Below are 138,712 nucleotides of genomic sequence, written 5' to 3' on the forward strand. Positions count from 1 at the left end.
CAGTTGGTTAAGGGTCTGACTTCGGCTCAGGTCATGTTTCCCCAGTTTGTGGGTTTGAGCCCCATGGCTCTGTGCTGACAGCTCAGAGCCTGGAGCCTGCTTCAGATTCTGTGTCTCCCTCTCTTTCTGCTCCTCCCCTCCTCACACTCTGACTCTGTCTCTGTCTCTGTCTCTCTCCCTCTCTCTCAAGAATAAACATTAACAATTTTTTAATTATTTTACTAGCATTTACTTGTTAAAGAAATTAATTTGTTTTATTTCATAGATTATTTCACATTTTTAATTTTGCTGATTACTCTCTATGGTGTCACTTAAACATGTTCCTCTGTCCCCTATATTTCCTCTAAACTATTAGAACTAGAGCAAGGACAGCAAACTGGTTCTTTAAGAGGATAGATAGTAAAGATTTTAGGGTTAGTGGGCTGAAGGGTCTCTGTTGCAAACAAAGACCCTGGCCATCGTGGTTCAAAAGCAGTCACAGGTATTTAGTCACAAATACAATAACTATATGAATTGGTGGATCTCAAGGGTATTATGCTAAATGAAACAAGTCAGAAAACAAAAGACAAATACTGTAATATCTCTCTTACATGTGTGAATATAAATACATGTTTATAATTTATATATAAATAATGCATTAATAATTGAATAATAATATGTGAAATATATACCTATATATACACACTAAGCCCATAGATGTAAAGAACAGATTGATGGCTGCCAGAAGTAGGGGTTGAGGGATGGAAGAGATGGATAAAGTGTTTTTGTTTTTGTTTAGTTTAAATAACTTAAACCTTTTTAAAAAGAAAGTAAGAAAGGGGTTGAGAAGAGAGATGTGCAAGAATCATGTATAATCAAAATGTTCCCACCTTCTCTGAACTTCAGAAGTTATAAATGCCTAAATAACATAGTCTAAGTCTCTATTCTACTGCCATCAAGGAGTTCAGTATTTTATTTTATTTTTTTTCAATATATGAAATTTATTGTCAAATTGGTTTCCATACAACACCCAGTGCTCATCCCAAAAGGTGCCCTCCTCTATACCCATCGCCCCTCCCTCCCACCCCCCATCAACCCTCAGTTTGTTCTCAGTTTTTAAGAGTCTCTTATGCTTTGGCTCTAGGAGTTCAGTATTTTATTAGGTTTTTCCTCCTCAAGTAATATTTGGGTACCCCTAAAGAAACTGTTCCCCAAATCATCTCCTTCCAGCCGGGCAATTCTATAGTCTCTGGGTCAGGACAATGCTCCTCTTCTGCTGGTCACTCCTTGCCATCCTGTTGCTTATCCAGGCTGTTGTCTCTCTGCTTCTTCCCAAGGGCAAATAAAAACATTTCATTATAAAACAGCTTAAATCTACATTTAAGGGGGAAAAAATAATGCTGTAGATCAATAATTCAGCTAGCTATATTCAATTTTTATTCCAAAACAGAATATTTAACATCTCAGTCTGAAGCATTTGCATATATATATATATATATATATATATATATATATATACACATACACACATACATACATACATACATACATATATGATTTAATGGGAGTCAGAAGTGGTAGATGCATTAGCATTACCTAAAGATTCATCAAAATGTTGCTTCTGGAATTAAAGAACAGTCTGCACCCTAAAATACAACCTTCAAAATGACAGTTCATTGTAACCCTCCAAATGACAGTCCAACTTGAAAAAATTTAAGACCTTGTCTCTACCAGCTATAGAGGTGGAAATGTAGACTTTGTTAATCAAAGAGAAATTTGGTAATAAGTGATGTGATCCCTGGATTTTGTTTACATGTACAGAAACAGTTATCATCAGCTTGGCCAAGCTGGAGCCAAACATATATTGAAAGAGCAGTCTAAAAGGTCCTTGGCAGAGAAACTGTGTGCTAATCTGATGACTGAAACTTCCTACCTTGTGTTAAAATGTCCATAGTACCCAAATTAATCTACTGATTAATACCTGCAGCATTTTTCACAGAACCAGAACAAATAAAACTAAAATTTGTGTGGAATCACAAAAGAACCTGAATAGCCAAGGCAATCTTGAGAAAGAAGAACAAAACTGAAGTTATCACAATTTCAGACTTCAAACTATACTACAAAGCTGTAGTAATCAAAACAATATGATACTGGAACATAGATCAATGGAAGAAAACAGAGAGGCCAGAAATAAACCAACACTTATATGGTCAATTAGACTATGACAAAGGAGGCAAGAATATGCAATGGGGAAAGATAGTCTCTTCAATAAATGGTGTTGGTAAAACTGAATAGCTACATGCAAAAGAATGATACTAGACTATTTTCTTACACCACATACAAAAATACCTAAATGTGACATCCAAATGTGAGACCTGAAACCATAAAACTCCTAGAAGGAAACATAGGCAGTCATCTTTTGGACAGCAGCTGTAGCAACATTTTCTGGATATGTTTACTCAGGTAGAGAAACAAAAGCAATAAACTATTTGGACTACACCAAAATAAAAAGCTTTTGCACACCAAAGGAAACCATCAACAAAATGAAAAGGCAGCCTAATGAATGAGAGAAGATATTTGAAAATGATATATCCAAAAGAGGTTAATATCCAAATAATATAAAGAACTTATATAACTCAACACCAAAAAAACAAATAATCCAATTTAAAAATGGGCAGAGGACCTGAATAAACATTTTTCCAAAGAAGACATACAAATGGCCAACAGACATGTGAAAAGATGCTCAACATCACTAATCATCAGGGAAATGCAAATCAAAACCACAATAAGATATCAGCTCACACCTGTCAGAATGGTTAAAATCAAACAGAGAGGAAATAACATATGTTGGCAAGGATGTGGAGAAAAAGGAATCCTCATGTTCCGTTGGTGGGAATATAAATTGATACAACCACTATGGAATACAGTATGGAAGACCCTCAAAAAATTAAATATAGAATTACCATATGATCCAATAATTTCATTAGGTATTTACCCTCCCCCCCAAAAAAAACACTAATTCAAAAAGATACATGCACCCTTATGTTTATTGCAGCCTTCTTTAAAATAGCCAAGATATGGAAGAAACCTGTGTTCATCAATAAATGAATGTATAAAGAAGATGTGAGACACACACACACACACACACACACACACACACACACACACACGGTGGAATAATACACAGCCATAAAAAAAGAATGAGATCTTGTGCTTCCTGGGTGGCTCAGTCAGTTAAGCGACTGACTTTGGCTCAGGTCATGATCTCGCAGTTCATGAGTTCGAGCCCCACATCAGGCTCTGTGCTGATAACTTGGAGCCTGGAGCCTGCTTCAGAGTCTCCCTCTCTCTCTCTGCCCCTCTCCCACTCACACTCTGTCTCTCTCTCTCTCAAAAATAAAAATTAAATTTTTTTTTTAAAAAAGGATGAGATTTTGCCATTTGGGACAATATGGACTAGAGGGTATGCTAAGTGAAATAAATCAGACAGAGAAAGACAAATACTGTATTATTTCACTTATATGTGGAATCTAAAAAACAAAACAAATGAATAAACCAACAAAAAGCAGAAACAGACCCATAAATACAACAAACTGATGGCTGCCAGAAGGGAGAGGGGTGGGGGGATGGGCAAAATGGGTGAAGGGGAGTGGGAGACACAGGCTTCCAGTCACAGAATGAATAAATCATAAGTATAAAAGGCACAACAGAGGGAACGTAGTCAATGGTACTATAATAGTTTTGTAGGGTGGCAGATGGTAGCTACACTTGTGAACATAGCATGCAGTATAGAGTTATAAAATCACTATGTTTTACACTTGAAACTAATGTAGCATGTGTGTCAACTATACTCAAATTAAAAAAACTTGTGGGAGCTATGAAGAAGCAAAGAGACTAGATAGTTTCATATATATATGAATATGAATATATATAATTTATATATAAATATTGGGAGATAGAATCTAAAAGGAAAGACCAGCATATAAATAGTGAGACCATCTTAGTCTGAGTTTTTCCTGATATAAAGGCCTTATGAAGGTAATTATTTTGGAAAGTGATTCCAATGAGCAAGACTTAGGTTGGGACCAGGAGATTAAAAACAGGGAAAGATGGAAAGATGTGTCCCTTCAGCTGGTCACTGCTAAGTTTCCATCCTGGGAAAGGCTCTGAGAAGCCATAGAATGCACTGCAGCCCCTTCTGCCCTAAGTACAGAAGCAAAGTGTGTTTATGTATTGGCCCTCATGCCCATTGATCAAGGCTGCCCTGTGGACTATTACCTCCCTCAATTCCAGGTTTGCTTGTGTGTCAGGTGACCAAATGAATTTCTGTGGGTAAAGAGAAGCCCCAGGGACAAAAGCGAGACATACCAGCTACTGTCAAGTTCAGCCTGCATTCCTTCCAAACTGTGCCATTTGTTGATCATATCACTTTCAGCTAAGATCTTTATCTGGAGCATCTTCTCAGTGCAAGGGTCAATTGCTCATAAAGCTACGAGATGCCTGAAGAAAGCACAAATAGTGTGAAGAGTGAGCTAAAAGTAGAGCAAAAGAGAAGGACTTTGCCAATGGCAGCTCCCCCCTCCTTCCCATTTTTTTCTGGCCACCCTGTATTTAGTATGCTTTTTGTATCAGACACTGCATTAAGTACTTTACAAGGACTACATATCTTGTTTAATCTTCATGAGGTGAACATTATTACTCCTCCCATTTGAGGGTTGGTTGGCAAAAGCAGGTGTTGTTGATCAGTTATCTCAATACATCCACACCTGGGGATGTCTGGGTGGCTCAGTCAGCTAAGCATCCAACTTCAGCTCAGGTCATGATCTTGCAGTTTGTGAGTTCGAGTCCCCCCATTGGGCTCTGTGCTGACAGCTTGGAGCCTGGAGCCTGCTTCGGATTCTGTCTCCCTCTCTGCCCCTTCCCTGCTCGTGCTCTCTCAAAAATAAATAAACATTTTTTAAAAATTAAAAAAATTCAGTGCATCCACATCTGTTGCCAAAGGAGTAATAGACTTAGACATTTGATAAATATGAAGACAACAAGTAACTATTTTTGCTAAGGTTTGGTAACAGGCCAAGCCAAGCCCACCTCCCATCACTCTTTCCCATGACTCTGCTTCTTTTTTCTTCTGAGTATATTATTTATTGGTTTATTTATTTACTTATTCTTGGCCTCCTGCTGATGCTCCATTGGAATGAGACTTTATCTGTTTTGTCAGAACAGTGCCTGGAACATAGTAGGTAGTCAATAAATATTTACCATTGAATGAGAAAGGAAAAATGAACTTTCACTGGTGTGGGTGCCATGAAGAACTTTTTGACGAAGATGTGATATACACTTGTACAGGTAAAGGGAAAATTGCAAAGTCTCAGAGACCAAGTATAGACCTCAACTGGAAGCCCATGAAATGAGGAAATGAGAAAAACAGGATGAAAAAGGAGAAGATAGAAAGGTATTCATTCATAATCACCCTGCTATTCAAATGTTTATTTGGGTGTTTTATCTATCCCAGTACATAATAGAGGACACAAGAGTTTGCCTACAATGTGATAAGGTATTTAGGAGAGAGCAAAGGGGAACCAGAAGCTGAGGCAATTTAGAGGAGGAAACAGGTGTGAAGAAGTTCCGAAGAAGGCTCTCTGTAGGATGTTTGTAAGGGCCTGGTCTTCTCTCCAAAACATCTGTGTAAGTGATCTGTGGTATGTGTTAGGGAAAAGGATTACAGAAAGTTTCGCACTAGAGAGACCTGAAGGGAATTTGACTTTGCGGCCAAGTTTTCAGAGTCGAAGAGGGCAAAGCTAATGTTTTCTACGGATGCAGATCATCCAGAAATGGAGAACAAATTTTCCTGAAGAAACACAGAGAACAAACAATTATGTAAAAATTAGCTCCCTGAGGGTGAATTTCTTTCTTTTTTTTTTTTTTTAATTTTTTTTTTCAACGTTTATTTATTTTTGGGACAGAGAGAGACAGAGCATGAACGGGGGAGGGGCAGAGAGAGAGGGAGACACAGAATTGGAAACAGGCTCCAGGCTCTGAGCCATCAGCCCAGAGCCTGACACGGGGCTCGAACTCACGGACCACGAGATCGTGACCTGGCTGAAGTCGGACGTTTAACCGACTGCGCCACCCAGGCGCCCCGAATTTCTTAAAAATGATAAGGTTTAGAAAATCCGAGAGGAGAAAGGAACAAAACAAATTATCTTGGGCTTGGGGGTTATGGATGGTGGAATTGGATGCTGTGTATCTAGTCAGTAATTGAACCGGAACTGTTTGACCAGTGAATCATTCTTTCCTTGGTCAAAGGTAAATTTGTCAGATAGACCCTCAAAGGGTTCAAGGATCCCAAGGGTCATCGCATACATGTGTCCACTCCTCCTTCTTTATTTTGTAGAAAGAGACCAAGGGCAGGCTGCTCCAAGATGGTTCACTTTGGCATGTAAATTATGCTGAGCAGAAAATAATAAAGGCCCAAAAGTCTCAGAAAGAAACTTTGACCTCCCCATCACAACTCTGCCTAGAGGAATTTAGAGAGAAGACCTGCTCCAGAAGGAGAGCTGTCACCACAGAGAACTATATCATGATATGAACTAGGTATGGTAGACAAGGAGGAACCTAGCAAGGCCTGTTCTTTAAAAGTTCTCTTTATGTCCCTTTGTTTCTGAGTGGCCCCAGCAAATATTTGGTTTTCCAAACATTTACTCTTCTTGTGAATTGCATTGCTTACCTTTGTAGTCCCAGACCTCTACCCCCTTCTTTTTAGTTCAGGATGGCATATACGGCTAATTTTGCCTGACAGTCTTTGGAATCTCATGTCTATATTTCCCCATACATACAGAGCTAAATTTGATTGTCTTTTGTTAATCTGTCTCTCATGTCAATTTTTTTACATTTATTTATTTTGAGAGACAGCAAGTGTGAGCAGGAGAAGAGCAGAGAATCCCAAGCAGGCTCCACACTATCAGTGCAGAGCCCAATATGGGGCTCAAACACATGAGCCATGAGATCATGACCTGAGCTGAAATCAAAGTTGGATGCTTAACCAAGTCACCCAGGTGCCTCATGTCTTCTTGGTCCAGCTAACAGAACTTTGAAGGGTAGAGGAAAACTTTTTCCTCCCCAACAGTATCAAAACCCCTCTCCCACTGTTGTCTGCAGGGCTACATTTCCTTGTCTGTGGGGCAGGGTATGGTTGGGTCTAGAGGCTGGAATCAGAAGAGACATTCCTGACTCCTACACACCCATGTTTCTTCCCCTTCTTTCAGTGTTGGAAATCTAGGAACCAAATTCAAAATGGCATTTCTGCACTTTCCTGAAACTCTCTGTGCTGTTCTAACAAACAATATCACTGTTATATAGGTGATATAAGGCTGACACATACTGCCCAGGGAAGAAGTACATTTAATGTTTTGATTTCTTCCTTTCTTTTAACAAAAACTTGTTGTTCCCATCCATTTCTGCTAGGGCAGAAATAAAGTCCACTTGGGGAGGAGACCATTTTGTTTGACTGCACTTTAGCCTGGTGCCTGGTCAGGATGTCCCATTGAGTACAGCATAGCCATGGTGGAAATGCACAGTGTGTGTAGGCCTAGGCTTGCACGAACAAGGTGCTCCAGCCTCCACATTGGCTCTCATAAGATTTTCAACCATGGCCAGGTCTTCTTAGTGCAGAATGATTGCAAATTTGATAAAACTTCACTGGATCACATGGTTAGTAGAGCCCTAAGTTAAGAGGTGAGTCTGAATTGAAGAAATACTTTTTGCCTAATAGAGATTACATTTATTATTAAACAGACTGTGAAATCAGTACCCTTTGTGGGATCAGCCTCCTTTCTCCCAGATACCCAGGCTGGAAAAATTAGAGTGCTTGGGAAATTTCTCTCTTTCCTTTATGCCCTAGATAGAAGCAGTCACCAAATCCAATCTTAGAACCAATCTCTCCCAGTGATTCTTTCCTTTCCATGCCCTGCCATCTCCATGGTGCAGCTCATGGTCTACGAGGCAGCTGGGAGGAAGCCATAGGCTCTGAGAAAGACATTCTAGATGTGCATTTTGGCTCTGTCATGTGAGTTGGACAAGCTCAACTTTCTGCCTCTCAAGTCATTCTTATAAAATTGATTGATAATACTTCTTACTTTGGAGAGTTATTGCGAAGTTTAAATGAAATAATAACATTATAGAAGTGCAGGTGACTAAACAGTGTAGTCCCAACTGTTCATTTAGACATGACAATTAGTAGAAAAGAAATTATAAGGTTATATACCAAAATGTTAACAATGTTTTTCTAGTGAATGGTGGATTTAAGGGCTTGTTTTTTCAACTTGCATCTTTGGGCTTTTTTATACTTTTTAAATCTCCACAATTAAATCTCCACAGAGAACATGTACTACTTTTATAAACTAAAAATCATAAATTTGAATTAAAATTCCACCAAACCTTTAAGAACTAGCTGAGTTGATACTTCCTTTATTAAAACTTTCCAGATCTTCCCATTGGGAGAGATCCTTCTCTGAGCAAGTTACTGAATCACTGAGACATAGCTTGCTCAGCCACAAAATAGGGACTAAAACCTTTAAATGAAAAATATATATACACTATTATGTATATAAAATATACATATATATTATACATAAATATATATTTTATATATTATATATAGATTATATATTACATAGATTTTCAATATATATTTTCTCTACATATATTTTTAAATGTCTGGGCTATAAGAAGTACTTAATAAATGCACTTTTCTTTTTCTGAAAACCAGAAACAAACAAGCAAACAAAAACAAAAAAAAACTATATGAATGTGTTCCAGTAAAATGTAATTTACAAAAACAGTCAGTGGGCCAGATTTGGACTACAGGCCATAGTTTGCCAACTCCTGTCCTAAAGATTTGATAAGATTTGGGGTTCAATTTTTCAGTAAGACTTCTTCATACTCAGTGTTGTGTGTTTCTAGAGGAGATATGTGATGTCCAGTTGTCTCTTTTTCTGACACTAGCAGTCACTGATGATCAATGCCTAGATCCAGTCTTTTTCTTTTTTTTAAGTTTATTTATTTTGAGAGAGAGACAGCACAAGTTGGGGAGGGGCAGAGAGAGAGAGGGAGACAGAGAATCCCAAGCAGGTTCCACACTGTCAGCACAGAGACCTGTGTGGGGTTTGAACCCCTGAAACCATGAGATCATTACCTGAGCTGGAACCAAGAGTCAATGCTTAACTGACTGAGTCTCCCAGGCACCCCTAGGACCAATCTTTAATTACGAATTGCAAAATGGTGATATTCTAATTCTATCATTTTTCTTCCATTGTTCTAAAAAAAAAAAGAAACTGAGCTACAGGACTACACTGAACACTGAAGTATAGTTAACACAGAAAAGGTGAAGTAAATGCTTGATTCTTTCTCTTTATTTACTGATTTTAAAGTAATGAATTGGTTCCCTGGTATCCTCCAAGGTGGACCAAAGACCTGGTTGGTTATTTTTTGTGGTTTTTCTGTTTTTTGGGGTTTTTTTAAATTTGTTTCAATTCTTTGTAGTTATTATTCTTATCCCCCAACTTTGGCCAGGGGGGCCTCTTCACATTCACTCTTAGGTTCTTTAGGCAAGATTGACAAGACCCCAGCAGTCTTTGCTAGTGTCCATGTTTTTCTAGAATGACATCTTGTCTAGTTCCTGCTTCAGACAAGCAATGTGTTTTTTCTCAAAGGAGCCTGATCTTTTAGTGGAAAATGAGTATTCATCATTACTAAATTTGTCATTATTTCTAACCCTTTTAGGGCAAAACTGGGAAAATTTTTTAAGCAAATATACTTCATGAGTCATTCAGAGTTAGGATTATATGAGTTTTACTTAATATCTTTGATTTTATATTTGGATTATTTTCATCTGACACTGAAAATCTTGATTCTTTATGTATTGGCTTTCTCCTCTTGGATGTAAATATACTTGTTTCTTTTGTTTTCATTTTTTCAGAGATTGGATCTTTTTTAATTCTTTATGGTTTAACTTTATAAATGTGTAAAACATTTACATGGCTTCAAAGACAAATTTACAAAAGTAATTACATTTGGGAAAGTCTTGAGTCTATCCTTTTTTAAAATTGAAATATAGTTTACATACAATGTCATATTAATTTCAGGTGTACAATATAGTAATTTGACAATTTTATACATTATTCTTGCTCACCATGGTACGTGCAGTTACCATCTGTTGCCATTTAAAGTTACACAATATTTTGGGGTGCCTTGGTGGCTCAGCCAGTTAAGTATCCACCTTTTGGTTTTGGTTCATGTCATGATCTCACGGTCCGTGGGATCAAGCCCCACCTCAGGCTCTGCACTTGCAGTGTGGAGCCTGCTTGCGATTCTCTGTCTCCTTCTCTTTCTGCCCCTCACCCACTCACACAGCCTCTGTCTCTCTCAAAATAAATAGACTTAAAAACATTTTTTAAATTTTTTTTCAAAAAGAAGTTATTACAATATTATTGACTATATACCTTATTCTTCTGGATCACACATATCCTGAGCAAGTAAACGCCTTTTGGGATCCCAGTTTTACGGAGAGATGTTCTTATACCAGACTCTTCTTGAGTCAGTTTTTGTCCCCACACAATCAAAACTGACACTCAAAGTCACTCCATTTAACTAATGTGGTTTCAGTGCTCAATATACTTCTCTAGACTGAAGCTTACTCCCACAGTGGAATATTTTGCTGTCTTGGTAGCTTTTGATGCTTTTAATAAGATTTTTAAGAATATATCTTCCTATACCCACAAAAAACAAGACTGAAAATCAGATATTTTGTTGAACAAAAGAAACCAGACATCAAAAAGTACTGCACTAGTTATCTATTTTGTAGGAAAATTAAGCCAAAACTTAGGGCCTTACAACATTACTTATTATCTCATGATTTTTGTGGGTTAGGAATCCAAGCATGGGTTGGCTGGGTGTCTCTGGCTCAAGGTCTTTCACAGGCTGCAATCAAAGTACAGCCATGACTGCAGTCATATCAAGGCTCAGCTCAGAAAAAATGCATTCCAAGTTCATTCATTTTTGTTGCCTGGATTAAGTACATGCACACACACACACACACACACACACACACACACACACAGCTGTTCCTTGGCAGGTGGGCCTCTCCATAAAGCAGCTCACAAAATGGCAGTTTGCTTCACCAGGTCAGGCAAGTGAGTAGAGTCAGAGAGAGAAAGATAGAAGCCACACTCTTTATGATCTAGTCTTGAAAGGAACATCACATCACTTTTGCTGTATTCTGTGCATGAGAAGCAAGCCCACATTCCAGCCACATTCAAAGGGAAATTATGCAAAGATGTAAATATAATGAGGTAGGGATCATTGAGATCCACTTTGGAAGCTATCTACCACATGTACATACTATAATTATGCCATTTATAAGAAGTTCAAGAACAGACAAATCTAATCTTCAGGAAATTATTTAGAACACTGCTTTCTTAGTAGAAGTGCAGGATTGACTGGTTAGGGTCATAAGGAACTTTTCTAGGTTGATGAAGATGTTCTATATTTTGTTAAGTGTATGTGTTTCATGGAGTATGCTATTATTAAAACTCATTGTACTGTACACTTAAGGACTGTGTAATTACTGCATGTAAATTATACTTCAATTTTAAACAAATGTTATCCTACAATTAATGGGCAGAGGAAAGATGGGGGTGGGTAACTTAGCCTTCCATATTACCAGATATGGAAGCTGCAGCTCACTTCTGTACTTGATTTTGAACCAAAGTTCTCACCTTTACTTCACAATATTAAAAAATATATTCCAAGGTGCCTGGATGGCTCAGTCAGTTAAGTGTCCAACTTCGGCTCAGGTCATGATCTAGTTGTTTGTGAGTTTGAGCCCGTGTTGGGCTCTGTGCATCCCACGATTTATTTATTTTATAGCTGGAACTTTGTACCTTTTGACCTCCTTCACCCACGGCCACCCCACACCTCTAGCAACCACCAATCTGTTCTCTATAAATAAATTATTTTTTAATATTTATTTATTTTTGAGAGAGAGAGAGAGAGTGGTGGAGGGGCAGAGAGAGAGGGAGACAGAGAATCTGAAGGAGGTTCTGCACTGTCAGCACAGAGCCCAATGCTGGGCTTGAACTTACAAACTCCACAAACCTGACAAACAGTGAAATTACGACCTGAGCCAAAGTCAGATGCTTAACTGACTGAGCCACACAGGTGCACCTATAAGTAAATTATTTTTTAATGTTTATTTATTTATTTTTAGAGAGAGAGAGAGCGAGAGAGCACATGCACAAGCTGGGGAAGGGAAGAGAGAGGGAGGGAGAGAATCCCAAGCAGGCTCCACGCACAGCACAGAACCCAGGGTGGGGCCCAGGTCCCACGACTGCAAGATCTTGCATGACCTGAGCCAAAATCATGAGTCTGACACCCAACTGAGCCAATAAATACATTGTTTTTAAAGCACAATAATTAGTAACAGAAAAATTTCCCTGCCATACATATCTAGCAACTCCGCCTGGGTTAGACACAGATAGTTTGAAAATGGGCCTCTGGAACTAGGATCAAAAACTCAAATGCCTAAGGTCTGGCCCAGATAGGAGCCCAAAGGAGGTTCCAGGTTCAGGACATAATGTCGAGGCCAAAAGTCAAAGAACACCTTGAGGTAAAAGACATAAACAGAAAATTAAATACAGAGGAAATACAATGAGTGTGCAATTGTGTGGGGTAATATTTAACCTCCTACATCATTAGAAATGCAAATTAAGTGAATAAAATACTATATTTATGTAAATTATTAAGTAGAACTTGAAGCTGTGGTTCAGAACTCATGAGGATGCAGTAAAACTGAACTTTTCCCTCATGTCCTAGTGGTGGTAGATTAACTGGCAAATGTTTTTGACATGCACTATAAACAAAGCAGGTCTGGGCACCTGGGTGGCTATCGGTTAAGCGTCTGACTTCAGCTCAGGTCATGATCTTGCGGTTCCTGGGTTTGAGCCCTGCGGTGGGCTCTGTGCTTCAGATTCGGCATCTACCTCTCTCTCTGCCCCTCCCCTGCTTGCACTCTGTCTCTCTCTCTCTCAAAAATAAATAAACATTAAAAATATATTTTTTTTTATCAACGTTTATTTATTTTTGGGACAGAGAGAGACAGAGCATGAACGGGGGAGGAGCAGAGAGAGAGGGGGACACAGAATCAGAAACAGGCTCCAGGCTCTGAGCCATCAGCCCAGAGCCGGACGCGGGGCTCGAACTCACGGACCGCGAGATCGTGACCTGGCTGAAGTCGGACGCTTAACCGACTGCGCCACCCAGGCGCCCCAAAAATATATTTTTTTTAAATAAACAAAGCAGCTTAGTGGTTGTCTAGGGCTAGGGCTATGATTAGAAATTGACTGGAAATGGGATGAAGGCTCTTTCTGTGGTGATGATGGATACATTCTCAAATTATTTGGTGATGGGTGCACAGCTCTATATATTGACCAACAAATCAGTAAACACTTGCAATTGGTAAATTTTATGGTATTTAAATAATACCTCAATAAATCTGTGTTTTAACATTGACAGAGCTAGGATGTAAACCCAGGCCATCTGATTCCAGAAGCCACCCTCACACAACTAGTGCCTTCCTATACAACCATAACAAGAGAATAATATCGCAGTTGGAAAATGCAAGTCATCTAGATGTCAGCAATTTCCTCAATTGGTTTCCTAAATAAAATGCACGGTACTGGACCATTCCATTCAAAACTACATACATGGTAACACTATCCGCTCCCTGCTCTTCAAGCCAATACCATGCCAATACCTCAAGTCTGAGACAGGAATGCATGAACAACTCAGTCTAGAAGAGTTGCCCAAAAGGGAAGTCCCCAATCCCCTGGGGAGTTCTGAAAAAAGAAATTACCTCCCTCAAGTAATTTTAGTATCCCTAAAAAGCCAATTGCACAATAACATTCCATCACAAAGCTGTAAGGGCTAAGAGAGAGCATAGAGTAGAGTCTACCAAATGTGGAACTTCCATTTTTCTCTCCATGGAGTCAGGACACATGACTTTCCTAGCATCAGTGTGTGATAATATGCATGGAGTATTGCCAAACCAAACCTCAATGTTCAGACTTTTACTGGGGCTTCATTACATAGACATGATTGATTGCCCATATGGCTGATGTCAGTCTCCAGCCTCCCCAGGCCTCACCCAGGGTCCCCACCCTAAACCACATTATTGGTCTTCCTGGTGTGGCCAGCCCCCATCCTAAATCATACTGTCAGACTATCCAGTATGACCCAGAGACACGAGGCAAACAGTAACATTTCTATCAGGCATAATATTCCAAGGGCATAGAATTACCTAGAATCCAAGGGCAAAGGCCAGACATCTTTTTGTGTAAGGTCAAATTCTTTACTGCACAGACTCCCTCTTCTGGGCACACTGTCTGAGCCACTACTCTGAATGCTGGGCAAGGTGGTAGCCTCTGGTCTTGTCTGCTTGCCTCTCCCTACATCAAACCTCTGCCCTATGATCAAGTTGGGGCAGGGTGATTGGGAACCCAATATTCTTGGCTTCCACACCTGGGTCGATCCTCCATCCTATGGGTGAGGGGTAGTAAAGGGAGGCCCTTTCCATCTGCTGAACTCACCAGGAATTGCACCTCTTCTACTTGGAGAAGAGGAGAAACAATGGCGGCCTCCCCTCCTTGTCAGATATAGTAACCCTTGATTGGGAGCAGAGAAGAGAGGGAGCCCCATCTTCTTAGCCACACCTACCTGGGATGGAGCTTCCATCAAGCTGAGCTGAGGAAAGGGAAAGGGAGAAAGTGTCAAGGCTCAAATGCCACATTCTCAGTGTTCTTGCCAAGTTTATTGGGCTTTCTTGAATCAATGTTTCCTCATTTGCTACATGCCCTTAGGATAGTTTCCAGAGACCTTAAATGGTTGTTTTTTACAGTTTTCTCTAGTTTTGTGTGTTTCACTGAAGAGTGGGTCCACAAAGCTCCTCACACGGCTGCTCCACCTTTGCATAGACCTTTAACCTTATACTCCAGGTAAGCAGTCACAGGATTTGAAGAACAAGGTTCTGTACTGTGACACAATTGAGGATCCACATTTCTGTTCTGATGTTCGAATGAGGAGGATATGGCAGTGAAGCCTAGCTGCCCTATTCCCATTGTCGGTCCCTCCCTGCTTCTCTCTCCTGCTCTCACGCTGGCCCTCCAGTTGCAGACAACTGACCACCACTGGCTGAAGGATGACCCCCTCCCACCAGCTGGCAGATACAAGGTACCTCTCCTAGGTACCTCTACACCCATTTGGACAACAAACCTCCACTGGTAGAAAGACCAACAATGTAACAATTTCTTGAGAAAACATAATCTGGAAATTTCTCTTTCCCTCTTTGGCAGGGAATCCTTCCTTTTTCTCAGTGCCATGGACCACAGCAGTAGCTTAGGGATGGTTACAGCCTCCTCCCCTAAATAATGGCTTTAAATGCCTAGAATAAAATACATAAAATTATAAAGGAAACCAATTTCCAAAAAAAAGTTACATTTTCTAAATATGATGTACTAAAAATATGCTTCTTTATGAACGTATTAAACATCAGGAATGAGTGGAAGGTCTGATAACTTAGAATCCTCAGCAGGGCATAAATGATTTTTCTGCAGAAACTGTAAGGTGATCTGAAAATATCTCCACTTCCACTGGTAACAAAATCAGAAATACAGCTAATACTACATTGTTTTGCCTACATTTTCAAATGAAAAATGCTAAATTTTGGTTAGGGAGCATCAGGATGTATTCTTTCCCTATCCACATTCACCAGCCCCCTAAATCCTATGAATCCCTGTCTGAGACACACCAGTACTAAAAGTATGGTCTGGACCAATAGCCTGGGATGGTGCTTCTCAAATCACCTGGGTCAAAATGCAGATTGTTTGTGTGTACCCCGACATTCCGAATTTCTGGCAAGTCCCCAGGTAACGCTGATGTTCTGGTCCAGGCTGTGGAGAAAAGGCTCGGAGGCTTATCACAGGGGGAGTAGAGGTAAGAGTCAGAAGGCACACAGACAGTATTTCCTGACCCTGACCATCTGCAAGGATGCCTTGGGGTTTCCTGGCTTCATCCCAAGGGGCATGCTTTCTTTTTTCCATGTGTTTCAGTATCTTATGACAGAAAAGAAACAGAGATTCTGAACTGCTGGGCACTCTCAGCTTCATGAAAGGTGCCACGGAGCAGCAAGTACCGGTCACCTAGGCTGTTGACCCTCACCAAGTCCCAGCACCCAAAATTGATGCACGAGCACACACATCCATTCACAGAAAGCAACAATGATTCACAAGGCCAAGTCACCAAGACTTTCAAGTTGAAGTGGTCTTCCACCTTCGTCCTCATCTGATACATTCCTAGCCATCCTCCCAATACACCTTCTCTGTAGAGCAACACTCTCTCCAGAGTTCTTCCCCACCACAAATAGAAATAAGAACGGTAACAATAATAATCACAACAGTAACACATTTTATTGGTCACTAGGGGCCAAGTAATGCCAAAACATTCTACAGGTGTTATCTCATTGAATTCTAGAATAACCCTTAGAGGAAGTGCTGTCTTCATCTGGTGGATCGGAATGGCTGTGGGTTGAGGGGAAACAAAGGCCTGTGGCCTCTAGCTCGGTGCCTTGCACACCTGCTCTGTGCTGGCACTTATTGCACCCAGCTGGTCACCACCCATGCGCTTCTGTCCTGCATACGCTTTTGCACACTGGCAAACTGAGAAGTTATCTTCTGGAACACAGGACAGATTATATTAATGCTTATAGCCACATCACGTCTGGGTGTGAGAGGATGACACATATCAGATAGACCAGGGTGCTCAGACATTCGTGAGGATCTGCTCAGAAGCAACTCAGCAACTTAAGACACAAGCCCACAAGGAGATACGTTTCCAGCAAGCACAGGAGTGCTGTTTCAGTGTGTTGCACCACGGAGCCTGCTTGGGATTCTCTTTCTCTCTCTGCCCCTCCCCAACTGCTCTCACATGCTCTCTCAAAAATAAATAAATAAACTTAAAAAAAAAAGACTATGTAAACTTTACTCAGAACAAAGAGCCACTAGAGTTAAACGAGCAGTGATGAGAAAAGATCATGTAAGTTGGAACCAGAACCAAATACAAAGACAAGAGAATTTATGTCTTCTGAGAAAGTTTCACAGAATCCTTCAAAAGACTATGAAAAAAAAAAAAAAACCTGTCACTGAGGAATACCCAAAATAGACTCCGAACAAAGCACAACCTGAATTGAGCATGTGGGGAGATGGCAAAGGGGAAGATGAATTATCCCCAGAAGAAATACAAATGTTTGAACAAGAAAATCAATGCCTCATTGGTGAAGAGAACAGCCTGTTTGATGACCTGGGGTAAATCAAAGGAATAGTGGTTGAAATTTCGAGTCTCTAAGAGATAGTCACAGACAAGGGTTTACAACAAGAAGCCGAAACTGAAGGCATTCACCAATGGGTTACAGAAGTAACTGAGGATATCAAGGAAAGCGATGAAGACCAGCCCTTAAGAAAAATGCTGGCTTCGAGTGTGGGTGCTCTTCTTCTGGTGATGTGCTCCTTCTCCTTGCTCTAACTTGATATGCACCCACCATAGTCTAGGCAACTGCTATGGTGGGTGCTGCCCCATTACTCCTGGCACACGGTATGCTGTCCTGGGTCTCCAACATCAGAGTGTGGCTTGTGACCAGATGTTATCCCAGAGCCACTGGGGGGAGGGAGGCTGAGATAAACATGTACTCTCACAGAAGGTACACCAAAGCCTGTGGTTTTAAGCTTATTTTGTAGCTGAAAAACAATGAACACAAATTGAAAAGAAAGGAGAAAATTAAGTGCAAATGATTGTGAAAAAAAAAGTAACTAAAGACTATGAAATTATGGACATTTGTACCTTCACTATTTTCCTGAGCGCACATAAAAATATATATAGAACACTTCTCTAAACTAGGTTCTATTCTCTAAGAAAACTCAGCTGTCCAAAATTCTAGTGCCTCTGTATTTGAGATACATTTAATATGCAGGAAAAATATTAAAAGAGCAGGAAAAAGTCTAAGTTAACAAATGGTGTCACTGTTATTTGCAGTACAACAGCTAGGAGTAAGCAAAATATCAAAGATATTAAGTTTATTTTCTTTGTCCCACCCAGAGTGGCTTTTACAACTTCTTTAGTAAGAAAAGAGAAGTCTGAAGATCTGGGGCATTAGGCTGCATTTCCCTTTTAACCTCCTTGAGGCTAATGAATCCCTTTTGCACCACCTCTCTGCCACCCAGCTTCCTCAGCTAATCTTAATTCCAAAGCCAGACCGAGCTCCCACCAACCCCACAGCTGGAGAATCTGGGTCTTAAAAGGTACTGTGGAAATTGCTAATTTCAACCCAGCTACGAGGGCTGCTGAGCTGCTCTTAGGGTGCCCTCTACTGGCCATGCATGGAAGCAGGAGAAGACGCCTCCATAGGAAGGTAAAAAAAGGGTCATATAAAAAAAGGCCAAGAAAAGTACTCAGGGTGATTACAGAAGAAAAAAAAAGAAAAAATTAAATAAGAACACCCAGGAGGCATCCCAACTATGAAAACAAAGGATTAATCATTTTAAGAGTAGAAAAACACAAAATCATCTTCCTTTAAGAATTCTGAGAATGAAAATCAAAAAAAAAAACATTTTGGAAGAAAGCAAAAACTTGCTACTTTTGGTTTTGTCACTGAAAACATGAGTTGATGTTTACAGTTGATGTTTTCAAATCTTAGCATTTTTGGCCTCCGGGTTTCAGAACTGGTGTTCAGGACACAAGAAAGTGTTACAACAGCTTGGGAGCCCCAAAGGTCAGACTCTAGGAGCCTTTTAAAAGGAAAAGGGAAACAATAAAGGACTCTTGCAACTCAACAACAACAACAAAACAAACAACCCAATTCAAAAATGGGCAAAGGGTTTAAATAGATTTTTTTTAGAGAGAGAGAGAGTGCCAGTGGGAAAGGGGAAGTGGGAGAGAGAATTCCAAGGAGAGTCTGATGCAGGGCTCAATCCCAAATCCCTGGGATCATGACCTGAGCCAAAGTCAAGAGTTGGAAACTCATCTGACTGAGCCACCCAGGTGCCTCAAATAGACATTTCTCCAAAGATACAAATGGCCAACAGCAACAGAAAAAAAACGTTCAATATCACTAAAAATTAGAGAAATACAAATCAAAACTCTTAGGTAGGAGATAACTACCTCACACCCATCAGAATGGCTACTACAAAATAAATAAATAATAACAACTGTTCGACAAGACATGGAGAAATTGGAACTTTTGTGTGAATGTAGAATGTTGCAGCAGCTGTAGGAAACAGTAAGGGCACCTAAGCCATGGGGTTTGGAGAGCTCCAGGTTGGTAAACACATCGATGTGTGGGAGGGTGGTGCACCCAGAGAGGGCATGGATGCACCAAGCCCCTTCCCACACACCTTTTCCTACGTATCTCTTCTTTCTGGCTATTCCAGGGCTGTATCCTTTATAATAAACCCTTAAGAGAGAGTAAGGCACTTCCTCTGGGTTCTGTGAGCCATTCTAGCAAACTGTGAAACCCAAGGAAGGGGGTATGGAAACTCCTGATTCATGGCTAGTTGGTCAGAAGCACAACCTGGGACTTGGGATCAGCATCTGAAGTGGGTGGGGGCAACCTTGTGGGACTGAGCCCTTAACCTGCGGGGTCTGCGCTAGCTCCAGGTAGTCAATGTCAGAATTGAATTGTAGGACACCTAGTTGGTGTCCAGAGAATGGGAGAATTCCTTAATATGAGGTCAACACCCCACACATTTGATGTCAGGAGTGTTATGTGTACAAAGGAAAGAAATTTTAATATCCAAAATAATGGAAATCAGGGTCTCAAAGACACATCTGTACTCCCATGTTCATAGCAGAATGATTCATAAATAGCCAAACGTCCATTGACAGACAAATGGATAAGCAAAATGTGGTATACCCATCCATATGAAGGAATATAATTCAGCCTTAGAAAGGAATTCTAACACATGCTACAACATGGATGAACTTTGGGGACATTAGTTAGCCTAACTAAGGTAAGCCAGGCACAAAAAGACAAATACTGTGCAATTCCACTTGTATATTTAGAGTAGTCATATTCAAGAGACAGAAAGAATGGTGGTTGCCAGAGGCTATGGGGACCTATTGTTTCATGGGTACAGAGTTTCAGTTTTGCAAGATGAAAATGTTCTAGAGATTGGTTGCACAACATGATAAATATACTTAACACTACTAAATGTATACATTCAGAAATAGTTAAGATAACAAATTTTATGTTGTGCGTTTTACAATTAAAACTAAATTTTTTTAATTTTTTTAATGTTTATTCATTTTCTTTGAGAGAGAGAGACAGAGAGTGAGTGGAGGAGGGGCAGAGAGGGAGACACAGAATCCGAAGCAGACTCCAGGCTCTGAGCTGTCTCAGCACAGGGCCCGATGCAGGGTTCAAACCCAGGTACTGCGAGATCATGACCTAGGCTGAAGTCAGATGTTTAACCGACTGAGCCACCCAGGTGCCCCATCCCAGCTCATTTTTTGATGGAGATAAAAATAACGCTCATCCATTCAGGGCTCCTTCCCACACACCACACATCTGGGAGGTTAGAGGAGCCTTTGGTTAAAGTCCAAGTGATCTGAATGTCAAAGCCCCCTGAACTTAGAGAGATGGGAGAGAAATAAGAGCTACTTAAATGTTAACAGGACACATGGAGTTTTGTTTTGTTTTTTTCCTGTTGAGTTATTTTACAAGTTTTTTCCAGCATGAGCCTTAAAAGGAAGATCACCCTTGAAGGCACAGTGAATAATTGACTATCTTTCTGCCTATCTCCAATAATGGAACAGTATGAGACATGAGTATAAATTATTTTTTTATTTTACTTTGATGACTGGGAAAAGATACCAACATATAAAATGAAATCAGAGCTAACAAATAACTTGGAGCTAACTGGCTAACTTTATTAAAATAAAGAAAAGTCTGCTTAAACTGAAAAAAAAAAATGCTCTCACTGGCACTTTGCTTTGGCTGGGACCTTTAAAATTAAGGCCAACGTGCTGATAATAATCACACCATCGACCTTTCCCCTCCTCTTAGCACACAAGGTACTGGCAAACAGCAACACAGATATTTGGATGGGTCACCAACCGTTCAGTGCTCTGCCTGTGCAAGACCTTTGGAAATAATACCTTTAACCAATGGTTTACTGTGAAAGATTCACTTTCAGATGGTAAAGCTCTGCCCAAATACATTTCTCAGGGCTGATGAGGGCTCGCCGTGCAGCAGCACATGAGGTAGATTCTCTCTGTATTTTGCAGACGTTCCTGTGGTGCTTTAAGCAGGGGGGTAAGTGTTGCCCATGACCAGAACATCGGGATCCACATTCCTACATGTGGGAATGCCGCTGCATGTTCCCAGTTTGCAAGCCAGGCTGCGATTCTGCCCCAGATCCTAACTCTTTAAATCCAGAGGGATGCTTTCTTCGTCCACAGATTGTTTAGGGTTTAACTGGCTGCTCAGAGTTAAAAACGAGTATCTCAAGCCCCCTGCCATGCTGAAAGGAGAAAAAAAAAAGTGAGAATAAATAAATCTCATAGGTGGTACCACCAGCAATTCCTGACATCTTTATAAGTATAGCCCGCTTAATTTGAAGGGAATTTTTCTCCTCAAGTTTATGGATTACTTGATGAGAATCACTCCTCTAGAAATCTTTTGGGGAAGAAAAAAAGTAGATCAAATCTAATACAAAACTTTGGAGAGAAACAAATACTTTATTATTGAATAAACTATGCTATTATCTTAAAACAGCACTCCATGTGTAGGACCCCAAAATGCCTTTCAAAAGTATCTCAGCCACTCCTCCCAATATCCTTAGCGGATGGTGCTCTGACAGAGCAGGACATCAGTGAGGCCCACTTCACAAGAGGAAGAAACATAATTTAGGAGACTTTTTTTGTGAGAAAGACACATGAATTAAGTTTGGATCTCAGCCCCTTGAATTTTCATTACACACGTCCCCATGATCCACGTGAAGGAGTATGTCATTAAAACAGATGAACTGAGTGATTTAAGTAAAATTATCTTAGAAACTGAAATGTCAAAACATCTTGCATTCTTTCACTTATAAATCAGACTTTTTAAAACTCATATTTTACTAAAATGAGTTCATTTAGAAATCCCACTTACCAAATATTTAACCCTACAAAGTTTAACACAGAGAAAATATAGTCTCCACCAACTAACATCCCAATGTAGGCAATGGATACATTCTGCAGAAAGAGAGAGAGGATTAGTCATTTTATTTTACTTTATTAAAGTTTATTTATTTATTTACTTACTTACTTTCTTATTTAGAGGGAGAGAGAGAGAGAGAGAGAATGTGAGCAGGGGAGGGGCAGAGAGAGGGAGGGAGAGAATCCCAAGCAGGCTCCATGCTGTCAGCACAGAGCCCAACTTGGGGCTTGATCTCATGAACCACAAGATCATGACCTAAGCCAAAAATCAAGAGTTGGACACTTAACTAACCGAGCCACTCAGGTGCCCCGGATCAGTCATTTTAAAAGTGAAGAATTTAAGGGGGAAATACATGTATATGGTAAAATCTGAAACTAAATATTTTAGCTTTGCTCAGAGACTTTAACTTTGCTCAGAGACTTGTAAGTACATAGGTGTTCATAGAGTATTGAATGAATAAGTAAAAAACCATTACACATGGCTTTATAAAGAAATAAGGTAAAAACCATGGCATAATTACAGAACACTGCATCACACACAAAAAAAGATGTGTAAGAGTTGAGTTGTCATCAGCTTTTCAGATCCCATCTCTTTACCATCATTGGGTAGTGAATTTTAATCATACTGACCCTAAACTCACACAGATCAGACATCCAGCAAATTCCAAGTAGTGCCCTGCCCTGGGTATTCTAGGAGGGTCTAGGCAGCCAACAGACAAGTCAACTGTTAAAGCAGGCAGTCTTTCTCACTCACTTTATTCATGTGAATAGAAAAACAAAGCAACTGTATGAGAGAACACAGAAAACTCATCCTCTTCTTCAGGACTGTTTGGATTCAAACGCACACACATAAAACACACCTACGCACAATCCATGAGTTTAGAACCTTATAAGTGAGCATATACCTAGATTGAAAAACAGTTCTTCACGGGGCTTCCCTTTCTTACACATTTTTTAATGCTTATTTATTTGCTTAATTTTTGTTTGAGAGACAGAGAGAGACAGAGCATGAGAAGAGGAGGGGCAGAGAGAAAGGGAGACACAGAATCTGAAGCAGGCTCCAAGCTGTCAGCACAGAGCCCAACATGGGACTCAAACTCACAAACCACGAGATCATGACCTGAGCCAAAGTCAGACGCTTAACTGACTGAGCCACCCAGGCGCCTCACCTGGGCTTCTCTTTCCTAGTCAGCAGGCTCTCCCAGAAAACCAAACCGTACTAACAAGGTACCAAACAAGGTATCTTGCTGAGTGCAGAAATTTGGAATTTTTCTCAGTTTTACGTCATTTTCCCAGACCATCCCCTTTCACCACCCCTAACCTTAAAGTGATAATTTGTCTCTCCTTTTTAAATCAACAAGCCCTCCCTCTGTTTTACAGATTGGGGGATGAGAAGACCTAAGAAAGGATCACCCAGGTTCAGCTGAAAATGCCACAAGCCTCCATGCTCACTATCCCACCCGTAACAACAATAAAATCAAACTCTGCTTCTATCATGAAGACTGGATTCATGGCTGATTTCCCAATTCCCAAGGCGTCACCCCCTTACCTTGATGGCTCCAACCACTGCCGTCGTGAGGGCTGAATTGTAATAGCTGCACAAAACTGTGGAGTACATCAACAGAAACCTGGGGCAAGGAAGGAAACGCTTGGATGTGTGCCTTACTGTGCTGGGTATAATAACAGATTAAGAAGAGTCCCCATGTGACCCACCCACAAATGCTTTAAACAAATAAAAAAGAAAAACGTACGATAAAGAAGTAAGAAAATCTGAGTCCATCTGAACACAGTATCTGATGTTTAAAAGAAGCTGATTTACCACATTTCTAAGTTTGGTTTATTAGATTTCAAAGAGTTGCTTAGGTGTGTTAAGCAACCTGGCTCATAAGCTTTGCTAGGGCTTTATTAGGGCTTAGAATAGCTGGAGAAAAATCAGGTGAATTGTATTTGTAAATGCAGTTTAAAATGCTTAATTTTTTTTGGTAAATGAGACCAACGTACACTAAATTGTTTAGGAGGTTTTAATCAGCTAAACTTGAGTTAATAAACCATTAATAAATAATGAAAGTAAATGCTATGTTAATACAAAAATTAGTAACTTTATAAAGAGAGCAACAGTATTCATAAACTGAATTTAAAGGCTTAGATTAAAGCCTTAAATTAAAACTTAGATTTAAAAAATCTAAGTTTTTTATGTTTATAATTTTCATAAATTCAACATTAATTCATAGCCCCAGGAACTATAAATAATCCTATTCATGCATAAAATAAAAAGATTAAAAAACTCAATATGATGTTACTGAGTGCCTACTCTGCTAGGTCCAGATAGTAAGAGTACATAACCCACAACATCTGCCCTGGAGGAGGTGAGTCTAATAAAATACCAGAGATTATAGCACAGAGAAGGGGTCTCACCCAACTTAGCGGATACAGAAAAGTTTCCTGCAGGCTTCCTAAATTAGTACAGACTTAAACCCAAAGCAGTCATAGTTTTTACCTTTATTTTTATTTAAAAATTCCTACCCCAGGGTTCTAATCATGCAACGTTTTCTCCATCCTAATTTTAGTGAAAACACCTCCACTTACATTCAGAATTGGAGAATACCTTGGATATAAGATCTCAGTATCCATGAGTGTGGACAAACTCATCAGCTGGGCAGAGCACAGAAGGAGCTCCCCTCTCCAAGGTCTGGAGGAGTCTGAATTAGCCAATGTCCTAAGTAAAAGATGGCCTCTAGACCAAAAGGCTGCACTTCTCAGTATCACCACCAGGTGTCCCCAGAGGGAAGATAAATAGATACACATAGATAGATATATAGACATGGATGTATAGATATATATAGATATATCCACAAGGATCAAAGTAGTGTATTACAATTTTCTTTCCAAGAAACAACCTTTCTATATGCAAATGTGCACCCTATATAGTCCTTTGGCTAAGAACAAGGTTCTAAACTAAAAGAACTTCTATTAATTCAGTACAAAGGAAACCATACCACTTTTAACACTAAAAATGTCAACCTCCACTTGACAGTAGTTTTGCTTTTAGCATCCGTGGATTAACAAAATGCAGATATTTAAAGGCATTGTTGAATTAGCAGCTTCTTGCCATTCTGTATTTTTTAGATCAGATATCATCTATGTACATTTGAAAAATAATAGCACATATATATGATACACATTCAGACAACAGATGCCAACAGTATATTTGAGCTTATAGATCTCCAAGAGATGGAGGTGCTCACATGGAAACCCTGGAGCAGAACTCCTGCTCCAAGGTTCTTACCATTTCTGAAAATGACACAAAAAAATAACTGATTTACCCAAAATTGTATGGCAAACCGGCAGCAGTCACAAATAGAACACAAATGACCTCGTTTACAACTTGTGCTGGTTATCATTCCATGAATGAGCATATACATAAATTCAACACAAATGTTCAAATAATAATGGGCCACTTTTACAGTCCTTTCACAAACCACAGTGGCACCCTAGCACATTACTCTAATTCCAGATTTCAAAGAATTTCAAGTAATCTCATCTCACCCATCTCTAGTAAGAACACACTCCTACCCAAGCTCTCAGTGGTGTGCCAGGGATGCCAAAATCGTGGGATAACTATGGTCCATCCTCCCAAAGCACCAATCTTACACAAAGATTTGATTTGTTGAGAATGTGGGAATATCTGCAGTCTTTAAAGTGCCGTTGCTCCTATGCCCCAGCTATCTGCAGGGTCCTGTTTTCTCTTATCTGTTACATCTTGGTGGGAGAAGTGAAGGTTCAAAGAATAAAACATTTTTTTATCCTGTGATTAGAAAATATTTGATACTTCTGTGTTTCCATTAAGGAATATATTACTGCTTCAGTGGGATCAAAAGATCTGCTACTGGGGCAGAAAGAGACTAGAATAATCACCTCCAAGGCCCAAGGCCTGGGTCAGCCACTGGTATGAATGAACTGGAGCCTGTAATTTTTCAGCAATATTAAAAAGACTTGCAGAGCAAGCTTTTTAAAATCTAGTTTGTCAACTTAAATTTCAGCCTATATTTTACTTTTGCCTGCATTAAATTATCTTAGGTCCCACAATCCAGTTTACCTTCCTGACATAATTAAACTCAATCATATGTTTTATTTACAAACTCCTGATTACAAACAGCATTTTCAAGAGCTGAATCTTTCTACCATAATTCGAAAAAAAATTAAAATCCTACCCTTTTCACCATTCCATTCATTTAACATATATTTTTTAAGTGTTATAGTTCTGTAATTATATTTCAACAGGGGACAGAGGTTTGGTGGTTAGAAAAAGCAAGTTTGAAATGCAAACTTGAAAGAGTGAAAATAAGTAAGAAGCTGAGCATCAGAATCCTCTGGAATCAAGGGTTGGGATGCATATGTATGAGCCCTAAGTCATTCCTTGAGCAGGGGCTAAAGAAAAGGGACAGATGAGCCCAGTACCAATTGTTCCGAAAACCAAGAATGTGCTCAGAAGCTTATAATGGCTTCTCTTACTGTGAAAAAATAAGTGATCCAATGCTTTGAGTGAGAAACTTCGAGAAAGGATTTTGAAAAATACACTATGCCAAAATTGGAGTTTCCTTCAAGAGCAGTTTCAGAATTAAAATTTGACCCCTGAAGGTAAAGTAGAGCTGATCCCTGAACAACACAGAAGCTAGGGGTGCCAACCCCCCCCCCCCAGTCAAAAATCTAGGTATAACTTTTGACTTCCCAAAAACTTAACTGCTAATAGCCTACTGTAGACCAGAAACCTTACTGACAACATAGTCAATTAACACATATTTTGTATATTATATGCATTGAATACTGTATTCTTACAATAAAGTAAGCTAGAGAAAAGGAAATATTATTAAGAAAATCATGAGTTATTGGGACCTCATCAAGATAAAAAACTTATTGGGGCGCCTGGGTGGCGCAGTCGGTTAAGCGTCCGACTTCAGCCAGGTCACGATCTCGCGGTCCATGAGTTCGAGCCCCGCGTCGGGCTCTGGGCTGATGGCTCAGAGCCTGGAGCCTGTTTCCGATTCTGTGTCTCCCTCTCTCTCTGCCCCTCCCCCGTTCATGCTCTGTCTCTCTCTGTCCCAAAAATAAATAAACGTTGAAAAAAAAAATTAAAAAAAAAAAAAGATAAAAAACTTATGCACAGTGAAGGAAACAATCAACAAAACTAAAAGGCAACCAATGGAATGGGAAAAAATATTTACAAATGATATATCAGATAAAGGGTTAGTATCCAAAATCTATAAAGAACTGATCAAACTCAGGGAGAAGCCAAGATGGTAGAACAGCATGAAAGTTTTTTGTGTGTCTCGCGTCCATGAAATGCAGCCAGATCAACACTAAACCATCCTGCACACCTAGAAAATGGATTTGAGGATTAACACAACAATCTGCACAACCTGAACCACAGAACTCAGCAGGTACACGGCACGAAGAAGTGAACTGGGGGAGAGAGAAGCCACGGAGGGAAGGGAGCTGTTTTGCTTGTGGAGAGAGGACACAGATAGGGAGAGAGTTCAGGAAAAGTACCTCCCCTCCAAAAGCAGCTGGAAAGTAGAAAACTGGAAACAGCCACAGGGACTGAACTAAAAAGGGAGAAAGGAGAAAGGAAAGGGTTTAAATTCCATTAAGACTCTATAAACAGGGGGAGCACAGAGTCTGAAACTCCACAGCTCAATACTTGGCGGTGCTCTGGTGGGAAGGGCAAATCCCCAGGAGCAGAGTGGAGTCCGGGAGGTTCTCAGGCCACACGGGGAGAAACGGTTCCACTGCTGGAAGGGCATTTGGTAGAGGTTATGCAGCCACCCAGTCCCAGCAGACCCCAGAGAACAACCACATTCATTGGTGCTGGAGCAAGGTCATTAAGGGTGAAGCCTGGTGCCAGATGTGTGTTGTGATTTTCCATAATCCCTGAAACACTGCTGCTACACGATCACGTGAACTTTTTCTGGGGCAGGCTGCCACCCAGCCGCAGTCTCTGGGAATCAGCAGCAGCATGGTCCCGCGAACATTCCTGGGTGCAGCCGACACTCAGCCATTGCTTGGTGAGACTCTCTCCCAGAGGATCTGAGTGGGTGAAAGCCACAGCCCCTCAGAAGTGAGGGGTTGGGAAACACAGCCACATGTGAGATAAAACTCAGGAAGGAGGTGCGGCCTGACAACCTGATGCCTTGGTCACAGACAGTGTAAAAGCGGGGAGTAGACAGAAGCCGGAGAAAAAGTACAGGTGTGCAGTTGCTCATTGGGGAGAGCACAGAGTTCCAATACTAGAGACTGGGTAGCTGGGTGATGCCATTTTCACCCCTCCTGCACATGCTCATACATACCTACAAGCACCACAACAATCACCCCAGTAATCTAAGCAGTGCCATTTAGTGGAGAATGGAGTTGTTGCACTAAGCCCCACCCAACTGGGCCAACCTCACTCTTCAGGAACATCACAAATCTCTCCGCCTGCCTAGTTTGTGGACTATAAAGTGCTTCATAGTTTGACTTCTAGGGGAAACCAATGTAATTTCAATCATATTTCAGTCTGTTCACGGGCCCATCTATTCAATTTTCTTTTTTTTTCTTTTTCATTTCTTTTCTTGAATACAGAGAGAAAAAAGTTATTTTTATTTTCAATTTTTATTAAAAATATTTTTATTTTTGGGGCACCTGGGTGGCGCAGTCGGTTAAGCGTCCGACTTCAGCCAGGTCACGATCTCGCGGTCCGTGAGTTCGAGCCCCACGTCGGGCTCTGGGCTGATGGCTCAGAGCCTGGAGCCTGTTTCCGATTCTGTGTCTCCCTCTCTCTCTGCCCCTCCCCCGTTCATGCTCTGTCTCTCTCTGTCCCAAAAATAAATAAAAACGTTGAAAAAAAAAATTTTTTTTTTAAATATTTTTATTTTTTTAACTATATTTTTTACTTCTTTTGTAAATTTTTCAAATTCTATTTTACTTCCATTTCATTTTATTCTATTTCACTGTATTCATTTTCTCAAATTTTTAAACTTTTTCTTTTTTTTCCCTTTTTTTCTATCAAGCTCCTTTCAATAACCAGACCAAAACATACCTAGAATCTAGCATCATGCATTTGATTTGCGTGTGTTGTTTTTAATTTTTTAATTTTCTTTTTTTTTTTTTTTTTACCTTATCAATTCCTTTTCTTCCTTCAAAATGATGAAATGAAGGAATTCACCACAAAGAAAGAGCTGGAAGAAACGACAGCCAGGGGCTTAAGCAACACAGATACAAGCAAGATATCTGAACCAGAATTTAGAATCATAATAACCAGAATACTAGCTAGGGTCAAAAACAGATTAGAATCCCTCTCTGTGGAGATAAGAAGTAAAAGCTAGTCAGGATGAAATAAAACATGCTATAACTGAGCTGTTACCATGAATAGATGCCACGGCAGCAAGGATGGATGAGGCAGAATAGCGAATCAGCGATATAGAAGACAAACTTATGGAGAATAATGAAGCAGGAAAAAAAAGGGGAGACTAAGGCAAAAGAGTACAAGAATTAGAGAAATTGGTGACTCATTAATAAGGAACAACATTAGAATCATAGGGGTCCCAGAAGATGAAGAAAGAGAAAAAGGGGTAGAAGGGTTATGTGAGCAAATCATAGCAGAAAACTTCCCTAACCCGGGGAAAGACACAGACATCAAAATCCAGGAAACACAAAGGACTCCCATTAGATTCAACAAAAACCGACCATCAATAAGGCATATCACAGTCAAATTCACAAAACACTCAGGCAAGGAGAGAATCGTGAGAGCAGCAAGGGGAAAAAGGTCCTTAAACTACAAGGGAAGATAGATCAGGTTTGCAGCAGACCTATCCACAGAAACTTGGCAGGCCAGAAAGGAGTGGCAGGACATATTCAATGTGCTGAATCAGAAAAATATGCAGCCAAGAATTCTTTATCCAGCAAGACTGTCATTCAAAATAGAAGGAGAGATTAAAAGTTTCCCAGACAAACAAAAATTAAAGGATTTCATGACCACTAAACCACTCCTGCAAGAAATTTTAATGGGGGCTCTCTGAAGGGAGAAAAGATGGAAAAAAAAAAAGAAAAAAAAAAAGACCAAAAGCAACAAAGACTAGAAAGGACCAGAGAACACCACCAGAAACTCCAATTCTACAAGAAACATAATGGCAATAAATTCATATCTTTCAGTACTCACTCTAAACGTCAATGGACTAAATGCTCCAATCAAAAGACATAGGGTAACAGAATGGATAAGAAAACAAGATCCATCTAAATGCTGTTTACAAGAGACCCACTTTAGACCTAAAGACACCTTCAGATTGAAAGCAAGGGGATGGAGAACCATCTTTCATGGTAACAGTCGACAAAACAAAGCTGGAGTAGCCATATTTATATCAGATTATATCTAGATTAAAATCTAGACTTTAAAATAAAGACTGTAACAAGAGATGAAGAAAAGCATTATATCATAATTAAGGGGTATATCCACCAAGAAGATCTAACAATTGTAAACATTTATGCTCCAAATGTGAGAGTACCCAAATATATACATCAATTAATCATAAACATAAACTCACTGATTATAAATACCATAATAGTAGGGGACTTCAACATCCCACTTACAACAATGGACAGATCATCTAAGAAGAAAATCAAGAAGGAAACAATGGCTTTGAATGACACACTGGACCAGATAGACTTAACAGATTGTTTCAGAACATTTCATCCTAAAGCAGCAGAATATACATTCTTCTCCAGTGCACATGGAACATTCTCCAGAATAGATTACATACTGGGACACAAATCAGTCCTCAACAAGCACAAAAAGATTGAGGTTATACTGTGCATAGTTTCAGACCACAACGCTATGAAACTCGAAATCAACCACAAGAAAAAATTTGGAAAGATAACAAATACTTGGAGCCTAAAGAACATCCTACTAAAGAATGAATGGGTAAACCAAGAAGTTAAAGAGGCAATTAAAAAGTACATGGAAGCCAATGAAAATGATAACACTACCACCCAAAACCTCTGGGATGCAAAGGCAGTCATAAGAGGGAAGTATATAGCAATCCAGGTCTTCCTAAAGAAGGAAGAAAGGTCTCAGATACACAATCTAACCTTACATCTTAACAAGCTGGAAAAAGAACAGCAAATAAAACCCAAAGCCAGCAGAAGACAAGAAATAATAATGATTAGAGCAGGAATCAATGCTATTGAAAACAAAAACAAAAACAAACAAACAAAGAAAAAACAGTAGAACAGATCAATAAAACCAGAAGCTGGTTCTTTGAAAGAATTAACAAAATTGATAAACCACTATCCAATTTGGTCAAAAAGAAAAAGGAAAGGACCGAAATAAATAAAATCAAGAATGAAAGAGGAGAGATCACAACCAACACAGCAGAAATAAAAATACTAAGAGAATACTATGAGCAATTATATGCCAATAAAATGGGCAATCTGGAAGAAATGGACAAATTCCTAGAAACATATAAACTACCAAAACTGAAACAGGAAGAAATAGAAAATTTTAACAGACCCATAACCAGGAAAGTAATCAAAAATCTCCTTAAAAAACCAGAGTCCAGGGCTGGATGGCTTTCCAGGGGAATTCTACCACACATTTAAGGAAGAGTTAACACCTATTCTTTTGAAGCTGTTCCAAAAATTAGAAATGGAAGGAAAACTTCCAAACTCTTTCTATGAAGCCAGCATTACCTTGATTCCAAAACCAGACAAAGACCCCACTAAAAAGGAGAACTACAGACCAATTTCTCTGATGAACACAGATGCAAAATCCTCAACAAGATATTAGCCAACCAGATCCAACAATACATTAAAAAAATTATTCACCACGACCAAGTGGGATTTACATCTGGGATGCAGGGCTGGTTCAATATCTGCAAAACAATCAATGTGATGCATCACATCAATAAAAGAAAGGAGAAGAATCACATGATCCTCTCGATAGATGCAAAGAAAGCATTTGACAAAATACAGCATCCTCTATTGCTAAAAACCCTTAAGAAAGTAAGGATAGAAGAATCATACCTCGAGATCACAAAAGACATATATGAAAGACCTACCACTGATATCATCCTCAATGGAGAAAAATTGAGAGCTTTCCCCCTAAGGTCAGGAACAAGACAGGGATGTCCACTCTCGCCACTGTTATTCAACATAGTATTGGAAGTCTTAGCTTCAGCAATCAGACAATACAAAGAAATAAAAGGCATCCAAATCAGCCAGGGGGAGGCCAAACTTTCACTCTTCACAGATGACATGATACTCTATATGGAAAACCCAAAAGATTCCACCAAAAAACTGCTAGAATTGATCCATGAATTCAGCAAAGTTGCAGGATATAAAATCAATGCACAGAAATCGGTTGCATTCCTATACACCAACAATGAAGCAACAGAAAGAGAAATCAAGGAATTGATTCCATTTACAACTGCACCAAAAACCATAAAATACCTAGGAATAAATCTAACCAAAAGAGGTGAAAAATCTATATACTGAAAACTATAGAAAGCTTATGAAAGAAATTGAAGAAGACACACACAAAAAAGGAAAAATATTCCATGTTCCTGGATTGGCAGAACAAACATTGTTAAAATGTCGATACTACCCAAAGCAATCTACACATTCAATTCAATCCCTATCAAAATAACACCAGCATCTTCACAGAGCTAGAACAAACAATACTAAAATTTGTATGGAACCAGAAAAGACCCCAAATAGCCAAAGCAATCTTGAAAAAGAGAACCAAAGCAGGAGGCATCACAATCCTGGACTTCAAACTGTACTACAAAGCTGTAATCATCAAGACAGTATGATACTGGCACAAGAACAGACACACAGATCAATGGAACAGAATAGAGAATCTAGAAATGGACCCACAAACGTATGGCCAACTAATCTTTGACAAAGCAGGAAAGAATATCCAATGGAATAAAGACAGTCTCTTCAGCAAGTGGTGCTGGGAAAACTGGATAGCAATATGCAGAAAAATGAACCTGGACCACTTCTAAGAAAAAAAATTTTTTTTATTTATTTACAAAAATAAACTCAAAATGGACGAAAGACCTAAATGTAAGACAGAAAGCCATCAAAATCCTAGAGGAGAAAGTAGGCAAAAACCTCTTTGACCTCGGCCACAGCAACTTCTTTCTCAACACGTCTCCAGAGGCAAGGGAAACAAAAGCAAAAATGAACTACTGGGACCTCATAAAAATAAAAAACTTCTGCACAGCAAAGGAAACCATCAGCAAAACTAAAAGGCAACCAACAGAAGGGGAGAAGATATTTGCAAATGACATATCAGATAAAGGGTTAGTATCCAAAATCTATAAAGAATTTAGCAAACTCAGCACGCAAAAAACAAATAATCCAGTGAAGAAATGGGCAAAAGACATGAATAGACACTTCTCCAAAGAAGACATCCAGATGGCCAACTGACACATGAAAAAATGCTCAACATCACTCATCAACAGGGAAATACAAATCAAAACCACAATGAGATACCACCTCACACCTGTCCGAATGGCTAACATTAACAACTCAAGCAACAAGAGATGTTGGCGAGGATCAGGAGAAAGAGGACCTCTTTTGCACTACTGGTGGGAATGCAAACTGGGGCAGCCAATCTGAAAAACAGTGTGGAGGTTCCTCAAAAAATTAAAACTAGAACTACCCTATGACCCAGCAATTGCACTACTAAGTATTTATCCAAGGGATACAGGGATGCTGTTTCAAAGGGACACATGCACCCCAATGTTTATAGAAGCCCTATCAACAGTAGCCAAAGTATGGAAAGAGCCCAAATGTCCATCCATGGATGAATGGATAAAGAAAATGCGGTATATATATACAGTGGAGTATTACTCAGCAATCAAATAGAATGGAATCTTGCCATTTGCAACTACATGGATGGAACTGGAGGGTATTATGCTAAGCAAAATTAGTCAAAGAAAGATAAATATCATATGACTTCACTCATATGAGGACTTTAAGATACAAAACAGATGAACATAGGGAAGGGAAGCAAAAATAGTAAAAAACAGGGAGGGGGACAAAAACATAAGAGACTCTTAAATATGGAGAAGAAACAGAGGGTTACTGGAGAGGTTGTAGGAGAGGGGGTGGGCTAAAAGGGTAAGGGGCATTAAGGAATCTACTCCTGAACAATGAAATCATTGTTGCATTATATGTAAACTAACTTGGATGTAAACTTAAAAAATAAATTAAACAAAAATTTTAAAAAAAGAATTTATCAAACTCAACACCCAAAAAACAAATAATCCAATAAAGAAGTAATCAGAAGACATGAAGAGACACCTTTCCAAAGATGACATCCAGATGGCTAACAGACATATGAAAAGATGCTCCACATCACTCATCATCAGGGAAATACAAATCAAAACCAAAATAAGATACCACCTCACACCTGTTAGGATGGCTAAAATTAACAACTCAGGAAACAACAGATGTTGTCAAGGATGCAGAGAAACGGGAACCCTCTTGAACTATTGATGAGAATGCAAACTGGGGTAGCCCCTCTGGAAAATAGTATGGTGGGCCCTCAAAAAATTAAAAATAGAACTACCCTACGACCCAGCAATTGCACTACTAGGTATTTATCCAAAGGATACAAAAATGCTGATTCTGAAGGGGCACATGCACCCCAATGTTTTAGCAGCACTATCAACAATAGCCAAATCATGGAAAGAGCCAAATGGACATCAACTGATGACTGCATAAAGAAGATGTGGTGTATATATATACAATGGAATATTACTCAGTGATCACAAAGAATGAAATCTTGCCATTTGCAACAATGTGGATGGAGCTAGAATGTATTATGCTAAATGAAATAAGTCAGTCAGAGAAAGACAAGTATCATACGATTTCACTCATGTGGAATTTAATTAACAAAACAGATGATCACTGGGGAAGGGAAGGAAAAATAAGACAAAAACAGAGAGGGAAGCAAACCATAAGAGACTCTTAAACACAGTGAAGAAACTGAGGGTTGGTGTTGGGATGGGCTACATGGGTGATGGGCATTAAGGAGGGCACTTGTTGGATAAGCACTGGGTGTTATATGGAAGTGATGAACCACTGGTTTCTCCTCCTGAAACTAATACTACACTGTATGTTAACGAACTTCAATTTAAATAAATTATGTACTCTAAGAAAAAAAGAAAAGAAAAACCCTAAGTAACAAAGACAAGTCACATGCTGGAATGAGATATTTAAGTATATAAAGCTAATAAAGAGTCAATATCTATAATAAAAATAGAAAATAATAAGGAAGAGAAAATATACTTACAGTACTGTATGTATTTATTGAGAAAATTCACACATAAATGAACCCACACAGTTCATTTACGTGTCGTTCAAGGGTCAACTGTATATGTAACAGAAAAAAAAAATATTGAAGCCATGCACTATAGGAAGAACCAATTCTGTCTGGGGTGAAAAGAGGTCAGCTCAAAAACAGGCTGACCTCAAGAAATAGAAATATTTAACAACAGTTAACATTACTGGGCATTTTCCGTGTCCAGCATTGTTCTAAGTGCTCATCTCTATTATCTCATTCAATCCACATCCTATGAATCAGATACTTTATTTCATTGTCCACATTTTAAAGATAAGGAAATTGAGGCTCAGAGTGGTTAAATAACTTGTCCAAGGACCCAGAGTTAGTAAGTGGCAAAGCCATGATTCAAACCCAGGCCATCTGATTCCAGAGTTCAGACACTTAGCTGCTGAAATAGTGCCATGATTTTAGTGTCCTCAAAAGACCCACTTAAAAAACAGACCTACCTAGTTTTCATCCTTAAAGTTGGGTAAAACCTGAAATCTTGATGATTTCATCATTTACTGATTTATTTATAATTGATACGCCTTTATGGCATTTTCATTTGCAAAGTGACTACTGATGACAAAAACTTTTGTAAAGTATTTGTTTTCTAAGAAACACATTATTAAATAGGAAAAAATGCATGGAGTTATACACAGATAGGGCCAGGCCTATGGCAGGCAAGTCCCAAAGAGTGGCAGCTCATATCCAGACCCCCCCAGCGCATCATTCACTGAGGACAGCTGACATTGGAGGGTTTACTTCTTGATTTCCTTCAAGGAATGACTAAGTGGTATAATGCAAGTAAAAAAAACCAAAAATTAAAAAAAAAAATGGAAACAGTATCTCATTGAGTTTATAGTGAAATGAGAAAAACTTTGAAATTTAGCTCTGTTGTTCATAGGTGAATCTGGGATTAGCCAGGGAAAAGTGCTAGTCTGAGTTTGTGTGATATAGGTTGAATTTTTTTTAACCAGAGAGAAAAGATGGTTTGACAAAGGGTGATTCACAAGCATGGCTTAGATTTTGTTTTCAAAGTTAAATGTCAGCCAACAACTGGGAAAACTACAAATATTTCACTTAACTTATGTTTCTGACAATGGCTACCTAAGTGCACTAAGGGACCCTCCCATTGCAAAGCAACCTATGCCTGGAAAGGACACACTACTTGAGAGATCACTGGTCTTGAAAGAGGCACAAGAGGTCACCCAAACCCTCTTCCTTTAAAAAAGGAGGAACTGGACACAGACTGATAAAGTATTAGGGCCAGGCAGGAGTCGGAGCAGAACACAACTGAAACAGAATAGGGGTGCCTTGGGGCAGAGACCTTAGCAGAACAGCACTGTCTGGAAACAGCCTTGAGCCAGACTCCATGTTGGGAGGGACACTTTAGCTCACTGAGCCTAGACCCTCAGAAATGCACACAGCGGTCCAGGTCAGGGGCAATGCCCGGCTGTCAGCAGGACCAGAAACAATTTGTCCCCACAGGAAGGTTTCTCAAATTTGCATTTTGTTATGAGCGTTCAGCCCATAACACTGATTAAGCACTGTGCTCACAACGACAAGTCACCAACCACACACAGTTTGACAGTCACAAACTATATACAACATTTAGATTCTTAAAAACTGCAGATAATTGGAATAATTAAATGAAGAATACAGAACAGCTATGTGTATAACATTTAAAGAAATGAAAGTTACTACAGTCAAAAGATCACCAATGAGAGAATGTTAGGAATGAAGAAGTTTGTAAATAAAAAAAAAAAATGAAACTTTCACAAATAAAAAATTGTTAAAATCAAAAAGTCAATCAAGGGGAGGTTGGAAGATGGCAGCGTAGGAGGACGCTGGGCTCACCGCGCATCCTGCTGATCACTTAAATTCCACCTACACCTGCCTAAATAACCCAGAAAACCACCAGAGGATTAGCAGAATGGAGTCTCCGGAGCCAAGTGCAGACGAGAGGCCCACGGAAGAGGGTACGAAGGGCGGCGAGGCGGTGCGCGCTCCAAGGACTGGCGGGAGGGAGCCGGGGTGGAGGGGCAGCCTGCCGCCCAAGCAGAGCCCCCGAGTCTGGCTGGCAAAAGCGGAGGGGCCTGACGGACTGTGTTCCGACAGCAAGCGCGACTTAGCGTCTGGCAGGTCATAAGTTAACAGCTCAGCTCAGAAAGCAGGAAGGCTGGAGGACAAAGGGAGGGAGAGTTGCTGAGCCCCCGGACGACAGAGCTCAGTTTGGTGGGGAACAAAGGCGCTCGCCAGCGCCATCTCCCCCGCCCATCCCCCAGCCAAAATCCCAAAGGGAACCAGTTCCTGCCAGGGAACTTGCTCGCTCCACGCAAACACCCAACTCTGTGCTTCTGTGGAGGAGCCAAACCTCCGGCAGCGGATCTGACTCCCTCCCGCTGCCACAGGGCCCCTCCTGAAGTGGATCACCTAAGGAGAAGTGAGCTAAGCCTGCCCCTCCTGCCCCCCCGTGCACATTGCCTACCCACCCCAGCTAACACCAGATCCCCAGCACCACAAGCCTGGCAGTGTGCAAGTAGCCCAGACGGGCCATGCCACCCCACAGTGAATCCCGCCCCTAGGAGAGGGAAGAGAAGGTACACACCTTTCTGACTGTGGCCCCAGCGGTGCGCAGGGGGCAGACATCAGGTCTGACTGCGGCCCCACCCACCAACTCCTGTTATACACCAAAGCACAGGGGAAGTGCCCTGCAGGTCCTCACCACTCCAGGGACTATCCAAAATGACCAAGCGGAAGAATTCCCCTCAGAAGAATCTCCAGGAAATAACAACAGCTAATGAACTGATCAAAAAGGATTTAAATAATATAACAGAAAGTGAATTTAGAATAATAGTCATAAAATTAATTGCTGGGCTTGAAAACAGTATAGAGGACAGCAGAGAATCTCTTGCTACAGAGATCAAGGGACTAAGGAACAGTCACGAGGAGCTGAAAAATGCTTTAAACGAAATGCAAAACAAAATGGAAACGACGACGGCTCGGATTGAAGAGGCAGAGGAGAGAATAGGTGAACTAGAAGATAAAGTTATGGAAAAAGAGGAAGCTGAGAGAAAGAGAGATAAAAAAAAATCCAGGAGTATGAGGGGAAAATTAGAGAACTAAGTGATACACTAAAAATAAATAATATACGCATAATTGGTATCCCAGAGGAGGAAGAGAGAGGGAAAGGTGCTGAAGGTGTACTTGAAGAAATAATAGCTGAGAACTTCCCTGAACTGGGGAAGGAAAAAGGCACTGAAATCCAAGAGGCACAGAGAACTCCCTTCAGATGTAACTTGAATCAATCTTCTGCATGACATATCATAGTGAAACTGGCAAAATACAAGGATAAAGAGAAAATTCTGAAAGCAGCAAGGGATAAAGGTGCCCTCACATATAAAGGGAGACCTATAAGACTCTTGACTGATCTCTCTTTTGAAACTTGGCAGGCCAGAAAGGATTGGCACGAGATCTTCAGTGTGCTAAACAGAAAAAATATGCAGCCGAGAATCCTTTAGCCAGCAAGTCTGTCATTTAGAATAGAAGGAGAGATAAAAGTCTTCCCAAACAAACAAAAACTGAAGGAATTTGTCACCACTAAACCAGCCCTACAAAAGATCCTAAGGTGGATCCTGTGAGACAAAGTACCAGAGACATCACTACAAGCATAAAACGTACAGACATCACAATGACTCTAAACCCGTATCTTTCTATAATAACACTGAATGTAAATGGATTAAATGCGCCAACCAAAAGACATAGGGTATCAGAATGGATAAAAAAACAAGACCCATCTATTTGCTGTCTACAAGAGACTCATTTTAGACCTGAGGACACCTTTAGATTGAGAGTGAGGGGATGGAGAACTATTTATCATGCCACTGGAAGCCAGAAGAAAGCTGGAGTGGCCATACTTATATCAGACAAACTAGACTTTAAATTAAAGGCTGTAACAAGAGATGAAGAAGGGCATTATATAATAATTACAGGGTCTATCCATCAGGAAGAGCTAACAATTATAAATGTCTATGCGCCTGAAATTTGGCTTGGGAAGATGGCGGCGTAGGAGGACACTGGGCTCACCGCGCGTCCTGCTGATCACTTAGATTCCACCTACACCTGCCTAAATAACCCAGAAAACCGCCAGAGGATTAGCAGAACGGAGTCGCCAGAGCCAAGCGCAGACGAGAGGCCCACGGAAGAGGGTAGGAAGGGCGGCGAGGCGGTGTGCGCTCCACGGACTGGCGGGAGGGAGCCGGGGTGGAGGGGCGGCCCGCCAGCCAAGCAGAGCTCCCGAGTCTGGCGGGCAAAAGCGGATGGGCCTGACGGACTGTGTTCCGACAGCAAGCGCGACTTAGCGTCTGGCAGGTCATAAGTTAACAGCTCTGCTCAGAAAGCAGGAAGGCTGGAGGACAAAGGGAGGGAGAGCTGCTGAGCCCCCAGTTTGGTGGGGAACAAAGGCGCTCGCCAGCGCCATCTCCCCCGCCCATCCCCCAGCCAAAATCCCAAAGAGAACCAGTTCCTGCCAGGGAACTTGCTCGCTCCGCGCAAACACCCAACTCTGTGCTTCTGCGGAGGAGCCAAACCTCCGGCAGTGGATCTGACTCCCTCCCGCTGCCACAGGGCCCCTCCCGAAGTGGATCACCTAAGGAGAAGCGAGCTAAGCCTGCCCCTCCTGCCCCTGTGCACCTTGCCTACCCACCCCAGCTAATACGCCAGATCCCCAGCATCACAAGCCTGGCAGTGTGCAAGTAGCCCAGACGGGCCACGCCACCCCACAGTGAATCCCGCCCCTAGGAGAGGGGAAGAGAAGGCACACACCTGTCTGACTGTGGCCCCAGCGGTGGGCTGGGGGCAGACATCAGGTCGGACTGTGACTCCGCCTACCAACTCCAGTTATACACCACAGCACAGGGGAAGTGCCCTGCAGGTCCTCACCACACCAGGGACTATCCAAAATGACCAAGCGGAAGAATTCCCCTCAGAAGAATCTCCAGGAAATAACAACAGCTAATGAGCTGATCAAAAAGGATTTAAATAATATAACAGAAAGTGAATTTAGAATAATAGTCATAAAATTAATCGCTGGGCTTGAAAACAGTATAGAGGACAGCAGAGAATCTCTTGCTACAGAGATCAAGGGACTAAGGAACAGTCACGAGGAGCTGAAAAACGCTTTAAATGAAATAAATGTCTATGTGCCGAATACAGGAGCCCCCAAATATATAAAACAATTACTCATAAACATAAGCAACCTTATTGATAAGAATGTGGTAATTGCAGGGAACTTTAACACTCCACTTACAGAAATGGATAGATCATCTAGACACACGGTCAATAAAGAAACAAGGGCCCTGAATGATACATTGGATCAGATGGACTTGACAGATATATTTAGAACTCTGCATCCCAGAGCAACAGAATATACTTTCTTCTCTAATGCACATGGAACATTCTCCAAGATAGATCATATACTGGGTCACAAAACAGCCCTTCATAAGTTTACAAGAATTGAAATTATACCATGCATAACTTTCAGACCACAATGCTATGAAGCTTGAAATCAACCACAGAAAAAAGTCTGGAAAACCTCCAAAAGCATGGAGGTTAAAGAACACCCTACTAAAGAATGAGTGGGTCAACCAGGCAATTAGAGAAGAAATTAAAAAATATATGGAAACAAACAAAAATGAAAATACAACAATCCAAACGCTTTGGGATGCAGCAAAGGCAGTCCTGAGAGGAAAATACATCACAATCCCGGCCTATCTCAAGAAACAAGAAAAATCCCAAATACAAAATCTAACAGCACACCTAAAGGAAATAGAAGCAGAACAGCAAAGGCAGCCTAAACCCAGCAGAAGAAGAGAAATAATAAAGATCAGAGCAGAAATAAACAATATAGAGTCTAAAAAAACTGTAGAGCAGATCAACGAAACCAAGAGTTGGTTTTTTGAAAAAATAAACAAAATTGACAAACCTCTAGCCAGGCTTCTCAAAAAGAAAAGGGAGATGACCCAAATAGATAAAATCATGAATGAAAATGGAATTATTACAACCAATCCCTCAGAGATACAAACAATTATCAGGGAATACTATGAAAAATTATAGGCCAACAAATTGGACAACTTGGAAGAAATGGACAAATTCCTGAACACCCACACTCTTCCAAAACTCAATCAGGAGGAAATAGAAAGCTTGAACAGACCCATAACCAGCGAAGAAATTGAATCGGTTATCAAAAATCTCCCAACAAATAAGAGTCCAGGACCAGATGGCTTCCCAGGGGAGTTCTACCAGACGTTTAAAGCAGAGATAATACCTATCCTTCTCAAGCTATTCCAAGAAATAGAAAGGGAAGGAAAACTTCCAGACTCATTCTATGAAGCCAGTATTACTTTGATTCCTAAACCAGACAGAGACCCAGTAAAAAAAGAGAACTACCGGCCAATATCCCTGATGAATATGGATGCAAAAATTCTCAATACGATACTAGCAAATCGAATTCAACGGCATATAAAAAGAATTATTCACCATGATCAAGTGGGATTCATTCCTGGGATGCAGGGCTGGTTCAACATTCGCAAATCAATCAACGTGATACATCACATTAACAAAAAAAAAGAGAAGAACCATATGATCCTGTCAATCGATGCAGAAAAGGCCTTTGACAAAATCCAGCACCCTTTCTTAATAAAAACCCTTGAGAAAGTCGGGATAGAAGGAACATACTTAAAGATCATAAAAGCCATTTATGAAAAGCCCACAGCTAACATCATCCTCAACGGGGAAAAACTGAGAGCTTTTTCCCTGAGATCAGGAACACGACAGGGATGCCCACTCTCACCGCTGTTGTTTAACATAGTGCTGGAAGTTCTAGCATCAGCAATCAGACAACAAAAGGAAATCAAAGGCATCAAAATTGGCAAAGATGAAATCAAGCTTTCGCTTTTTGCAGATGACATGATATTATACATGGAAAATCCGATAGACTCCACCAAAAGTCTGCTAGAATTGATACATGAATTCAGCAAAGTTGCAGGATACAAAATCAATGTACAGAAATCAGTTGCATTCTTATACACTAACAATGAAGCAACAGAAAGACAAATAAAGAAACTGATCCCATTCACAATTGCACCAAGAAGCATAAAATACCTAGGAATAAATCTAACCAAAGATGTAAAGGATCTGTATGCTGAAAACTATAGAAAGCTTATGAAGGTAATTGAAGAAGATTTAAAGAAATGGAAAGACATTCCCTGCTCATGGATTGGAAAAATAAATATTGTCAAAATGTCAATACTACCCAAAGCTATCTACACATTCAATGCAATCCCAATCAAAATTGCACCAGCATTCTTTTCGAAACTAGAACAAGCAATCCTAAAATTCATATGGAACCACAAAAGGCCCCGAATAGCCAAAGGAATTTTGAAGAAGAAGACCAAAGCAGGAGGCATCACAATCCCAGACTTTAGCCTCTACTACAAAGCTGTCATCATCAAGACAGCATGGTATTGGCACAAAAACAGACACATAGACCAATGGAATAGAATAGAAACCCCAGAACTAGACCCACAAACGTATGGCCAACTCATCTTTGACAAAGCAGGAAAGAACATCCAATGGAAAAAAGACAGCCTCTTTAACAAATGGTGCTGGGAGAACTGGACAGCAACATGCAGAAGGTTGAAACTAGACCACTTTCTCACACCATTCACAAAAATAAACTCAAAATGGATAAAGGACCTGAATGTGAGACAGGAAACCATCAAAACCTTAGAGGAGAAAGCAGGAAAAGACCTCTCTGACCTCAGCCGTAGCAATCTCTTACTTGACACATCCCCAAAGGCGAGGGAATTAAAAGCAAAAGTGAATTACTGGGACCTTATGAAGATAAAAAGCTTCTGCACAGCAAAGGAAACAACCAACAAAACTAAAAGGCAACCAACGGAATGGGAAAAGATATTTGCAAATGACATATCAGACAAAGGGCTAGTATCCAAAATCTATAAAGAGCTCACCAAACTCCACACCAGAAAAACAAATAACCCAGTGAAGAAATGGGCAGAAAACATGAATAGACACTTCTCTAAAGAAGACATCCAGATGGCCAACAGGCACATGAAAAGATGTTCAACGTCGCTCCTTATCAGGGAAATACAAATCAAAACCACACTCAGATATCACCTCATACCAGTCAGAGTGGCCAAAATGAACAAATCAGGAGACTATAGATGCTGGAGAGGATGTGGAGAAACAGGAACCCTCTTGCATTGTTGGTGGGAATGCAAATTGGTGCAGCCGCTCTGGAAAGCAGTGTGGAGGTTCCTCAGAAAATTAAAAATAGACCTACCCTATGACCCAGCAATAGCACTGCTAGGAATTTACCCAAGGGATACAGGAGTACTGATGCATAGGGGCACTTGTCCCCCAATGTTTATAGCAGCACTCTCAACAATAGCCAAATTATGGAAAGAGCCTAAATGTCCATCAACTGATGAATGGATAAAGAAATTGTGGTTTATATACACAATGGAATACTACGTGGCAATGAGAAAGAATGAAATATGGCCTTTTGTAGCAACGTGGATGGAACTGGAGAGTGTGATGCTAAGTGAAATAAGCCATACAGAGAAAGATAGATACCATATGGTTTCACTCTTATGTGGATCCTGAGAAACTTAACAGAAACCCATGGGGGAGGGGAAGGAAAAAAAAAAAAAGAGGTTAGAGTGGGAGAGAGCCAAAGCATAAGAGACTGTTAAAAACTGAGAACAAACTGAGGGTTGATGGGGGGTGGGAGGGAGGGGAGGGTGGGTGATGGGTATTGAGTAGGGCACCTTTTGGGATGAGCACTGGGTGTTGTATGGAAACAAATTTGACAATAAATTTCATATATTGAAAAAAAAAGTCAATCAAGAGGCTCAACATTAAATCAGACACAGCTAAAAAGAGAATTAGTGAAATGGAAGTTATACATAAATGTTTTCATCGTGTGAGACTACATCACTGTAATTAAAATCAAGTTTGAGAATTTTTAAGTGTTGATCAAAGAGACTTAGGTGTTCTTAGCCAATTTAAACATAATGAAAACTGTACTATTGGAGGTAAAAAAAAAAGGGGGGGGAAATTCACAGAATTACTTTTGATAAGTAATTCCCTGACATAGTCATTTAAAGCACCTTTCAGTATGGGATAAGATAGGTGTTCGTCTATGCATGTAGCCCCACTCAGGAAAGATATGCCAAAAACTTCAAACAGGGGTCACCTCTGAAGAAGAAAACTGCAGTGCTGGGGGACAGGGAAAAATAGAGTAGCTTTTGTTCCCTGTGAATTCTGTTGCAGTTCTTGGATTATTTAGTTGTGTGTATTACCTATTCAGGAAAGGGAATTTTCAAGTTTTTGGAAGATAAAAGACACAGGCTGCATGGCTTCTCAACAGGAAGACAGACGTAAGGGAAATTTTAAGACAAAAGCCTAAAATTGTTGGACAATACAATGGCTTGGACAATGCTCCTCAGAAATTTCCCTGAATACAGCAGGTACGGCACTAGAGTAAATGGTTGTCATTTCCACATATTTATGTGGGTGGAAGATCTTGAAAACTGAGGGACATTGTAGCAAAGACAACAAATAGCACTGAATGTAATACATCAGCGGACCTCATGCAGACTAACTTTCAGAAATCAATAGACAACATCATATTTTGGAGAAATGTGATGTTAACATGACTCTCAAAAATAACAGTGTTTCATGCTTGCTTTTGGGCTGTGTTCCCAGGGATCCTGGGTCTCACTCCACTCCTCTGCTGCAGGGGTACTTTCCAGAGAAAGCTGGAGAAGCATAGACAAAGGGATTTTAACAGAGCATACAGAAAGTATATTTCGATTTGACTTGTCAAGAGATGTCATAGACCGAGCTTCTACTTGTCTATGGTTTCTTACCCCAAAAAACAGGAAAGAAGAAACTGTATGATAAATAGAACATTCTTCCATTCATTGAATTCAGTAGCCTATTACAAAAAAGAAAGAAAACTAATGGTTAGACTCATAATACTGCAGTTTAAATTTATGGATTTTACCAAATCGTGTTTTATTACAGGAACCACTTTCCCAAACAAAATACAACTTAAAAAATCCTAGCCAATACCAGCTGTGGGATGTTGGGCATATCACTTTTACTCCCTAAATCTCAGATTCCTTTCACAAACAGGGATTTTTTTTAAAAAACTTGCTCAAAAAGTCCATGTGAGGATTTAACGAAACTATTTAGAACCTGGCGGGAGCCAAGTATCCAGTATCACTATTGTTGCTGTGACTTTATTAATCTGTAATTAACTCTTTATTAATCTGTAGTCACAAAATCAGGATTGGGTTTACTTTTTATAAATAATCTTCGAAGAAGGGTGCCCAGAGGGCTCAGTCAGTTGAGCATCCAACTTCGGCTCAGGTCATGATCTCACCAGTTTGTGAGTTCGAGCCCCACATTGGGCTCACGCTGTTAGCAAGAGCCTGCTTTGGATCCTCTGTCCCCTTCTCTCTGCCCCACCCCCACTCATGCTTGCTCGCTCTCTCTCAAAAATAAACATTAAAACTTTTTTTGGTAATAAATAATCTTAGAAGAAAGCTTATTAGAAAATTAATAATAATGGCTAAGTCCATGAAATATTTTCAAAAATTTACAAATGCTTAGTATTATGAACAAATAAACTGAATTATTTGCTTTTTACAAAGCAAGGAAGAAATTGGGGTGGTGGAGTTAAGACAGAAGTTGGGTGCAGGAGTTTCAACTCTCAAGAACTTAGCTGAGAAGATGAAATTAACCCCCTTGAAATGACAGGTAACAATAAAAAGGAGCATTTTATTCATGATTTGTCCTTTGTCTACATCCAAAAATGATTTTAAAGTGACTCAAGACAATAAGCATGTGCTGCACATAAGCATGTGCTGAATAACACAGTTGAACATAAGCTCTATTCACTTCCTACTAGGCAAAACTTGGTTAATCAAGTTTTATAAGTTTATAGATTTAAAACTATTTAAATTCTTGTTAAGTTTAGAATTCAAAAATTTTAAGCCAATTGGGGCGCCTGGGTGGCGCAGTCGGTTAAGCGTCCGACTTCAGCCAGGTCACGATCTCGCGGTCCGTGAGTTCGAGCCCCGCGTCGGGCTCTGGGCTGATGGCTCAGAGCCTGGAGCCTGTTTCCGATTCTGTGTCTCCCTCTCTCTCTGCCCCTCCCCCGTTCATGCTCTGTCTCTCTCTGTCCCAAAAATAAATAAACGTTGAAAAAAAAATTTAAAAAAAAAAAATTTTAAGCCAATTAGAATGGAATTCTCCCCCAATTAATACAATCTTGCCACACTTGTTATTTTTTCATTAGTAAGACTCTGCCCACATCTCTTATCAAAAAGATACACGTTAAATATTGATGATAACTGTTGAAGCTGGTTGGTGGATACGTGGGGTCTGTTATGCTATTTGTTCTCCTTCTGTATAGCTTTGAAAGTTTCCAGCATAAAATTATTTTTTTAATGCTTATTTGTGAAAGGAAAATATAAATATAAAGCTGTCTTACTGTCAAAGGGGCAGAAAACATCCAAGGTAGTCAAAGATCAAAACCAAACAAAAACTATAGAAAACACTCTGTATCTAAAGTTAAAATAAAACTGGAAATAAGAGAAAACCATATGCTCCAAACTCCAAGCCGCAGATAGAAAAACATTTATTTGCTCAACAAACTGGAAGTATTTACTCAACAAGCTGAAAGTATTTCTGCAAACAGTAAATAAAAACTGTTCTGATACCATATAAACCACTGAGGGCTATGTAGTAATCTTCACAAAAATATCTGGATTCTTTGCCAATCTATATTTTAATAGATTTTCGTTTTATTTTGTTCCTTTAATAATGATGAGGCTGTGCTGGTGGCATTTTAAAAAATAATGTAAAAAATAATGTAGTATGACATTTATTTTAAAACAAAATAATTAAAGGTGAAGAACGATGAAGTGCTGCTTCCTTTAGACTTGCTATTGCTGTGCTCGCTTCGGCAGCACATATACTAGACTTGCTATTTCTCTAGCAGTATGGTGGAGCATGCATCTTTTTTATTTTGCATTTATGTGTTTTTTTTATCAGAAAAGTAAATCCTGTTATCTACCCTATTCATCAAATGCAATATACCCCATGTACTTTGAGCCTGGTGCAGCAATTCAAATGACTAAAAAAAGGTCACCCAAACAGTATTATCCAGGGGCACAAATTGTTGACAAGAGGAGCTGGCATCATGGACTTGGACAATCAGAGACAGAGTCAAGGTGCTGTTACCAGGTTTGTTGACCGTGTAAGTCCAAGGTCCCAGAGTGAGTGAATCTCCATGCAGTAAGTCATACACATGAGTCTTAACCACAACCTCTGATCCTCTCCAGCCAACCAGGAAAAATGCTTCACCTAAGTACTTTTTCTATTAACAAGTTAATATTTTGCCCTAATTTATCAATCAATTTCTGCTATAATCAAACCAAACTTGGCAAACAAAATGCAATTTTATAGGCTAACACATCTAATTATATAAGTTCTCTTCTTTATTACATTCGGTTCACAATCTAAAATGGATTCACACATGGTTAAAAGTAACCAATTGGAAGAAGCTTACGATTCAATGGAACGAATACACAGCAGAACAATCTTACTAGTGAAAAGTACATTATTTTTTTCCACAGGGTTTTAAAAATCACTGATTATAGTGAGTGTCCCATATCTTCTGGATCTCCTATCATACAATACTTTTAAATTAAAATAGAGTCAAATTTTTAACTTCGTGATTTTGTATCTTATCATTTTTACAGAGGGCCCTTTTAACAGTTTTAAACACATTCTATTTTTTTCCAATTATAAGTTTCTTATAGATTTTTAAATAAATCTATATATTTAGCTCTGCTCCATCTGGAATTTCTGTGGAGAGTAATCACAGTTGGGGCTCTAAGGTACCTAGAGAAACTGTAGATTAGAAGCCTGGTCAAAAAAGAGACTAGATAGAGTACATATTGAGATAGTTCAGCACCAAAAACCAGGATAGGAGCATAACATTCTCCTAGAACACCACTACTTAATAAGTTAAAGTATACGTTCGGCCTCTTGTACTTTCTAAGATATAAGTGATAGGTTATGGTTTTTCATGCATGAAGGCAAGAAACACTTTTCATGTACAATAAGGTAACTAAGATTACAGTGGAGAATGGGTTCCAGAGCAAGACTGCCTGGATCGATCACCTGCTGTCCTTGGATGGTATTTAAGCACCGTGCTCTAGACTCCTCATCTACAAGATGAATAGCAAACAGTCCCTTCTCCTCAGAAGGCTGCTGTGGAAAGCAGTGAAATCGTTCATGTACAGTGCTTTAAACAATGTCTGATACAATAAGTCCTCAATAAATATTAGCTGCTATTATTTTTATTATTACCTGAGAAAGTATAATAATTCTGCAGGGATAATCGTTACAAGGAAGAGAAACTTCTGAGAGCCCATGTTACAAGTTATAAAGCAATGGTTTGGGTGTGGGAACATATATTCCTATCAAAACAATGTTATCAATTATTAACATAATACATCTGGTCAATTTAACTCATAAGGTACCTAAACTTCAGTTTCTGGTCTGTTTCCTCTTCTGGACAGGAACTGTACAAATGAAAAGTATAGCTTTCAGAAAGAATATGAAACCCTGACATCCACCCAGGAGCCCACAAGAGCCTGCAGCCTTCTGGAAGTACTCAACCCCCTAAAAGGCGGGGGTTGGATGGGGGGAGATGGAATCAACTCAAACTGTTTGCACCACAGAAACATGCTGATTAGTAAACACAGAAATAACAGTCACGTGGCAGGTGATGGGTTACTGCACAAGGCCTCTCTGAACACCCCCTCTCACCCCCACCCCTGTCGGTCCAGCAACAAAAGGGTTGCTGAGGGTTGGTTCTGTGGGTGGAGGCCAGACTGGACCATAATTTTGCCTAGCAAATCTTCTCATGTGAACTTAAACATCTCCCTTAAGATACAGGCAAAATTCTTAGAAGAGGTGTAGCTGGCAACTTTCTGAAAAAGTAGGGCTTGGCAGGGGCTGACACACCTCAAGGTGGCTACTGGGGATGCTACTGGGTGAACATCACCCTTCCTGAATGACTGGTGTTCACTCCCTCCAGCTGGGCCCCCTCTGTTTCTACTCATCTACCATCTTATTTGTCTCTCATGTATGTGCAGCAGACAGGTGAGCAGGGCAGATACCAAAAGAACAACACGTTCTCAAAATTCAAATGTACATCCTGGAATATTTAGAGACAAAATCCCATGATATCTGGAATTTGCTTTAAAATATTCCAGAGGGGGGGAAAAATGAAATAAGAATGACAAAACGCCGAACGGTATTGACCCTGGGCGGTGGGTACAGGAGAGTTCATTTAATTATTCTCTGTACTTTGCATATGTTTCAAAATGTGCATTATAAAGGTATTAGATAAATAAATCCATTTTTAAAACTATCAAAATCCCCTTCTAAGTTAGTTTTCCTAGGATCCCCACATCAGCAAACAGGGATACGAAGGCTCAAACTCAGATTTTTACTGTTGTAGTTTTCCAAAATCTTCAAGTCCAGAATTCTTGTGACTACTTCTGCTGCTTCCCAGGTGTCTAAAGATAAACACCAAAGGAAGGATAGTGTCAGAGGTATTACTGGTGATGTCACACATCTCGATTCCATGTACCCTCCTGGTAATCTGACTTACCTTTACGCTTTACACTGCAGTACAAAAAGTTAACTATTAAGACTCTCAGAGGCTGCTCAGCAGGAATGTAATGACTGTCACCAGCTCACCTGCTGAAGGTCTCCAGTAGAGACACTGATGATAAGAGTTGGTATAATCATGAAGCAGGCATTGTAGAAAAGCACTCCATATTTGCCTAACTCCTACAAAAACAAAGAAAACACTGAATTTTAGAAACACAAAGCATCAAATTTCGAAGGCATTTATATAACTATGTATTTATGCAGAGTTAAAAATCTATTCTGACCAACTCTGTATTGGAATATTTTCAGTAAATTCCTAATGTAAAATGCTTCACCTCAAGCATATCATGATAGCAAAACAAACATTTGTTTTAAACAAAAATGGCAGATAAAATGGATGAATATGGATGGACTCTGAGGCCCACCCATCTCTCACATTCTAATTGTTTTTTTTTTTTATCATTTTGTCTGCAAAATGAGAAATCTGGAACAAAATTAAGAACATTTAAAATGTTAATATAAACAGAACTCCTTAAAAACATCTGCTCTTTCTGGTAAGGAACAGCAGTGTTAAAATACAAGGTATCTCATTATCTAATCTTGCATAAATTTACTTTTCATTAAAGTGGCTTCACTACTTCTCCACCATTTTTCATAAAGGGTGACATACTGTGACCCTCAAAAGGCAAAAAACCTGTTTTTGTAAAACTGCCACCAGTAAAAAAACAAAGGGCCCTGCGGAAAAAAACAGTGCAGATAAAAAGCAGCTCACAGAAATGAGTCTGTCCATCAAAGCAAACTCCCTCACTCAACACAAAGAACTTGGAACAAAGCAACATATGCCTGGCTCATCCTCCAGAGCTTCCGGAACAGCTGGGGTGGGGTAAGCGCTGTCCCCCCACCCCCACAGACGTGGAGGCGGCCACATGCAAGAAACGCCCATCTGCCCACCAGTCTCTGGGGAGACCGCTCAGTTACTGACCAGGAGAGGCAGTTCCTGCTGGGCAAGACCTTACAAATGATCCATTCCACAGATGATGAAACTGAGGTTTGAAGAAGTTTAAGGGTCCAAGTCACAACAACCAGTAAGCAGCATAACTTTTATATGTAACCCATACCTTCAGACTCTCAAACTGGAGTGGCTCTCAGAATACCCCTGACTTTGCCTTGGTCACTGATGAGGATAGCAAAAAACACCTTTTAATTTTAATCTGCCTCTCAAAATAATCTCTTTATATATTCTGACTTTGCATCTAAAATAGTGTCTTATTTTCAACCAAAACTTTGTAAGGTAAGGGATAACAAGAACCCATACAAACAAGATAACTGAAAAGAAATTAGTGACTTATAAAGCATATCATGTAAATTAAATTATGTGCCAACTTTACAAATCCATTTTGTTTTTTCATGTAATTTCAGGGGCCAGAGGACAAAGCCTAAAAATCAAAGAAGTGAAGATCTGGTACCTTTGGGTCCATTTTCTGTTTGGTATAAACTCCATTTGCTGCTGTGAAGATATCATTCAGGAATACAAAAATATAGCCTTCCAAGTTAAAGGCAAGGTCAGAACTGGGAGGGAGAACACAAAAGGATGATTATTCAGAAACTCACAACTTGGCCTTCAAGCCTGCCTGTTTTATCTTGCCCTAATCAAATCCACTTGTGATGCTAGTAACCACTTTCTTTTCCTCTGGCATATTTCCCCCCTCTGTGGTTAATTCCTCTGCTTTGCCTCCAGACAAAACAAAACCAGGCCATCAGGTGGCTTCAATTTAATCATGAATGGCTTAAAACCAGAACAACATTAACCACCTTCCTTTAACTGCAAAGCCCTTTCTTTCGCCAACTGATCAAATGGCGTAATAATCGGTGAGCTCTGCTTTTCTGAGGGGAATGATTTGTCCAACCCACCCAGTGGCTTTGCTTATTGTAATAAACAGGGCCATCTCCAGGGGAGATGCCCTGTGGGGACAGCTGGGCAGTGACTGGGGCAAGAGAGGTCGAAAGAGGAACTGACACCTCCATCTGGTGTCCCGCCGGTCACATCATCCACCAGCACGCCCCCACCCTGTTTGTCAAAAAGGCAAGGCATTGATCCATTCCTTCCCTGCAATTCCTCTAAGGCTACCTTCTCCTCATTCTTTTGAACAGCTTCTTTTCTACTTCCATTTTATATAAATAATACTGGTATAAAAATGTTCGGGGGCACACGGCACAGGGAGAGAAAGAACAGCTGAGCCATGATATGAGTCACCTACTACACTTGATCCTACAGACAGTACCAGACCCATGTCATAATTCATAAATACATATCATCAAGGAGGTTTCCTCTACCCTCTTAGGTTCAGTGACTGGAGCCTGCAAATTTAACTGACAGTAGCTTAACAAGAAAAAAGGAATACAACTTTTATAAAATATTTCACATGTATAGGAGTTCACAAAAAAGGAATGAATCTCAAATAAGTGGTTAGACTCTGGGGCTTATATATCATTTAACAAAAAAAGACATTTGGATTCCAAGGAACAAATAAATTATGGAGAAAGGACTAGGAAATGCATGGGGGAAACCAATGGAAGATAAGCGTTACTGTAGTAAGGTTTATCTACACAGACTCATCTCAGTGCAGGTCCTCTGTCTCCAGTGAGAACTGCTCCTGGTGCAGGAGAAGGGGGGCACATTCACAAAGGGAAATTTATGGTCTGCTTTTAGGCAGGAAAGGGGAAGATCGAGAACTCTTCCTACATCTGTTGGTTCTCAATTGCCTTCAGCTCAAAATAATGTTTGTGCCCAAGTGGCATATTTTAGAATGGCATATCCTGATCTCCTGCAACATAAAAATTTGTTTTAAAGAAAGATCATTTCTAACCAAAGAAAAAGAAATAGAGAGGAAGAAGTTGTGCCAAAATCTGACTGCAAACTAAACCAGATTTGCTTGAGGCTTCTGCTGGCATTATTAACTACAAATATATTTGTGAGAATGTAAATTAACTTTAGATCATCATAAATCAGAATTCTCTGGCTCAATCACACAAAAAATAAAATCTCTTAAAATAAGGGTCTTCCAAATCTCATGTCTACCCACATTTGGCTCCATGTTAAGAAGCGTCTGCTGTTCCACAAAATGGCAAAGAATCCAATGGATAAAAGAGCCAGGTCTCTAGGGGAGTGGAAAGGTGTTGCTCACTTCCTAGGAGAGCCCGAGGGAAATTCCCAGAGTTCTCAGATCTGCTCGGGGGGCCTCAAGTTTCCTAGCACCACTTGTTTAGGCCACTGGTAAAAGCACAGAAATTTGAAAAGAATTCATTTGCTTTAATAAATGAGAGCAAATTCATGGTTAACCCTTTAGTTGTCATTTACGGCTGTTTACAGACATGATACTTTAACTTTATCTGGCCACGTAACTTGCTTCAGCAAACAAAATGTAAGAGGAAGTAATGCATGGCATTTCCAGGAAAAAGCTTGAAGAGCTGGGGCACGATTCCCCACATGCCCTTTTCTCTCCCTTTGAGGCAGGGGTTCCATCAGCTTGGGTCCCTGAGTAGCTACAATGAGCTGAGTACCCGCAGAGCGTTAACTAATGTTGGACTGAGTAAGTAGTGTGAGCAGAATATATTTGGTATGTTAATGTGGGAGCTGTTTGTTACAGCAGCATAAACTGGCTCATCTGAGTAAATCAGCTCTACAGTTATTTGCATTTAGACGAGGTGATTTGAATGAGCAGAGAGAAGGCTGGGGGTCACAGCTAGCCTGCAGCTAAGAACTGTGCTTGTCACCCACCTAGATAGTATCCATTCTGTGGGTGCTGAGGATGGGAAAGGTTGAGAAGTACTGTTCCAAGCTGGCTCTTGGGGGAAAGTTAGATGTTTTGGGAACACTACCCTTTGAGCTCATTAGAATATCACATGTGCTAATTATGAGCTGAATTTCTATTCACTGGGTCTGGAAATACGCCTCCGTATACACAGCATCTGAAGCACCATTCCTCACGAAAGCCTTACAGACATTTTTATAAACCATGTTTGTAAAAGTATACAATTGACTCTGAGTAGTTTCCAAATCAAGCTCTAAGAAACTTACAAAAAAGAGGCTGCCCAGGGGACACCTCAAAGCGCTGTGGGAGGAGGCCACTTTCAACAGAGCACCTCCCTCTTTTAGCTACTTTGCTCCTATGATTATCTTGGAACAAAATCTTCACGACTACAACAGGCTCTAAGTGCTGCTGTTTAAAGTCCACATACCAGAGACCTAAAACAGTGCTGAAAGTAGAGGCCAGCTTGCAGAGGGGCTGAACTCAGCCACAGATAGGACTGGGGACAGGGATGTTACAGATGAAAATGTAAATAATAAACTTCGGTTAGGCAAGGGACTAACCACATTTATAATAATAAAAAAAACAAAACAAATAAATTGCTAATATCTGTCACCATCTGGCATGACATATTTTCTAATCTGTTTCTTTTACTTATTGTCTGTCTCTACCAACTAGAATGGAAGCTCCGTGCAGGCAAGGTTTCTTGTCTGTTTTGTTAACAGCTGGACTCCCCAGCACCTAGAATGATGCCTGGTGTATAGTACACACTCAACATGTATTTGGTGAACTTGGCCACATGCTACAGTAAACCCCAGTTTTCTATCTCATTTCATTCTCACAAAGACACTAGTAGGTGGGTCTGTTCTAACCTCCATTGCATTGTCGAAATAACTGGGGTGCGGGCAGGCTAAATCACTTGTCCTGGTTGTACAGCTAGTAAGCAAGGAGACTAGAATAAGAGAATATCCATGCCCTTATTTAATTTGCAATTAATGATCCAGAACTCTTCTTTCTCAATCAGTTAAGAAACTAATTTAACTGAAATTCATCCACTCTGCATTCTTCCCTTCACTCAGGTAGGGGTTCTTTTTTTTCTATTCTTTACTGTACACATGAGTAAAACTGAGGCACAGAGAGGCTGAGAAACGGCTGACAAGGGGCTGGGCTAAGTTTTGGACCCAGGGAATATAACTGTACATACGCTTTAAGCACCAGGCTATAAAAGCCAGGAGTCTAGGGCACCTGGGTGGCTCAGTCAGTTAAGCATCTGACTTCGGCTCAGGTCATGATCTCACAGTGAGTTCGAGCCCTGCGTCGGGCTTCGTGCTGACAGCTCAGAGCCTGTAGCCTGCTTCAGATTCTGTGTCCCCCTTTCTCTCAGCCCCTCCCCTGCTTGCACTCTGTCTCTGTCTCTCAAAAATAAACAAACATTAAAAAAAAATCTATTTAAAAGCCAGGAGTCTGAGTGTCTGCTTTCAAATGCAAACTTGGAGTCCGAATTCCTGGTCTTACATATTAACAAATATGATACTATAATTGACCCTGAACAACACAGGTTTGAACTGTGCTGGTCCATTTATCCATGGATTTTTTTTTCAATAAATACAGTACAATATTGTATTTGTATTTTGTATTTGTATTTGTAAATGTAAATGTATTTTCTCTTCCTTATGATTTTCTTAACATTTTTCTTTAGTTTGCTTTACTTTAGGAATACGGTATATGATACACATAACATACAAAATATGTGTTAATTGACTATGTTATCAGTAAGACTTCCAGTCAACAATAGGCTATTAGTAGTGAAGTTTTTAGGGAGTTGAAAGTTATACTTGGATTTTCCACGGAGGGAGGGGGAGTGGGAGGGAGTGCAGTTGGCACCCTTAATCCCCGTGTTGTTCAAGGGTCAACTTAGTCATGCACTGGTATTGGCTCCTGTCCCAGATATACAAATACATTTAATTAGAGTACCCCACCTGGGAAACAGAGTGCTAAGGCATCACAGGTGATAAAACAAATCAGCATACAAGGGCTTTATAAAGCTGTTATTCTTGACCAAATGCCCAAGAACTTTTCAAGTAAATTTTTTGTACTGAAGACAAACATTCAGTAATAAAAGCAAGTAGTTTACTCCTTTTTATGAAAAAAAGCTGTATTCAGGGGCGCCTGGGTGGCGCAGTCGGCTAAGCGTCCGACTTCAGCCAGGTCACGATCTCGCGGTCCGTGAGTTCGAGCCCCGCATCAGGCTCTGGGCTGATGGCTCAGAGCCTGGAGCCTGTTTCCGATTCTGTGTCTCCCTCTCTCTCTGGCCCTCCCCCGTTCATGCTCTGTCTCTCTCTGTCCCAAAAATAAATAAACGTTGAAAAAAAAAAAAAAAAAAAGCTGTATTCATATCTTCTAATGTTCCCTTTTTACATTCTCAGAAATGTTCCGGCCAAGTTAGAACCCAGTCTGACTTTCACAGGAACACATGGGGAACCCACTAACATCAACAGACTTGTCTCCTGGCTGCTCAATTCAACTGCAGCCAGATGGAAAATGGAAAATGAGGGCGGGGTGGGGCCTATTGTCAAAGGCACAAAGAAGTTACTGAACAGAAACAGTCCAGAGTCTTACCCAGCTGCTATGAAAGCACCAAGTATGATGGTAAAAACACTGACGATGATGTTCAAGGAATAGTGCTTCCTGGAATAAATAGATGGATAGATGATAGAGAAGGAAAGAAAAAGGAAAAAATATAGATTATAATTCTTAAACTGAAAATACACATTGCTCACAGTTTTATAGCTAAAATCTAACGGATATCGCTTTACAGAGAGAAAGCACTGTAAGTGTCTGTAAAAGGATTAATAAATCAGACCAAATGTCTTTTTTAAACAGTTGTTTAATTTAATTATAAGTGTATTTCTCTGTTCTCATTAGAAAGATGCTGTGACAGAATGCACAAGGGCCCCTGCCGACAGTTCTAGATGGTCTTATGTCAAGCATCCAAAGACTAAGATAAAATTCAACATAGGACTTAGAACATTGGGCCATCATCCAAATTTCATTGCTAAATAATCTTCCTAAGCAAAATCAGGAACTACCTTTTCTGATACTGGCCTGAGTATCTTTATGAGAAATTTTTAAACTAACATTATAAAAATTAATTTATTCCTATGTTCTATTGTAATCACTACATCAGAATGGATTTTCATGACTTCCTGCATTCCTATTTTATATGTACACATGGAGAATTTTTCCTCTGTATTCCTGTCAGGGTATATTCCAGGTGGCTCAGGAAACATACTTACATCTGTTTGGGGATTGTTGGGGTTTTTTTTTTTAATAATTTTCTATTATAAACACATATTATTAGTCTACTATAAAATCACAAGCAAAAAAAATCACTCATGTTCTTATGGAATCATGGAAATAGGAGACTGCTTTTAAATGAATAAACCATTTGTCCTTAAGTTATTGCTACTAGCAATTCAAATTGACTATTTGGAAAAACAATTAGATATTGAGAACTTGCTAAGCAAAAATAATATGGGATGAGGGGAAAGGACATGAGAGGAACAGAGGAAACACAAAAATCACCCAAGTATGATGGTTTCCAGGAGTAAAGTAAGTGGAATGGTAAATTTCCTGAGCACGGTGAACATCGGCAAACTGTTGGGAAAAGATTCAAGTATAGTAACATCAGACACCAGGTATTTTTTTCACATGCTTTACATTTTTAATTAAGCCCACTAACTTTCCAAATTAAATATAAGAAATTAACCTTAATTCTCACATATAACACCAACAAATCACATTAAATAATAGAAATGGAGATTTAGTAGTTTCATGCCACTTTTGCTTATTAGCAATTTTTTTCACTTGCTAGCAATTTTTAAAAATCATGTTATCCAACTACTGCAAACATTGTGCTAAAACTACAATGACTATGCTAAAATACCGTATGCAGTATACACCAACACACCCTTTGGCAAATTAAGTTGGAATTATGTATCAACAGTCATTAAGTGCTAACCTTGGACCTAATGATTTCTTTTTGGGAAATTCAGCCCAAGGTAATAATACAAAAGAAAGAAAAAAACCAGGTGTGCAAATGTGTTCATTACAACAGTGTCTTTGGAGAAAACATCAGAAACAACCTAAAAGTCATACAATAAGGGGCGCCTGGGTGGCTCAGTAAGTTAAGCATCTGACTTCGGCTCAGGTCATGATACTGCGTTGTGGGTTTGAGCCCTGCAGCAGGCTCTGTGCTGACAGCTCAGAGCCTGGAGCCTGCTTTGGATTCTGTGTCTCCATTTCTCTCTGCCCCTCCCCTGCTCACTCTCTGTCTCTCTCTGTCTCTTAAAATATAAAATAAAACGTTAAAAAAAAGTCACACAATAAGACAGTGATAAAATATATGATAAATCTATTTGAGAGAACACTACACATTAACTCTAGAATGTAAAACTTTATACCACTATTGTAAAATAAATATTAAATAAAACAAGGAGAATACATAACTATATAGAAGCTACAACTGCAACATGACACATTGTACATATGGGGACACACTGAAATCAATATTTAAAATAGTATCTTAGAAGATAAAGTTATGAGTTATTTTTTCCTCAAAACTTTATGTAATGAGGCTATATTCATTGCCTTTTAAAAATACTTAAGAACTTTCAGTGGGGCCTCAAAACTCAGAGATTCCAAAACACAGCTCAATGCACACCCAAAAAAACTGACTAGGCTGGAACAGCCAACCTCCACCTGCTTCCAGATGTCACCCTGAGAAGATGGTGACCTGGAGAAAGAAAGTCACAACCACAGCCAGTACAGCAGTGACCATCTCCTCCGGACCAGACCTGTGGAGGGGTTCCATGTGATCAATGATGCCACAACCAGAGAACAAGTACAGAAAGAATTTTCAGGAACTTTATACCCACACTTAAAGATATCTTATGAGGGGTGCCTGGGTGGCTCAGTTGGTTAAGCGGCCGACTTCGGCTCAGGTCATGATTTCATGGTCCGTGAGTTTGAGCCCCGCGTCGGGCTCTGTGCTGACAGCTCAGAGCCTGGAGCCTGTTTCAGATTCTGTGTCTCCCTCTCTCTGACCCTCCCCCATTCACGCTCTGTCTCTCTCTGTCTCAAAAATAAATAAACGTTAAAAAAAAAAAAAGATCTCTTATGAGATGGATTAGAACTGCCTTTTTCAAAGCACCCAAAAAGTCAATTAATTCCAAAAAGTATTTTTAATGATGCCTTTTAAAAGCAAGTAAGTTATACTTAATGATGAAAAGCTGACTGTTTTCCCCTTAAGATCAGTAATAAGACCAGAATGTTTGCTCTCAACACTACATCAATTCAACATATACTTGGGATTCTAGAAGAGGCAATTAAACTGAAAAAAAAAAAAAAAAAAGGATACTGTTTAGAAAGCAAGAAATAAAGTTATCCCTATTTGCAAATGACACGTAAAGAAAATCCTAAGGAATCCACTAAAGTGTCATCATAATGAATAGTTAAGCAAGAGTGCAGGAAAAAAAATTGCATATACAAAAATCAATTACATTTCTATATATATTGCAATGAGCAATCCAAAAAGGAAATTAAAACAATTCCATTAATGATAGCATCAAAAGAACAAAATTCTTAGGAATAAATTTAAGAAAATAAGTGTAAGATTTGTACACTAAAAACTACAAAATATTGTTAGAGGATTAAAGAAGCGTTAAGTGGAAAGATACTCCATGTTTCTGGATCAATAGGCTTAAAATTGTTAAAGTATTGGAAATACTCCCAAATAGATCTATAGTTTCAACACAATCCTATCAAAATCTCAGTTGGCTTTTTTTCCCCCCAGAAATTAACAAGCTGATGTTAAAACTGATATGGTGAGGCACCTGGCTGGCTCAGACAGTACAGCATGAGACTCTTGATCTCAGGGTCATGAGTTCAAGCCCCATACTGGGTATGGAGCCTACTTAAAATAAAGATTGGGGCACCTGAGTGGCTCACTCGGTTGAGTATCTGACTCTTGTTTTCAGTTCAGGTCATGATCCCAGGGTCGTGGGATTGAGCCCCACATTGGGCTCTGAGCTGAGCATGGAGCCTACTTAAGATTCTCTCCCTGTCCCTGTCCCTGTCCCTGTCCCTGTCCCTCTCTCTCTCCCCCACCCACCCCATGCCCCTTTCCCCAGCTTGCACTTTTTCTCTATCTAAAATTTAAAAAATCTATAAAAAATAAAGATTAAAAAATCAAATTATGGTCATGCAAGAAAGCTAAAACAAGAAAGCTAAACCAGAAAGCTAGAACAATCTTGAAAAAGAATAAAGTTGGTGGACCCAATGTCAAAACTTATTACAAAGGTACAGTAATTAGCACTATCTAGTTATTGATTATAGACATGTAATCAAAGGAATAGGATTAAGAATCTAGAAATAAATCCATACAATTATGGTCAATTCATTTTCAACAAGGGTTCCAAGACAATACAATGGGGAAAGAAAAGTCTTTTCAACAAATGGTGCTGGGACAACTGAATATGCACCCACATGCAAAAGAATGAATTTGAACCCCTTTCTCACACCACATACAAGAATTTATCACATAACATATCAAAGACCTAAATATGGGAGCTAAAATTATTAAAATTTTTGAAGAAAGCATAGGGATAAATCTTCATGACCTTGGATTAGGCAGTCTTCTTAGATATAATACCAAAAGTACAAGCAGCAAAAGATAGACTTGATAAATTAGACTTCATCAAAATTTTCAACTTTTATAAATGGATAATCAGAAGGTGATATATACAAACAATAGAATATTTTTTAGCCTTAAAAAAGTAATAGGGGTGCTTGCCTGGCACAGTTGGCAGAGCATGTGACTCATGATTTTGGGGTTGTGAGTTCAAGCCCCAGGGTGGATGTAGAGATTACTTTAAAAATAAGATCTTTTAAAAAGAGAATAAAATTCTTATACATGCTACAACATGAGTGAACCTTGAAAACATTATACTAACTGAAAAACTTAACTTAAAAAAAAAAAAACAGATTGTATCATTTCACTTGTATGAAATATCTGGAGTAGGCAAGTTAATTGAGACAGAATGTAATATAAAGGTTACCTGTGGCTGGAAGCATGAGAAAATTGGCAGTTATTTTTTAATGGGTACAGAGCTTCAGTTTAAGATGATGTTAAAGTTCAAGGAATAGATACTGAAGACGGTTGCTCAACATGTGAATATACTGAATGCCAATGAACCATATACTTAAAAATGGTTAAAATGGTTAAAATGGTAACCATTTATGTTACATATATTTTACCTTAATTGTTAATTTTATGTTACATATATTTTACCTTAATTGTTAATTAAATTTTTAAAAACCTAAAACTTTTGTGTTTCAAAGTATACCATTAAGAGAGTAAAAAGACAACCTACAAAATAAGAGAAAACTTTGCAATCTTGTGTGTTAAGTGTTAAGGGACTTGTATATAAAATATATAAAGAGGACTTACAGCTTAATAATAAAAAGATGAATAACCATATTAAAAATACGCAGAAGATCTGAATAGATATTTCTCTAAAATATATCTATATCTATATCTATATCTATATCTATATCTATATCTATATCTATATAGATAGATGGCCAATAAGCACATGAAAAGATGCTCAATACCATTAGTCATCAGAGAAATGGAATCAAAACCATGAGATACTACTTCACAACTACTAGAACAGCCATAATCAGAACAACAGACAATAACAAATTTGGCAAGAATGTAGAGAAGTTGTAGCCCTCTTACATGGCTGGTGGACTGTAAACTGGTATAGCTACTTTGAGAAATAGTTTGACGTTCCACAAAACGTTAAACAGAGAACTGCCATATGACCAGCAATCCTACTCCTAGACATAAATCCAATCAATGGCAATCCCATTCTTCAATGAAGTCACCCTTGTCTCCTTTCTTTCTCCCACACATGTTATTTATCAGGAAATTGTGTTGGCTGGTCCTTCACAATATATCCAGAACCTAGATTGTGGCCTGAACATAACCTTTACCATTAAAAACAACCAGGGGAGGGGTGCCTGGGTGGCTCAGATAGTTGAGCGTCCAACTTTTGATTTTTGCTCAGGTCATAATCCCAGGGTCATGGGATGGAGCCCTACATCAGGCCTGCTTAAGATTCTCTCTCTCTCCCCTGCCCCTCTCCCCTGCTCATGTGCTCCCTCTCTCCCTCCAAAATAAATAAAATAAAATAAAATAAAATAAAATAAAATAAAATAACTAAAAATAAACAGGGGATCCTTGGAGAATGGCAGGAAAAGTTCAAGATAAGCCTGGGACATCATGTGCCAGAAAGCAAGGAACTAACCAGAGCACTGGGGCCCTAGAACATAAAAACCAACTCATAGGGGCTCCCATTGGCCTGAGATGGGATAATGTGAGCATCAAAAGAATTATGTATATAATTAACTAAAAATATCAAGTAAATGAAATAGATCAATAGAATATACTAGAGCACCTAGAAATAAACCCACACAAATACAGTCAACTGACCTTTAACAAAGGAGCAACCATAATTTAATGGAGAATGGATGGTCTTTTCAACAAATCATGCTAAAACAACTAGACATCTACATGCAAAAAATGGAATCTAGACAGACCCTACACCTTTCACAAATAAACTCAAAATAGACCATATGCTTAAATGTAAAATGCAACCTATCAAACTCCTGGAAGATAGCACAGGACAAAATGTAGGTGATGGGGTACAGCAATGAGTTGTTTTTTTTTTTATCTTTAAAGACATTTTTTAATGTTTTATTTTATTTTTGAGAGTGGGGGGAGAGAGGGAGAGTGGGGAAGGAACAGAGACAGAGGGAGACAGAATCCCAAGCAGGCTCCAGACTGCAAGCTGTCAGCACAAAGCCCAACACAGGGCTCTAACCCACGCACCATGAGATCATGACCTGAGCCAAAGTTGGACACTTAACCAACTCAGCCACCAGGCACCCTTAAGGTTTTATTAAGTAATCTCTACACCCAACATGGGATTCAAACTTACAACCCCAAGATCAAAAGTCATATGCTCCACCAATTGAGCCAGCCAGACACCCCCCAACAATGAGTTTTTAAATACAACACCAAAAGCATGAACCATGAGAGAAAAAAATGATATGGAACTTCATTAAAATTTAAAACTTCTCTGAAAGACAACACTAAGAGAAGGAAAAGACAAAACTACAGACTGAAAGAAAATACTCGCAAAACACAGATCTGACAAAAGACTTCTATCAAGTAAATGGAAATTCATGAGTTTATAATGATTATAGTAAAAAAAAAAACAAGCAAAAACTCTCACTGGTCACCACTGAAGGTGACAGGACACTAATTTGTCATGCTGAACATGTATAAATAAAGCTTACGTCCTGCCTTTCTTGTGTGAAATGGTGAAAGTTTGTATTTATTAAAGAAGTTTACATAATACATGAAGACAGGGTGATCTGCAACTTGTAATGGAATAATGAATCTAGAAAGTCATCATCAATGAATCTAAAACCATTAGGTGAAAGACTGATGGGAGTGCCTGGGTGGCTCAGTCAGTTAGGCATCTGACTTCAGCTCAGGTCATGATCTCACGGTTTATGAATTTGAGCCCCATGTCGGGCTCTGTGCTGACAGTCAGATCCAGGAGCTGTCTTTGGATCTGTGTCTCCCTCTCTCTCTGCCCCTCCCTCACTCATTCTCATTCTGTCTCTCTCTCTCTCTCTCAAAAATGAATAAAACATTAAAAAAGGAAGGAAGGAAGGAAGGAAGGAAGGAAGGAAGGAAGGAAGGAAGGAAGGAAGGAAAGAAGAAAGAAAAAGAGAGAAAAAGAGAGAAAGAAAGAAAGAGAAAGAAAGAAAGAAAGAAAGAAAGAAAGAAAGAAAGAAAGAAAGAAAGAAAGAAAGAAAGAAAGATTGGCTGACTGACTGACGGGGCACTTTCTAATGAAGGGACCAGACTGACCCCTTAAAATCATTAAAAGGGCAATCAATCAATGTAATATCATTATAAGTAGGTCACTTGAGGAAATCTTTATGGGTGTTAGATACTGCAGTGATAGATTTCACAGACTTATACACAGGCCAAAACTTATCGTTTGTGCATTGTAATTATGTACAGTTTATTTTATACCAATTATACCTCAAAAGGGGTTTTTTTTTAAGAAGTGGGCTACAGGTACCTGGGTGGCTCAGTCAGTTAACAGTCCAAAGCTATGATCTCACAGTTCATGGGATCAAGCCCCATGTGCTTAGTATTCTCTTTTTCCCTCTCCCTCTGTACCTCCTCTGCTCGTGCTCTCTCTCAAAATAAAGAAAATAAACATTTTTTTAAGAAGTGGGCTAAAACATTATGTGCCCCATGATGCAATAGAAAGAACCCAACATCACCAATAAACTGATCTTGTCTGAAAAACTGAACCTAATATGATCAAAGCAGTAGAACCAGCTACCAGTTTACGGAAAATATGAGGCACAGCAGAACACATTATGACACCACGTGAACAATCTTTCTTCCTCCTTACTCTCATTTTCTGGTTAACTCTCTTCTAGAAACCCCACGGCACTTGAGAAGCCCTTTTCTCCAAATGCATGTAGGGAAGTGTTTAAGAACACTTGTAATAAAGATGTTTCTAACATTGCTACCTTGAGAACAGTGTTGTATCAATGAATGGAAGTTATACTCATTCTTCAATGCATGTAGAGCCTTTCAGAACACCTATAATAAGTCTGCTTCTAAAATCACTTTAAAAAAAAAAAAAAGAGGAGGGGCACCTGGGTGGCTCAGTCGGTTAAGCATTCAACTCCTGATCTCAGCTCAGGTCTTGAGTTCAAGCCCCTCACTGGGCTCTACACTGAGGGTGAAGCCTACTTTTAAAAAAGAAGAGGACGAAGAAGGTGGGGAGGGGAGGAGGGGGAGGGAGAAGGGAGGAGGGGGAGGGGGGAGAAAGAGGGGTGGGGGAACGAAGAGGAAGAAGAAGGAAGCAAAGCCTTCATCTGTGAAGCGGAGACCCCCGGTGCAAGGAGTGAGCAGCTGTCAGTGTTAACCGAAACCATTCCCCACAGCTGCAGGTGAACTCACTCAGAGACAAGCCAATAAGATCCATGGTAACACAGCAATAGCACCTAACTCCGGAAGCTTTAAAACAAATTTGATACAATTAAGGAAAACCGTCCCAATCCCAGAAAGAAACAAAACAACAACAAAAAACCTAAAATGTATAACTAAAACCAGTATTTCACATTTTATTTTCCACAACTACAATCTGTCCTTTCCAAATAAGAGGAAAGATGAGAGGTCTACTTTCTGTTGTCAGTTTTATATGTCCTTCTTCTGGTCTACCTTCCACCTGCCCCCTTTTTACTCTCACTATACAAATAGGGCTTTCCTCAATCTCATGTAATATTTTGAAAAAATCAAACTTGGTCTTTCTATTGTACCATTAGAAACAAACGAGTGAAGAACCTCCCATCAACCATTCCCCTGCACCATACCTTAATTTACTTGTGCTTGATAATCCACTTATGTGGTTTCCAACATAGAGGAGAGGCAGAGGAAACAGCTTCCATGAAAAAAAAAAAAAAAAGAATATTTGATTAGAACTCCAATAATGATTTTCCTTCATATATATAGATGGTGACACTCACTCCCCATCAGTAAGCAAATCATTTCCCTGTAACAACTGTGAATTTTCCACAATCTAAAACACACCACAGGGTGCCTGGGTGGCTTAGTCAGTTAAGCGTCTGCGTTCAGCTCAGGTCATGATCTCACAGTTCGTGAATTCGAGCCCCACGAGCCCCACATCAGGCTCTCTGCTATCTGAGCAGAGCCTGCTTCATACCCTCTGTCCCCGTCTCTTTCTGCCCCTCCCCTGCTTGCTCACACACACACACACACACACACACACACACACACTCTCTCTCTCTCTCTCTCTCTCTCTCAAAAATAAATAAAATTAAAACTTTAAATAAATAAAACACACTACTGGAATGTCACAAGGTTGGTGACCCTTTCAAAAAGTTGTGTCTACCACCCACATTACTTTGGAGTTACTTTATTTGTTTTCAAGGTCTAGAATGATTACATATCTACCAAGGTTAAACAACATACCAGTAGTACTTGAATTAGGTTTACTGAGCTCTGACCTCCTGAATTATTTTGTCAAGACAAATACTGTTCAGAACATACTGAAGAAACATACAAAAGACCTACTCTTCCATAAATGAAAAAAATATATATCCTTTCATAAGGTCACACACTGAGAACTTTTTGACTAATATACAATCCACAGCTATCAAGGGGAGTCCAACATTTTTTTCCCACTAAAAAGACATTAAGTGTGCAATTCAGATAAGACATCCTTTGAAGGATTTTGAAATACTAAGTGTCATTTACCCCCCAAAAATTAGAAAACGTTATTATCAGGAGATTTGCTCAAGAAAGAGGAAAGAAAGAGAGGGCCTCGCATCCAAGACCTTCCCCTTCATTCACAACATTCTGGTTGACAGCCTACAACTGGCTAAACAATAAAACTTCTGGGATATTACAACTTTAGAGGTTCTTAGGTATTGAAAAGAATCAGTTGCCCTCCTTTCCATGTATAATTCAAAATAAAAACAATACTGACTTCTAGTTCCTGGTAACGGTGAGCTAGATTATCTGTGTTAATCTCCCTGCTGAAAACAATTAAAAATGCTAGGTAAAATAACTTAAAACCTTTATAAAAGCATGAAATATGTGGGAGATAGTGAGTCTCCAAGCCAAAAACTAAAGCAAGAACAGAAACCCAGAAACAATGGAAGGCAGAGGGCAGCAGAACTGCATCATCTTCAAGGGTCTGTCAGATTAGAATGCTACCCCCCAACAAGAATGTCTTTTGAAAGCAAAGGAAAAATATGCAGTCTTTTTCAGACAAAAAAAAAAAAAAAAAAAAAAAAAAAACTAAGGGAATTTAAGCAGACTATTAGTAAAGGAAATTCTAAAGGAGGTAATTTAATCAGGAGGAAAGTAGAACGTGTGGGATGCAAAAAGGAGAGAAAAGCAAAGGGAGCAGTAAATACGTGGGTAAATATAAATAAACATTGATGGGTTTTTTTTTAAAGAAAATAAAAATATATTGTGAGATTTACATAAAGTTATTCAAGTACCTGTTGAAAACAGCACATTAAATTGGGAGGAGGGGTAAATGTGTAAAAGTCCTTACACTGTTGAAGGGGAAGATACACTTATTTTTTTTTAAGTTTATTTCTTTCTTGTGAGAGAGAGAGAGAGCATGAGCAAGGGAGGGGCAGAGAGAAAGGGAGAGAGAGAATCCCAAGCAGGCTTCGTGCTGTCAGGAAAGAGCCCAAAGTGGGCTCAATTTCACAAACCATGAGATCATGACCTGAGCTGAAATCAAGATTTGGACGCTTACTGACTGAGCCACCCAGGAGCATGAGGGGGAAGATACACTTATTAATTAACTTTACAACTTGATAAGTTAGGTATGCCTGCTGTAGTTTCCAGGTACACTAAAAGAACTGAAACAGAAGTCCACCTCATATATAGTTGATCCTTGGACAATGAAGCTTGGGGATGCCAACACCCTACACAGTCAAAAATCCATGTATAGCTTTTGATTTCCCCAAAACCTAACTGCTAATAGCCTACTGTTGACTGGCAGTCTTAGTAATAACATAAACAGGCACTCATATTTTGTATGTTACATGTGTTATATACTACATTCTTACATAAAGTAAGCTAGAGAAAAGAAAATGTTAAAATCATAAGAGAAAACACATTTACAACCCTGTAGTGTATTCATCCAAAAAAAAAAAGAAAAGAAAAAGAAATCCACATATGATGAACCTATGCAGTTGAAATCCATGTTGTTTCAGGGTGAGCTGTGATTAAACACTTTACCTGGAAGATTTAACTAAAGTTTTAGGCACCTAACAATATGGCCTCAAAATAAATTAAACAAAACAAAAAACATGACATCAATACCAAGAGAAATAGACAAATCCATAATCAGAGATGATGGCTACAATAATATTTTCTATTTCACATGCTCTTCAAATGTGACTTTAACACTTTCTTCCATCCAGAGGTATGATCTAGGTCCCCTCCCCTTAAAACTGCATGGGATTGTTTCAATTAATAATGTACAGATGAAATGCTGCTATGTGACCTTTGAGGCTAGGTCATAAAAAGCAAGGCAGTTTTGCCCTGCTTGCTGGAACACTCACCCTTGAAGAATTCAGCACCATGTGACCACTTTGACTCCCCTGAGCCTGCCATTTTGTAAGGAAGCCCAAATTAGCCTATAGGAGTGACCACACAGAGAGGCCTAAGATTATAGGAAGAGAGGTTTGTGACCAGCTCCCAGCTGCACTAACCAGCAACCCCATCATTGTTTCCACTCTGCTACTGTCTGTCCGAAAATATATAGAAGCCTTAAGCCAGAACTACCCAGTTGACATTGTCCTGAATTCCTGAACCACAGTTACTGTGAGAAATAACACAATGATTATTGTTTTGAGTCACAAGTTATGCAGCAAATGACAACTGGAATAGGCATATAAGGTATCTACAAAAAGCCTACAACAAACAACACACTAAACGGTGAAATGCCAAAAGCTTCCCCTTGGAGATCAGCCAGTATTACCACTTCTACCAAATTGTACTGAGGGTCCTATACAATACAGTAACAGAAGTAAAAGAATAAAAGTTAGAATGTTGGAAAGAATGAAGCAAAACTGTCATTTGTTATAGATGACCTGATCGTGAATGTAGAAAAATCTAAAGAAAACCACAAATAAATTATGATTAATATTCTATAATTTTGCAAATATAAAAATAATATATAAATGCAATATAAAAACATATCCATCTAATTTTCCAAATTATATATACATATATAAATATAGTCATTTATAATATATAAATGAGTAAACACCAAATATATATAAAAAGTATATTATTAAATATATATAAATAAGTAAAGATTAAATTATTAAATATATATTTATACATAAATATATAAATAAGTAAACATTAAATATATATATACATTTTGAGAGTGAGCAGGGGAGGGTGAGAGGGAGAGAGAGAGAGAGAGAGAGAGAGAGAATATCCCAAGCAGGCTCCATGCCCAACATGGAGCCCCCACATGGGGCTTGATCTCATGAACCATGAGATCACGACCTGAGCCAAAATCAAGAGGTGGATGCTTAACTGACTGAGCCACCCAGGTGCCCCCCAAATAATATATTTTTTAAAGATATATGCAACAGCAAAAACTCAAAAAAAAATGTTCACCACAGTATTCTCTTTACAGAACACTCAAGAGTAGTATGAGTTCAGCAAAACATAATTCAGGGACACATATTAGAATAATTACAAAGAAAGTAAGAAAATTATTATTACGAAAGTCAAAATAGTGGGTAAGGAGGATTCTGTGATCCCATCTCATGATCTAGGTAATGATTACATGCGTTATTATTCATTCAAGTATACGTTCATGTATGATGCCTTTTCCCTACATATAGATCATATTTCACAGTGCTTAAAGTGTTTTAAAACTATAGCATATCATAAACTAAGTGTAAGCAAGGCCAACGATATTCTGATTGTTCCTATGATGATTGGGTTAATAGCCTTCGTTATACTTCAATATTTTGTTTTTCTCTTTTTGTGGATGTCCCTGATGCTTAGTCAGACTGATGATTAATCTAGTGACAGATGCCAGGATCTTTCCAGGGCTTAGAGACATGGTAGTGAACAAGCCAGGAGAGGTTCTCACTCTCAAGGAACTGACAGCCTGATTTAACTTCCCTAAATCCAAAAATGTCATCAAAATACAGTTAATACTACCTGTTGTATAGGACTGCTCTAAGAATTAAATGGTTGACTTAAAGCAACTGTTTATTGAGCCAGCAACTGTTTAAAAAAGGTAGTTCTGTTCCTCATTCCCAGGAAGGTAAGGCAGGTTTTATGTTTCTAGTTCCACCACAGAAAAACCCATGTATTTCTATGTGCATCAAATTATATTCTTCATTCTACTCACAGCTTTTATCAATCCAGGCAAAAAATGAAAACTTAAAATAGGATCAGAAAAGTAGGGCCTATGAGCCAAATCTGGCCCATCTTTTGTCTATGTAAATAAAGTTTCATTAGAAGACGATGACAGCAATTTATTTATCTATCATGGTACAGTGGCAGAGCTGAATAATTGCAACAGAGATGGTCTGGCCCACAAAGCCTAAATATTTACTATCTGCTTTTTTACCAAAAAAGCCTACCAAATCCTAATACTATAGGGCTTTGCCATTTCAGAAGACACATAGTATTATTTAGTGTCAGTTGCTAAGCACACACTTTGACTATTATTACATTATGTTAATGAACAACTGAATGATATAAAATCTCTGTTAAGAAGTTTCTACCCAGTGTAAGCAGGAAGCACAGTGTGTATGGAAACCGACATGCATTCCAAGATCAATTTGTAATTCTATAGTATTTTCATATCTTTCACCATAGTTATTTGTACTCATCATCACATACCTTCACGGGAATTTTCTTGTCAAAATCAGGGAAGTGAATTATTTTATTTAGTTTGGACACATACAGTATCATTATGGTAGCTGCCATCTAAAAAAAAGGGAAGGAGAAACTTCAGCAAAATATCTGGAAAGACTGAGGTACAAAGACACCTTCAGAAGAAAATACATTCATCAAAAAGAATACATTATCCAAAAAAAAATCCATTTTCTAGGTTCCAAAAAATAACTATTTCTTGGAATATCAAAATTGTTTTTCTTGCCAATGTATGAATTCTATCAGAACTATAGGCAAAAAGTGTTAAGATCAAATAGACTCACACACATATATGCATATTATCTCAAGGGGTTCAGAGAAAGAAATGGTGTCCCCAAAACTGGCCAGAGTAACCACAGTTGGTGAGGCCAGTCCTTGATCGTGGACCATACTTCCCATGTACTGAACATATGGACACCTTTCCACATAAAGTGAGTCTAGGGGTACTGCAAGGGGGCAAACTCCACACTAACACTTTTTGTAAAGTCTCATATTCCTATAACACAGAAGACAAATTAAGAGAAAAACAATTTTAAAAGGGATCTAGTTTTCTCTTCAATCTTAGCTGGTACTGCAAAAATGTCTCATTCAAATCCTACTCATCTAGAGTACAAGTATATTAGAAATACTCCAGATTATTATGAAATAAAAAATTTTAATATCATCTTCCTATGCAAATTTTAGAACTTACTCAATTGTTTCCATATTATTATGAAAAAATTTAAGACATCCTTCAACATGATTATCCCTAAACCCTGAGCCTCATGAGTTTACAAATGTAATATTTATGATAGATCGTAACATAAGGCCATCTTGAATTATAATTATAGTTTGTATTTATAACTGACCTTATAATTCTTACAGAAATATACTAACATTTATTTAAAATATTCTGTAACTCAGACTTTTAAACGAGGTCTGCTGCCCTCTTCCCCCACAAATTGTGTATCAGAAAGGCTTTATTTTGAGCACAAGCCAGTGAATTTTTATTTGCCTTGGGGATTACTAAGGGTACATTATCACATATTCACTGATCTTTTAGAGTACTTTTTTCTACATTTTTCACACTGAAACATTAAGATGATGTATTTTTGGCATTAAGGAAATATATTATTATATTTTTTATTCCTAAAATGATATTGCAAAGAGTACCTTATCAGCAAAACATTTAACCAGAATAATGTTTAATCATATAAATGACATCCTTCTCAAGATTCACAATTAAAAATTTAATTAACAGACACAATTTTCACAATTTTATGTTTTTCTCCCTATAAATTAAAGCAAAACCAACCAAACAAAAAAAAAAAAAAAAAAGGTGCCTTTGGTGCCTGTTACCACTTGCCTACTGGAAATCACCAGCATATGATCAAGATAGTAAACAAGCCACAAATAAATATTAATGGGAAATTTCAGAAGCAGCTAAATGGGGTTAGTCTGAAAGCTTATCCAATCTTGTCTTTACACTTGAGAACAAAAATCACAAATTGCAGGAAACAAAATGCAAACATGTTTAGTTAGGCCCACAGAGAGTTTTGTAAAAATCTGAATGTGTTGCTAGCATTTACAAATTTGATGTAAAAATTCAAAATCCCTGCTACTCTTGGAAAACGTCCAGAGGTGTTAAAATAAGGGCATAGTGAACCCAATCTCATCTCCTGAGTCCTTTCCTCTCAGCACAGTGGCTTAAACTGAGTCCCAAATGCACACTTCAACTTTGGCAACTATATCCTTGTCCCACTCCAGCCTCCAATTTATTCATTTGTTCCCCACCAGGCCTTGAGGCTTTCAGTCTTCTGGCCCTTGCTTTAAAGGGTAATTAAATTCAATTAAGAAAGCTGAAACAAGTAATTGCTTTTTCCTACAAATACAACTGTTCCTAAATTATAGAAAGACTTAAAATGTGTGTCAATATTTTATGCTGTTTCACCAAAAGTACCATGATCCTCTGGCCCTCTGTCAGCTGAATAAATTTGTAAACCACAGTCTTAAACAAAAGCACTTAAAATTTCATTGTGTATAATGACAACTAATTAAGTGGTTAATTTTTCATTTTCACTTACCTGTCCAATTCCAAGAAAAATTGGTGATGGGAAACTATAAAAAACACAGAATAACAATTTTAGCAATTGATAAAAAATTTGCAGTCTATAATATGTAATGGCAGGAGTTATTTAAAAATCTTAGACTTTTTTTTCATTCTTAGACCATTAAAACTTAACATAAAATTCATTGACTTTTCATTTGTTCATTTCTTTTCATTTTTAAACTGATTGTTGCTAAACTTGTCAATTTTCTATTGCCCCTTGTCTGTCATCATATTAACAGATAACATGACTATGTATATAGAAAGCCAAAATAATCTGGGGATAAATTATTAGAATAATTTTTAGCAAGGCCACTGGCTACAAGATGAATATATGAAAAAAACATCATTTATATATCTACATGCCAGAAGAAACAAAGTGAAAATTTTAAAGAGATCATTTATAATAGCACTAAAAGCACATCAAATAATACTAACTGTATATTTTATGATATTAGGAATTACCTTTAGTTTTTTAGGTATGAAAGGTATTGGGGTGGTGTTTTTTTTAAATGAAAGAGCCCTTCTTATCATTTAGAAATATATCTTGAAATGCATATAATGATATGTTTTTAATTTGCCTCAAAATAACTCGGCGGGTGGGAGGGCGCCTGGGTGGCTCAGTCGACTGAGTGTCCAACTTCGGCTCAGGTCATGATTTCGTGGCCTGTGAGTTCAAGCCCCACGTCAGGCTCTGTGCTGACAGCTCAGAGCCTGGAGCCTGCTTCGGATTCTGTGTCTCCCTCTTTCTCTGACCCTCCCCCGCTCATGCTCTGTCTCTCTCTCTCTCTCTCTCTCTCTCTCTGTCAAAAATAAATAAACATTAAAAAAAAATTTTTTTTTAAACTCTGGGGGGAAATGGTAGGATTGAGTGCAAGGGGGAATACAAATGTAATGAGTTGTTGACACTGGGTGACAGCTACTGGGTGATTCATTAGACAGATGTATCTCATTTTATCACTCTTCACTTTATTATGCTTTGCAGATACTGCATTTCTTACAAAGTGAGGGTTTGTGGTAACCCTGTCTTGAGCAAGTTTATCGGCACCATTTTTCCAGCAGCATTTGCTCACTTTGTGTCTCTGTGTCACATTTTGATAATGCTGGTGATATTTCACTTTTTCATTATTATTATACTTGTGATGGTGATCTGTGACTAGTGATTATGACTCCCTGAAAACTCAGATGATGGTTAGCATTTTTTTAGCAATAAGGTATTTTTTAAATTAAGGTATGTACATTGTTTTTCAGACATAATGCTATTGCACACTTAACAGACTACAGTATAGTATAAACATAACTTTTATATGCCCTGGAAAACCACAAAATTCAATTGACTCACTTTACTGCAATACTTACTATATTGTGGTGGTCTAGAACCAAACCCACAACATCTCTGAAGTATGCCTATGCTATTTTTTTTTAAATAATATATCCAGGAACAAACCTAACAAAAGATTAATTAAAGATTACAATAAATGCATTCCATTACAACTGGCGAGAGAAAAAATTCTTTAAAGGCCTGGGAAATAAGAGAAGCCATTTTGGATTTCTTTCTAAGTCAGCATAACTACACGTACACTTTGTTGAAACCAAAAGCCTGATTCATGGCCCACCAAGCATACAATGTACCCCTGCTTGGTGAATGAGTAGCCTAAAAGAAGACCATGTTGTCGTTAAGATAGCAATCAATGCTCCTACTCCCTGTTCCTTGACATTAAAACTTGTGATTCTCGCCTATATGCTAATATATAATCTTCTGAGCTTTAATGAGATGTGAAAACTGTAAAAACCCTGTAAAACCTGTTCATTCTCTGGAGCTCTTTCTTCTTTGTAAAGAATATGTTTCCTGGGCAGCTGTCCTAACTTGGGCTCGAATAAAGCTCTTACTTTTAGAGACTCCAGAAGGTTTGTTCATTTTGCATCCACACAATGGAAGAGAACAGAGATGAGGACAGATACACACATACATGACACAGATGACAGTGCACAGCAGTGAGGGAAAGATGGTCTTTCAACAAACGGCATTGGGTAAGTTAGATGATACACTTCACACCACATTTAACAAGGCAGCACATCACCTCACCCTGCTCACTTACCCAAACCTGCACTGGCTCCCAGTCATTCTCTCAGAGACTCTCCCACACACACACCCCTAGCTCAGCCCTCAATCTGCATGTCAGAGGAAAATACACCTATTTCAGATAGGGCAAGAAGAGAGTAAAGAGCTGACTCGCCTTATCAAAGAAAACAGAATGAATGTCTGGACAGTAACACCATGAGAATGAAATCCATTCTAGTGGATGGATACCAGTTGTGCCACCCAGATACCCCCTTCTACGCTGAGGTATTCATTCCCCAGTTGCCCAAGAACATCCTCAGCTGAAGAAAGCTACCTTGCCAATGGCAAACACCCTCCCTGTGAGCACCCTGCATTCCAAGCCCCACCCCAACTCAGAATTCTGCTGAGTCCTCTCAGCTCCAGAGCCCCTGGGATCAGGCTTTTAACATTTATTCGTTTTTGAAAGACAGAATGTGAGCAGGAGAGGGGCAGAGAGATAGAGGGAGACAGAGAATACGAAGCAGGCTCCAGGCTCTGAGCTGTCAGCACAAGGGCCCAAGGCTGGGCTGAAACTCACGAACCACCACGAGATCATGACCTGAGCGGAAGTTGGAAGCTTCAGGGACTGAGCCACCCAGGCGCCCCCCACCCCACAAAAAAATTTTAATTTTTTTTAATGTTTACTTTTGAGACAGACAGTGTTAGTGGGGGAGGAGCAGCCAAAAAAAAATTAATAGATATTGATTCTAGGTAGGGGGAATATAGATAATTATTTTCTTTGTACATTTCTGTATTTAAATAATCCCCAATTTTTTAAATGAATTCTTGCAGGAGTGAACGCGAGGAAGTGAAGACAACAAGTGTGTACACAACTGGAAAGACTCAGACTCTGAAAGGAACAGAGAAACGAGGGTCCACGAGGGATCAAAAATGGGTTGTTGTTGCTTAAGAAACCTGAACACGTTTTCAGGGCTAGAGCTGCTGAGGCAGAATGAGGAGGGGGTAGAAGGAGTGGAGCATTGCACCCACAGAGAGGAGAGGGGGACCTTAGGTGGCTAAAAGGCTCCCTACATATTAGCATAAGGGCACCGTGGGGGCCTCAAATGACACCTTCCACTTTCTCAATAAAGTATCAGCGAAGGGGAGTGGAGGGCGGGGGGGGGGGGGGGGGGGGCAGGGGGGTGGGATTCCAAGACGCAGGAGAAAGCAGAAAAGAGTCAAAGCAAAACCCCAGAAGAAACAAGTGGGCAGGAAGGAGAGCCAGCTGAGCTTTGCAATCACCACTTTAAAGCTCAGAAGTGGTTTCCCTCCCACAACAGTCTGACTTGCTCAGTGAAGGGAGGAGGCATGTGGCAGGCTGTGCCAGACCAGGGCCAGGCCCAGTGGGCCCCAGAAAGGACTCCAAGGTTGGATGTGGACACCAGCAGGAAACAGCACTGGGCGTGAAAAGCTGGTGGGTCACAGCCAAGCATGCACCCCCCGGGGACTGTCTTCAGGAAGCAAGGCCACATCGACTGCCAGGGTTCCCCGCAAGGAGTCCCTGAGTCCCCAAGGTTGACACCAGTCCAGATGGAGATCAGGCCTCTTCCTTGCATAAGTGACAGGAGCTCAGAAGCCACCACAAAAGACCATAAGGAGTGGTAAGTCTGGAGCACACAGAGTCTGGGCAGTGGGGAGCCACGAGGACCCAACCCCACCTCCTGGCCACACCTGGGGTGAAACCAACATCCAGCTGCGTCCAGCGGCCAAGGAAGCCAAGGAAGCGGTGTCTTCAGGAGAGAGCAGGTTTTCACCAAAGAAAGAGAAAATTACAAGTTGTTTTTGTTTTTAGTATGGATTTCCAGTTCCCACTGCCCGAGACTCGATACAATATATTTTATAAAAACCTCTCCAAGGGGCGCCTGGGTGGCGCAGTCGGTTAAGCGTCCGACTTCAGCCAGGTCACGATCTCGCGGTCCGTGAGTTCGAGCCCCGCGTCGGGCTCTGGGCTGATGGCTCGGAGCCTGGAGCCTGTTTCCGACTCTGTGTCTCCCTCTCTCTCTGCCCCTCCCCCATTCATGCTCTGCCTCTCTCTGTCCCAAAAATAAATAAACGTTGAAAAAAAAAAAAATTTAAAAACCTCTCCAAGTAATTCACAGTCCCAGGCAGGTTTGAAAACCACTGTGCTAAATGATCCCAATGTCCTAGGATACATAAAGAACTAGACATACAGGAAATACTCATTGAACTGAATACAACTAAGGTCTATATTTTTATTAAGCACCGTTAGTAAATTCTTGCATGTCCTAGAGAACAGTGTATTTCAGTGGCAACAAAAAAGCAACTCCAGACCACCCCACCACCCTCATGAATCTGATTCCAAAGACCCACTAGTGTAACCAACTAGCCACAGATTCTTAGGTGACCTTGCTTTTCCCTCCCACCCTAACAGATTCTGAGAGTTCATATCCTTCAAAGATTTCTCTGTCCAACTAGATAAATCTAGCATTACAATGAACCAGATAAGTCTAGCGTAAGAAATAAGGAACACCACTCATCAGACCTGAACCCCAACCAGAAACAATCTGTTCAAAATGCAGGAGAAAAAAAATATTCCTTGAGCTAGATTCCCATGACCCTGTGGATTAGGTAATTATCAAAATGCCCTTCTTTCTACTCTACAACACAATATTCTATCTTCAAACATCTAATGTTTGGATCAGATTTTTGTGGTTTATTGTTATAACCAAATCAACCCAACCCTCCTCCCCTCAAAAATGTGCTCCTAAAGCATTTTGAGATGAGAGAATGAATAATGTTATTTGAACAGGGTTCTCCAACTGTATATTACATTACGGAAATGTGAAATGTTTACTTCTAAGGATTGAAAGAGTTTTGTCTTGCAGAGAAAAAAAAAAACCTCCATTTCCTCCTTTAATCATGGAAAGGCTAGAGTGTAAGATATCTCATATAATAATAATCCTTCCTGGTTGGAGACTTCCCCTTCATCTTCAAAGCACTTAACCACTGTTTACTGGTCCCTGCTTCCAACAAGAAGACACCTGTTTTTGGAGCCAGTGACTGCCATGGCCAGAGAGCACACGGCTCATTCAAGTGCAGAAAATAGAGACTGACCTTCAAACTTCATCCAACATAACTGCCAACCACTCCCAAACAAGCCTATTAGTAGCATTCTCTTATTATTTTTGGCCAAAAATGTTTAGTTTTCTTTTTTGTTCATTAGCAGTGTTGGTGTTTCCCATGGACACCAGCAAGCATGCTTGTAACACACTGGGAGAGACTTGTAAAGAACATCAACAGCTGTAAGATCACCAAAAAATATCCCAGATCTCTCTCTTCCCTCCATATCTGTCTGCTGCTGCCCCTCCCTACAGTCCAAGACATCTTTTAGAATTATCTAGAATACTAGATAATTCCCTGTGCTTCCACCCTGGTCCTCAAGATCATGTTACTCCTCTGCTCAACACTGGTTGGTGGCTCCCATCTCCTGAGAGCCTCCATGGCAGCTTCATAGACCCTCCAGGATCTAACAATCCATTACTCTCACCTAGTACCATTTCTACCCAAACACCCTTCTCTTTCATGCTTAGAATGTTCTTTCCTCATTTCCTTCGTGTCACTCATCTCTTGGCTCAACTGTCACCTCCTCAGTGAAGCTTCACTGATGACACTGAGATGGCAAACTCCTTCCCATGCCACACTCCCTAACTCCCTTCCCTGCCTTATTTTTTTCTCCTGACCACACAACTGCATCTGACATAATATAAATTCTATCAGTTTATTTACTGATTCAGTAGAAAGCTCCATGTAAGCTTTAGGAGGATAGATATTTGCTCCATGACATTTAGGGTTCTGATCTGCTTTATTCACTCCTATATCTCAAGTGCCTAGAATAGTGCCTGGCACATAACAGGTGCTTAAGAAATATTATTGAGTGAATGAAGGGTCTGATCCTGCCTTTCCTGCCTCCCTCCCCCCATCATCTCTCCTACCTTCTTCCATTTGCTCATTCAGTTCCTCCAACAGACCAAACTCATGCCCACTTCATCAGACTGCCTGTCTGGAATGCTCTAGCACCAACCGCTCCATCCCAGGCACTCTCATAACATACCTGAAATCACCCTGCTTATTCTTGAACCCACTTCCTTTCTGTCTCTACCAATGGTATGGAATCTCCAGAGCAGTGGCTCTGTGTTGATCACACCTGCTTCTCTGGTGCCTGCAATGGGCTTGGCACACAGTAGGTGCTCACTAAATATCTGTGGGAGGTGTAACCGGCCAAGCTCCTGTGGGTCGTAGCTTTCTCAGGTATAACATAAGAAACCTGAAGATACTCTCTGAGGTCTCTTTAGGCTCTTTATAAAATTCTGATTTTACACTCTTGTAGCACAGACAGTATAGTTTACGAAGAGCAGCTTTACTTAAACGGCAGCTCCTGCGAAGCTTTGGAAGGTAATTAACAGGTAATTAACAGGATTGTAATTATCCGGCTTTTGCATTTGAGAAAACTGCTGACTTTGGGTCTGGCCCAACAGGCACAGCTATTAGATGGTGGAACTGGATCTAAATCCACAGTGCTCTCAGGGCTGCTATAAGGATAGCAGAATTAAACAGGATTTTCTAGTCCTTACAAATAGGCTCAAGGAACCAGGAATCTGGTTTACTGCACACTAATCCAAGAAAGTACGTCATGAGAACTTTTTTTCCGCGTCATGTGAACTCCTAATGGTTTTCCCCAGTCTTCCATGAATACACTGGTAATTTGACAATGAATGATCAAACGATAAACATAAACTTATCCGCTTAGGACTCATCTGATTGTTGAACATCTCCACTTGTGTAAACTGTTCGCCTTTAAAGTTCACATTCAGATCACTTGTTTCAGCGCACCGGGGCACTTGAACGCTTTGGGGTGTAGCTCTACAAGCGCGCTACGCAGTGTCTCTGTCTCGCAGTAGTAGTAAGCGGTGGAGAGGCGTATCCGCGATTACTGAGAGTAAAACGACTTTGTTAGCTTGTGGCTTGGGCTGTGGAAGGTCCCGGCTCGGTAAAAACGCGGTCAGTGTGTCGAGCCCACAGCCACCCACGTTGGCACCGGAGTCGGCAGTGACACCCCACGCGCTCCGTTCCTGCCAGCCTGCGGACCCCGGCGCGGCCAACGTGCTGGGAGCGCAGGGGCAGCCCCGCCGCGCCCCGAACCCCGGGACCTCACGCGGCGCCGCGAACGGACGGTCCCGGGACCCGGCGCCCCGCGGACCCCGCCCGACCCCCTGGCGCTCTCCTCACCGGTAGGTGGTCAGCAGCGCTTTGTTGACCAGCACGATGAGGAAGGAGCAGGCCCCGTAAAAGAGCGCCGACAGCAGTTTGGCCACCCGGGAAGGCCCCCGGGCGGACGCGGCATCCGCGGACGCGGCATCCGCGTCCGCGCCCTCGGCCTGGCGGCCGGCAGTCATGTCCCGCGGCCGCGCGCCGCCCGCCGGCCTCCGCCACTCTCCGGCCCGCTCCGCCCCAGTTCCGTCCCCGCCCGCGGCCGGCCCGCGAGAGGGCGCGGCCGAAACAGGAAGGGCCGCGGCCGCCCAGAGCGCGCCCCGCCGCTGCGGCGTCGAGGGGCCGGAGCCCGCGTCCCGCAGTGCCCGGGTCTGAGCTCGGCAGAAACGGGGTCCCGAGAGGTGAAAAGTCCTCGCTCCTTCCCAGCGGCCCTCCCTGGGAGACGCTTCAGTTTGGTCTGAACGTTTGTTTTGCCTTTTTTTTTCTTTTTTTCCATACATTTTAAACATATAATTAACGTACAACGAAATGCAGGCTTTACGACCCACAGTTCGTTGTTTGGACAAATGCGTACACCCTTGTAACCACCCAATCAACACATTAACATCACCTCAAAAAGTGTCCTTTGTGCCCCCACTGAAACCAACCCCATCTCATTCTGACTTCTATTGCCGAGTTAGAGTTCCCTTTTTCTAGAATTTCATAAATAAATTTCATGTATGTACTCTTTCAAGGCTTTTTTGTACTCTTCTTTATTGCTTTTGCTTCCCACCCTTGTTTCTTTAACTTGCTGAAGAGGACCACGTTTGCCTATTCACCAGTTGATGGGCATGTTGGTTGTTCCCCGTTTAGGGCTATAACCCAAAATGCTTCCATGACCATTCGTGTACAAGTTCTTCTGTGAACCATTTCCATTTCTCTCCGGTAAACACGAAGGAGGAAAGGTTAAGATGGGTGCAAAGTCTCAAGTCTTTTCTTGCCTCTATGTGCTTTATGGCAAGTTGTCTCCTTACACATGGGCCCATTTCTTTTCTAGGCAAAGGGCAACTAGCTCCAGTGTCTGTTGTTCATAGGAATTGAAGAGTCTCCCACAACGGTCTACTTTGACCACACTCTACCTGCTGTAGCATTTTGCAAGTAAGTGTCCCCTATTTTCATTCTATAATGAACTTATAAAAATCTTAAAGTCTAAGGGTGCCTGGGTGGCTGAGTCGGTCAGCCATCTGACTTCGGCTCAGGTCATGATCTTGCAGTTCCTTGAGTTTGAGACCCTCATCTGGTTCTGTGCGGATAGCTCAGCCTGGAGCCTGCTCCGGATTCTGTGTCTCCCTCTCTGCCCCTCCCCTGCTGACACTGTGACTCACTCTCTCTCTCAAAAATAAATAAACATTAAAAAAAAAAATTTAAAAAATCTGAAACTTTGGCTTTTTAGAAAAGCTGACGATTTCAAATGAAAGAAACATTTGAGCGTAACTGTATTCATGCCATGCAATTGTTTGCCATGCAATCTGTAGGCATTGAACAACCAGGAACATTTTCAGCACTGATAAGAACCAAAGTAGAACTCTTAATGAATAACTAGCTCTTAAAAAGCCATAAAGAGTCCACATTACCCAAACTAAGAAAGCAAACACACATTAAGACCATTTTAAAATAGAAAATGAAGTCAGATTCCAGTTGAACCAAAAACTCAGAACTTGAAGTCATTTTGGATTATTTCCTTTTAAAAAGATCAATTTAGTTCCCATGAGTCTCCAAATAGTTTTGACTGCAAAACAGTAAAGTCATTTTTAATATTTAATCATATTTGCACTTAATTATCTTCTACATACATACTTCCAGGACCTTCAGTCACTATTGAAATCTCATCCTGTTTAAATCACAACTCACACCGAAGAGTTGCATGTGAAATTCTCTTGCTCAAAGCCTGGACAGGCTGAACCTTGCCAATTGCAAGTATACGACTAAAGATAAATAATGAAAAAATTAAACCAATTTGCTTGATTCTTTAAACAGTAAACAGGCCCCGGGGTGCCTGGGTGGCTCAGTCAGTTGAGCTTCTGACTTCGGCTCAGGCCATGATCTCACGGTGAGTTCCAGCCCTGCGTCAGGCTCTGTGCTGACAGCTTAGAGCCTGGAGCCTGCTTCAGATTCTGTGTCTCCCTCTCTCTCTGACCCTCCCCCATCCATGCTCTGTCTCTCTCTGTCTCGAAAATAAAATAAAACATTAAAAAAAAATTAAAACAAAACAGAAAACAGGCCCTGAGCGTCTCCTCAGGGAGGTGACCCCAGATTCAACACATCCTGAATATACGATCTTCAGTCTAATGCTCTCCCAGCTGCGCTATTTCGGCTGCTCAACACATCCTGAATATAAATGAAATGAAATCCCAGGTCCTGATCACCCATCAGGCCTAATATAGAGCTGGCAATACTATCTACACCAGTGTATTTTTAACACCGTAATAATGAACCAGATGAGGAAGTTAAATTTACATCTATAATCTAAAAGGCCATAATTTTAAAGTAAAAAAAGCAATCTACACTATGGTGTCTACTATGCTGAAAAGACACCTGAGATGAGCTCATACTGGAATGAAGTAGAAAATGCACCAAATAATAATGATAGGAGAACGCAGGGCCATAGGTGACATTTCTACCTTTTCAATTTTTTATATTATGGTTATTGTTGACAGGAAAACAAATTATAAAGGGTTCAAGAATGAACATGTACTTTAAACTGTAAATTAAAATAAATTTTTATTCAAAGCATCTTTTAAAATTACAGCATGTTTATTCTTATGCTGTTATCTCTGCCAAACTACATCTTAGCCATATGAAGCATAAAACACTTCAAAAATTTGAATGTAAACCACATTTTTAAAACAAAAAGCAGTCTTAACATACCTCAAATTTTAGATGCCAATGTATTTTTTCCAAGCATATAGCTTATATCAAAAAAGAACATTTTAAATATTTCTATAGTATGTAGTTGTAATAATTTCTTAAACTTCCAATTATACAAATAAAAAATGTTTGCGAATATAACTATTATAGTTGACAAAAGCTGACCAAGAAACAAAAACCCTTACTTTTGAAGGCTGTAAATTTTATTATCTGTGAATTGACAAGTATTTGTATTTTTAAAATTCCTACTGCCCTTCCTCCTTTAGGTAAGTTCATCAAGTTTTAAATTTCCCAAGACTGATGAGTGTTGCTTTTCATAGTTCATTTAAGTCATATTTGAGAGCAAAAAATCTAGAGAAAATGTTGAAACCTAAACCAAGAAAATTCAGATGCTACAGTCTCTCTCCCTGTGCTTATAAGTGCTCCAAGTTAAAATTCTATAAACCAGATTACAAACAAAATTCTCAGACCATTACAAATATAAATTCTCTTATTACAAAAAAAAAAATCCCTCAAGATTTGTAATTTACTGTACAGAGGAATTACATTTTTAAAGTATGTCCTCATTCATACACATTATTTGTTACTATCATCTCTCACACTTTTGCTTCCTTCCAAGACATTTACATACCTCCCCTTCCCCATGGCTAGTATTTTAAACTATCTGTGTACTGCAACACACTGGGATTTTTGGATAAAGAAGCCTACATTTTAGATAATGTTTAAACTACATCTGTAGGCTACTACTTCAAAAAAAAAAAAAAAAAAAAAAAGGCGCTGAAGAGCCCATATTGCCCTCTATTACTCTTGAGGTCTACTCCAATTAAGCAATCTATCAAATTACCATGCTATGCATGTTATTTAGTTTCTGCTTAAAACAAAAGCATAAATGATGGAGGTGTATGCCTACATAAAGGAGGTGAACTGCTCTGGTCTTGATTTTTCTGTTCATGCCTCAGTACATAAAGTGGTATTTAAAAACTTCATCTATTTGGAAAAATGGCTTAAAACCACCACACAAGTTAACACACTTGAAGCTGAAACTATTCCAGAAACCTAACTTATTTGAGTAGCTAATATTTTCTGCAGTGTTTACCTGATAACTAAATTTAGTGAACACAAAATAGCTTGGCATGTTATTCTGAAGAAAAGCAAGAAGGTGGCTTTATGCACTGAAAATATAAATAAGAGGCTTCCATTTGCTAATAATTCTAAACAAGCAATACAATTAAAATTTAGTGTTTGCTAACAAAAGATCTAAAACAGTTCACTACAAAACAACCCTGTAGGTGTCCCTTTTATTAATAAAAATCCAAGTGCCAAATCTCTTACAGGGCCCATAATATATATATAAAAAAATACCAATTACCAAGTTACCTAGACTTTGCAAGATTAATCACTCAATTTCAGCAAATGAGAAATATGCAACGTGCAAAAGCTCCCAAGTTAACATAACAGGGATGCCAAGTGCTTTTCAAACCTGAACATCAGAGTGAGCTGTTAAGCCTCGGAAAGACAGAATAAGACTGATATTATCCAATTCTGAAAATTCTCAACTATTGTGCATCTTGCCAAGATCCTCAAATATCTCTTTTCTTCCAAAGTCCATAACTTAGAACATCTTCCAAAATAGTCAGTTTTCCACTTTTCATTAGGCACACTATTTTGCAATTTAAAAATCTGTATTTTACACACATATCTTATACTTTCTGGCTTGCCTCAGTGTTTACAGTATTGTTAAACATACTAATATACATTGTTAAAAAAATGATCTTATAAATAATCTATTTCAACGTTCTTTGGCTACATGTACCATTCTGTTTTTCATACAAGTGTCTTATTCAGAAAGTGCTTCCTGTGAGAACTGCTTCCAATGAATGCATTAAACTTGCAAAATCTAGCTTCCCACAATATGTCCTCTTCTACCCTGTACTAGAAGTCCCATATTTACAAAATATTTTAAACTTTACAACAAATCCATTACCATATAAAAAAAGTGCAATTCTCTCTCACCCCATATTCTGGGGCAATGACATTCTTCATAAGTTTCTACAGAATAGCAGCCTATGATAAGCAAATAAGGTGCTTAGCTTATGCCCAAGGATCTACTTTTTAAGTACGCTGGGCAGTACTTTTTTGTACAGTGGCAGAGTCAGTGTCGAGGCTACTGGCGGAGCGGCGCCCCGGTCAGGTTGGCGAGCTCTATGAGAGCAAGGGCTCCGTGCAGACGCTCCCGCTGCTCTTGCAGCCGGCGCTGGGCACCGCGCTTCTCGTCGTCCTCCTCGTCAGACTGAAGGTACTCCAGAGGGTCCTGCTGCTCCTGATCAGCTTTCTGCACGAGCTTCCCTTTCAAGGTGGGGGCACGCTGCTCTCTTGTCTCCCAATATCTACATGAAACGCATGCACATTAGCTATTTGTATACACGACCTCCTCAAACTGTTACTTTTCTTTAGAAAACAGGTTCTTTACCACAGTATTGTTTTCTGTGTCTTAGTTTATAAAGTCTAAAGGATTCATATACTTTACATATATTTCCCATTATAGAGGGAAAGTTGAGGGACACACTCAGATTTCCAAAATCAAAAACTGGCAGTTCTGGGTTTTATACTCAACTCTCTAATCATAGGTTTTCACCAATTAACTGCCTTTAAGATCATATGTGAAATGGACTACAGTAAAACACACAAACAGTAGAACAAATGTTGTCTGTCAATTACACCTCAATAAAAAATTAAACAGTAAAACAAATAATCATTAGAAAACTATTTATCCTATTCTTCTGACAGAGTTAACTATAAGAAACTTTAAACCCACAAAACGTGAGAGATTAGTGTCTACAACACACAGAGCTTATTCAAAAATCTAAGAGGTACCATGATTATTCTATTACAAAACCAACTGATAATTCACAAGAGAAAATATTCTACCTTTTGGTAACTAAAGAAAGGCACATTTGAAGAACAGTACCACTATATACAAAAATGTCCCATACAAAGACCTGCATATCAATGCTCATATTAGCTTTATTTGTAATGGCCAAAAACAACCCAAAAGCCCAGCAATAGGCAAATGAATAAACAAGCTGAGGTGTATCCATACAATGATGTACTACTCAACAGTAAGAAGGAATGAACCTAGGGTTATATGGTGACAGATGGTAGCTACACTTGAGAGCCAGCATAATGCATAGACTTGGAGAATTGCTATGTTGTACACCTGAAACTAATGTAACATTGTGTACCAATTATACTTCAATTAAAAAAATAAACTAAAAAAAAAAAAAAAAAAGAAATAAACCATTGATAACAGTCAACAACATGGATGAATCCCAAAATAATTACACTGAATAAAAGCCAGACAACAGAAGTGTATACTGTATGACTCCATTTGTATAAAACTGTAGAAAATGCAAACTAATTTATAATAACAGAAATCAGATCAGTCTGGGGAGCAGGGGAGCAGGAAAGCAGGGAGGGACAAGAGTGATGACTTACAAAGGGACATGAGGAAACTTTTGGAAGTGACAGATATGTTCACCATCTTAACTGGGATGATGGTTTCACAGGTGTATACATATGTCAAAAAGTATCAAATTGTACACTTTATTGTGTGCTGATTATACCTCAGTAAAGCTGTTTTTAAAATTATACAAAAATAACACAATGATTAGATTTCAGGAAATCCAGACATCTCAAACCTGGAAAAATTTGGGCAATACTCAGAGATACAAAAAAAGAAATGCAAACAGTTCAGTATGACTTGAAGGACAACTTGGAACAGAGAATGGCAAAGAAGTTTAACAAGGTCAGCAGGGACCACCAGGCAATGAAGGACTTTGAATCACATGATACCGGGTTTAGACTTTATACTGAGTAGAATCCATTAGTCTGTCATTGAGTAGATGGGAGAATGAGAGGAAAACACAAAGATGACCAACAAGTTTCTGACTTGAGCAAAGTTAGAGCTCATGGGGTGGCAGAGGCCAGCCAGGAGCAAGAGGGAGGGAGGAAGTGATGCAGTAATCCAGACAAACAACGCCTGTCTAAGTGGAACTTCTGGTCTAACAGGGATGACAGACACTAAACGAATAAATAAATGTGTGATGAAGGTTTTGAAAAAGAAAACACACTGTGTTATAAAAGGATCTATTAAGTCGGTCTAACCTTGTTTGTTCTGGAGGTTAGTGAGCAGGTTAGGGAAGAACTTCCTGACGCAATGTTTGACCTCAGTAAGAAATGAAGAATGAGTAGTGGCTAAACGAAGAGGAAAGCAGCATTCTGGGCAGAGGGAGCAGGGGGCACAGAGGCCTGCAAGCCACAGTGAGGGTGGTGCTGACAAACAGGAAGGCCGGGTAGCTGGAGACAGGTGCAAGGCCAGAGGGAGGCAGAGCTAAACAGCACAATGAGGGATTCCAGACTTTTCCTTAGTGCAGAAGAATCTGATGAAGGAGGGGGTGCCCCGAACAGCCAGTGCTGGTTTGTACACAACAGATGACCAGATGACTCCTTAAATCAGAATACCTTTAGAGATACTTTTCATGCTGGCCCCCTTGTTGCCATTAAAAAAATTCAACCAGGGGCGCCCGGGTGGCGCAGTCGGTTAAGCGTCCGACTTCAGCCAGGTCACAATCTCGCAGTCCGTGAGTTCGAGCCCCGCGTCGGGCTCTGGGCTGATGGCTCAGAGCCTGGAGCCTGTTTCCGATTCTGTGTCTCCCTCTCTCTCTGCCCCTCCCCCGTTCATGCTCTGTCTCTCTCTGTCCCAAAAATAAATAAACGTTGAAAAAAAAAAAATTAAAAAAAAAAAATTCAACCAGGTGCTTTTCAGAACTTTACTTTAGAAGAATCTCTAGCCTATATCCCAGGAATAATCAGCACCTAATTGATATGAAGAAAATGAAGACAGGCTGCACGGTAGAGTACAAGTCATATAAAACAATCTTTAAGAATGAGGAAAATTCTTGCTTTTAAAATAAATTGTGGTCTGGGCACTCAGACTAATTAATATCGTGTACTTGTTTTCTATTGCACAAAGATCCTCACACCACTCCTAACAATTCTGTGGTTTAAAGAAATAAAGCACCAGGGGCGCCTGGGTGGCGCAGTCGGTTAAGCGTCCGACTTCAGCCAGGTCACGATCTCGCGGTCCGTGAGTTCGAGCCCCGCGTCGGGCTCTGGGCTGATAGCTCAGAGCCTGGAGCCTGTTTCCGATTCTGTGTCTCCCTCTCTCTCTGCCCCTCCCCCGTTCATGCTCTGTCTCTCTCTGTCCCAAAAATAAATAAACGTTGAAAAAAAAAAATTTTTTAAAAAAAGAAATAAAGCACCATTTCAAGTTATTTTATAAAATATGTATAAAAGCAACTTATTTAAAAGGAGAGAACTGTCAAAGCTCCCAGTGTCAGCCCATGTGCAGGGCAGTACTGTGCAGTGGAGTGCAGGGAGAGCCTTACTTCGCCAACCACTCGGCGGCAGCCTGGTTGTCCACAGCCTGGTGCTTACTGAGAGCGTCTGTGGGCTCCTCCCGTTTCAGCCTGGCATAAGGGTGCTTCGGACAGTGGCGGTTTGCATGGGTGAATCTGCTTAGGCAGCCTTCAAAACACAGAGGGAAACACTTATCAGAATCTGGACATCCAGCAGATGTGGAAAATGTTCATTTTCACTGGTATCCAAGAAAAGTGAATTAAGACCATGGGATTTAGCATTCTGTAACTTGGAGGAGAAAAAAAACAACCCTAAGGAGAAGCAAGCAGTGCCTTCACCTTTTGGTCATGGCAATATAAATGCATCAACCCCACCAGAAAGTGATTTATTAGCAAAAATGATCAAAACCTCTGACCCAGGAATTCCATTCTTGGAATCCATCATAAGGAAACATCCCATAAGATGAACAAAGCTTTAAGGAGGAAGCTGTGTCCCTCAGCTTTGTTGGCAACAAACAAATTTTAAAAACAAATATTCAATATCCAACATTGAGACAATCATAGTGTATATGCTTACACAAATGAAAAAGCATATAGACATTCATAACAACTGACAACAATCAAGAGAACCACACAACAGCAGCACAAAACTATACTGAATTTCAGGTATAACTAAGGTAAAAAGGTGCATAAGGAAAACATCTCAAGAAAAGTGATAAGAGATTTAGAAAATCACTTAACGAAAAGTGGTAAGAAATTACTAACAGTGGCAGTAGCAAGATGGTAAAATCTCCCCCTTTGTTGAAAATTGAGACAATGATGTATTTCTTTCCATTTAATAGTTGAAAAGTTTAAAATCAATTAAAATCCTACTATAAAGGCTGCTTTTACTTCTATAGATCTTTCTACCACCTCTACCTAAATCTACTATTTTTTTTTCTTTTTTTAAGTAATCTCTCCACCCATTGTAGAGCTCAAACTCACAACCCCAAGATCAAGAGTTGCATGCTCTGCCAACTGAGCCAGCCAGGTGCCCCCTGAATATACTACTACTTTTAATTACCTTTTAATATTTTCACCTAGAAGGAATATTTTATTTAAAAATCAATTATTTCCCAGAAAATGAGCATGGATTTCAATTTAGAAAGAGAACTTATGATGTTTTATAAAATTTACATCGAAATCTCTCCTCCCAAAACACTTAAGTAAAAGATATTTTAGCTTTTAACTCACAACCAGTTCTTACATAAACTTAACTCTTAACACCATACCATTTTCTGAACAAACAAAAGGTTTCTCTCCGGTGTGAAGACGCTGATGTGTTTTGAGCTGTCCGCTTTGAACAAAGGCTTTTCCACAGTCCGGATAGTCACACAGATAGGGCCTCTCACCTAAGTAGACAAATAGTATATATGATTTCTGAGACAATAATGTAAGAAGAGAAAGGGACAGAGAGAACTGACCTCCATATAGGTCATGACTCCAAACAACAATAAAACATGTCATAGCCTCTACAAAGCTGCAAGTGTTAATGCTAACAACAGCGCTTCCATGCTACCAAGTAGCTATCCACTTGAAAGCAAAATAATATTTTCGTTAGGCCTTGAGCTTTTAGGCTCCCAGGTTCAAATCCTTGAAGTTATCTTCGGCTTATCCTGTCATTTTCCTCCCCATAATCCAAATCACTAGCTCTTGCTAATTCCTTTTTTTTTTTAATGTTTATTTATTTTTGAGAGAGAGACAGACAGACAGACAGCACAAGCAGGGGAGGGGCAGAGAGAGAGGGAGACACAGAATCCGAAGCAGGCTCCAGGCTCCGAGCTGTCAGCACAGAGCCCGACACGGGGCCCAAACCCACAAACCGAGAGATCATGACCTGAGCCGAAGTCAGACGCTGAGCCACCCAGGTGCCCCTCTTGCTAATTCTTTAAAATGTCTCCCACTCCTGATTTCCCATTGCAACTTCCCCACCCCTCCCACCCAGCAGGAACCCTAGCTGGCCTCTATTCTCCACCCCTGCACAGTACTTCTGGAGTGAATGACATAGAACATTTGCTTTTGTCATACAAACTACCTCCTAAATCACTCCAAACCCTACTACACCCCTTGAACAGCTGAAAAGTACCTGCTGACTTTTCAATGGTCCCCTAATATCTGCACTATAGCTACTGCATAAGAGGGCAGGGTTTAACTTTACTTCATTCCATGAGATTCATTCCATCCACAAGGCAGTTGGTTCCTCGTGTTGTTGTACTCCTTGAAAATCCAATCTTCTCTGCCCATTCAAATGTTCCCAGTCCTGTAGGCTCTCTCAGTGAATCTCCTTGTACCTCCCTGCTACCTCCAAATAATTGAACTATGTATCCCTTCACTACCTCATAATCCACTGTTATTTATGTATCCTGGTACTCTCCTGACACAAAGATGTATAATAGTTTGTATTCCATTGCAAGTCATATATACAACACAGTGCTAGGCTTGAGAAAGTGCTCAAAAATATTGTTTAACCATAATTAAAATCATTTTTTGAAAAGTCATTCTGTGATCAACAAGTATGCACTGGTCCTTCCAATATGACTCAATTAACAGTAACAAGTACTCTCTTAATTTCTCATTATTTAGAAATGTACCAAATGATTGTGATAGACACACGTTAATAACACAGGGGTATGGGGGTATTTAAAATAGTAAGAGATGGGGTGCCTGGGTAGCTCAGTCAGTTAAGCATCCAACTTCATCTCAGGTCATAATCTCACGGTGGTTTGTGAGTTCTACCCCCAAGTCGGGCTCTGGGCTGACAGCTTAGAGCCTGGAGCCTGCTTCAGCATCTGTGACTCCCTCTCTCTCTCCGCCCCTCCCCCACTCATGCTCTGTCTCAGTCTCAAAAAATAAATGTTTAAAAATTTTTTTTAAGTTAATAAAAAAAAGTTTTTTGCAAACCATATACGTACTACTAGAGCTTAACCATATCATGGAGATCTTGGGCTCAGCCCTCTGGCATACAGCATAGTAGGCCAAGGCCTGAAAATATAGGGTGACACATGGTGGACTGGTGGTAGATGAGGCCTGAGACTCAGGGATCTTATCATTACACCACATGGTCCCGAATCTTATCTACACTGGCAATATGTACTCTGTGGCTTGTGAACCAGTTATCCGGGGGTATTTCAGACCAATTAGATTGAAAATAAATCTGAAAATTCTCAAAATCATGTATTTCGTTTTGTAATGGTTTTACTGAATGGTTCCTAAAGTCAAAAACCTCTTGGCCACCTTAGTTTGTAATAATTCAAAATTAAAACTTTACCCTTTTTCAGGGATTTAGCTAAGAAAACTATATTCTAGCATATTATTAAAATGTATCTTTTCAAAAACAAACCAAAAAACCAAACAGGTGGTGACATAAACACTGCAAAAAAAATAGGGAACTAAGCCTTAACAGCCCAAGTTCTAGACTGGTACTGCCCAATGGAAAGAGAATAGGAACCACTTCTAGGAACCACATTTAAAAAGCAAAAATAAACAGGTGGAATTAATTTTGATAATATATTTTATTTAACCCAATATATCTAAAATATAATTTCAACATATAATCAATATCAAAAGTAATTAAGGACATTGTTTACTCTCTTTTATTCATACTCAGCATAGTTTACACATATTGCCCATCTCAATTTAGACTAGCCAAATTTCAACTGCTCAAGAGCAGCATGTGCTACAGTATCTGCCAGCACAGCCCTAGACTTAAAGGTATGGGAGGCTGTAAGGCAGTGGTCTTTGCTTTTCTTGATGCCTCAGTTTTATCATCTGTAAATTATTAAATACCATTATTATAACCATAAAGCTCCTTCTTCTGGGGCCAACTTTCTCTATGGAAAGAACAAGGGCTCTTTCTATGTTATTTCTTTGCTCTCTATATGGTATTTAAAATTTAAGGGGTGCCTGGGTGGCTCAGTCAGTTAAGCGTCCAACTTCGGCCCAAGTCATGATCTCGCCATCTGTGAGTTCAAGCCCCGCATCAGGCTCTGTGCTGACTGCTCAGAGCCTGGAGCCTGTTTCAGATTCTGTGTCTCCCTCTCTCTCTGACCCTCCCCTGTTCATGCTCTCTGTCTCAAAAATAAATAAACGTTAAAAAAAAAAAAATTAAAATTTAAGTATAATTTCTCTACACAAATAGAGATATGTGATAGTCCTGGGATAGCTACCTATAATACATTTAATTCTGAAAAATTATACTTCACCTTAGATTAAATAGCTAGGTGAAACATTCTGATGGCACACTGGGGATTCTAGTAATTCTGCTAAAAACTGGACACTGTTTTAGTATTTGGCCTACAAATCAGTCTTATCAATTACACAGACAACTGAAGGGCATATCAAATATTGACATTTAAGTAGGCAGAATGATAGAATTCAATTTAGCAATAATATTCCTATGACAACTAGATTAATTACCATGATACTTTTAGAAGTCACATGGTACCAATGCTGAGAAAAACCAGTCTTTCCTACCAAAAAAGAAACCGACTATACAGTGACTGTCTTAAAAAACTTCACAGTAAGGAAATATAAAGCAACTAAAATATTAATTTATGGGCCCAAACATCAAATCAGCTTTTAGTAATACTTGGCTCAACTTACCTGTATGAGTCCTTTTGTGAGCCTGGAGTGATTTCTCCCGTGGAAACACCCTATTACAGATGTTACAACGGATTCTGCTGGATGAATGCTCTCCTTCATTTATTAAATCCCGGACAGTATCTGCTCTAGGTCTACCACGTCGGATTCCATCCTATTAACAATTTGTATAAACGTTAATGTAATTTCTTAGATCCTCTCATTAAAGTAAAATATCACAATAAATCATTGTTTAAATCTTTCTTGAGTGACATCAGTGAATATAGAATAGGTAGTTCCAAAGGCCCATCCCTCCACAGATCACTGAAAAATTGAGAAAAAACTGTCAAAATCACCTTTATCACAACTCCAAAAAATAGATTTACAGCAACTCAGGGAACACTGAATCAAAACACAGGCAACCTAAAACAATAGGAAAGTTTGCAGTATTTTTATTCCCTGCCCTTGCCTCTCCCTGACCCCCACCAGTGATCTTGAAGAGCCTTCATTCTCACTCAGTCCCTGGCTCCACAAAGAGCAAAGCAGATTTAATTCTAAAAGAATTGTGTTTGTCTGTTTTGACCTGTCAGGGGGCTACTTGAAGAACTAACACAAGGTGTTTGTCTTTGTTTGACCTAACTCAGAATTCTCTCAGGGCAGTAAAGTGGCTAAACAGAGCCGCTCAAAACCTTGTAAGGCTAGGAGCACCTGGGTGGCTCAGTCGGTTAAGCGTCTGACTCTTGATTTCAGCTCAAGTCATGATCCAGCTGACTCTTTGGTCCAATTCTTTGGCAGCTCTGTGTTGGCATTGCAGAGCCTACTTGGGATTCTCTCTTTCTTTCTCTCTCAGTCTCTCTGGTACTCATGTACGCATACTTTCTCTCTCTCAAAAATAAACAAACATAGAAAGAAAGAAAGAAAGAAGTCACCATCTTTAAAAGAGAGAGAGAAAAAAAAAAAAAAAAAACCTTGTAAGGTTTCAATAATAACTTGCTGCCACCAGGGGCAAAACGTTTCAATTGAGACAAAAGGACACATCAAAAGCCTGGGAGGAAAAGCTGGAGGGAGAGTTTCTTTGGGTAATTAGGGCATTGAAAATTGCCCTGGTATCCTAAAGATAAAAATTTAGAAAGCCACCGACTTGCCCAGGGCAGGAAGCATGCTCAGAAAAGACCTGAAAAGACCCTAAGCTGTCACCTCTGATCCTCAGCTAGGCACAAGCAGGAAATGAAGGCTAAGACAGAGTTATAATGAGTGTAAGCATTGAGAGAAAGCTACAACACAGAGCCATCTCTGCAAAGTCAGGTATTTATTCCCTTTCAGTTTTTGGCTACAGGCATTCAAGGCAATCTCTAGCAATCTCTAGCTGAGAACAAACACAACAAATAGAGTTTACAAAAATAGTTTAGAAAATTTGCAAACCAGGAGAACCTGGGTGGCTCAGTCAGTTAAGCTTCTGACTTTGGCTCAGTTCATGATCTCACAGTTCATGGGTTGAAGCCCTGCATCAGGCCCTGCGCTGATAGCTCAAAGCCTGGCACCTGTTTCGTATTCTGTATCTCCCTCTCTCTCTGACCCTTCCCTACTCACTCTCTCTCTCTCTCAAAAAATAAATAAACATTAAAAAAATAATAATAAAAAAAAAAGAAAAGAAAAAGCAAATTTACCAAACAAGTAACTACAACCCCCAGCACACAACCAAACCAAACTCTGGGGAAACAGAAGAATCTGATTTCCAGAATCACCACAGTAGAATATTCAAAACATCCCATTCTCAACAAGATATTACTAAACATGTAAAGACACAAAGTATGGTCCATACACAAGAGATATTCATAGAAACAGACCAGGAGGAATTAGATGCAGGTCTAACTAGACAAAGACTTTAAATAAATGGTCTTAAATATGCTGAATGAGGTCATGGAATCCATGGACAATGGACAAAGGGAAAAATGGAAGAACATTGTTGCAACAAACAGAAAATATCAATAAAGAAACAAATTATAGGGATGCCTAGGTGGCTCAGTCTGTTAAGCATCCAACTCTTGGTTTTAGCTCAGGTCATGATCTCACGGTTTGTGGGTTTGAGCTCCACGTTGGGCTCTGTGCTGACAGTGCAGAACCTGCTTCAGCTCCTCTGTCTCTCTCTCTGCCCTTCCCCTTCTCACACACTCTCTTTCAAAAATAAATAAACATTTTTAAAAAGGTGGGGAAGACACTTGGGTGGCTCAGTTGGTTAAACATCCAACTTCAGCTCAAGTCATGGTCTCACAGTTCGTGAGTTTGAGTCCAATGTCGCAGGCTCTGTGCTGAAAGCTCAGAGCCTGGAGCCTGATTCAGATTCTGTGTCTTCCTCTCTCTCTGCCCCTCCCCCACTTGCGCTCTCTCTCTCTCTCTCTCTCTCTCTCTCTCTCTCTCTCTCAAGAATAAATAACCATTAATTTTTTAAAAAATTATAAAAAGAAACCAAATAGAAATTCTGGAGCTAAAAAAAAAAAAAGTATGATGACTAAAATGGAAAAATTCACTAGAGAATTTGAATGGCAGATTTGAACTGGCAGGAAGAAAGAATCAGCAAATTTGAAGACTAGTCAAATGAAATTATCCAGTCTGAGGAACTGAAAGAGAAAAGAATGGACAGAGCCCAAGATACCTGTAGGACATCAAGTGTCTTAGTCCATTTGGGCTGCTATAACAAAATACCACAGACTGGGTAACTTACAAACAACAAAAATGTGTTTCTCACAGTCCTGGAGGCTGGAAAGTCCAAGATCAAGGCACCAGTATAGTCAAGTGAGGGCCCTCTTCCTGGCTCATAGATGGTACCCTCTAGCTATGTCTTCACATGGGAGTTCTCTGGAGCCTTTTTCAGAAAGGCATTAATCCCCGTCAAGAGGGCACCACCCTCATGATACCACCTCCCAATAGCCCCACCTCCTAACAGCATCATCTTTTGGCAGTCAGGATCTCACCACACAAACTTTGGGGTGCATAAACACTCAAACTATAGCATCAAGCATACCAACATACACATAATTGGAGTCCCAGAAGGCAAGAAAGAAATGGGCAGAGAGAATATTTGAAGAAATAAGGGATGAAAACTTCTCAATTTTGATAAGACATAAGTGTAAACATCTAAGAAGCTCAAAGAACTTCAAGAAGGATAAACGCAAAGAAAGATCACTCTGAGACACATTAGATCAAACTGTCAAGAGACAAAAGGCAGAGAATCATGAAAACAGGAGAAGCAATTCATCAGTTACAAGAAGTCCTCAAGAAGATTAAAAACTGATTTCTCAGGAGAAACTACAGAAAGTAGTAGGATGACATGTCTGAAGTGCTGAAAAGAAAAAAAAGTCAACCAACAATCTTATATCCAACATGATTATCCTTCAAAAATGAAGAAGAAATTAAGACATTTCCAGAGAAACAAAAGTTGAGTTCATGGCTAGTAGACCTGCCCTACAATAAATCTAAAGGAAGTTCTTCAGGCAAAAATGAAAGGACACCTGACAAAGTCAAAGCCATACAAAGAAATAAAGAACCCCAGTAAAGGTATTTACATAAGTAAATACAAATGCCAAAAGTATTGTATTCGGGGCTTGTAACTCTTCTTTTTCTCCTATATAATTTAAAAGACAATTGCCAGGGGCACCTGGCTGGCTCAATCAGAGGAACGTGCGACTCTTAGATATTGGGGTCATGAGTTTGGGCACCACATTGGGTGTAGAGATTGCTTAAATAAATAAACAAACAAACAAACTTTAAAAAAAAAAAAGGCAAATGTCAAATGTATTTTAAAAATTATAAATCCAGGGGCACCTGAGTGGCTCAGTCAAACATCTGACTCTTGATTTGGGCTCAGGTCATAATCTCAGTCGAGGGTTCAAGACCCATGTCAGGCTCTGAGCTGACAGCATGGAGCTTGCTTGGGATTTTCTCTCTCCCTGTCTCTCTGCCCCTTCCCTGCTTGCACTTTCTCTCTCAAAATAAATAAATAAACTTAAAAAAAATTATGAATCCGGGGCACCTGGGTGGCTCAGTTGGTTAAGCATCGACTTCAGCTCAGGTCATGATATTGAAGTTCTCAAGGTCAAGCCTGCCTTGGGCTCTGTGCTGACAGCTCAGATCCCGGAGCCTGCGTCGGATTCTGTGTCTCCCTCTCTCTCTTCCCCTCTCCTGTTCATGCTCTGTTTCTCTCAAACATAAATGAGCAATAAAAAGAAATTATAAATCCATGTTAGTGGGAACATAATGTAAGAATATGTAATTTGTGACTATAACAAAGAGGGAGAGACAGAGCTGAATAGGAGCAGAGTTTTTGTACACTATTGTAGCTAAGGTGGTTATTAATTCAAAATATATTGTTTTAAGTCTAAGAGATTAATTGAAATTCCCAGGGCAGCCAGTTGAAAAAACAAACAAACAAACAAACAAAAACCCTAAAAATCAAGAAGAAAACAAGAAAGATATGAAAATAGTACACTACAAAGAAGGCAGTGAGAGGAACTGAGAAATGAAACAGGTAGAAGACATACAGAAAACAGATAACAAAATACCAAAAGTTCTTCCTTAACAGTAACCACTTTAAATATAAATAGATTAAAATCACCAATTAAAAGGCAGAGATGGGCAGAATGGATTTTTCAAAAAAGGGTCCAACTATATGCTCCCTCCAACAGACTTCTTTAGATCCAAAACCACAAATAAGTTAGAAGAGTTAGAAGAGAATAGCATGGAAAGGAGGGCTCCTGGCTGGCTCAGTTGGTAGACCATGTAACTCTTGATCTCAGTGTGGTGAGTTCAAGCACCACTTTAGGCCTAAAGCTTACTTAGAAAAAAAAAAATGGAAAAAGGGATAACAATTACAAACACTCACCTAACAACAGAACCCCCAAAATGCATGAAGCAAAAATTGACAGAATTGAAAGGAGAAAGAATTCAAAATAGTTGGGGTCTGACTTTTAATAATAGATAGAACTAGACAGGTCAACAAAGATATAGAACACTTGAACACTCTAAACCAACTAGACCTAACAGACATACATAGATCACTCAAAATACACAGCAAAATATACATTTTTCAAGTGCACATGGAATATTCCCCAGGAAAGACCATGTGTTAGGCCACAAAGCAAGTAACAATAAATTTTAAAAGACTGAGAAAATCATCCAAAGTATCTTCTGTGACAAACATGGAATGAACCTATAAACCAAAAACAAAAACAAAACTGGAAAATTCACAAATATGTGAAATTAAACAATGCAGTCTTAAACAGCAATGGGTCAAAGAAGAAATCACAAAGGAAATTAGAAAATACTTTGACACAAATGTAAACTAAAACACAACATGTCAAAACTTATGGGATACAGTTCTTGGATTTGAAGGCTTCATAGAAGATAACCATGCTACCTAAACTGATGTGCAGATTTGGTGCAATCCCTATTAAAATTACAAAGGCCCAGAAATGGAAAGTGATCCTCCAACTCATGTAAAACTGCAAGAGGCTCCAAATAACAATATTTAAAAAGAACAAAGCAGGACACATATGTCCCTATTTCAAAACTTACTACAAAGCAGCAACAATCAAGACAGTGTGGTACGAGCCTAAGTAAAGACACACTGAGACAGAATTGAGAGTCAAGAGATAAACCCTTATTGGGTTGCCTGGGTGGCTCAGTTGGTTAAATGTCCAGTTCTTGATATAGGCTCAGGTCATGATCTCCCGTTTGTGAGTTCAAGCCCCACATCGGACTCCATTCCAACAGTGTGGAGCCTGCTTGGGATTCTCTCTCTCTCTCTCTCTCTCTCTCTCTCTCTCTCTCTCTCTCTCTCTCAAAATAAGTAAATTAAAAAAAAAAAGAATAAATAAGCTGGACTTAAAATGAGAAAACATTTAAGTATCAAAGGACAGTCTCAAGAAAATGAAAAGACAACCTTACAGAACAGGAATTTAATATTTGCAAATTACATCTAATAAGTGTCTAGTATCCAGAATATGTAAAGAACTTTTACAACTCAACAAAAAGACAAAGAACCCAATTTAGTGTGTAAAGATCTTAAAAACACATTTCTCCAAAGTAGTTATACAAATGGCCAGCAAGTTCATGAAAAGAAGATGCCCAACATCATTAGCAAAAGGCAAATCAAAACAATTATAAGGTAAATTACATTTCGATAAAATTAATTTAATTTTTCAAAAAGCACAATAAGATACTACTTCACACCAACTAGATTATACTCAAAAAAAGAAAAAGAAAAAAATAGGAAATAAAAGTGGTTTTTGGCAAAGAGGTAGAGAAATTGGAGCCCTCAAAATCACTGCTGGTGGGAAAACAATTTCAGAGTATGGTACAATGTCATAAACATACACATACACAATGGAATATTTTCAGCAATAGAAAGGATACATGCTACAAGGTAGACAAACCTCAAAAACAGTATGCTAAATGAAAGAAGGCAGACTCAAAAGGCCAAATATGTAGGATTCCGTGTAATGAAACTTCCAGAATAGTTAAGTGTACAGAGACAGAACTCAGATTGGTTTCCAGAGATTGCATGTAGTGGGGAATAGGAAGTAACTACTGAGGACAGGGCTTTCTTTTGGGGTAATAAAAATGTTCTGAAACTTGATATAGGTGGTAGTTGCACAACATTGTGAATTATTAAATGTTACTGAATTACATTTTAAAATGGTTAATTTTGGGGTGGCTCAGTCAGTTGAGTGTCCGACTTTAGCTCAGGTCATGATCTCGCCATTCCTGAGTTCGAGCTTCACGTTGGGCTCTGCGCTGACAGCTCACAGCCTGGAGGCTGCTTTAGATTCTGTGTCTCCCTCTCTGTCTCTGCCCCTCCCCCGCTCATGCTCTCTCTGTCTGTGTGTGTCTCTCTCTCTCTGTCAAAAATAAATAAACATTAAAAAAAATTTTAATGGTTAGTTTTATGTTATGTGAATTTCGCTTCAATTTAAAAAAAAAATAAGGAAATCTGAACACACTATGGATGTTAGTTAATAACAATTTATCAAGCTGGTTCATTAATCGTAACACACATACCATGCTAATTTAAGATGTTAGCAATGGGAAAACTGGGTATGTGATTTATGGAAACACCCGGTACTATTTTAACCTTTCCATACATCTAGAACTAATCTAAAATAAACATTCACTTGAAAAAAAAACTTTCTCATTTCCCAGGTAAGTTAAATTTTATACATAAAAGTTACATGAAAAAAAATCATAAAAGGATTATATACAACTACAAACAAAATGAAGATGTTTTTACTGCCTACAATATAAAAACTTAAAGCCTTCCAAATCCTTAAAATCATCAGGCCAAAGCCTTGATGGATAACAATAAGCTCCAGCAAAATTCCATTCCATCAATTTTCACTTTGAAAGAAAAGCTCAATCTCAACATGGGTCAGTTATCTTAAGGATAAGTCATGTTTAAAAAATTCTTAGATATTAAAATCCATTTCCTTAACAGTCAACAGGTGGAAGCAATCTAAATGTCCATTGACAGATAGATTAAAAAGAAAAAAAAGGTGGTATTTACAATACAATGGAAAATTATTCGGTCTTAAAAAAAGAGAATCCTGCCATGTGCTGTAATGTGGATGAACTTTAAAAGGGCTATGCTAAGTGAAATAAACCAGTCACACACACACCACAAATTCTACAGGATTCCACTATGTGAGGTATCGAAACTAGTCAAACTCTTAGAAAGTAGAATGGTGGTTGCTAGGGACTATGGGGAGAGAGAAAAGAAGAGTTCAATGGGTACAGAGTTTCAGCTTTGCAAGATCAATAAGTTCCTGAGATCTGTTATACAACAATGTGCATATAGTTAACACCAAAAAACAATTAAGATGGTAAATTTTGTTGTTTTTTGCCATACACACACCCCAAAAAGGAATGTGGAAAGGCAGTATGGCAGATAATAATACTGTAAAAATATTCACTGCCCCTCTTCTCACTGTGGGTACCAATGAGGCAAACTTAACCATATGATTTGCTTTGGCCAATAAAATGTGAGTGGAAATTATATGTATGACTTCTAAGCAAAAGCTTTAGAAGCCATCACATGACTCTTTCATCTCTCATTTCTCTCTGCCTTGAGACCCAAATGTCCCCAGATAGGAGATGTTCCTTCGGGGTCCCAGAATGATCAAGACAAGGTGCATACCAGCACAGGACAGAACAACCCTCACAGGACAGAACAACATGAGTCATGACCAGGCTGAAACTGGGATTTCCAAAGTTGCATTCTGTACCATGCTCCAGCCTAAGCTAATTGAGGCACTTTGTTAATAAATATTTGCTGATGGGATAAAGATCTCATCAATTCTTTTTGATATCAAAATTGACAAAAGAGGCACATAATTGATGTATTTCCTTAACCTTATATAACTCTTTTAGAAGTTTCCACTTATAATGAAGCTAGGAATTGGGAAGGTCCTACCTGGACCCTGACTTAGTGCAAATTAGCAAATAAACTTGTAACAATTACTGGTCATTACCAAATACTTTCACCTTCACCTTTACTCCTTGGCTGGGACTCTTACTAGCTACACTTTGCTCTAGTCTTGCTTACTGAAACTGTTAATCCAGAGTCAGCAAAGATCTAACCAGGAGTAAAACTAGAGAATCCATTACCATCATTTATTGAGTTACAATAATTGGATTGTTGCTGGTAATGTTTATATGATGAATAATTGGTTTAAATCTTGTTTGAAAAATGTAAAATGCAAAATAAATAAATAATCAATCTATGATCCATAAAAATAGCAGGTGATTTTGTTAAGAAATGGAACATGAAATTAGGTTAATTAAAAACCTTAGTAATATAACTCTTCTGCCATGAAAGGATCTTTTCCTAATATTTTTTAAATACATAAAAATAATGCAAATGCAAAAACAAAATAATACTAGACCACTTCCTTACACCATACACAAAAATAAACTCAAAATGGACTAAAGACCTAAAAGTGAGATGTGAAACCATAAAATTCTTAGAAGAAAACATAGGTAGTAATTTCTTTGACATTAGCTATAGAAACATTTTTCTAGATGTGTCTCCTAAGGCAAGGGTAACAAAAGCAAAATTAAACTATTGGGATTATATCGAAATATAAAATTTTGCCCAATGAAGGAAACCATCAACAAAATGAAAAGGCAACCTACTGAATGGGAGATGATATTTGCAAATGATATATCCAAAATATATAAAGAACTTATACAACAACACCCCCAAAAAACAAATAATCTGATTAAAAACAGGCAGAGAACTGACCAGAGCGCCCAGTTGGCTCAGTCAGGTATGCATCCAATTCTTGATTTTGGCACAGGTCATGATCTCACGGTTCATGAGTTCAAGCCCACATTGGTCTCCAGGCTGGCAGTGTGGAGCCTGCTTGGGATTCTCTCTGCCTCGTCTCTCTTTCAAAAATAAATAAATAAACTTAAAATAAAATGGGAAGAGGACCTCTAGAATAGACATTTTTCCAAAGACATAGATGGCCAACAGAAAAATGAAAAGATGCTCAACATCACTATTCATCAGGGAAATACAAATTAAAACTGCAATAAAATACACTTTACCCCTATCAGAATGGCTAAAGTCAAAAAGAAGTAACAGGTGTTGACACGGATGTGGAGAAAAAGGAACACTTTTGGTGGGAATGCAAATTGGTACAGCCACTTTGGAAAACAGTATGGAGGTTCCTCAAAAAATTAAAAACGGAACTACCCTATGATCCAAGAATTCCACTACTAAGTATTTACCTAAAGAAAACAAAAATACTAATTCAAATAGATGCACCAAATATGCACCTCTATGTTTATGGCAGCACTATTTACAACAGCCAAGATATGGAAGCAAACCAAGTATCTATCCATAGATGAATGGATAAAGAAGATATGGTATACATACACACACACACACACACACACACACACACACACACACACACACACACAATGGAACGTTACTCAGCCATTAAAAAGAATGAGGTCTTGCCATTTGCTACAACATGGATGGACCTAGAGGCCGTAATGCTAAGTAAATACATTACAGAAAGACAAAAACCATATGATTTCACTCATGTGAAATTTATGAAACATAACAAAGGAAAAAAGAGACCAACACAAAACAGATTCTTAAATACAGAGAGCAGGGTGCCTGGATGGCTCAGTCGGTTAAGCGTCCGACTTCAGCTAAGGTCATGATGTCATAGTCTGTGAGTTCGAGCCCCACATCAGGCTCTGTGCTGACAGCTCTGAGCCTGGAGCCTGCTTCGGATTCTGTGTCTCCCTCTCTCTCTGTCTCAAAAATAAATAAAAACATTTAAAAAATTAAAAAAACAAATACAGAGAGCAAACTAGTGGTTGCCACAGGGGAGGTAGGTAAGAGGATGAGTGAAGTAGATAAAGGGGATTAAGATTACACTTATCTTGATAAGCAATAAGAAATGTATAGACTTGTTGGGGCGCCTGGGTGGCGCAGTCGGTTAAGCGTCCGACTTCAGCCAGGTCACGATCTCGCGGTCCGTGAGTTCGAGCCCCGCGTCGGGCTCTGGGCTGATGGCTCAGAGCCTGGAGCCTGTTTCCGATTCTGTGTCTCCCTCTCTCTCTGCCCCTCCCCCGTTCATGCTCTGTCTCTCTCTGTCCCAAAAATAAATAAACATTGAAAAAAAAAAAAAAAAAATTAAAAAAAAAAAAAAAAAAAAAAGAAATGTATAGACTTGTCAAATCATCATGTTGTACACCTGAAACTAATAATACTGTATGTATTTAATTTTTAAAAAGCCTTAGTGACACAATTACTCCATGATGAAAGAATCTTTTCTCAGTATTTTTATTTATTTATTTTTTAAATTTTTGAGAGAGAGAGTGCACACACACATGAGCAGGGGAGGCTCAGAGGGAGAGAGAGAATCTTGAGCAGGATCCACACCCACTGTGGGCCCAACTCAGGCTGGATCTCAGGACTCTGGGATCCTGACCTGAGCCAAAATCAAGAGCTGGACATCTAACCAACTGAACAACCCACATGCCCCTTCCCAGTATTTTTAAATACATAAAAGCATACTGTTGCCTCTATTATAATTTGAAATAACTCACTAGTTAATATCAAAATTTTTAGATTATCCATTACTATCTTCTGTTTCCATTGAAAAAACAAAAATAATACAAAACAAAAAATTGTTTTCAATCATGTCTAACAGGGTTTTGAGTATTTATAAAGTTAACAATTTGTTGCTTCCCCGCCTAAATCATATATTTGCAATTTCCAAATGAGAAATAGAGAGCTAAAAAAATAAATAAAATATAATACAACATCCTAGCCATATACAGGTTAAGGCTTCACTAAGTATATCATTTCAACTGTGAAAATTAAGCAAGGTAAGTAATCATCTTATGCCCTAAATAAATAAAGAGCATCTTTGTTTTAACCATACATACAAAAATGAGCTGCATTACTTAAAGGTCCTTTTCATTTTGGCCTTAGCAATAAGAAAACTATGCATCTAGGTACATTCTGACAATAACAGTGTTAACTAACTCCTCAGCAATCCAGTATGCCTGGAGTCTAAGAGACAAATCTTGTCAGGATTGCTTGATGGCTCACAAGAGAAAGTTAAGTTAAAAAGAAATTCAACAGGCACCTGGGTGGCTCAGTCAGTTAAGTGCCCAACTTCAGCTCAAGTCATGATCTCACAGTCAGTGAGTTTGAGCCCTGCGTCAGGCTTTGTGCTGACACCTCAGAGCCTGGAGCCTGCAATGGATTCTGTGTCTCCCTGTCTCTCTGCCCCTGTCCTTCTCACACTCTGTCACACAGAAATAAATAAACATTTTTTAAAAAAAGAAGTTTTTAGTTCTATAAAATATTTTTTAAAAATTTTAAAAACAAATTCAACACATTATTTTGTGGCATCTCCTGCAAAATAAGCTACTAAAAAGAAGCAAAATGATTAAATTACAAAAAAACACTTGCAAACTTTGGTAATTTATTTAGAGAGAGCACAAGATCATGCATGCAAGGTGGGAAGAGGGGCAGAGAGAGACGATCGTCAGCAGGCTCCACACTCAGCACGGAGCCCAATGTGGAACCCGAAGCAGAGCTCAGTCCCACAACTCTGGGATTATGACCTGAGCTGAAATCAAGAGTCCAAAGCTCAGCAGAAGGAGCCACCCAGGCATCCCTAAATTTCATTTTTAAGACAGACTTTCTTCAGTACCATCAGATGGTAGATTAGCAATTTTCAAAGTGTTTTCTGAAATATTACATGATAAATGTTTTGAGTTTTCAATGTCAATAACTATCTTTAAAAAGTTATTTAAGGGGCCCCTGAGTGGCTCAGTCGGTTAAGCATCCAACTCTTGATTTCAGCTCAGGTCATGATCTCACAGTTTGTCAGTTCAAGCCCCACATCGGGCTCTATGCTGACAGCACAGAGCGTGTTTGGGATTCTCTGTCTCCCTCTCTCTCTGCCCCTCTCCTGTTCTTGCTCTCTCTCTTTCAAAAATAAATAAACATTTTTTTTAAAGTTACTTAATAGGGGCACCTGGGTGGCTCAGTTGGTTAAGCATCCGACTTTGGCTCAGGTCATGATCTCGTGGTTGGTGAGGTCAAGCCCCACGCCGGGCTCTGGGCTGACAGCTCAGAGCCTGGAGCCTGCTTCGGATTCTGTGTTTCCCTCTCTCTCTGCCCCTCCCCTGCTCATGCTCTGTCTCTCTCGTCTCAAAAATAAATAAAACATTTAAAAAAAAAAAAAAAAGAAAAAATCTTTACGAAAAAAAGTTATTTAATAAAATTTGGGTTATTTCTCAAGCCACTTAGAATAATGGACACATTTACCTAGATTTTACAGAAAGTTATACTCAAACTGGGTGATGACAAACCTAAAAGTCCTTGGCACATTTTTATACAAAGTAAAATTCAAATAAAGTGCACAAATATAACCTAGAAGGAAAAGAAAAATAGGTCTCAGAGGAAGGCATGTGGACCTTGACAAGAAAATGAGAAAAATGTAATTGATCATATTTCCCTTTTTAAATTCAGATTTAGATCCAAATTTTCTTTGGCTATCATATCTGCTTCCTCATTCTATCCCCCACCTTGCCTTACCTGCACAACTTTCCAAGTCTTAATTTGCATTTGTCAATTGTATTGTGTGTACCCTCATAAAGCACCTCAGTTGAGAAACATACATGTGTAAACAATGTGTATTTCATATGTCTACCATCATCAGCTTACTACTAAAAAAATAATAAACCCCTAAAGTCAATTCATACATGATATATACAGAAGCAATACCACATAGGGATTAAGAACACGGGCTCTTGAAAGTGCCAATCAGTTCTGCCACTTACCATACTATGTTAACTAAACAATCTTGAAGACTCTTTTCTCTAATTCCTCCTCGTTTGTTGGATAAACAAGGTTAATTTAATTAAGGAATTCAAAAGCCCAGCAGTCTGCTGTGCTAGGCAATAAACTGTGGCCACTACATTAACAGGTTGTGTTTAACATCGTGGTGATCAAAAGTACATGTACTCATCTGCTATCTGTAAGACTGTGCAGTGTTCAGGTGACAGAAAGGCAAAGTGGAATAGGCAGCTGGCAGGTCCTGAAGAGTGAATGGTATCTGAGGCTATGCACAGAGAAGCCAAACACAGGTCCAACAGTGAAGAGTAACCTCATGAATATAGTCTGAGTAGATAGGACACAAGGTGCAGAAGCCTGGAAATAACCTAAGGGCAGAGAGAAATTAGACCTGCACCCTCCCCTCCACTCCCCTCTCAGAATTCACAAACTGAGAGAAGATAATGCTAATATATAATTATACCCCAACAGTACGAAGCAATCTTGTGATGATGGGCCAAAATAAGTTGGTGGATGGTGGATGTTCTCCCCACAGGCTGAAAAGGAAGCTTAGGGCAGGAACAAACAAGAAAGCTGGCAAGAGCTGACACTTACTGTGAAGGTCTCAGATGTTAACACCTGCCCTTGGGGAGGGGGGGCAGTGGCAACAAACAGACAATAAACGAACACAAATGTTTTTCTCAAACTCACAACTGTTATTGCCTCTAACCTGTATACTGAGAGAAGGGACTAGGGGGAAACATGTTACTGGTGTCCTATCTTTCCATAAAGTAAACAGATTCAGTCAGCATGATTCACCCGTGTAGAGATAAAGAACTACAAGTACTTTAGAGAAACAAAACAAAGTAAAGGGGACTGGAATTCCCTACCTTTAGTCTAGAACTGATTACAAACACAACTAGTTACCATCCTTAAATAAAGGTATATTCCAGACCTTTCCCCTCAAGATGGAAAAGCTAAAATGAATGAATTTTTGCAGCTGTAGCTGATTGCTTCACTGATTAAAGAACAAATTAAAATCAAGTCATCTAGTAATTCTGAAATATGACTGTGTGAGAAAAAAAGTGAAATATAAAACAGCCTTTTTGCTTACATATTCTTCAAAATTTCTGGTATATTTTACCTCTAAAAAGAGGTGGAGAAAGAGGACCTAAAATTCAAACCCACGCACTGTGGGCAACTTTTATGTAAGGTTTGTTAAGATAAGTCTATTTTAGGCCAAAATGAACATACCTATAAATTTCATTTATCTATTATAACATTAATCTTCTTGGATAATCCGAAATTAGATTAGTAAAATAATAAATGCAAAATATTTTACGAGTACCTGTGCACTGTATGCCTTTATGGTTCCAACTATATAACCTAACTTTTTTTTGTTTGCTTTTTTAAAGACTAGGTATGTTAACACAGGAAAGTATCTAGGCTACCCAGCCATCTCACTAAGGGCTACCTAGAGACAGCAACAGGGATTGTTTCCTTCACAAACTCACTCAGCACTATTATGAGTATTTTCATTGCTTGTCCTTTCAAATTTGTTTTAAATTCCTACTGAAGTGCAGCTTCAAGAATTACAAGGGTGTCAAACACAGAGTTTTATAATTCTGTAGTTCTTTAATAACAATGCCATTAGTAACAAAGTATATCAATTTCCTCTGGGTTCAAAATACATGGAGTTTCAACATCTTTGTTACTGCATGTAAAATCATGACCAAGTTAAACTTGTTTCAATTTGTAGATACAGTATTCGCCAATATCCAGGCACTTATCCACTAATTTACGGTTTTTTCTTCAGTAAACTGCTTATCTGACATAGCCACTTAACAAATAGAACCTGAATATTAACCTTGTATTAGCACAATTCATTCATTACACAAATATTTACCGAGCACTTTTATTCAGCATTTGGAGTGTGAGGAATTAAAGTTGAACAGTCTTCCAGAGAAAAATTATCCCGGCTCTCTAGCAGCTTACAGTCTATAGAGATAAGTATGTCAGCAGAGAGGCACCCGTGAATACAAGCTTCAGGACTGCGAGCCACAAAAACTACCATAGTCCCAGTGTTCCCACTACCTAGCTGTGGGTCCTTGAGGAGGTCCCTTCACCAATCCCTCTAAGGCTTAGTTGCCTGATCCATAGTAAGCTTGAACCAGGTAGTCCTATCTTTCCCAGCTCTCAACAGTCTGAGCGTAAGCAATTCAAGGTTAACAGCTTCCCATTCCACTGCGTGCTCTGAGCCAACTAGCAAGGTGGTACGCTGGATGCATGAGGGGCAGTGAGGGCCCACTTCCGCTATGGAAGATTGCCCTAAAATCCCTTCTCGCTCTTCGGCTATCTCTGCTGGACATCTTTAGTAGGGCCGGGTTATCTGCATTGATGGAGGGAATCTGAGCAAATCCCTCCCGTCCAGCACCCAGAGGAACAGCTGAAGGCCCGCATCCCTTCGCTCCCTCTCCGGCCAGAGAGGACTCAGCGGTCCGCCCAGCGTCTGCACCGCGAGTGGGCCTCCTCCGCGACCCCAGGCTGCGCTCACTGCACCTGCTGCTGGGTGGCCTCGGGTCTGCCCGCCACCCCTCCGCTAGCCTCACGTGACCGTCGCCCCGCCTCCCCCCCCCCCCCCCGGCGAGGACCCGTTTTTTGGCGCGCGGCAGTGACGTCAGCGTCCTGTCACCCGCCACCGCCCCCGCCGCGGCCAGAGGCGACCTCGCGTTTTAAACTCGGCCCCGCCCCGCCCGCCCGCCGCATCCGCGGGCACTGCCGGCTCCCTGGCCGCGCCGTTAACGGGCCTTGGCTGCCCCGCGCCCCTCCCACCCGCCCGCGCCGCTCACCTTGAGGTGGCCGCTGTCCGGGCTGCTCGCTTCCTCCTCGTCCTCACCTCCCGAGGCGGCGGCGGCGGAGGCGGCGGGCGGGGGCGCGCTCCGGCCTCGAAGCCCCGGGTGCTCGGCGGCGGCGGCGGCAGGCAAGGCGGCCGAGGCGGCACCCCCCGCGGCCCCAGGGCTGAGTGTCACGTTGTGAGCGTTCTCGCCCCAGCGCCACGGGTACACCATGAAGTCGCTGAAGCCGGGGCTGGTGGGGATGAGTGGCGGCGGCGGCTCCGGCTCCCCCCCGCCGCCGCACGTGGGCTTGATCGGGGTCGTCCTGATGACCGACACCAGCACCCGCTTTGGGGAGTCGTGGCAGAAGATGACGGGCGGTGGCTGCGGCGGGTTGTCCGCCATCGGCGCCTCCATGCCCCGGATCATCGCCTGGCCCCGATCCGCAGCTCCGGCAGCCGCACTCCCTAAGCCCCGGCCTGGCCCTTCGCTCCGCTCGCCCGCGCTGCTGCCCAGTCGCCGGCGCTCAGTCCCGCCGGCTCATGGCCGGCGGACGTTTCCCGGAAACCTCTTGCGCGGCGGCCAGCGAAGCAACGGAGCGGCTCGGCTGGCACCGGGCGGCCAGCGCCAGACCCCCAACCCTGAGTCAGGCCCGCCCTCCGCTCTTTGTACTCCCCAACGCAGGCTGCACCGGCGGGAAGCTGCGGGCGGCCTGCCTCTCGGTGACAGGAAAGCAGGACGTGCTGCGCCGAGCCCCCGAAAATAACAACCTGCCGCCTGGGTCACTGCTCCGGCTTTTCCCGCGTTACATTTCGCGCCTGGGCGGAACCAATCACTGCGAGGCCCCTGCCCGCTGGCCGCAGCGGCGAGTGACAGGTCGCGCGAGCCAATGGCCGGGCCTGGACTTCTTTCTAGCCGAGGGGGGCGGAGCCGGGCCTGCGCGCGGGTCCTTTCTGCCACGCCATTGGCCGCCGTTCTCGTATTTTTTTCTGCCTCGAGGGCCAACTGCGTTCGAAACTCCGGGGGAGCGCGCGACAACGGCACTCGCCCAGACACACCCGCCAGGAGCCCCGGCCCCCGTCATCCCTCTGCGCGGGTTGTCAGGGTCGGAGGCGCGCGGGGCGGGAGGCCAGAAAGGTACGCATTGGAGAGGCTTCGGCGAGGGGATGAGGCCGGGACGGGGGGCGGTCGTTGGCCAGCGGGGGCGCGCGCCCGCCGGCCCCGCCCGTCAGCCCCACCCGCCTGAGGCTGTTGGGCCGCGGTTCCCGCGCGCAGGGAGTTTAAAGGGCTTGGTCCCTGGCCGCCCGCCCCGCCCCCGGCTCCCGCCACCCGCTCTGCGGGACCCAGGCCTTCCTACTGCAGGTCTCTAGTAGACGTCCAGAGGTGCCTAGTTTCTTAGCCGGCTCTGCCTGTCCAGTTGCTGGATTCGCTGACCCTGTCTGCACCCCCTAACTCCCCGCCCTCAGGCTGAGGTGGGCATCAGCCCTGGCCTTCGCCTTCCCGGGCCTCCGTTTCCCCTCTATAATTGGGGTAGTTAAGACGGTGGTCTTCGAAGTCCCTATGCGCTCTCAGTGCGGAGGGGACAGGAACGTAGGCCTGTGTTCTCACACCCGGGACCGAGGCCCCGAGGACCCCCGCCCCTTTGCCCTGCTTCCCCCCCTTCCCCGGGGCCTACCTCCATTCCCGCGTCTGGATGGGCGTGGAGCTCCGGGCTCTCGGGAGTTTTCCGGTCATTCCTGACTCCTCTGTCTGCTCGCTCTTGCTCAGGGATCCCACCCTGCACCAGAGGGATGCAGGACGACCGGGTTAATCTGACACCCATGAGCGCCAGTGGGGGCTCAAAAGCACCATGCAGCCAAGGATGGGGCAAAAATGGAATGTCCAGCCTCATATTATTAACTAGAATGTGAAAGAAGTGACTGTGTGTCTGTTTTGTTCTTTGATGCATTGCCGGGGCCCAGCGTGACTCATGCTAGGCCTTCACTATTTGTTGAATGAATGAATATCCAGTAGTTAGGGTTAGAGTTGGTAATTAAATTGGAACACGCCTATATAATAGATGTGTGTATAAGACATGCACACATACACACACACAAATACACACAGCTATGCCTAAATTAATTTAGCCACAACTGTTTAAAAAGAAATTTAACCTATATGAACAACTTCTAAGATACATTTTAAGTGATAAGAAAACTATTCTATGAATAGAAAACTATTCATAGAAAACTATTCTATGAATTCTATTTCATTCTAGCAAAAAATAAAAAGGTGAGGAAAGTATAAATTTTTGCTATATATTTTGCTATAAATTTTAGATATACAAAATAATCTCTAGCAAGATACACCAGAAATTGATATATTTGACTCCAACCAGGGGAATTATGTGGCTGAGAAAAAGAAGTGAAAATTTTTCAAAAGATGTAACTCTTTGTATCTTTTGCACTTTGAATCAAGTAACAGTATCTTCTCAATAAATAAAATTGTATATAGCTACCATTTCCTGTAGGCCTACTACAATAATATCATATGTCTACTGATATACAACAATATGGATAGATGATTTACTTACATTCTACTACAGTCAACAATTCTGTAAGGTAGATATTACTATAGCCATTTTACAGATGAGGAAATATGTCCACAGTCACATACCTCAATAACTAAAAGAGGCCGGGTTTTCTGGCCCTAAAAACTGCCTATGGGGGTGCCTGGGTGGCTCAGTCAGTTAAGCATCCAACTTTGGCTCAGGTCATGATCTCGTAGTTGGTGGGTGGGTTTGAGCCCCCAAGCGGGCTCTGTCCTGACAGCTCAGAGCCTGGAACTTGCTAAGGATTCTGTTGTCTCCCTCTCTCTCTGCCCCTTCCCCACTCATGCTCTCTTTCTATCTCAAAAATAACACATTAGAAAAAAAAAAAACTGCATATGGATTATACCTGAGTCTGCTGAACCAAAAGAAGAAGGCACTGAAAAATGGGGCTCCCACATTTCTAAGAACTCTTTCTCATATTTAAAACCTTCAGGTTTTGGGGCGCCTGGGTGGCGCAGTCGGTTAAGCGTCCGACTTCAGCCAGGTCACGATCTCGCGGTCCGTGAGTTTGAGCCCCGCGTCAGGCTCTGGGCTGATGGCTCAGAGCCTGGAGCCTGTTTCCGATTCTGTGTCTCCCTCTCTTTCTGCCCCTCCCGTTCATGCTCTGTCTCTCTCTGTCCCAAAAATAAATAAAGGTTGAAAAAAAAAATATTTAAAACCTTCAGGTTTTAGGGGTTAAAACTAATTTGATATTTTAATAAATAGTTGATGTGGAAAGCTGGAAGTTCACTTCTCATTTCACATAATAAACATTTTGTTTTCACAATTAAATGCCAAATGACTGCACCATATACTTCTGGAAGGGAAATCTAACACAACCATTTTATACTTGAAAGATAATAAAAAGAAAAAGTGATATGTCCATCATGGACACTCAAATTATGGATTAAGATCCAAAAGATTAAGCACCAACTAATAGCTACTGTTTAACATGCCCCAGGGTGCAAGATAAATTATTCAGAACCAGGACACTGACTTTCTGTTTCTAAAAACTACTCTTCATCAACAGTAAATGGGCAACTCCACTTGCTCTCTGCCACAAGAGAATGAAAGACATGCCAGGAATGTGTGAAGTGAACCAGAGGGTGATTCCAGGAACAGAGCTGAGGTCATGCAAGATGTGCTTGTTTGGCTCCCTTTTCATGCAACTAGGAAGCTGAAGTGCGTGGATTGCATTCCTGATGTCTTGTTCTACCACAGACATCATCAACATCCCACAGTGGATATTAACTCTGAAGAATACTAAAACCGATCTCAGGATACTGTATTATTACAGTAATCTTTACAACTGTTAAAAATGTAGGCCTCTTCTGATAGTGTTTTTAAAAATTCATCTGGGTAAACTTTAAAAGATCTTATTGATTTTATTCAGTGATTCATGAGTCAGGCAGCATCCCATCTAGCAGAAAGGAATTCTGAAGGGCTGTAGAAAATGAAAGACTTTTATAGGAAAAAGGGAAAGTTAGTAGCCAAGAGGGGATTGTTTGTGTCAAGTCACCTTCTGTAGGGGGCTGTAGAAGTCTATGAGGAGGGTTACCTCACTAGAGTTGACCAAGTAATTCTAGATTGACTGGTTTAAGACTTACTTCCTAGGACCAGTTGAAACTGTATATTTAAGTCTTGGTTTGGTAAAACAGGCTTAGCACAACTGACTCCATTGGGAGCCTTTGTCTCTTTTCTTAACAATAGCCCCCTTTTGATCAGGCTCTCAGCTTAATTGAGAGATGTGATCAAAATTTAAGGCATTAGTGCTGCTTCCAGCTGCCACTCTGAAGTTGTTGCAGTTTTTGTCAGTCCTCTGTGTGGTATTTACAGGTCATGATGTCTTTTTGCTGAATCATTGTGATATTCACACATTACAGCCTCAAGTTCACATTGGTTAAGTTGGTCATTCTCTTTATTCCATTCTTTTTCTGAAGTTCCAGTCTCAAGATTATTTGCTTGGTGGTTTGCAGCTGTGAACGTTCATTTAAAGTTTTTAAGAGAATATAGCACACAAGGAGAATATTCTGATCATTATAAACAAAATAATTCCCAATATATGGAGTGCACTCCAAAGCCATGGTCTCTAAGACCCAAATCAATCAATCAAATAAGTCAAAGAAGGGGGGTGCCTGGGTGGCTCAGTCAGTTGAGCATCCGACCTCAGATCTCATGGTCTGTGGGTTCGAGTCCCGCGTCGGGCTCTGTGCTGACAGCTCAGATCCTGGAGCCTGTTTCGGATTCTGTGTCTCCTCTCTCTCTGCCCCTCCCCCACTCTCACTTTGTCTCACTATGTCTCTCAAAAATAAATAAATGTAAAAATAAGTCAAAGAAGGACCCCCATTGAAGGAGTCACTTTCTTAAGCCAAGTGGCCTACGTACTTAGTGATCTTATGCAGCTGAATTTCAACTTCCCTAGAGATGTCAATCCAAGTGCAGCAAGTGGTGTTACCAGAACACAGATACCTCCTGGTGTAGATAAAAGATAATCAAGAGCTATTTTATTATCAACAACAACATTGGCCAGAGACTATAAGGTTGGTGGGGTGCGGGGTGGCAGGCAGCTATTGCTTTAAGGTAGATCCTAAAGTATTTTTAAGACTTAAAGAGAGGTTCCTGATCATGACCTCATTTGTACTCACTCCTAGCCCTAGAAGTAAGTGAAATCCTGCCAATGTAAGCAAATCCTGAGTATCTCCTGGCAGGTCCTTTCTAATTTGACAGTGTAAATTCAGGGGAATTGACCAATGAGATTTCCCAGTTTGTGAACATTTGGAGGAAGAGTTAAACAACCTAAGAGGCATTGCCTAGTTGTACACCTGCCATGGAGAAATTCACAGACCCCAGGAGAACAATAACCACCACAGACAAAGACCAAAGACAAACCCTGTCAGGACACAAACCACTTCTCTTAAGGTGGCACTGTTAACACAATCAGTCATGGGGATTGTTGTGTTTGCCCAGGAGGTCAGTTAGGTTTTCAGTGCATTCAGGAGGTAAATCTCCTAGCCTGAAATAAAAAAAAAAAAAAAGTTCTAAATGCCTTGCCAGGATGGGTGCTGCTGGTAAGATCTTTTCACAATTGGGGGCAGATCTGATTTAGATAATCACAAGAACATGGGGGTGCAAATGTACTACAATTTATGAAGGTATTTGTGTCTAATTGTGCAAGTATAGTTATAATTAGAGAAACTTAAAATCAAGGCAGTGTATATTCTGGCCATAAAAGTCAGACTCTGTAAGTGATTTCTAAGAGGGATTGATTGTAGTTTATGGTGAGATTGGGAATAGAAGAAAAATTGGTCACAAGGAGGACCAAGGGGTCTCTAGCATCCTGGACAGATTGGAGTTTTTGATGATATATCCAATAGTCGCAAAGGTTGCTCCCATTGGCAATTGACTAATACAGGTGATAGTGTTATCTTTCCATGCCAATGCCAGAGTAAAGGTAAAAAAGAGAATAAGAAAAGATTTCATTTTAGGTAAAGTATGAAGTCTTGATCCAGGGTCTTGGATAGAAGTAGTCTACCTCAATTCAGCTACTTCTCTTCTTTGTCAAATTGATTTGGAGGTCTCCAGTATTTTCATGAGACCAGAAAGTCAGGTGGAGCCTTCTTCAGTTGTGAAATATGCACTCAAAGTTTAATACCTTGTAATTTAGCAGCAATGTCCATGATCAAGAGTTCTTGGGGAGACTGGGTGGCTCAGTCAGTAAGCATCTGACTTTGGCTCAGGTCATGATCTCATAGTTTGTGGGTTTGAGCCCTGTGTCCAGCTCTGTGCTGACAGCCCAGAGCCTGGAGCCTGCTTTAGATTCTGTGTCTCCCTTTCTCTCTGCCCCTCCCCCACTCATGCTCTGTCTCTCAAAAATAAATAAACATAAAGAGTTCTTAGTAGGGTCCTTTCCATGAGTCTTACTTTTGCAAAAGCATCACAGTAAAACAGTAACTGTCCGTAAATGACAAAAGACTTTAAAATGGCCATGATTAGGGGTCTGATGAAAGTTCATCATAATGGAACTGAGAAGGAAATTTCATTATTTCTGTAATATACAGCATATTAAGATAATAACTGTTATGATTGATAGCATTATACCAGGACATATCAGATTTCTAGGAATTTTGTACAATTTCTGGAACACTTATGATATATACCTATACAAATACAAGATAAAGAAGGCTTAGTATTACTTCTTATTTGACAATGCTTTCCATGGAATTTAGCATATCAAATAAGCCTAATTAGTTTAACATCTCTCTTTTTATAAGGAAAGAGAACAAATTTTTTGAGATATCCCAGGGACACTCTGGAAAATCCCAAAGTTTCATTCAATGTAAAAAAAAAAATTTTAGAATTTTAATTTAAGTTTGTCAAAAATATCAAGAAGGTTTAAAACACTTGATTAGATATGATTATAAGTCACTGTGGAACAATACTTAGTTATACATTTAAAAAAATTTTTTTAAATATTTTATTTAGTTTTGAGAGAGAGAGAGACAGAGCGTGGGTGGGGGAGGGGCAGAGACAGCAGGAGACACAGAATCTGAAGCAGGCTCCAGTCTCTGAGCTGTCAGAGCTGAGCCCGATGTGGTACTCAAACTCCAGAGCTGCAAGATCATGACCTGAGCTGGAGTTCAGAGGTTTAACCGACTGAGCCACCCAGGGGCTGAATTACTTAGTTACCCATTTAACCTAAGTGGCAACAAAAGATGTTAAAGGAAGATTAGGCCTACTTAAGTAAATCAAAGACCTGATGATAAGGAAAACATGAACACAGTAAATTATTGTGGTAAGACACAAAACCTTTGCTTTCCAAGCATATTACTTTTTTTTTTTAATTTTTTTTTTTTAACATTTATTTATTTTGAGACAGAGAGAGAGACAGAGCATGAACGGGGGAGGGGCAGAGAGAGAGGGAGACACAGAATCGGAAGCAGGCTCCAGGCTCTGAGCCATCAGCCCAGCGCCCGACGCGGGGCTCGAACTCACGCACCGCAGATCGTGACCTGAGCTGAAGTCGGACGTTCAACCAACTGAGCCACCCAGGCGCTCCGCAAGCATATTACTTCTAAGGTAAAGAAAAACCTTTCACAATATCTTATCAAGAACAGATCAATGGTTTGAGAAAACTTTGTTCTTTAAACAGTGAGAAAACCAAATTCTAATTTTGTACTATTTTATATTTGATACTAAAATTCATTCCCTTCATTCCAACCTTAGCCAACTTGACCACACGTAAAATTCCTTTATGAAGATTCCTTTTTCACAAACCTTCTACAACTTTTTAAATATCCCTTCAAATTTTGTCCTATGTTTTTCTTCTTTCTCATCATGGAACAATTAATCATTTTACTTTCCTTACCTACTTTTTGTACATAGTTGTTTTCTTTTACCCTTGTAATTTCTAAGTGGTTTTAGTTGTATATATTGATTAGAATTCTCAACCCTTAAAATCCTTAATTCCCAGTAAACACTAAAAAGTAAGCAACTGTGTACTGCACTTACATTAGCATTCTGTGGATTGGCAAATTTATAAATACATTTCATAATTTCTAGAAGTATATTCTTCCTCATAATAATGTTTCCAATGTGGCACAAAACATGTTTACTAATAGACCTAAATATCTTTAGTTCTTTTGTAAAAGGAAACCAAAAATAGATAAGACTGTTCAGTGATCAGTTTCAATATTTTATTTTATTTTATCTTATTTTATTTTATTTTATTTTATTTTATTCTATTCTATTCTATTCTATTCTATTCTATTCTAATTTTATTTTATTTGAAAATGACCTAGATATTTAATGAATATCCATCCATCATTTAACTTATTTCAGGATAACTTTAAGGTTTCGAGTAACCGAAGCAATTTTGGAAACTATTTAAGTAGACATACCATAAAGCATAATTATTGATAAAAAGTTGACCTAGAACCACTTATCCCACTTACATCTATTGAATACTTAGTGCTTAACACTTATGTTTAAGTCACATATGAAAATTGAGAGACATTACACAAAGTCAGCCATCACCCCAAGCTATTTTTCTTGCTGACAAAATTTTAAAGGGTTAACATGAACTTAATTGACCTTTACTAAACTTAGGCAGAATAAAAGAATTATATCTAATGTGATAACTCTAAAGACATGCCTGTTTTAATCAAACCAACAAACTTAAACCACTTTTACTTACTAATAATTAAACCTAGATCACATCAAGTTAAAAACATTTGGGTTAGTTTCTATATTTATGAGAGTTCAGAGAATATTTCATTCATATAAGGAATTTTTCAATTTTCTATAAGTCAATTAAATAGAGCTCTTTTACAAATTAATTTTGGCTATACTATCTGGAAGTAGAAAAATACCCCACATCTACAACACATGCATAGAGAGACACACATAAACATACAGAGAGACACAAACTAAGACTTTTCTAAATAGCTACTGTTGTAAAATTTTACCTGTGAATCAGCTACACTGATACAAAACTCACTACTTACAAAAAAAAGTTGGATCCAAATTGTTTTGGGCAGGTGGAATAAATTAAGATTACCTGCTAAGATGGCTAAAGTTTTTAATATTTGTGAAGAAGAAACCTAAGATTTTCTATTTGCCTAAGTTTACAATAGCGTTTCTCCCTTTTGTTTTTCTTCTGACAGGAATTACCTCCTTAAAGTTTTATTTCTAAGAGATGACCTAAAAGGGTGCCTGGAGAAGACCAGGGAGAACATTTACATCTCAAAGCTACAGGGGAAAAGAAAGCAAGTTTCTCCAAGAAGAACTTTTCTTTCCTAAAGCCAGAATTTTTACAATACTTACAAGTTTTTTGTTTGGAGTTTGTTTGTTTGTTTGTTTGTTTTTGAAATAAATAGGGAAGCTTTGGGATTGGTTAAAAGGGATAGGTAGACTTTGAACTGCTCCTAGAACTGCATTTCTAGTTTTGCCAAGATTTTTAAAGATAAAGATATTAGCTTTTAATTTCTCAAGAAATTGGGTAGCAATTTAAATTATATCATAGGTTAATCTACCCATCCAACTACATTATCCTCAATTTACTTCTTTATATCAGGGAGAAGATTTTTATCTAAGATAAAAAGCAAAAGGATTCCTAGATTTAGAGCTGTGTGTCTTTGGAATGTTTTAATAAATCCTTTCAGAAAAGCTTCAGAAGTTTTTTGTTTTCTCCTCTTTTCTCTGTGTACATTTAGTGTAGTGAAAACCTAAAAATAAGTTCCTGTCGGGATCTGAATATCAGCTTCCAATTCAGCCAATTTCTGGCCACAAAGTTACTTTTAAAAAAAATATCCGTCCAAATATCTTGTCAGTTTTCAGTTTGGTCAAGCAGTAAAGAAAGGGACAATGTAATAATTTATTTTCCTCTCTTGATTGGGCAGTGCACACAGAGGTTCAGAGGAGCTGAGTCTGCTAAGAATTTTTTGTTTGTTTTTATTTAAATTACAGTTAGTTACTATACAGTGTAATATTAGTTTCAGGTGTACAGTGTAATTATTCAACAACTCCGTATATCACCCAGTGCTCATCACAAGGGCACTACCATCACCTATTTCACCCATCCCTCTACCCACCTCCCCCTGGGAGCCATCAGTTTGTTCTCTATACTTAAGAGCCTCTTTCTTGGTTTGCCTCTCTTTTTTTCTCCTTCACTCATTTGTTTTGTTTCTTAAATTCCACATATGAATGAAATCATATGATGTTTGGCTATCTCTAACTGACTTATTTCACTTAGCATAATACTCTCTAGCTCCATCCATGCCATTGCAAATGACAAGGGATCATTCTTTTCTTTTCTTTCTTTTCTTTTTTTTTTTTTTTGGCAATAATATTACTATGCATATATTACTGTGCATATATATATATATTACTATATATATATCACATCTTTATCCACTCATCAATCAATGGACACTGGGCTGTTTCCATAATTTGGCTATTATAAATAATGTTGCTATAAACATCAGGGTGCCTGTATTCCTTTGAATTAGTATCTTTGTATTCTTTGCGTAGATACCTAGCAATATGATTGCTGGATCATAGGGTAGTTGTATTTTTAACTGTTTGAAGAAACTCCATACTGTTTTCCAGAATGACTGCACCAGTTTGCATTCCCACCAACAGTGCAAGAGAGTTTCCCCTTTCTCCACATCCTCTCCAACATCTGTTGTTTCTTGTGTTCTTGATTTTAGCCATTCTGACAGGTGTGAAGTGATATGACATTGTAGCTTTGATTTATATTTCCTTGATAATGAGTGATGTTGAGCATCTTTTCATGTGTCTGTTATCTTTTCATGTGTCTGTTTCATGTACCATCTGGATATCTTCTTTAGAAAAGAGTCTATTCATGTCTTCTGCCCATTTTTCAATTGAATTATTCATTTTTTTGTGTGTTGAATTTGCTAAGTTCTTTATGGATTTTAGATACTAACCCTTTATCAGATATGCCACTTACAAATATCTTCTCCCATTCCATAGGCTGCCTTTTAGTTTTGTTGATTGTTTGCCTCACTGTGCAGAAGCTTTTTATTTTTATGTAGTTCCAATAGTTTATTTTTGCTTTAGTTTCCCTTGCTTCAGGAGACATATCTAGAAAAATGTTGCTCTGGCTGATGTCAAAGAAATTATGGCCTGTGCTTTCTTTTAGGATTTTTATGATTTCAGGTTTCACATTTAGAGTTTATTTTTGTGTTTGGTGAAAGAGAATGGTCTGATTTCTTTTGCATAATGTCGTCCAATTTTCCCAACAACATTTGTTGAAGATATTTTCTTTTTCCATTGGATATTCTTTCCTGCTTTGTCGAAGATTAATTGACCATATAATTGTGGGTTCACTTCTGGGTTTTGTACTCTGTTCTATTGTTATATGTGTCTTTTTTTGTGCCACTACCATACTGTTTTGATTACTATAGCTTTGTAATATAACTTGAAGTCTGGAATTCTGATGCCTCCAGCCTTGCTTTTCTTTATCAAGCTTGCTCTGGCTGTTTGGAATCTTTTGTGGGTCCATACAAATTTTAGGATTATTCGTTCTAGCTCTGTGAAATATACTATTGGTATTTTGATAGGGATTGCATTGAATATGTAGATTGCTTTGGATAGGATAGACATTTTAACAATACATCTTCCAATCCATGAGCATGGAATGTCTTTCCTTTTTTGTGTGTCATCTTCAATTTCTTCATCAGTGTGTTCTACTTTTCAGACTACAGGAATTTCACCTCTTTGGTTAGGTTTATTCCTAGGTATCTTACTGTTTTGGGTGCAATTATAAATGGTACTGACTCCTTAACTTCTCTTTCTGCTGTTTTGTTATTAGTGTATAGAAATGTAACAGATTTCAGGGGTGCCTGGGTGGCTCAGTCAATTGAGCATCCAACTCTTGATTTCAGTTCAGGTCATGATCCCAGTGTCGTGGGATCAAGTGCCATGTCAGGTCCTGTGCTGAGCATGGAGCCTGCTTGGGATTCTCTCTTTCTCTCTCTCTCTCTGCCCCCCTCCCTGATCACAATCTCTCTCTCCTTCTCTTTCTGTCTCAAATAAATAAAGTAATTAATCTAAAAAAAAAAAAAGAAATGTAACTGATTTCAGTACATTGATTTTGTATCTGGTGACTTTACTGAATTCATTTATCAGTTATAGCAGTTTTTTAGTGGAGTTTTTCAGGTTTTCTATTTATACTTTCATGGCAACAGCAAATAGTGAAAGTTTTACTTCTTCCTTGATGATTTGAATATCTTTTATTTCTTTTTCTTTCTGATTGCTGTGGCTATGTAGTACTTCTAGTACTATGTTGAGTAAAAGTGGTGAGAGTAGATATCCCTGTCTTGTTCCCAACCAGGAGGAAAAGCTTTGAGTTTTTCCTATTTAGGATAATGTTCACTGTGGGTTTTTTATATATGGCCTTTATTATGTTGAGGTATGTTACCTCTACACCTACTTTGTTGAGGGTTTTTATCATGAAAGTGTGTTGTACTTTGTCAAATGCTTTTTCTGCATCTATTGAAATGATTGTGTGATTCTTATCCTTTCTCCTATTAATGTGATGTCTCACTTTGATTGATTTGTGAATATTGAACCACCCTTGCAACCCAGGAATAAATCATGGTGAACTTGATCATGGTGAATGTTTTTTTAATGTGTTCTTGGATTCTGTTTGCTAAGTATTTTGTTGAGGATTTTTGCATCTATGTTCATCAAAGACATTGACCCATCATTCTCTTTTTTTGTGGTGTCTTTATCTGGTTTTGTTATCAAGGTAATGCTGGCCTCATAGAATGAATTTGGAAATTTTCCTTCCTTTTCTATTTTTTGGAATAGTTTGAGAAGAATGTTTAAATGTTTGGCAGAATTCACCTGAGAAGCCATCTGGTCCTGGTCTTTTGTTTATTGGGAGCTTTTTGATTACTGAACCAATTTCTTTGCTGTTTATCACCCTGTTCAAATTTTCCATTTATCCATGTTTCAGTTTTGGTAATTTATATGTTTCTAGGAATGTATCCATTTCTTCTAGGTTGTCCAATATGTTGGCATATAGTTTTTCATAATAATCTCTTATAATTGTTTGTATTTTTATGGTGTTTATTGTTATTTCTCCTCTTTCATTTGTGATTTTATTTATTTGGGTCCTTTCCCTTTTCTTTTTGATAAGTCTGGCAGGGGTTTTTCAATTTTATTAATTTTTTCAAAGAACCAGCTCCTGTTTTCATTGATCTGTTCTTTGTTTGTTTGTTTTTGGTTTCTATATTGTTTATTTCTGCTCTAATCTTCATTAGTCACTTCCTTCTGCTGGCTTTATGCTTTGTTGTTCTTTTTCTAGCTTCTTTAGGAGCAAGGTTAGGTTGTTTATTTGAGATTTTTGTTGCTTTTTGAGGTAGACCTATATTGCTATATACTTCCCTTTTAGAATTGATTTTGCTGCCTCCCAAAGGTTTTGGACCATTTTGTTTTCATTTTCACTTGTTTCTATGTACTTTTTAATTTCTTCTTTTATTTCTGGGTTGACCTATTCATTGTTTAGTAGTATGTTTTTTAGCCTCCATGTATCTGTGATCTTTGCAGATTTTTTTCTTGTGGTTGACTTCTAGTTTCATAGAGTTATGGTTGGAAAAGGTGAATGGTATGACTTTGATTTTCTTGAATTTGTTAAGGCCTGTGCTGTGACCTAATATGTGATCTATTCTGAAGAATGTTTTCTGTGCACTTGAAAAGAATATGTATTCTGCTGATTTTAGATGGAATATTCTAAATATATCTGTTAGGTCCATCTGGTCTAGTGTGTCATTAAAAGCCATTGTTTCGCTGTTGATTTTCTGTTTAGATGATCTGTACGTTGATGTAACTGGGGTGTTAAAGTCCCCCACTAATTTATATTATAATCCATTGGTTCCTTTATGTTTGCTATTGACTGTTTTATGTATTTGGGTGCTTTCATATTGGGTGCATAAATATTTACAATTGTTATATCTTTTTGTTGGATAGTCCCCTCTATTATTATATAGTCTCTTGTTACCATCTTTGTTTTATTTATTTATTTTTAATTTTTTTTAATGTTTATTTATTTTTGAGAGAAAGACAGAGTGAGAATGGGGAAGGAGCAGAGACAGTGGGAGACACACAATCCGAAGCAGGCTCCAGGCTCTGAGCTGTCAGCACAGAACTCCATGTGGGGCTCGAACCCACAAACCATAAGATCATGACCTGAGCCCAAAGCTGGATCCTCAACCAACTGAGCAAACCAGGCACCCCACCATCTTTGTTTTAAACTCTAGTTTGTCTGATATAAGTATTGCTACTTCAGCTTTCTTTTGACATCCATTAGCATGATAAATGGTTCTCCATCCCCTCACTTTCAATCTGTCTTTAGGTCTAAAATAGGTCTCTTATAGGCAGCATACAGATGGGTCTTTTTAAAATCCCTTCTGATAACCTATGTTTTTTGATTGGAGCATTTAGTCCATTTCCATTCAAAGTAATTATTGCCATTTCATTACTTTTTTTGCGTTTTTTTTTTCCTGTAGGATTTCTCTGTTCCATTCTTATCTTTCTCTCTTTCATGGTTTGCTGATTTTCTTTAAAGATACATTTCTATTTCTTTCTCTTTATTCTTTGCATATATATTAGTGGCTTTTGATTTGTGGTTACCATTAGGTTTGTATATAACATCTGCAAATAACAGTCTATATTCAGTTAATGGTTGTTTAAGTTTGAGCCCATTCTTTACTCCTCCCTCCCCTTGGTTTAGGTATATGGTGTCATATTTTATATCCTTTTATTTTGTGAGTTCCTTGACTGGTTTTCTTATAGAAATGTTCATTTTTACTGCTTTTGTGTTTCCTACCTTCATATTGTAACTTCTGGTCTTTTTTTTTTTTTTCATTCACAGAGTACCATTTAATATTTCTTGTAGGACTGGTTTCAGGGTGATGAACCCCTTAGTTTTTGTTTGTCTGTGAAATTCCTTATTTCTCTTTCTATTCTGAATGACGGCCTTGCTGGATAGAGTATTGTTGGCTGCAGATTTTTCCATTCAGTACTTTGAATAGTTCATGTCATTCCCTTCTGGCTTGGAGAGTTTTTGCTGAAAAATCTGCTGATAGCTTTATGGGTTTTCCCTTATGAGTAACTGTCTTCTTTTGTCTTGCTGCTTTTAAGATATTTTTTCTTATCACTGTATTTTGTCAGTTTAATTATAGTATATCTTGATGTGGATCTGTTTTTGTTGATTTTGCTCATCATTCTCTGTACCTCTTGGATCTGGATATATGTTTCCTTTCCCAGATTAGGGAAGTTTTCAGCTATTATTTCTTCAAACAAATTTTCTACCCCCTTTTCTTTCTTCCTCTGGGACTCCTATAATATGAATGTTATTATGTTTGATGGAGTCACTGAGATCCCTAAGTCTATTCTCATTTTGCATAGTTCTTTCTCTATTTTTTTCAGTTTCATTGCTTTCCATTACTTTGTCTTCTAGGCCATTAATTTGTTCCTCTGCTTCTTCCAGCCTGCCATTCATTGCATCGAGTCTGTTTCTAATCTAGTTTATTGCACTCTTTATCTCTGATTCTTTTTTAACTCTTTTATCTCTGTGGTAGGGGTCTCACTGATATCTTCTATTCTTTTCTTGAACCCAGTGAGTATCCTTATGATAGTTGCTTTAAATTCTCCACCAGATGTGTTATTTATATCTGTTTTGCTTAGATCTCTGGCTGTGGCCTTATCATGTTCTTTGATTTGGAATATATTCTTTGTTCTTCTCATTTTGTCTAAGTCTCTGCCTGCTTCTCTGTGTTAGAAAAGCCAGTTATGTCTCCTGCTCCTGAAAGTAATGGCCTTACAAAAGAGAGGGTCAGGTAGTTCCCAGGGCCTGGTGCACAGGGCGTGTCTCCAGTGTGTGCTGCATGCACTCTGCTGTTGTATTCTGGCTCTTCTATTCTTCAGGCTAGTCGTGTGTAGAGGTTCTCCTTGTCTTCTGTGGGCAGTGTTTAGTCCCTGGCCCATATGTGGCAAGTTTTAACTAGGTGTGGTGTTCTCTGGTCTCCTTGTGAAATGAGACCTGTCACCACCTCCACTGGAACCAAGGCCATGCAAAACTCTTTGGTCACTTCCCCAATCAAATGGAGAACCACAGATGTAACCAAGGGCTAGAGACTCGGGTTCCAGGTAGAACCATCTGCCAGGTAGAACCATTTGTGAGCCTAACACAGAAATAGTGGAACTTATAATGGAGAGGAACTTGCCCATTACCCTCAGAAATGATGAGAAAGACAGAGAGCTCAAAGGGTTTGTGTTTCTCATTGTCTCTGAAGCCATCAGAAGTTTCCCTCAGATCCCACCATTGCCACCAATATTGTTTAAAAAAAACCAAACAGATAAACAAACAAAACTCATCTGAGTAAGTTTTAAAGACTTTATTGGCTTTATTCAGTGATTCATGAGTCAAGCAGCATCATGTCTAGGGGACACAAAGGAGCTCCAAGGAGTTGTACCAAATGAAAGACTTTTTAGGGAGAAGGAGGGAAGGACAAGAAAGTTAGTAGACATGAATGGATTGTTTCTGACAAGGTCACCTTCCTTTAGAAGATAGCAGGGGTCTTTCAGGAAGATTACCACACTAGTGCTGACCAGGTAATTCCAGATTGACTGGTTTAAGATTCCACTCCTGGGAGAGGTTGAAACTATAATTAAGTTAATTATTAAGTCTTGGTTTGGTGATGTGAGAATTAGCACAAGTGACTCCATTTGGGGCTTATTGTCTCTTTTTTTAACGATGTGTACCACAAACCTGACTTTTTAAAAAACGCATTTTAAAGTTCCAAAATAAATGAAAACCTGAGTGAAACAAAGCAAGATTTTTTTCACCTTGAAAACATACCAATAAGAGCATTTCAAGCTGCTTGATTGTTACAAAATCTTCTATTCTACTTATTGTGGGAGACTGAGCATAACATAAATCCTTTTAAATGATGTCCTTACAGATAAAATTGCAAATAAAATAGCTTTGCAAATAAATGTAGATGAAAAAAGATGAAAGTGCCTGATCACTTGTTTTGAGAATAATAGGAAGATATTTTATCATAAAAATTCAGCTAAATAATTTTCTCAATGTTCTATTTGGCAACAGACTCAAACTTGAGTTCCCAAAGTCCTCTTACAAAGACAAATCTAGGGGGGAAATGGCTTCCCAAAATATTTCAAAGGGATTTTTAAACTCTAACAACAAGAAAGTATCTGCACAAACCAAGTACATTTTTCATCCAAAAGAGCCTTCCCCAAAATATTTTTCAAGAACCTTGCCCGTGACTGTTTCCTCAAGTCAAGAGAATAGGGGAACAATTTTTAGCATCAATTTGCCATATATACTATCCCAAATGTCCAAATATTTCCTTATAAGCAATGATAGTATTGCTAATATTCTTAGCAATAACTCTCAAATAGGAACTCTGACTTGGGTTGTAAGTAACGGTAAGACTGTCAGACCAGCTTAGAGAACAAAGACAGAGTTATTAAAAGGAAACAAGGGTGTCTATTAGACTCCAAAGACAGGGTTAAGACCTGGAATTGGCCATCAGAGCCTACTGGGGACACATGGTTTCTGGCCTCAGTTCCTCTCACTATAGATGTGCTTCATTCTTTTCTCTCTGTAGACACATTTCTTTGCTTCTGCATGTGTATGGCTAAATGTCCATCACTATAAACCAGCACCTGAGTTATTTATGCTGTATTCAGGTCACCAGCAGAAAGAGATTGGCATTTGCAAATTTCAATTTCAAATCACTAAAAGGCAGAATTTGATTGCTCAGCTTGGGTCAGGAGAGCCGATCAGCAGACACAAGTCACTGGTAAAAAGGTGGACTGGGGTCTCTATGGTCTAAAAGACAGTGCCCAGAGAAGAGGGAAATAGCTTATAGACAGTACTTACCATGCAAAAAGTAAATCTTTTTCAGTAAGATGTATGGTTTCCACCTAACAATAAATCATGAGTGTGTATTACATGTTGTAAGTATTCTTTCACAGATCTAGATGTCATTGTATGTAGCTGCATGGGAGCACTCTAACGTCTTGAGCAATGACCTATTATTGAAATAGAAGTTTTTTAGTTTGCTGTTTTCATAATCAACGCTTTAATGGCCGTTCATATAGTTAATTCTTTGCATGTGTTCATAATTTCCTCATTGTATTTTTTGGAGTAGAATTGATAGATCTGAAAGTTTGCAAAACTTTAAGTCTTTTGATATGTATTAGGATGTTATTTGAGGGGCACCTGGGTGGCTCAGTCGGTTGAGCATACAACAACTCAGGTCATGATCTTGTGGTCCATGAGTTCAAGCCCTGCATTGGGCTCTGTGCTGACAGCTCAGAGCCTGGAGCCTGCTTCAGATTCTGTGTCTCCTTCTCTCTCTGCCCCTCCACCACTCACACTCTTTGTCACTCTCTGTCTCTCAAACATAAATAAACATCAAAAAAATTTTAAAAAAGAGTATTGTTTGATCTTATGTATTCAATTTGATAGTCCCTGAATTCAAGGTATTTGTGTCCTATGCCTTTTTTTTCATCTTCTCCAGCAGTTTTCAAGTTGGAGAGCATATTGTAGGGGTTAAATTAACATTTGTTAATTAACTGACTAGCTTCACAAGTAAATATGTGTGATGTGGTTGGGGAAACACTAGATTAAAATATATGAAATATGCTTAACACACCATTGGGATGATGATTGTTAATAATTTAGACTGATTATAAGTTGGAATTTGACTCTTAGAAAAAAAGACAGACACTAAAAATATTTGTAGTTTTTGCACTTACCCAACTCATTTGGTTAACCAGAGGGAATAAAATACCCAATATGCCATAATGAGCCATTATTACCCTAATATGTAGCAAGAAGCTACATGTTTCTCCTTTCTAATTTATAGTGACACTATGGCACTATCCAACTACCCAAATATCTATTCTTCCCTTCTTTCTTCATATTAAAATCCCTATATTCTAGGTGCATCACTGATTCTACCTAAATTCTGTATCTACCATCCTTCCCTGAAACTAGATATGATGTTCACTGTCAATGAGATATCAGCCAATGCTGTTAAATGGAGTTTCAGAAAGCTTCTTTAAAACATAGACCTTTTTGTGTTTTCACCCTTCTTCCCTCTTCAAACCTGAAATGTGAATATATTATCCAGAAATCTAGCAGCCATTTTGAAAAACAGAAGCTAAGAGTTAAGGATGGTAAAGCAGAAAGGTAGAAGAAGGTATCTGAGTTTTTGATGACTTGATGGAACAGCCGTATCTGACGAGACTGCCCGGTTCTGCATATGTTTCATGTGAGAAAGGAATACACTTTGGTCTTGTTTAAGTCACTCTTATTTCTTAAATATATTACTAGTAGTCCAAAGCCATTCCTAACTGGTAGAATAACTATATCCAAGTTGGATTTTGACTGGATGTCTCTAATGACAGGGTTTGCTGGTGTGGCACACTAGATGTTCACCAAAAATTGTGTTTCCCTTCTATAGTCTAGAGTTTTGCCACAAAAGGATTACTCAGGTAAAGACTACTGTTTTTTCATCCCTTACATCTAGATATGGCCATGTGACTTCTTTTGCATAATAAAATGTGAGCAGAAGCGATATGTGTTGTTTTCAGACCAGCAATGTTAAGAAGAGGATATACCTAACCCACAGGTCTCTTCTTCTGTCTGTAAGCTAGATGCAGAGAATCAAACCAAGGACACTGAGGCCTTAGGAGATAACAGGCTACAATCCAGCTCTATCACTACAAAGATGGAAGCTGCTAGCCATTAAGAACCTCGTGGAGGGGTGTCTGAGTAACTCAATATGTTAAGCGTCCAACTCTTGATCTGAGTTCAGGTCTTGATCTCACAGTCTTGAGTTTGTGGCCCATATTGGGCTCCACACTGGGCATGAAGCCTACTTTAAAAAAAAAAAAAAAAACAGAAACAAAAATAAAAAAACAAAACAAGGACACCTGGGTGGCTCAGTAAGGTAAGCATCTTACTTCAGCTCAGGTCATGATCTCATGGTTTGTGAGTGTGAGCCCTACATCAGGCTCCATACTGACAGTATGGAGCCTGCTTGGGATTCTCTCTCTCTCTCTCTCTCTCTCTCTCTCTCTCTTTCTCTCTCTCTCTTTCCCTCTTTCTCTCCCTTTCTGTCTCTGCCTCTCTCCACTTGTGTGCATGTGTGCACTCCCTCTCTCTCTCTCTGTCTCTCTCTCAAAATAAATAAATAAACTTGAAAAACAAACAAATAAACCTTGTAGAACTTAGTGAGAAATAAGCATCTATAACAACTAAGCTGTTATATTTTTTGGTTCATTTGTTATGGCAACCAGATTTACCTTAGCTAATATAGAAATTAGTATCAAAAATAAGATATTAAAGTGACAAAAATCTAAAATATGTGAAGCTGGGTTAGTGATCAGGGAAAGCAGTAAAGAAGCTAATACCAAAAGCTGAATAAATACATATTCAGGTCATGTAGCCACAAGACATTTGGCAAAATTGTCTAACTATTGGAAAGACCAGAGTCTACTGAGTCAGTAGCTTTAGCGGAAGTGGTTGGTAAGAGTTGGTGTGATAGTGTATGCTGACATTTACTTTCTGCTTTTAGCAAGTTATTATAAGAAAGAGATGGACTTCTGGAAAGAATTGGCCAGCGTGCAAGCAGAAATGAAAGGTAATAGAGAAAATCCAAACATTTGGCCCTTCTAAGGGTTGCAGAAGTGGACTGCTATGGATAAATTTCTATGACTGCTGTGTTTCTCCATTATTCTTGCCTGAATGGGTATTTTATCATGCCCCTGATCCACCATTATATATTGTAGAGCAGATAACTTTTGGGTTAATAGGGTGTAAACCATGACAAGCCACTTTTGGGTTTTGTAAAGAGGACCGTGTACCTCTTAGATATAGTCAATTGGATGGGTCTCTAGAGGAACTGAGTATGTACTATGTGTGGAAAGACGGGTGCTCTTGGAGTTTTGTTGGATACATGATAGGCTAAGGAGAAGTGGATAGCTGTCCACTAAAATGTTCTACAAAAATTCTTTTTCAATCAAAAGGATAAGATTTCCTAGACCTCTGTGTATCTAGGTGGGGTCATGTGACAAGAAACTTTAGGGATGAGACCCAAAAATCTGTGGCTTATCAAAACCTCCAGGTGATTCTGATGACTGCTCTAATGTGGGGGTCATTGCCTTACGAGAAAATGGAGGTCAGTTTCTAAAATGCCAGTGTCTTTCTGTCCCCAAGAAGGAAAACCATCCATTAATCAGGAACACTTATTTTGGACTTTACCTGAGTGAAAAGTAAAGTTCTTCCATATTTGAGCCATCATACATTTGGGTATTTATCTGTTTCAACAGCTAGAATTACTTTAATTTGCTTGGAGAGATTGGAAAGGAGCCAAGAACCAAAACCATCCACACCTCACTCATCCTGGACACTGAGAACAGAAATTACTTCACTTACCTTATTCCCTACATTAACATATTTTTTTTTCCTGTCTTCAGGAATAAATTTTTTTTTATTCCTTACTTCTCTGGGAATTTCTTTCCGTAGCAAGGTTTGAGAGTTCATCACAGGAACTTTCCAAAAGAAAATTTCCAATGGAAGACATCAACAGTTTGTGCCCTACAGTTCTTCAAAGCCCTAGCTATTGAAAAACTATTCCTCAAAACTATTCCTCGTTGTTTCCACCAATCCTGACTGTTTTATCTGATCCTTATCTAATTCTAATCAAGTTCCTGCATTGAAAGACCTACCTTAATACAACTTTCAAATTCTCAGTAAATTCTGACCTGACATTGCCCTCTTTGAGACACTGCCAAAGCTCTGAGGAAGTGTGGTTCTTACTAATCCAAGCAATAAACGTAGCTTTATCTTATTAACAAATTGTGTTGGTGATATTTGGGGACCATCACTAGACAGGGCTGACAAAGTCCCGCTGTATCCATGAGTTGCTTAGTAAATGGGGCAAGTAGAATTCATGTAGATTAAGAGCATATAATTATGTGCTTATAACTAGAAGAATGAAATCATGACCTCTCATCCTCCTTAGACAGAGTATGATCTTGGCCAAGAATTTACTCAAGAACTTATAAGGACTGATTTTACAGCCTCAGCTAGGCCTAATATAGTTAAGGGAGCAGCCAATAAAAGGTATAGTTTATGAGCTAACAATAGGATTTCTTTGTCTTCCTAGAAGACCTAAGAGGTCATAATTTGAGAGCAGAGAGTGGAGAAGAGGGAACAAGGGAAAAGAACCAATACTGCTTATATTATAGTGTGCAGTAAATAATGTACAGGACAGATTTTATTGATTGAGAAGTGGCTTTGAAATTATGAGTCAGCAGGAAAATACTTCTCTTCCTCCTCACGGGTTTACTGCACTACTTCTGAGAATTAAAATTTGTCCTTGGGAGATGGTATGACAAACATGATAATATATTTGTGTATCTTACTCAGTAGTTAGCCTGGACAGTCCAGAGAATGAAAGATAAGTTCAACTTCCACTGGAAGAGAGACATTAAGAGAATTCAATTTTAAGTTACCCACAGCAATGTTGACATGCTTCCAGCGATCTAAACACCAAAGTCTTCCCTGACACCCATGTGCACCTGTTCTGACACTTGGAGAACCACCACCAACACTGGTTCTCAGGCCCTCTTTCCTGGGGTGTAATTCCAATCTAGAAGAAGTAACTCATACTTGAGCAATTATACTGCTGAAAGAGAGGTGTAGATCTTCGGTAAGACCAATTCTTATGTGCTGGGTCTAGGGTTTCTCAGAGTGGCAGGGATGAGGTACATCTATGTATGACAAGGTTTAGAGAGAGGTACTTTCATAGGAAAAACGTGGTCAAATGACAGAGAAGCAAGAGATTCAAACAGGAACAAGGAGTCTATGGAGGGTTTAATCTCTTCGGTTAAATATACACCTAGGACTTCAGGAATACTTTTTAGTGTATACTTTTGGGTTTTTTCCTCTCCTGTGTGATAATCCCAAACATTTGTAAGCCTGGTGCATTCTCAAGGCATGGGTAATAGTCATATGAGCAATAAGGGACAAGGCAGAAAGGAACATCTGGCTGGCCCCTCACTTAATGCTCCCTGCCTGTGTGGACAAAGCAGCATCCCAGCCAGAGCTCATGAGCTCCAGGTGTGACAGACAGAAAAAATGACAGAACTGATAGGGGCAGGAAGCGACAGCTAATGGGGGACAATTCAGGAGGACTTAAAAAAGAATTCCCAGGGCACCTGGGTGGCTCACTTGGTTAAGCATGTGGTTAAGCGTCTGACTCTTGATCTGGATTTAGGTCATGATCTCACAGTTCATGTTCAAGCCCCGCATCAGGCTTTGTGCTCACAGTGTGGAGCCAGCTTAGGATTCTGTCTCTCCCTCTTCCTCTGCCCCTTCCCCGCTTGCACTCTCTCTCTCACAACATAAATAAATAAACTTAAGAAAAAGAAGATCACTCCCTATAAATACATACTACATTAGCTATTTGCATGTATAACTGTTACTTATTTATTTTTTGAGAGAGAGAGAGAGAGAGCATGAGCACACAAGAAGGGGAGGGGCAGAGGGAGAGGGAGAGAGAGAATCTCAAGCAGTCTCCATGCCCAGTGCAATGCCAGAAGTGGGGGCAGTTGGATTTCACAACGATGAGCTGAGCTGGACACTTAACCAACTGCACCACCCAGGCGCCCTTGCATATATAACTTTGAATGTATAGCTGAAAAACCAGGCTAGTTGGGGTGCCTAGTGTCGCAGTCGGTTAAGTGTCCAACTTTGGCTCAGGTCATGATCTCACAGTTTGTGAGTTTGAGCCCTGCATCGGGCTCTGTGCTGATAGCTCAGAGCCTGGAGCCTGCTTCAGATTCTATGTCTCCCTCTCTCTCTACCCCTTGCCTACTCACACTGTGTATCTCTCTCTCTCTCTCAAAAATAAAACATTAAAAAAAATTTTTTTAATAAATAAATAAAAGAAAAAACAGGCTAGTGAATGAATTACATATTTTGATGAAGATCATTAAGAAATTTTTAACCCTCACTCATTACATTGGACATTAATTGTATATGATGATATTGTGAGGTCTCCACAAATTCTATAAAAATTTTATTGTATACAATTGCCCTTTTTACAAATCCATGGAGACCAAAAATAAGTTAGTGTTTGACTTGGGCTAAAGGTGGAAATGGGATTAACGGCAGTTAGGCAGAGGGGTGTCCTGGGGGTGAAGCAGAAGCTCTGCAATGGGATTGTAGTAGTGGATGCACCACTTTGTAAACTTTTTAACTGAATTGTACACTTACAACAGGAGGATTTTGTGGAATGTATATTATTTTTCAATGAAACTGTTTTTACACAACCCCAAATTACCCTTTTCAGTTAAAAAGAATATTTATTCAAAATCCTCATATTACCAAAGAAAGTCTCCTATGAACATGCATCCTAAGTGCTGCCTGGCCTTAAATCAGAGAAGAAGTTAAGAAAAAATAATTCCAGAGCGTTCCATTTGAAGTGCCAAATCGATGACTTCACTGAAAATACAGTACATGTCAACTTTTAAATAAATAAATAAAAGCACACCTACCTTCGCAATCGGTTGTGAAACATCTACTAATGTAGAGCATTGTTTTCAACTATATACGTACAATATGTTGTTAAAGTTCCTCTAGAATAAACTACTATTATCATTATAATTTTTACATGCCTTGGAAAACAGCTAAAGCTGATGATATCTTGCTGTCTCAAAAGTTTTCAAAGCAAGTGATCTGAATTAGTTCTTGTTTATATTGCGTGACCTGAATCCCCTGGCTAAAGCTGACCAAAACATGAGCAGAATTTAGAATTGGGTCTGAGAGAGCCAGGCGGTTTGCAGGTAGCTGGCATGTCAGCAGGCACGTTGAGGGGCTGTGGGGCAGCAATCTGCCATGTGGATAGAGAAGTGAAGAAAGATAATCTAAGAGATGAAATCTGACCTACAGAGCCCATGGAGAAGAGATCAGAACGGGGCACACTGCCTGACCTCTCAATGACCCCTCAGCTCCCAGAGTCCTTGGCCCTTTTCTGAGGTCCAGCTACATTGCTCCACATGGTTTCCAGAAGACACCGGGTTTTCTGTTTTCCATTACTTGCAACAAAAAAGTCTTAACTAAGACAGAAATGAAATTACGTGCATAGGAACACACCTGGAAAGGTAGTCACCAAAATGGCAACACCGGCTCCATCTGGGTGGTGGGATTGCTGGTGATGTTCATCTCCTTCCTGTGCTTGTATGAATGTTCTATAATTCAAAACTTCTATAATTCACCCTGGGGCACCTGGGTGGCTTATGTGGTTAACGTGTCTGACTCTTGATTTCGACTCAAGTCTTCAGTTCAAGTTATGATCTCATGGTTCATGAGTTTGAGTCCTACATTGGGCTCTGTGCTGGCAGTGTGGAGTCGGCTTGAGCTTCTCTCTCTCTTCCTCTCTCTCTCTCTGCCCCTCCCCTGTTCACACTGTCTCTCAAAAAACAAACAAATAAATAAAATTAACATTTTGTAATAAGGTTATTTTTTATTGTAGTAAAATATATATAACACAAAACTATCTGTAATCATGTGACAGTGAGAATTCAGTGGCATACAGTACATTCACAATGTGGTGCAACCATCACCACTATCTAGTTCCAGAACTTTTTCCTCATTCCAGAAGGAAACCTTGTCCTCATGGAGCAGCTGCTCCTCATTCTCCTTTCTCTCCCCAGGCCCAGGCAAAAGCTTCTGTCTCTACAGATTTGCCCATTCTAGAAGGTTACATTCATTTTTTTAAGTTTAACATGCATAAAACAATAGCAGATCCCCTGAAGATTTGTGGCTCCCTTGCTAACCCACACTGAAATGCCTCCAGCATTCACAAGTACTGCTATGGAAATATCTGATCTCTTATAACATTACATTTGTATTAGGCAATAAATTTCAAATTTCTCTAATTAAAAAGCATAAAGTGAATGAATGTTACAGATAAGTTAGTTCAACCACTGATGTTTTCAAATGTATACATACCAAAATAAGAAAAATTATTTCCTAAACATAACGTTCCTGACTCTTTTTGGTATTTTTTAAATGTTTATTTATTTAATTTTGAGCGAGACAGAGTGCAAATGGGGGAAGGGTAGAGAGAGAGGGAGACACAGAATCCGAAGCAGGATCCAGGCACAGAGCCCAACTGCGGAGCTTGAACCCATGAACCACGAGATCATCACCTGAGCCGAAGTCCGATGCTCAACCAACTGAGCCATTCAGACACCCTCCTGACTTTTTGAATGATCTTTGTCCTTACTACCAATATTTATGTGGCTTTCATGGAGTGAAAGTGTGATGATTGATAGGCTTAATGGTATTGTCTTTTTTTCTGTATCTGGAGTTAAAAACTCTATGACAACATTTTTACTATTATTTAGAGATTCTAAGAATTTTCTCAGGTGTAGTAGATTAAGTGAAAGGAATATATAGGGCAATATATAAATTTCAATGGTAAAAATAAAGCTACTTCACAAAATTTACAATAAGAGACAAAATAAAAGAATAAAAGTATTTGACAAAATTTATAAGAAGTAAAACAAACCAAAACTTTAAAATAAAAATTAAACAGGCGTGCCTGGGTAGCTCAGTTGGCTGAGTGTCCAACTTTGGCTCAGGTCATGATCTCGCGATTGAAGAGTTTGAGCCCCACATGGGGCTCAGTACTGACAGCTCAGAGCCTGGAGTCTGCTTCGGATTCTGTGCCTCCCTCTCTCTCTGCCCTTCCCCTGCTTGTGCTCTCTCTCTGTCTCTCAAAAATAAATTTTAAAAACTTAAAAAAAATTTTAATAAAAAATAAAACAAAATAAAAATTACACCAAAGAACTTCATAAAGGGACCTGTCAATGATCAGACTTATTATATGACACTAATTCTTCTACTTCTACTAAGAGAATTTATAGATGTGAGTAGACACTACCACTAATTTAACTTTGAATGATGGTCTTCAAACTAGAAACTCTCAAATCTCTGATTAGCTACATAAAGATGCAGTAGACAATTACTGGTTTTGAAAAAGATTCAGCAGCTATGCACTTCAACTTACAATGGCAAATCAGAAAATGTTAATTTATTTAAAAACAATCCAATGTTAAGAAACATTTATAAATGAAACTAGTACCTCCCTCATGATTGACTCCATTTCCATAACTTTCTCATCAAACCAGACAGGAACTGGGAACTCCATTCCCTCCTCCCCCAGCCTCTGGTAACCTTCCTGTCTTTAAGAGTTTACCTATTCTACGTATATATTCTCATATAAGCATAATCAACCTTTTATTTGCTTATAACCAGAGTGGGGGTGGGGGGCGGAAACACTGTCTTCAACTTTGACTCCACTTTCCTTGATACCCAATGAATTTCCAAATCCTGTAGATGCAATCTCCAGCATATCTTCTGAATTTATTCCTGCCTTTCTATTCCTGCTGCCAACTGCCCTAGTTCAAACCTTTCTTGTTTCCTCTCTCGCTATTATAAAACCCTTCTTCCCTGGCCCCCCTTCTTTAGCCTCCCTCCCTCAATCCTTTCTAAATTCCTAGAAGAAAGCTTCCTTAAGTATGAAACCAAGAGCTAAGGATATATGTATCTTTGAGTCTGTAGCATTTGGCATTGTGCCCAATACGTGGTAGGTTCTCAATCAATGTTTATTAAATCAAATGAGGTCGAGTAAACTAATTGCCCTTGAGGAGATGACAGTCTAATGGGAAGACCAGAACATAAATAACTTAAATCCAATGTGATTATCTAAAATTGAAGTGTGGTGCAAACTGTGCTAGAACAGATAAGGGATTGATTAATTCTACTTATAAAGATGGACATCCAGAAAGCCTCAAAGAAGAAAGGATATATTTGCTGGTACTAGAAGGATATTATAGAACACACTTGTAGGGGCGCCTGGGTGGCTCAGTCAGTTAAGCCTCCGACTTTAGCTCATGTCATGATCTCTCTATTCGTGGGTTCAAGCACTACGTCAGGCTGTGTGCTGACAGCTCAGAGCCTGTAGTTTGCTTCTGATTCTGTGTCTCCCTCTCTCTCTTTGCCCCTCCCTGCTCATGCTTTGTCTCTCTTTCTCTCTCAAAAATAAATAAACATTAAAAACATTTTAAAAAAAAAGAACACAGTTGTATATTTAGGGTGATTCCCACCCTACTCCACTCTCAGTAGATTGCAAACTCTTTGAGGATTTTATTCATCTTTGTCCATTACAAATGTAATCACTTATAACTTTAATTGACAAAGCTGTGGGGATTTTTGTTTACTGTCTTCCTCCTAGATGGTAAACTCCATAAATATGAGGAACATGTCTTAGGCACTGTTGTCATCCTAGCACCTGGCACATAGTAAGTGCTTAGTCAATATTTATTGAATAAATAAATGAGTTTTGCTAACCCTGCAGAAACTAGGAAGTGCTTTTTGTAATCTCATCTTCAGTTGGAGTCCTTTCTGATGCTTGAGAGGTAAATTAAATTGCTTTGATTCTCCAATTTCACAAGTTGTAGGAGGTCATAATTTTCCCTGAGTTCCTGAGACTGAGACTGGGCTGGGACTCCTCCTTCTCTTGGCTGTCTGTCTCCCACATTCTGCCTTCCTCATGTGCAACACCCTGGCCTGGGCTAACGTACACCTCTACCTCTTTTTCAGTTATCACAACTCAAAAATGGGGTTTTTGAGCAATGGATACTAGGAGCTGGAGGAAGAGAGAATGGGAGGTTATTGTTGAATGGGTACAGAGATTCCCAGTGGGATAATGGGATATCCAGTGAGATAATGGAAGAGTTCAGCAGATGGATAGTGGTGAGGGTTGTACAATGTCCCAATATTAGCTGTCTCCCCAGAGGGGATTCTAGAGCCACATGGTAAAGTAATGACATTTTTTTCTTTAAAAAAGTATTATTGAAGTACAGTTCACATATAATGTTATACTACTTTCAGGTATATAACACAGTATTTAATACATGGTTCTATATATTACTCCATGTTCACTATCTGTTACCATATGAGTAATAACATTTTCTTTACTTGGTCACATTGTATGTACTACTTTGAATTTTTAAAATATTTTTATTGATACTTTACTTGTTATTTTGTTCCCTCTGTTACTATTGCTTTATTATTACA

General features: G+C 39.5%; 2 protein-coding genes and 1 pseudogene across 4 annotated transcripts; 1 reads left to right on the forward strand and 2 right to left on the reverse strand.

Moving 5' to 3' along the window:
• The first annotated feature begins 15,903 nt into the window (after window positions 1–15,903).
• Window positions 15,904–17,980, forward strand: LOC123592697 (annotated as a pseudogene).
• Window positions 17,981–20,901: 2,921 nt separating this feature from the next.
• SLC35D2 (solute carrier family 35 member D2) lies at window positions 20,902–80,519 on the reverse strand. 3 transcript variants are annotated; one of them, XM_045467850.1, is made up of 12 exons: window positions 80,296–80,519; window positions 72,925–72,958; window positions 70,829–70,915; window positions 65,776–65,843; window positions 57,823–57,894; window positions 56,857–56,925; window positions 51,895–51,997; window positions 50,516–50,608; window positions 45,598–45,665; window positions 23,828–23,906; window positions 22,232–22,314; window positions 20,902–21,599 (listed from the first exon to the last, which is right to left on the reverse strand). In XM_045467850.1, exons 1-12 carry the CDS (start codon window positions 80,460–80,462, stop codon window positions 21,497–21,499), a joined length of 1,026 nt encoding a protein of 341 aa, XP_045323806.1. In that variant the 5' UTR covers window positions 80,463–80,519; the 3' UTR covers window positions 20,902–21,496. The 3 variants fall into 3 exon arrangements, with proteins under 3 accessions (XP_045323806.1, XP_045323808.1, XP_045323807.1); XM_045467852.1 differs by lacking the exon at window positions 80,296–80,519 and adding an exon at window positions 79,900–79,999; XM_045467851.1 differs by lacking the exons at window positions 56,857–56,925; window positions 57,823–57,894 and having other exon boundaries at window positions 80,296–80,511.
• A 2,499-nt stretch (window positions 80,520–83,018) lies between these two features.
• On the reverse strand, window positions 83,019–110,809 carry ZNF367 (zinc finger protein 367). Its single transcript, XM_045470429.1, has 5 exons — window positions 109,437–110,809; window positions 93,243–93,393; window positions 89,873–89,992; window positions 88,632–88,770; window positions 83,019–85,571 (listed from the first exon to the last, which is right to left on the reverse strand). The coding sequence occupies exons 1-5, from the start codon at window positions 109,848–109,850 to the stop codon at window positions 85,349–85,351; spliced, it is 1,047 nt and encodes a 348-aa protein (XP_045326385.1). The 5' UTR covers window positions 109,851–110,809; the 3' UTR covers window positions 83,019–85,348.
• Between the last annotated feature and the right edge of the window lie 27,903 nt (window positions 110,810–138,712).

The sequence above is a fragment of the Leopardus geoffroyi genome, chromosome D4 (genome assembly GCF_018350155.1).
Source record: "Leopardus geoffroyi isolate Oge1 chromosome D4, O.geoffroyi_Oge1_pat1.0, whole genome shotgun sequence".
Taxonomy (NCBI): Eukaryota; Metazoa; Chordata; class Mammalia; order Carnivora; family Felidae; genus Leopardus; species Leopardus geoffroyi.

What these genes read in the sequence shown, in the direction of transcription:
- SLC35D2 (XM_045467850.1), bottom strand. Translation starts at nt 80,462, where the DNA reads ATGACTGCCGGCCGCCAGGCCGAGGGCGCGGACGCGGATGCCGCGTCC. An exon ending in ACAAGAAAATTCCCGTGAAG is followed by an intron (nt 65,844 to 70,828) that starts GTATGTGATGAT and finishes TTTTCATGGAAG; the next exon opens with CTGTTTCCTCTGCCTCTCCT. An exon ending in TCAAGCACAAGTAAATTAAG is followed by an intron (nt 57,895 to 65,775) that starts GTATGGTGCAGG and finishes TTTTCCCAACAG; the next exon opens with TTTGCCGATGTTCACCGTGC.
- ZNF367 (XM_045470429.1), bottom strand. Translation starts at nt 109,850, where the DNA reads ATGATCCGGGGCATGGAGGCGCCGATGGCGGACAACCCGCCGCAGCCA. An exon ending in CGGACAGCGGCCACCTCAAG is followed by an intron (nt 93,394 to 109,436) that starts GTGAGCGGCGCG and finishes AATTGTTAATAG; the next exon opens with GATGGAATCCGACGTGGTAG. An exon ending in TTTTGTTTGTTCAGAAAATG is followed by an intron (nt 88,771 to 89,872) that starts GTATGGTGTTAA and finishes TGTGTTTTGAAG; the next exon opens with GCTGCCTAAGCAGATTCACC.